At 40.8% G+C, this 144,179-nt stretch overlaps 2 protein-coding genes and 1 pseudogene across 8 annotated transcripts; 2 read left to right on the forward strand and 1 right to left on the reverse strand.

The window, feature by feature from the left end:
• Positions 1 to 6,602: 6,602 nt before the first annotated feature.
• Positions 6,603 to 88,628, reverse strand: ZNF182 (zinc finger protein 182). Of its 6 annotated transcripts, none has more exons than XM_053580872.1 (8): positions 88,509 to 88,628; positions 88,131 to 88,277; positions 87,014 to 87,072; positions 13,185 to 13,265; positions 12,790 to 12,916; positions 12,455 to 12,544; positions 10,955 to 10,990; positions 6,603 to 9,506 (listed from the first exon to the last, which is right to left on the reverse strand). In XM_053580872.1, exons 3-8 carry the CDS (start codon positions 87,026 to 87,028, stop codon positions 7,876 to 7,878), a joined length of 1,980 nt encoding a protein of 659 aa, XP_053436847.1. In that variant the 5' UTR covers positions 87,029 to 87,072; positions 88,131 to 88,277; positions 88,509 to 88,628; the 3' UTR covers positions 6,603 to 7,875. The 6 variants fall into 6 exon arrangements, with proteins under 6 accessions (XP_053436847.1, XP_053436849.1, XP_053436846.1 ...); XM_053580874.1 differs by having other exon boundaries at positions 88,559 to 88,594; XM_053580871.1 differs by having other exon boundaries at positions 87,014 to 87,067; positions 88,131 to 88,628.
• A 7,719-nt stretch (positions 88,629 to 96,347) lies between these two features.
• Positions 96,348 to 98,599, forward strand: LOC128577986 (sperm acrosome-associated protein 5). The gene is made up of 4 exons (XM_053580361.1): positions 96,348 to 96,492; positions 96,896 to 97,054; positions 98,236 to 98,314; positions 98,410 to 98,599. Exons 1-4 carry the CDS (start codon positions 96,348 to 96,350, stop codon positions 98,504 to 98,506), a joined length of 480 nt encoding a protein of 159 aa, XP_053436336.1. The 3' UTR covers positions 98,507 to 98,599.
• Positions 98,600 to 122,527: 23,928 nt separating this feature from the next.
• Positions 122,528 to 124,751, forward strand: LOC128578224 (serine/threonine-protein phosphatase 2A 55 kDa regulatory subunit B alpha isoform-like; annotated as a pseudogene). Its single transcript, XR_008377689.1, has one exon. The product of XR_008377689.1 is annotated as a serine/threonine-protein phosphatase 2A 55 kDa regulatory subunit B alpha isoform-like (transcript).
• The last annotated feature ends 19,428 nt before the right edge of the window (positions 124,752 to 144,179 follow it).

Here is a 144,179-nt window from a genome sequence, read left to right on the forward strand (position 1 = left end):
CCTTGTTCTCTCCATCATGACTATTCTGAACTTGGAGGTTCATGTCCTTAGGCCTGATAGTTGGTATAGACACACCTACATTCTTGGATTAGCCTTTGCATAATATATCTTTCTCCATCTTTGCCTTCAGCTTCTTTGCATGCTCATAACAAAGACACCTTGTTGTCTTTGGATACTGAACACAGGCAGCACTGCAGTTAGAACACTGATGGATGAGCCAACATGTGGACTCACACACGTAGGTCAAGCCCAAGGGCTGGCAGCTGACCCTTATAATAAGACCAGAGCCTAGAACACATTTTGTGTTCAATCTATCACCCCAAACTGGCATGTCAGTACTATTCTGGTGGCTTAATTTCACAAGATCACATGAAAAAAATATGGAACATGTAGCAAGAGCAATCTTCTTGTATCAGAACCATGCTCGGTGACCTGTTTCAGTGGCAATGGTCCCCAGCTTGTCTAAGGCACTGGAGAGAGAATTAGAATACTTAGAGGCTGGCCCTTCCACAGGGCCTGGGGCCCCCACTTGTAGTCTACCAAAGGCAGCACTGAAGAAAGCCAGGACTCTTAGGGTTATATGGCAGCAGCTATAATCAGGTTTGGCCTTCATCTGCTTTGACAACCTTGGTCTTTTAATTCTCTGGCATTGTTGTCTCTCAAATCTCAGGTACCTCAGCAGCTTTCCATTTTTTGGTCTTCTATACAGTTTTTCTTTTCCTTAAGTTGTTCTCAGCAGGAATATTTGTCTGATAAAAGCCTATTTGTCATAACCAAAAGCAGAAGTTTTTCTAATAAAGTTTGTGTTTCTCTTCCAACATGTAACAAAACCCAGGTTGGGTGCAGGCATCCTTTCTATGAGCAAGATAGAAGAAAGAAGTTCATGTATGACTGCTTCATATGGAGCCATTATGTGTTACTGCAGGATTAGTGACTCTGGAGCATGAGAAAGATAGCTTTCAAAATCTAGATCCAGTAATCATAAATATCAAATTACCTGGGCAAGCCTTCCTTCACAGAGACCAGCTGGTTGCAATGCTCCAGTATCATGTCCATACAGAATCTTTTGAGTAGGGTCCACATGCTACCACTACCACCACAGGAAGTCCTCAGTCTCATCCTCCAATGTTACTGGTCCCTGCAAAAACACATAATGGCCCCATCTGCAGTATTTATCCCTGGGTGATGAGGAAAAGGTATAAAGAAATTTCTTGCCGCTGAAGTACTGAAAATGTTTAGAGGTCAAAGATTCTTCTTATCTTTCTTGACCCTGGAGGAAGCATTTTTTCTCTCACCTCCTAAGTGAAATAGCCAGACTTTGCCAAGATGTAAATGGGCAGCTTTGTTGTGCAGCCCCCGAAACTGTCTTTTTTTTCAGTCTTCAGAGCCCCCCAAGTCCAAGTGGGTGGCCTTAAATTCTGAATCACATACTCTTACAGCAGTGGTTCTCGACCTTCCTAGTCCCACGGCCCTTTAATACAGTTTCTGTGTGTCGCAACCCACAGGTTGAGAACCACTGTCCTACAGGGTTCATGTTACCAAACCAGAACACATTTTCACATTTGACAAAGAAGAGCCTTGGATGGCAGAGAGAAAAATCTGAAGTTGTATAGGTGAGGGAGCACTAGAAAGATTGTTTATGGTGGATGGAAGGAAAATTCCATCTGGTGAGTGGGAGGTTGACCTGTTTAACATGCCATCTATATGTCATGTTCATGTCTTTCTTAAAGGAAGTAGGCCTCTGGTAGTCACAGGACATGGATGTGAGCTAAAGAGATGAAAGGACATCTCCACGTCTCCCGTGATTCCTTGCTTAGCTTTAAAAAGAACCCTGCCTTGCTTCCTTGTCCTCAGGATGTGATCCCTGCCTCCTTCCACTGGAATGTGCCTTTCTAGGCCAGTCTTCCCTTCCTAGGACTTTTCACTTTCCCTCCAATTGTCATCAACCCCTTTACTTATGTGCTTAAGACATTTATAGATTTGTCCTTTTCCAAATTTGAGACTTGTGTTCCTTGTACGTCCTTCTCTCATCCTTCTAAAAAGCCTGAAGATGTTTTCTTCTAATGTTTTACAACCAGATCGAACCCCATCCAAATTTAAACTTTTTAAGGATCTCCATTGTGGGCTCATTGTTTCTCTCTGTTCTCCCAAGTTGAAGTTATGGAGTCTTTCTTCTCTAGTTGTTATTGGTGCAAAGAAAAAACAATTTCTGAAGTTTGAGCTTCTATTAAGCAAACTTAATAAATTCACTTACTAATTTGAACATTTTATTTATAGATCCTTTGGATTTTGCATGTACACATCATCTGCACAGATTGAAAGTGGGTTTTGTTATTTTGTTTTTCTCTCTTTGACACAGGGTCTCACTTTGTTGCCCAAACTACAGTACAGTGGCATCACCATAGTTCATTGAAACCTCCAATTCCTAGGCTCAAGTGATCATCCTCCCTCATCCTCCCAAGTAGCTGGAACTACAGGTACACATCACCATAACAAGCTATTTTTTAATTTTTTGCAGAGATCGTGTCTTGCTACATTGCTCAGGCTGGTCTTGAACTGGATTCAAGCAATCCTCCTCTTTTGGCCTCCCAATGTGCGAGGCTTATAGTCACAAGCCATTATACCTAGCAAAAGATTTATTTATTCACATGCAGGCATTATATTTTTCTTTTTCTTATCGCACTGCCTTAAACCTCCAGTACAATGTTGAGTAGAAGTGGAAACAGTACCTACACCTGTTCTTGTCTCAGTACCAATCTCAGGAGGAAAGTTTTTCCCATGTTACCATTAAGTTTTTTTACTTAAAAAAAGAAACATACTTCTTTATCAGACTAAGGAGGTTCTCTTCTGTTCCTAATTTGCTAAGAATTTACATTGTAAATGAGTGAATTTTACCAAATACTCTTTTCTGTATCTATAGATTATATGCTCTTTCCCCATTACTAATCACATTGACTAAATTGTCAAATTTATTGGCATAAATCTTTTCCTAATTCCTTTATTGTCTTTTCAGTGTTTACAGAATCTGTAGTGATGTACCTTATATCATGGACATTTGAAAATTTATGGGTTCTTTTTCCTTGTTCAGTCCAGTTTCTTGCTTTCATTAATCTTTTCAAAGAACTAGCTTTGATTTTCTCTATTGTTTGTCCACTTGGTAAGACACGCCAAGCATAGATAGTAAGCTAAAGGCTTACAAGATATGAGCAAAATTCATAGGATGTGTGAAGTATAGGTAAAAAGTATAAACAAGTTGTTGTGTGACCAGAGACACAAACAAACAGCAGCTTTGCCGTGGGTGTAAACTCGCTCCTGTAATTATTAAGTCAAGAAACAGACTACATGGGATGGGATAGTGTGTAGTGAAATTCTTTATTCAGGGTTTTGATTTAATACCTTTCTAGTCATGTACACACTAAATCTATCATCTGTTAGTTTCACCATTACCTCATTTTACCTATCTGAAATTAACTTGAAAGGAAATATCCTGTTACCATATCAACAAATCACTTTTGCAGTAAACATCTTCTTCTAGACACTGACTAATCTCTGGGCAGGTATCTAAATAAAGATCACAAAGAAGAAAGTAGCCACAGGGGAACAGAGTTAATGGAAGAGTATCTTCAAGCATTCACTCAGTTTACTCAGTATGAAGTAACGACTGTGTCTTTTCCTCAGGGCAGAGCACTATAGACCTCTGACAATATGTTGTTAACATACATCAACCCTCCAGGCCGTATCTCTAAGGAAGGGCGGCATGCCCTTTGATCTCAGGCTTCACGGGGTGCGCAGCTTCAGAGAATGGGCTTGTGGAATTTTTAACTCCAGGCAAGCCAACTCTGCGTGTGTCCCAGGGGGGCCCAGGTCCCTCAAGCCTCTGGAAAAATACCAAGCCATTTTAAACTCACACTGAGTTCACTTTGTGTGCTTGATGTAGGATATGTTTATTTCTAAATATTATCCTACACAAGTAGGTTTTGAGACATAGGCAGAATTCATAAGATGTGTTAAATACATAGGTCATGAGGAAAGTTTTGAGATACACAGAAATCATGTATAGTCAGCAAGAAGTTAGTAACTTGTAAGATATGCTAAAGATAAATAGAGGATGGGTGCGGCGGCTCATGCCTGTAATCCTAGCACTCTGGGAGGCCAAGGCAGGTGGATCACTTGAGCTCAGGAGTTTGAGACCAGCCTTAGCAAGAGCAAGACCCATCTCTAAAAAAATAAATAAAAATAAAGATAAATAAAATACATGGATAATATCACAAATAACGATATTACTTTCAGATAAAAAGGAATGGGAATACCAAGTCATAAAGTACCCTACTACCTGGGCTATATAGTATACTATAAATTGGCCACCACTTGGTGGTACTCAGTATTGTTCTATGTAGGATACAAACATATCCTACATAGAGAAACCCATCACTGTTCAGGAGGCTAAATAGTGAGCTACAGCTGAGGTAAGCAGGGCGTGTCACTGCCCCTGAGCACCTTCAGTCAGATTGGGCTCCTTTTTCAAACCTCAGCTCTGGTTCTCATAACCAGTGAGGCTGGTGCAACAGAGACAGAGATGGAGACAAAGGAGGGTCTATGAACATTGCATAGCATAGGATTCAGGAAATATGGTCCTTCACCCTATTTGTATCCTATCCTAAGTGTGTTAACTTACCCCATCTCTTTCCTTTGCTTCTTTTTTTTAAATATTTTTAAAATGAATTTAATAAGCCATGAGACTTGAGCATTTTAATTTGATCTGTGAGCCCTTCTATTCTAGGACCTTGCCTGGTAGTACATTGGCCACTATCATTTTATCAAAGGAATTTCTCACATTAACAGGCCCTCAAAGGATGAGATGAGAAGGGATCATAATTTATATTTTAGGGACTTTACCTAAAGAAATAAAGGCAATACTATTAAATAATTGGTTAAAATACTGGGATCCCAGTACTGATCTGGGTGGTTTGAGGGCCAGTCAACAGGCCTAGGGCTGGCTGATCTTAGGGATCCCAGGGTAGTCTTGAGAGCCCTAGAGAACAAGTAAAAGAAGGGTCATAATTTTATAAGTTTTGGCTACAGTAATAAGAAAAATAACTGGCATAAACAATATAGGGGTGGGACTAGGGCTAGGACCTAAGGGCACTATGGCCCTAGGGACTAGGGCCTAAGGGCACAAAGGAGTTGATTTGGGGGAGGTGTCATCTTTCATGGTGGGGCCTCTCCCTTAAGTGTATACAAATAATAAGAACATGAAATACAGAGGTGATATTCATTGACCACTATGTTCAGAGTGCATGCTATTCCCATCCTGTACACCTGTGGTCACTGTGTGTTCCCAGGGTAGCTTGTCCTTGTGCAAAAACCCTTATGACCACCTTTTTCCTCCTCCACTCAACTCCCGATTGCCACCACCATGAGGTTGTACATTGCTAAGACCTGGAGACACTATCTCCTGATATCACAGAACCCCATCACTCACCTGACATAGTACCCTCCATTCCAGCATAATCTTCCCACCTTGACTGCCCAGAATCTTCCTGTTCACTAATGCCTTACCATGCCTTAGCCACCCACTGGCCTACAATGCTATTCACTCAGCCACATTCACCACTATCATTTATATTTGCTTCATATTACTCCCAATATATTCCATTCTGCCTACTCACTCACTCCTACTCTACTCACTCCTGCTCTCCCCAATACTACTCAGGTTTACTTACACTTGACTGTTTCTTTTCTAGTAACTCCAGTCAGCCCCACATTTCCTCTCCCTGAAAAGGCTCTAAATGTGACATTCTGACTTACATAGTTCATTTAAAAAGTGATCCCAGCTCATTTTCTCATAGGCCAATTCGGGGGGGGGGGGCGGGGGGGAAGGCAGCCTGGAAGGGCACAGACAAGGTCACAGGTCTAATTCACCCACTCATTTTGATAAACCCAAACACAGACCATGCCATGTTTTACGTAGCTTGGGTTGCCTAGTTCTACTACAGAGATGGCCCCACTGAAAAAACACAGAAGCGTGAGGGCCACAAAGACAGTAATACACAAACAGAACTTCTCATTCTGGATCAAATGTCCTGTTATGTGGTCTTTGGCTATGTCCATTCAAACTGTCACTTTCGATCTGTCACTAACTTGGGAAAATCTGTGTCACCAGCAGTGATATGACCTTGGGAGTGATTTATTCATCCTGTATGTTCATGTTTTATACCTCTTGTAAAAAATGTGTCTATGTCTGTATGAATGAAGTAATTTAAATCATTTTCTTAAAATATGGAAAGACATTGGAAGGCTTTAGTACAAGACCCTTTCATGGATGTCACATGCATACTAAGTAAGAAATGTGTTTCAGTCTCAACTATTTTAGGCTTGCCTAATACAGTCCCAACTGACCTGGAAATTGCCTTATTTGGCACCCTCAGTAAACTATAATGCCTAAATGAAATTTATGCAATATCTGTTGTTCTGTCTTCCTGGTTATTTAATTTATTCATTCAAAAAATTAAACTCCAGATTAAGCATATCTATATCTTCAAAATGCTATAAAATCCTATATCCAGATTCTAACTTTATTCTTTATTATAATAATATTTTATGCTTTTAAAATGTTTTATTTTTTTTGAAAAGGCAGTACAACCACATAGTACAATTTTCAAAAGCTATGAAAGGATACAGTTATCTCCCTCCCAATTCCATCCCCACATCACTGCCCCTTCCCCGAGGTAATCAGGGTTACCAGTTCCTATGTCTTTTTCCAGAGATAATTTATACATATACAATCATGTACTTAGCATTTTTTTCCTTTTTATGTACAAATAGTAGCATATCATACTGACTATCCTGCACCTTGCTTTTCCTACCTAGTAACATAACTTGGAGATTATCCAACATCACTACATAAACGGTATCCAAGTTCTCTTTATTTATTTAGTCTACCTAGGAGTATACTATGTGAATATCCCACAAATTTGGGAATGAAAACCCTGGTTGGTGTCATTTATACAGCCTGCAATCTTTTGTTTTCACAAATAGTACATCAATGAATACCTCTGTATGTTCATTTTGTACACGTGAGTATATACATTCCTAGGAGTGGAATTGCTGGCTCAAAAACCATGTGCATTTGTGGGTTTGATTACTTTTGAGTCATTCCTCTTTGAATGAGAAGAGTTTTTCCTGGACTTCCTATTCGTTGGAGGTTCATGTGGGGGAAGAAACCGAGGCCACATTCTAGGCAGGTCAATTTTTCTAACAGCTGGTATTTTTTCCCCACATTTATTACTTCTTTCAGACTTTACTTTTCCTGAGTCCATAAACAGAGGCTTATATAGGGCTCTTCACAAAGAAAAGTTCCTTCTCTTCCCCTAAAACCCACCCTCAAGTGTGCTCCCATCAGTAGACTATACTTTACAAATATGGCTTGTCCAAGTGATTCCTTGTTGAGGTCCCTGCATGTTTCTTCTCGAACCACAATGGTCTAGGAAACCTCCTACTTTCCTATGCACTCTGTTACCATTGTTCTGCACCTTGGGGTATATCCTGAACCTTAGCTAAGAGTCCTTACCAGTGCTGTCTCACATCTGCAGCCTTGAGCACTCTTTCTTTCTGAAATCTCCTGCATCAGTGCTTGATTTCCTATGCCAGCCCTCTTGTGAGGGTTTCAGCTGTCTCCTAATATTGTCAGATACAGAGATTAAAATTCTACTTCTTTTTCTCCTATAGCTTTGGGTAGAGACTAAGATGAAAAGAAGAAAGGCCAGCTTTACTCCCTATATTTATACCAGAAGTCAGAACATATTTTTAAAATGTTAATTAAGTTGATACAACTTTCCTGCAGGGTACATAACTGACACTGAGCTGATTTGCTCTCTAATGTGCAATGATCTTTGACTTCCGGATGCGGCCTCTCCCATAGGCTTTCTTTCCTGTATGGGTTCTCTGATGTACAATAAGGTTTGATTTTTGGGTAAAGGCTTTCCCACATTCCGCACATTTATATGGTTTCTCTCCAGTGTGAGTTCTCTGATGTACAGTGAATGTAGATTTTTCTCTGAAGGCTTTTCCACACTCACTGCAAGCATAAGGTTTCTCTCCTGTGTGCGTTCTCTGATGTATTATGAGCTGTGACTTCTGGCTAAAAGCTTTCCAACACACAGGACACTCATAAGGTTTCTCTCCTGTATGTATTCTCTGATGTATAATAAGCTTTGACTTTTCTCTGAAGGCTTTGCCACATTCGTTACATTTATAGGGTTTTTCTTCTGTATGAGTTCTTTGATGTATAATAAGATACGATTTCTGGGAAAATGCTTTTTCACATTCGTTGCACTCATAGGGTTTTTCTCCTGTATGACCTCTTTGATGCAGCATGAGATAGGATTTTTGAGAAAAGGCTTTCTCACATTCATTGCATTCAAAGGGTTTCTCTCCCGAATGAGTTCTCTGATGTACACCCAGGTTTGACTTTTGGGTGAAGGTTTTTCCACACACATCACATTCATATGGTTTCTCTCCTGTATGAGTTCTTTGATGCACAATAAGGGTTGACTTCTCATTGAAAGATTTCCCACATTCGGTACATTTATGTGGTTTCTCTCCCGTATGAGTTCTTTGATGTATGATGAGAGTTGACTTATCACTGAAAGTTTTCTTACACTCATTACATTCATGGGGTTTCTTTCCTGTATGGGTACTATGATGTATAATTAGATCAAGCTTCTGTATGAAAGATTCCCCACATTTAGTACATTCATAGGTTTTCTCTCCTGTGTGGGTTTTCTGATGGACAATGAGGTTTGATTTCTGAGTGAAGGCTTTTCCACATTCATTACATTCATAAGGTTTCTCTCCTGTGTGAGTCCTATAATGTATGATGACAGTTGACTTTTCTCTGAAGGCTTTTCCACATTCAGGACACTCAAAGGGTCTCTCTCCTGTATGAGTTCTCAGGTGTATAATGAGCTGAGATTTTTGGCTAAAGGCTTTTCCACATTCAGTACATCCAAAGGGTTTCTCTCCCGTATGAGTTCTCCAATGTACAATTAGGTGCGACTTCTTGCTGAAGGTTTTCCTACATGCAGTACATTCAAAGGGTTTCTCTCCATTTTTAATTCTCTGATGTAGGCTAAGGCCTTTCTTATGCCTGAGGGATTTCCCACATTCTTTATACACATAGGGTTTCATTCCAGGATTTGTTTTCTCATACTCAGTATGGAAAAATAATTTCACACATCCACTATCATATTTCTTTTCCACAGAGCTTCTACTAAATAGGTATAAATTATCTACAATATTACTTCCAAATGATTCATATTTATGGGGTCTTTGTATTGAAGCAGCAAGGTTTGTACTCATATGAAGTGTGTTTCCAAATTCATTACAGTCATGTCCACTCTTGGTGATAATTGTTTTTTTGTCAGGAAATCCAACTTGCATGAACAGACGTTTGTGTTGGTCATCCTGATGATGCCTCTCAATCTGTTCATCAACTTGGCAGACTCCTAGAAAGAAGTACAATAAACCATCTTTATCCTTTAACACCGTGGAATGGACCTTCTATAGAAATGATACTATCATCTCATTTAATGATCCTGGAGAGACAGTCTTTTACGAAATTCCCACCTGCTCATCTTTTTGATATCAAGAACAATCTTACCTCAACACCTCAATCTTTCTTACCTCTACTTTTACATCATTTCTGACTTCCATCAACTCTGAGGATGTTATTGCCCTTAATCTTTACTTAGTATATGAACGCTTTAACTGCACCTGACTTATACTATTTCCACATAGATAGAAATCCAAATGTAATTCCTGGAGCCAAGTCTTATAATAACACTTAATACACATTCTCAGTGACTGAGAGAACAAACAAGATTATCTCAATTCATTCCATCATTATCCACATGCAACAGTCTCAGAAGAATACTAAGAATACTACCATCAAACATGAGATTAATAATTTAAAAACCTTTAAGTCCAGAATTTGATTTGGAAATATCAATTTGAAGGCATGAAGTACATTTTAAGTAAAAAATATTTACCTAGTCTCTCCTTCTATCAATGAAAATCCTTAAAAACTATTCCCTAACATCTGAAAGACTATTTTCCACTAAAAAGAACCAAGGCTTCTGGGGAAAATGGCAATTCCAAGTCAGAGACTAGAACCTAGAACATAAGCCTAGAACATGTTGTAACACCAGAAAGCAAGGAAGCTACCAAAGTCTCAGGAGCCAAACTGAAGGAGTTTCCACTGGCCAAAGATAAGACAATTTGATTTATAACAAGTATAATAAGGCAATGGTTAAAACATAAAAAAAAAAAAAAGTTTAAATCCATAAGAGTGATACACAAGAAAAGATATAACTTACTGGTCACTTTTGGATGATGCTACAAAGCCAACTTACTATTTTAAAAATTGGTAATTAAATGAAAAAAACAATCACTTAGCCGGTCTTTTCCATAGAATATGTAACTCATGGTAAATAAAGAGAAGCAATTTCTCTTTGTAGAATTATATCAGCTAATCAACAATGAAGAAATAATAGAATATCACCATTTTAAATCAATGGATCTAAGCAGTAATCTTCAGTGAGTAGTAACAGAACGAGTGACAACTATATATTATGAGCCTCCTGGTGGAAGTAGCTAGCAAGTAATCTTGCTAAAAGAAAAACTAAAATCCTGACTCTTGTCCATGTTATAGATCTACCAACTTACAAGAAATAGAGGACAGAGGACTATATTAAATACCACCATGAGATATTTAACAGGAAAATCCAGAATGTGGAAATCTAAAGGCCAAATGACCCAATTACTCAAAAATATAAATATTAAAGAGAAAAAGGTAGATGCAGGGGGAATCATCTGTAAATTATAAGAGACAAGACTCTGAGTAGATATAAGCATACCTAGCACCCAGATCCTGATTTCTAAATATTATACTTACTAATAGGAATCAGTGGAGAAGCTGCTGATTCCAGGTCTAAAATGGAGAAAGTACAAGGTGAGCCTGGAACATATGTTTCTGCTAGAAAGTGAGGAAGTCTCAAAGAATAATAGGGACATGTCAAAAGGACAAAGCAGCCAGACTGAAGGGACTCATACTAGCCAAACTGAGGACAATTTGAATATAAAAATGAATGACAATAATAACAATAATAATGACAATGACAATGATAACACTAAAAAAAATAAAAATCAGCCATATTATTAATAACTGATTTAGGCAATAATCATTACTGAATGTGAAAACCACTGGGCAAAAGTTTTTGAGAAACAGGACATTCACACAATTTGACAGTTCTTCAAAATGGTAAACATACAATTATCATACAGTACAACAATTCTGATCCTATGGATTTACCCAAAAGGAATGAAAACATACTAACACATTACTACAAAAATTTGTACATGAATGTTCACAGAAGCATTATTCATGATAGCCAAAAAGTGGAAACAACCAAGGTATCCATCAATGGATAAATGGGGAAACAAAATGTGGTCTATCTATACAATGGGATATTATTTCTCCATAAAAAGAATGAAGAACTGATGCATGCTACAATGTGGATGAATGCTGAAAACCTGCCAAGTGAAAGAAACCAGATATAAATAGCCACATTTTATATGATTCCATTTATATGAAATGTCCAGAATAAGCAAAATCATAGAGACAGAAAGTAGATTAGTGGTTGCCAAGGAATGGAAGAAGAGGGAATGGAGAGTGACCATTAGGGAAGGAATAAGGGCTTCTTATGGTGTGATGAAAGTGTTCTAAAATTAGATAGTGGTGATGGTTAGACGACTCTGTAAACACACTAAAAACCATTAAATTGTACACTTTTAAAGAGTAAATTTGTGATATGTGAATTGTACCTTAATAAAGCTACTTTTAAAATATCATGCTGTTCAGAAAAGCAAATTTAACAGTAATATCTAAGCTGAACAAGAAGAAAGGAGTCAGGTTATCCAATGTGGAAGTAGAGCATTAGAGTCCAGGCCTGTGACTAATATGGGACTGGCTTCAGATAAGTGATAGATGAGAATTGTGGAAATGGCAGGGATGGCGGCATTTAACAGACATATATGGGACAAAAGTAATTCACAGAAACTTACAGGTGAGCACCAACTTAAGGAGAGTGGTCTGGTGTGTGGGGAACAGGGGAGGGAGTTATCAGTCTTATGTTTGAGGTTTTGTGTTCCTGTCCTCTAGCAGTGCCAAAGAGCCATAACATTTTTTTTTTTCTGTTTTTTTTTTTTTGGCCGGGGCTAGATATGAACCTGCCACCTCCAGCCTATGGGACCGGCGCCCTACTCCTTGAGCCACAGGCGCCGCCCAAGAGCCATAACATTTTCCTAAGATATTCCTGGAAGTCCTTTCAGAGGGCCTTACCTCTGACTGATGGGCTGAAATCTTATCCACAGAGCCTGGATCAATCCCACTTACCTGGAAAGCTCCAAAGTGGGATTCTTCCTTTTGCTGGGCATTCTTCTTCCTCCAACTTGAGAATGAGGTCTGGTTTAGTAACCTGCTGCCCTATTAATGAGAAATGACAGAGATACTTGCCTTGGTCTTCAGCCACTGAGACAGAGGAAGTTGCAGTTTGGGGGCAGCACAAGGGACCTATCACTGACACAATGGTAAAGTCAAACCATTTAACCCGGGCTTTGAGTTCACAAACACCTTGTCACAAGAGATAAAGGGGGCACTGAGAAAGAAAAAGCCCTCTATTGGATGCAATATTCATAAATGGCAAAATTACCTGAAGAAGCCATTCTTACCCACGGAGACCAGGTTGCTGTAGGTCTCCAGCATCACGTCTCTGTACAGGGTCCTCTGTGGAAGGTTCAGGTACTGCCACTCCTCCTGGGAGAAATCCACAGCCACATCCTCAAATGTCACTAGTCCCTGTAATGGTACATTCCTTTTATTTTAAAGTGCTGACCACTGGGTGATAAAGATAAAATGTAGAGGAATTTCTGATTGGGTTTCCAGTTCATCATAATGTCTTAATACTGGATGTCTACTTCATATCAAGTTTGTGACCTACCTGTGGGAGAATCACAAATTATCGTGAGGGTACTAGTCCGTTAATATTGAAGTCATAGGATATTAGTACAAGAATAGACAAATAGTCCAGGGGAACTAAAAAGAGAACCCGAACATGTATATATACCTGATTTATGACAAAGTTGGCACAGTAAAGCAGTTGGCATAAAATGATCTTTTCAATAAATGTAGATAGGCTATTGGATATCTATATAGGAAAAAAATGAAATTAAGCCCCTCTCACCATACACAAAAATCAGCTACAGATAAACTATAAATCTAATATGAGAGGTAACCAATAAAGTGTCCATAAAATAATATAGGCAAATGCACTCTGGTACAGTCATTATGGAAAACAGTATAGTGGTTCCTCAACAAAATAAAAATACAACTATCACATGATTCAACAATCTCACTATGGGGTATATATCCAAAGGAAATAAAATTAGTATATTGAAAAGAAAAATAATAACATGGGAAATATTTTCATAACTTTGGGATAGGGAAAGAATTCTGAACAAAGGCATGAAAAGCACTACTCATAAACAAAAAGACTTGTAAGTGTTACAAGAGTAAAAGTACTGCCCATAGCTCAGTGGTTAGAGCACCAGCCACATAATACCAAGGCAGGCAGCTTTGAACCCAGCCTGGGCCTGCTAAACAACAATGACAACTACAATAAAAAAATAGTCAGGCATTGTGGTGCGTGCCTGTAGTCCTAGCTAATTGGGAGGCTGAGGCAAGACAATCTCATAAACCCAAGAGTTTGAGGTTGCTGTGAGCTGTGACACCACGGCACTCTACTGAGGGCAACATAGTGAGACTCTATCTCAAAAAAAGTACTACAGTAAAAAGGCAAAGATGGAGAGAGTATTAGCAATATTAATGGGGGATAAAGGGATCTTATCAGGAATATATAAATTAACCCCTATAAATCAGTAAGAAATATATAAACAACCCAGAAGAATAGACAAGTAAATAGGTACTTCACTACAAAAGGAAAGTCAAGTGACCTATGAACATAAGAAAGTGGAGAGGAGAGAAGATGGCTGACTGAAGCCAGCTTTCCACAGAGGCTCCCATCCAGTAGGAGAGTTAAAGGACAAAAATTCAGCAAGTAACCTGGTGGATTGGAGCTGCACTAAGAGAGAAGGTTGAAGAACGCACGTCAACCCCACTGAGCTGAGCTGCGACCACAAGGATACAAACAAAAGGTACAAAATCCATCACCAAGCGGACGGGAGTCCCCTCCCCCATGAGAACGGCTCAGAGTGCCCCACAAACAATCGGGCAGAGTTGAAAGGTCCTCCAACTACACTCCAAGGGAGAGACCCTCTAAAAACAGGACCTACCTCCCCTATTAGGGTGCCACGGCATCCTCCTGCAAGGCATAAAACTGTATAAACTGTATATAGTCTCTACCTGGAATTCTGAGCTCCCAGCACTCCGCTTTACTCACACTGAGGTCTGGAGGCCAGTCCCGGACGGTGGAGAGGGGACCGCACCGGAGTGGCAGTTCCCTGAGGCACATTGCAACAGCCATCTTTTGGTGACAATACGGCCAGGCATAAAACTGTGTAAAGCTGTGTGTGTTTTCTGCCCGCAACCCCAGGCTCCCAGTGCTCCCCTCATTCCCCTCTGCTCTCGCTCCAAGGTCTGGAGGACTGTCCCCGAGGGGTCCAGACTCTTGGGCGATTGCTCGAGGGGTGTAGACAGTGCTGGGCTGCAGCCAGTCGGTGCAGACTCTGGGGTACGGGAGCAGAGAAAGGACGGTTGGCCGGAAGGGAGCTACACCGGAGCAGCAGTTGCCTGAGCCATAAAACAGCAGCCCTCTTTTGCTAGAAATACGGCTTACTACCGAATATTCTGAAGCCACACCCCCTGTCTCCCTGGGCAACAAGAGACTCTGAGTATAGGATTTGCCTGAGGCTACTCCAACTTGCAAACCAGGGAAACTCCAAGGGTGGGGCTGACCCAGAGGTCCGCTTTACTAAACCTAAGATGCACCGGCCCTCAGGGGATCGTCAGCCTATAGACAATACAAGAGCAAAGACAAGCTCATTTGGAACTCAATTCAGCTTATCTTCTGCAGAGGAACCACAGAGTTGTTCTGTTCTGTTCTGTCAGTAACATTAATCAGGGGCGAGTCTGGACCTGAGTGAAAACCACCCCAACCTTCATCAAGCGCCCGAGGTTGTCAGGCCTCACCTCCTCCTGCAAGAGAGAGGCAGAGCGCAGCGGCCTGGCAGACCACCTTGTGATTCAGGCAGGTGCAAACTCCTGGAGTACTGATTCACTGAAGGCAACTGGGTCAGCCAACTGCACGGCTATCAGGGACTGGGTGTGACAGCGGTGCAAGGTGGGGAAGGAGGCATCAACCTTCCCAGACTGATCTATTGGCTGGGCGGCTAATCCTGATTCCAAGCAGCACTGGAGCAAGCCTCACCAGAGTAGTTACCAGACTCCTGTGATCCAGTTCCCAGAGACCTCTTAAACTCTCTCACCTGAGACAGGTGCAGACTAAGACAACTGATTTGGACTTCTTGAACTAAACAAATCGCCTGAGGACAAATCAGGTGGTGCCCTGGGTGCACGGTGGTAGGATGGTTTGATATTTCCTTTCCAATTGTTTGCTGGTGGGGGGTGGGTGACTTAATTGCTAATATTTCTCCACAGCTGAGACTTTAATCCAGAGTATCTGTTTCACCAGGGTGGAACAGAAACCAGCTGAAAACAAGACAGAACCAATTAGCCCCACCACACCAGACAGGGCCCCAGTTTCACAGGCCACAACACTGTACAGGCCCTCGACAAAGCCCCAGGGATAAAAATCAGAGGGAGTAAAACAACCATGGGGTGGAATCAGCGGAAAAACTCTGGTAACATAAATAACCAGAATAGATCAACCCCCCCCAAGGAAAGATATGGCAGATGCAATTGAAGATCCCATTCATAAACAACTGGCTGAGATATCAGAAATCGAATTCAGAATTTGGATTGCAGACAAGATTAACAAATTGGAATTAGGAATTCGAGGAGAAATTCAAAAGTTGTCTCAAGAATTTAACGAATTTAAAGACAAAACCACCAAAGACTTAGACACACTGAAGCAAGAATTTGCAGCCCTCAAAGATATGAAAAATACAGTAGAATCCCTCAGCAACAGAATGCAGCAAGCAGAAGAAAGGATTTCTGACATCGAAGATAAAGCCTTTGAACGCTCCCAAACTCTCAAAGAGGAAGAGAAATGGAGAGCAAAAATGGATCATGCACTCCGAGAGCTCTGGGATAATTCGAAGAAGGCAAATATCCAAATCATAGGAGTTCCAGAAACAGATGAAGTGGCCTCGCTGGACACAGAGGCCCTTCTGCATGAAATTATGAAAGAGAATTTTCCAGACATGCCTAGAGATTCTGAAATTCAGATAGCAGACAGCTTCAGAACCCCAGCACGACTCAACCCCAATAAGACATCCCCCAAGCATATCATAATTAACTTCACTAAAGTTAATATGAAGGAGAAAATCCTCAAAGCTGCCAGGAGAAAGAAAACCATTACCTTCAAAGTGAAGAATATTACAATGACTGTAGATCTCTGTGCTGAAACTTTTCAAGCCAGAAGAGGGTGGTCACCGACTTTTAATCTCCTAAAGCAAAATAACTTTTAACCCCAGATCTTGTATCCAGCTAAACTGAGTTTCATTTATGATGGAGAAATTAAATACTTTAATGACATTCATATGTTGAAGAAATTTGCCATAACAAAACCAGCTCTTCAGGATATTCTCAGACCTATCGTCCATAATGACCAACCTAATCCTATACCACAAAAGTAAACTCACTCAGAAACTTCGGATCAAACTCCAACTTCCACACTGGCAAAAGGATTAAAAATGCCCACTGGACTTTTGAAAAACTCGATACCCAAAACTTCACCAGACTTATCAATATTATCCATTAATGTGAACAGCTCAAACTATCCTCTGAAGAGGCATAGATTAGCTTATTGGATACAAAAACTCAGGCCAGATATTTGTTGCACACAAGAGTCACATCTTAACTTAAAGGACAAATATAGACTCAGGGTGAAAGGATGGTCATCCATATTACAGGCAAATGGTAATCAGAAAAAAGCAGGTGTTGCAATTTTATTTGCAGATACAATAGGCTTTAAACCAACAAAAGTAAGGAAGGACAAGAATGGTCACTTCATATTTGTTAAGGGTAACACTCAATACGATGAGGTCTCAATAATTAATATATATGCACCCAACCAGAATGCACCGCAATTTATAAGAGAAAATCTAACAGACATGAGCAACTTGATTTCCTCCAGCTCTATAATCATCGTAGATTTCAACACTCCTTTAGCAGTGTTGGATCGATCCTCCAACAAGAAGCTGAGCAAAGAAATCTTAGATTTAAACCTAACCATCCAACATTTGGATTTAGCAGACATCTACAGAACATTTCATCCCAACAAAACTGAATACACATACTTCTCATCAGCCCATGGAACTTACTCCAAAATCGATCACATCTTAGGTCACAAGTCTAACTTCAGTAAATTTAAAGGAATAGAAATTATTCCATGCATCCTCTCAGACCACCATGCAATAAAACTTGAGCTGAGTAACAACAGGAATCTGCATACTCATACAAAAACATGGAAGTTAAATAACCTTATGCTGAATGATAGCTGGTCAGAGATGAGATTAAGAAAGAAATCGCCAATATTTTGGAACAAAAAAACAATGAAGACACGAACTATCAGAACCTCTGGGACACCACAAAGGCAGTTCTAAGAGGGAAATTTGTAGCACTGCAAGCCTTCCGCAAGAGAACGGAAAGAGAGGAAGTTAACAACTTAATGGGACATCTCAAGCAACTGGAAAAGGAAGAACATTCCAACCCCAAACCCAGTAGAAGAAAAGAAATAACCAAAATTAGAGCAGAATTAAATGAAATTGAAAACAAAAGAATAATACAACAGATCAATAAATCAAAAAGCTGGTTTTTCAAAAAGGTCAATAAAATAGATAAACCTTTGGCTAACCTAATCAGGAAAAAGAGTAAAATCTCTAATCTCATCAATCAGAAACAACAAAGATGAAATAACAGCAGACTCCTCAGAAATCAAAAAAATCCTTAATGAATATTACAAGAATCTTTATTCTCAGAAATATGAAAATCTGAAGGAAACTGACCAATACTTGGAAGCACGTCACCTTCCAAGTCTTAGCCAGAATCAAGTGGAAATGTTGAACAGGCCCATATCAAGTTCGGAAATAGCATCAACCATACAAAACCTCCCTAAAAAGAAAAGCCCGGGATCAGATGGTTTCACGTCTGAATTCTACCAAACCTTTAAAGAGGAATTAGTACCTATATTACTCAACCTGTTCCAAAAGGTAGCAAAAGAAGGAAGACTACCCAACACATTCTAAGAAGCAAACATCACCCTGATCCCCAACTCAGGAAAAGACCCAACAAGAAAAGAAAATTATAGACCAATATCACTAATGAATATAGATGCAAATATATTCAACAAGATCCTAACAAACAGAATCCAGCAACACAGCAAACAAATTATACATCATGACCAAGTCGGTTTTATCCCAGGATCTCAAGGCTGGTTCAATATATGTAAATCTATAAATGTAATCCAGCACATAAACAAATTAAAAAACAAAGACCATATGATTCTCTCAATCGATGCAGAAAAAGCTTTTGATAATATCCAGCATCCCTTCATGATCAGAACACTTAAGAAAATCGGTATAGAAGGGACATTTCTTAAAATGATAGAGACCATCTACAGCAAACCCACAGCCAATATCATATTGAATGGAGTTAAATTGGAATCATTTCCACTCAGATCAGGAACCAGACAAGGCTACCCATTGTCTCCATTGCTTTTTAACATTGTAATGGAAGTTTTAGCCACCGCAATTAGGGAAGAAAGGCGATCAAGGGTATCCATATAGGGTCAGAAGAGATCAAACTTTCACTCTTCGCAGATGATATGATTGTATATCTGGAAAACACTAGGGACTCTACTACAAAACTCTTAGAAGTGATCAAGGAATACAGTAGCGTCTCAGGTTACAAAATCAACAATCATAAATCGGTAGCCTTTATATATACCAACAACAGTCAAGTTGAAAAAACAGTTAAGGACTCTATCCCATTCACAGTAGTGCCAAAGAAGATGAAATATTTGGGAATTTATCTAACAAAGGACGTGAAAGATCTCTATAAAGGGAACTATGAAACTCTAAGAAAAGAAATAGCTGAAAATATTAACAAATGGAAAAACATACCATGCTCATGGCTGGGAAGAATCAATATTGTTAAAATGTCTATACTACCCAAAGCAATATATAATTTCAATGCAATCCCTATTAAAGCTCTGCTGTCATTCTTTAAAGATCTTGAAAAAAACAATACTTCGTTTTATATGGAATCAGAAAAAGCCTCGAATAGCCAAGACATTACTCAGAAATAAAAACAAAGCAGGAGGAATTACGCTACCAGACCTCAGACTATACTACAAATCGATAGTGATCAAAACAGCATGGTATTGGCACAAAAACAGAGAAGTAGTCATCTGGAACAGAATAGAGAACCAAGAGATGAACCCAGCTACTTACCGTTATTTAATCTTTGACAAGCCAATTAAAAACATTCAGTGGGGAAAAGATTCCCTATTTAACAGATGGTGCTGGGTGAACTGGCTGGCAACCTGTAGAAGACTGAAACTGGACCCACACCTTTCACCATTAACTAAGATAGACTCTCACTGGATTAAAGATTTAAACTTAAGACATGAAACTATAAAAATACTAGAGGAGAGTGCAGGGAAAACCCTTGAAGAAATCGGGCTGGGTATTTTATGAGGAGGACCCCCCGGGCAATTGAAGCAGCTTCAAAAATACACTACTGGGACTTGATCAAACTAAAAAGCTTCTGCACAGCCAAGAACACAGTAAGTGAAGCAAGCAAACAGCCCTCAGAATGGGAGAAGATATTTGCAGGTTATTCTCCGACAAAGGTTTAATAACCAGAATCCACAGAGAACTCAAACACATTAGCAAGAATAGAACAAGGGATCCCATCGCAGGCTGGGCAAGGGATTTGAAGAGAAACTTCTGAAGAAGACAGGCGCGCAGCCTTCAGACATATGAAAAAATGCTCATCATCTTTAATCATCAGAGAAATGCAAATCAAAACTACTTTGAGATACCATCTAACTCCAATGAGACTAGCCTATATCACAAAATCCCAAGACCAGAGATGTTGGCGCTGGCGCGGATGTGGAGAAAAGGGAACACTTTTGCACTGCTGGTGGGAATGCAAATTAATACATTCCTTTTGGAAAGAGATATGGAGAACACTTAGAGATCTAAAAATAGATCTGCCATTCAATCCTGTAATCCCTCTACTGGGCATATACCCAGAAGACCAAAAAGCACATCATAACAAAGATATTTGTACCAGAATGTTTATTGCAGCCCAATTCATAATTGCTAAGTCATGGAAGAATCCCAAGTGCCCATCGATCCACAAATGGATTGATAAATTCTGGTATATGTACACCATGGAATATTATGCAGCCTTAAAGAAAGATGGAGACTTTACCTCTTTCATGTTTACATGGATGGAGCTGGAACATATTGTTCTTAGTAAAATATCTCAAGAATGGAAGAAAAAGTACCCAATGTACTCAGCCCTACTATGAAACTAATTTAGGGTTTTCACATGAAAGCTATAACCCAGTTACAACCTAAGAATAGGGGGAAAGGGAAAGGGAGGGGAGGGAGGGGGGAGGTGGGTAGAGGGAAGGGGATTGTTGGGATTACACCTACAGTGCATCTTACAAGGGTATATGTGAAACTTGGTGAACGGTCTGTGAAGCTAATGAATGATGCCCCATGAATATATCAATGTACACAGCTATGACTTAATAAAAAAAAAAAAGAAAATGTACTCAACGCCATTAGTACTCAGATAAATGAAAATTTAAGCCATATAGACACACCAATATGCACTTAGCAGAAAGGTTATAATCAAGCAGACTAAAATACTACAACACTGTGTTGAAATGGGAACTCTTATACAACTGTTACTAAGAATGTAAGCTAGTGTGATAACTCTGTGAACAGTTTGGCCTTATTTACCAAAGTTAATGAATAATTCTACTTCTAGGTACACATCTTAGAGAAAATTATGCACATGTGCTCTAGAAAACAAGTGCAGGGATGCTCACAGCAGCACTATTTCTGACACTAAATCATGGAAAAAATCCAAATTTCCATCATATATAAAATGTCCAACATATATAAAATTGTGGCACAATGATTCAATGGAATGCTGTGTAGTAATGAAAATAAATAAATCACAACTGCACGTTGTAAAGCAGGTGCACTGTATGCTGGTTACCAACCTGTCTGAGTCCAGTGAGACAGAATACCCCTACACACAAGTAACATGGAGCATGTTTATTACTTAAAGATAGCAGCAAAGGACAATAAAAACCTAGGATGCATTCTGTGTGTACCCTACTTGCACTACAACTGACAGACGGCCAGAAATCAGCCTTGACTTTTATACCTTGAGGGCCATATGGCATGCTAGGCTGAGGCACCAAGGACATTCATTTTCCAAGAGGTGACCAGAACAGAGCCCAGGCTATTCTAGCCTGCTCTACCTTTATGTCAAGATGTTACATTGCCTACATATGATACAGTTATTCTTAAGAACTACAAGTAAGGCGGGAAAGCTAGGTCAGTCCAAGGCTACCCAGAGAACTGTCTTGCACATGTCCAACATAGATGAATGTCACAGATGTACTTATGAGCAAAAGAAACAAGAAACAAAAGTGTACATATTGCATGATTCTACTTATATATGTAAGAGAACAGGGAAGGCTAATCTATAGTATTAGGAGCCAGAATAGTGATTACTTTTGTGGGTGGCCATGACTTCAGGACAGGGTGTGAGAGAGGATTCTGAGGTCCTAATTATGGTGGCTACACCATGTGTTCACTTTGTAAAAATTCATCAAGATATACACTTTTAAATTGTACACTGTGTATGTTATTCTTAAATGTACATCTTTATACATAAAAATTATTTTTGACAAAATCAGAGAGGTAATTCAATGGAAAATAGGAGTTCCCATCTCACAAATGGTTCTGGAACAATCAGATATCCATATTCAAAAAGAACATCTGGCTCGGCGCCTGTAACTCAGTGGTTAGGGCGCCAGCCACATGCACCAGGGCTCATGGGTTCGAACCCAGCCTGGGCCTGCTAAACAACAACAACAAAAAAAAAATAGCCAGTCGTTGTGGCAGGTGCCCACAATCCCAGCTACTTGGGAGGCTGAGGCAAGAGAATTGCTTAAGCCCAAGAGTTTGAGGTTGCTGTGAGCTGTAACGCCATGGCACTCTACCGAGGGCAACACAGTGAAACTCTGTCTCAAAAAAAAAACCCCTCAATTAATACCTCCAACATATATAAAAATGAACTCAAAATGTATCATAGACCTAAACCTATAATATCTCTAAAATATGGGAGAAAATCTCTTTAGGCTATTTTAACCCTGGTTTAGACAAATATTTCTTATATGCAACATCAAAATCCAAAAGATACTATGAAGAGACTGAAAAGACAAGCCATGGTGTGGAAGAAAATACTTGCAAATCAAATACCTAGCAAAGAACTTGCTTTGAGAATATTATAGGAAACCCTCAAAACAAAACAAAAAACAGGCAAAACAGAGATATTTCCCCAAAGAAGATTACATATATGGCAAATAAGCACATAAAAAGAGGTTCAACATCATTAGTGATGAGGGAACTGCAAATTAAAATCAAAATGAGGTACTACTACATACCTGTTAAAATTGAGGAAAAAAACTAACAATACTAAGTGCTGTGAGGATGTGGAGCAACTGCACTTCTCCTAAGTAGGAATGCAAAACAGTACACAGCCACTTAGGAAAATGGTTTTCCAGGTGTTTATGAAGTTAAGCATATACTGCCATGTAACCCTACAACCTCACTCCCAGATGTATTTATCTCAGTGAAATGAAAACTTATGTAAACTCAAAAGCCTGCACATGAACATTTATATCTATATTTTATATCTATATTTTTAATCACCAAAACCTGGAAACATATCAAATGCTTTTCAACCAGTGAATAAACAACCTGGAATCCACACAATGTACTATCACTCAGCAATAAAAATGAAATAACTACAATACATGCAACAACATGAATGCACCTCCAATGTATTATGGTAAGTGAAAGGAGCTGGACTCAAAAGGCTACACACTATATGATTCCATTTATATAACATTACTGGAAAGGCAAAACTACAGAGACTGAAAATACATCAGTGATTGGCAAAGGCCAGGGTTTAGCAAGGGTTTAATTATAAAGAGGACATACAGGGAGGTGAAAAAACTCCTCTATATTTTCATTATAGTGGTGGTAACATAACTGTATGGGTTTGTCATAATTTTAAGTGTACATTTTAAAAAGTCCATGTTACTAAGGTCCTTCTGGATAATCTAGAATAACTGCATCTGTATAAATCCAAATCTCTCCATATATCCTCCAAAAAACTATACAGATCAACATGAATATATAAAATCACATATAACCTATACTTTCAGTATAACTGTAATTATAACAGCAAATAAAGACTACTACAAATTTCTAATTACCTATAAGTAAAAAAGCAATGTCAAATTCCAGCTCAGCTGTCTTTCAAACTCCTGCCATGAACCTTTCTAGAATGTGAGGAGTGTCTGACAAAACAGCAAATAGAACAGGAGGAGGAGTAGAGAGACTAAGTGTGAACTGAAATCAGGCTTAGAACAATAAAATTTACCATAAGTATGAAAATGCAAATTGGCCAGGTATAGGAGCACCAGCTATAGGAAAGTTATAGGGAACCCAAGGTGATAGTCACAAAAAGGCATTGCTTTTGAGGGAGAAAAGGGTAAAAGGACAAGGCAGTATCATTTGGAAACTGGATGGTGAAGGGAAAATTACTAGAGGGAGAAATTTAGGGTCATGTATGACAAAGAACAACTAAAACAAATCACACACACAACCACTCCCCACAGTGCCAGAAGAAAAAGTCATCCATTTAGGAAGCTACACTCTCCACCTATCAAAACTATCAAAACATCAAAACACGGTGTTGACTATCAAAACATGGTGCTCTTGAACTAAGAATCATGTAAACAACCCCAACTCCCAACCTCACAACAAATAGATAAAGATAAAAATGGTATGCATCCATTCAAAATTCTTTAGGCCAGGTGTAATGGCTCATGCCTGTAATCCTAGCACTCTGGGAGGCGAAGGCATGTGGATTGCCCTGAGCTCACAGGTTCAAGACCAGCCTGAGCCAGAGAGAGACTCCGTCTCTACCAAAAAAAAAAAAAAAAAAAAAAAAGCTGGGTGTTGTGGCGGGCACCTATAGTCCCAGCTACTTGGGAGGCTGAGGCAAGAGAATCACTTAAGCCCAAGAGTAGGAGGTTGCTGTGAGCTATGATGCCACAGAACTCTACCAAGGGCCACAAAATGAGACTGTCTCAATAACAAATAAATAAATAAATAAAAGAAAATTTTAAAAAAACTTCAAATACTAAGACAACTGAAAGCCAATTGAAAGCAAAATTCAAAAAAAATTATTTAAGAACTATATAAAATGGGAAAACATATCAAGTGACAAAAATTCACCCCACAATGATGAGAACAAAATGGGAGAGTAGGCAGCTGCAAAGCTCTCATTCCCTCTTCCCTCCAGAAAGACTGAAAAACAATGAAAAACTGTCGGAACCAGCTTTGCAAGAACTCTGGAACAGTCAAACGTCTGCAGCAACCAAACAACAAAAAATGAAGAAAAAGAAGGTAGGAAATCTTTGTGGCATTTCTATTTGCCCTTCTCTAATGCAATCCACCACCTTGGGTACCTAAGCACTCCTCCTGGGGGCATAAAGTAGGGCCTAAATTCCTAACCACCACTTCAGTAGGCACCTACCTACAAGCATCACCGGCAGGTCTGGAGACTGGCCTATTCAGCCCATTTCAGTCACTGCCTACATCAACACACACTGCTCAGGATCCAGAGAATCATCTCACCACTGCTAGTACCATGTCCACACTATGCTGATGGCCAGGGGCCAAGAATTTGCCCACTCTCACTTTTCCTGCTCCCTAGAAGTCTTGCCCACTCTCCTCATCCACTGGTGTCGCTACCAGCATCCAAGTAAGCCTCCTAGAAGCTCAAGAAGCAACCCACTAGTAACTAACAATACCAGTGTGTACCACCCTGGGGTACAAGGTTAGACATGCTCAGCCCATAGCCGCTACCACTGGACCCTGAAGACTGAGCCACCTGGCAACCCAGGACAACTTCATGACAGCCTCTAGTAATAACTGTATCCTAACCCACTAAGGAAATCTCAGATGCCATTAGCACTGTTTACAGCCAAATGGTATTTATATAAAAATAAACACATACACCAATGGAAAAGTATAGAGAATCCAGAAATAAAGCCACATATTTATAGCCAACTGGTCTTTGACAAAGCCTACTAGAACTTACGATGGGAAAATGACACCCTCTTCAATATATGATGCTGGGAAAATTGGATAGCTACACGCAGAGGAATGAAACTGGACCGGCTCCTCTCACCATACACAAAAATCAACTTAAAATGGATTAAAGACTTAACTGTAAGACCCAAATTATAAAAATACTAGAATAAAACCTACGGGAAACTTTCACAGACATTGGTCTAGGCAAAGCATTTATAACTATGACCTCATAAACACAGGCAACAAAAACAAATACAGACAAAGGAAACTTAATTAAACTAAAAAGCTTCTATACAAAAAATAAAATAACCAATAGAGTGAACAATCTGTTGAATGCAAGAAAATATATGTGAACTATTTGAAATTTTACAAAGAGGTGGCCAACACATACAGAATATTATAGATGAAGAAATATCTAGAAACCTGACTCAACTACAACTCGGATATTACCTAACAAATGTAAACAATCTGAAATAAAAATAAAATATCTAAAAAATTTTGTAATGAATATTTTGTAAATAAAGCTGTAATTTCCCTACATATGGTGACTTTACGGACACCTTGTATATCAAGCCATGGCAAAAACTAGATGCAGGGATGTCTAAGCTGCCCCATGCAGACTATGTGAGGACATTTTTACTTATCCGTGGTAGTAAAATATTATGCACAAACCTTTTTGTTTTGCTCATCAGCTTTCATAAGTGTTTGTGTATTTTATGTGCGGCCCAAGACAACTCTTCTTCCAAAGTGGCACAGAGAAGTCAAAAGGTTGGACAACCCTGTTCCAGATACTTCCACTAAGATCAGGAACAAAGATGGAGGCCTAATGTCACCACTACTATGTAACATTGTACTGTTAGACATGACAAAACAATTAGAGGTACAAAAACCAAAAATTAGTAAAATTCTACTTGCAGACTGTACATAGCATAAGAGTATCTGAAAAACAGAATCAATAATAAGACTAACAGTTATTTGGAGAATTCAGAAAGGTCACACTATATAGAACAAATATACTTTAATCAATAACTTTCATATATGCAAGCAAATGCCAAATAGAAGATATAAATTATAGAAAATAGTAGCAAAATAGAAAATAAAATACTTACAATCTTCAAAAAAAATGTGAAAAACGTATAAAAGGAAAACTTTAAAACACTCATGAAAGACATAAAATTAAATTTCAAAAAATAAAAAAACCCTTGCGTTTAATAGTATGTAATAAACAATTTAATCTTGCTTAAAAAGCTGTCTGGCCTTTCTTATTGGCTCTAGGAGGTTATCATTAAGATGTCCTGCCTGGTTCGGGGCCCATAGCACTGTGGTTACAGCACCGGCCACATGCACTGAGGCTGGTGGGTTGAAACCCAGACTGGGCTAGCTAAACAACAATGACAACTGCAACAAAAAATAGCCAAGCGTTGTGGCAGGCACCTGCAGTCCCAGCTACTTGGGAGGCTGAGGCAAGACAATCACTTAAGCCCAAGAGTTTGAGCTTGCTGTAAGCTGTGAAGCCATGGCACTCTACTGAGGGTGACATAGTGAGACTCTGTCTCAAAAAAACAAAGATGTCCTGCCTGATAAGAATGTCTTTTGTTTGCATGGGGGCCTTAAGTCACTATGGATAGTCTAATAATGTGATTTAGAATGGGAGTTGGCTATATCAGAAAGACCAATCATGTGATTTAGGGTAGGGGCTTTGGGTCACTGTCAGAGAGGCTGGGCACTGAGACCAGACACATAGACAATCAATCATGCCTACATGATAAAGTACAAAAAAAAAAAAAAAAACTCTGAATACCGAGGCTCAGATGAGCTTTCCTGGTTGATAATATTCTATGAGTCCTATCACACACTAATGCTAAAATTATGTCCTGACTCCAAAGGGAGACAAAAATGGAAGCTCTGCATTTGGTACATTTTTGGATTCTACCTTATGCTCTTATTCCCATAGTTGATTACGGTCTGTAACCTTTTACTGGAATAAGCCATTACTGTGAGCATAACAGCTTTTGGTGAGATTTGTATGTTCTCCCAGTAAATTATCAAATCTAGCAGTGGTCTTGGAACACTTAAATTTCCAGTTAGTGTCACAAATGATGGTCATCTCTTGAGAGCACTTGTTCCTTCCAACTTTAGAGCTGTCAAACTCTTCAAAGAATGTCACAGTTAGTTATCCCTAAGTTAATTTATAAATTTAATGTGATCCAAATAAAGAAATAAGCTTTTAAATTGTGGTAAAGAAGGTAATACCACTAAATTGTGGTAAAGAAGGTAATACCACTAAATTGTGTCTAAGAATACCTAGAAAGATATTGGAAAAGAAAACCTGAGGAAAGGAGTAGCCCTACCAAATACCACAACATTCTCTAACACAGATAGTCTTTCAAAGCATAGGACAAAAGACTCATTTTTTAAAAAATGGCACTGGGACAACTGGAGAAACATTTAGAAAAGGTTAATTAGATCCATACCTCACATCATGAATAAGAGTAAACACCAAATAGATCAGAGTGCTAAATGTACAAAAATGAAACCATACAAAGTACTAGAAGAAAGCTTGGGTAAATGCCTCTCTGACTTGAGTGTAGGGAAAGACTTCCTAAATATGAATAAAATTCATAATAATAAAAGATGGATAACTATAACCACAAAAATATGAAAACACTTTCAGACGTAAGTCTAAAAATTAATGATAAACTAGATGGAAAAAACTGCTGTAACATAGATCACAGATAATATATAAAGAACTCTTAAAAAATTAGGAGAAAAAAAGACCAAATACCTGACAGAAAACTAGGCAAAAATAATGAAAATATAATTGACAAAAAAGATAAAAATGGCTCTTAAACATATAAAAAAAAATTCAAGTTCACTCACAGTAAGAAAAACACCAATAAAAATTACACAGAGATACCATTTCAAACATATGAGATTGGAAAGATGTTAAAAAACCTGAAAACACACTCTATGGGTGCAGCTATGGAGAAAGAGACATCATTAGGAACAACGGAATAGGAATTTATATAGGACACACCTACTCTAAACAGAAAAAGCATATGCCCAAGATATTTCAATACAGCATCATTGTTAATTGTCAAATACTGGAAACAACCGAAATTCTCACATACCTAGGAGAGCAATTAAACAAACTGGTATATTCACCAATGGAATACTATGCAGCTATAAAAATTAATGAGGAAGATATTTGTAAACGTGCATGGAGTGATTTACAGGATAGAGTTTGGGCAAAAAGCAAAGTGTAAAACAATCCATAAATCAAGTATACATAAAAAATATACCTATAAAAATATACCTATCTGCTTATTTTTTTAAAGAACTATTATAAGCATAAATTAGAAGCTAACACGATAGGTCATCTTCAAGGAGGAATGAGAATGGAATAGAAGGTATGTATAATTGTCCCGCTTCAAGTCACATTAGAATTTTACATACAAAGAATAAAATTAAATCATCAGATAGAAATAAATAAAATGCAAGATGGAATACAAACCAAAAACATGAACCTAAGTGTATACCAAATAAATAACATAACCACACTGGATGGGAGGGAAAGAAAAATTAAAAAGAAAAACTAGTTCAAGTAACTTTTGAACAGAATACTTTGATTACATATCTTTAAGCTAAAGGCACAACATATGCAAACTAATCATGTACCATACAAAATAGGCTGTTTTTTTCACAGTAATACAGGTGGATTATTTTAGGAATTCTGCAGGAATTCTGACTCTACTTTCTCTATACTGTAGACTGAGCAAACGACTTGATATCACCATATCCTAGGAACTGATACTCTCACTGTTAGAGAAGGGAGATGCAAATATGGAATGAGGGATGACTTGGAAGATTCCTGGGATACAGCATGAACTCAAGGTGAGTATGTATGAGTGTGTTGTTTGTGAGTATACACATTATTTATTATACAGATGCAGATACATGCTTGTGCACATATGCACACAAACATACATCTCTGTTCACTGAAAGGGCCTAGAAGTAATGATGCCCCTGCAGCAGTGAACACATTCAGCACCCAGATTTTGATTTCTAAATATAATCATCCAGTAACAGGAACCAGAGCTCCTTGGAGAAATGGCTGATTCCATGGCTAGGGCAAGCAAAGTGAAAGATGAAGGCTGGAATATATTATGCCAGAAAGTAAGACAGTACTCAGGAAAGTACAGGGATATGTCAAAAGGACACAAAAGAGGCTCCCACTGGCCAACTCAGGGACAATTAAGCATCAGAATAAATGACTGCAATATCCAATGAATAAAATAAAAACCCATGCAAACAAAGTAAAATAAGGTTTATTACTGATATAAATAAGTAAATAAATAAAGGAAAAGAAGAAGCTCTTACAGCAAAATGACAATAAATAAGGAAGAAATGATCAAGAGTTTAAAAACTATCACTTGGCAACTATCACAATAACTGATGTAAGCAAGATTCATCAACGAATACTAATACTAATAGGTGAAAGTGTGGTTAGGAACAGGATAATTATGTAGTCTCAAATTATCACCTCACAAATTACTTACAAATTATAAAGGAAAAAATGGGAACTTTACTGTCAAGAAACCTAGGAAGTGAGAAGAATTTAAACAAGTGATTAAAGTTAATATCATCAAAAATGAGGCAAATTGATATTTATATGCCACCTGATGTGACACAAGGATACATCACTTACATGGTTCTCCTGCCAAAAAGACATAAGCTCAATCCGATCATGAAGAAACATAAGAAAAACCCAAAGTCAAGGACATTCTACAATATAAATGGCCTATATGCTTTAAAAATGTCAGACATATAAAACAAAGAAAAGCTGAGGGACTCCTCCGGATTAAAATAGAAAGACTATATACTACACAATAGCATCACATCAGTGGCAACTTTTTCAGTGTGTTAAAGGTAATTTCATAATATAAGAGAATGTAGTTCCTCTTGGGAGTCCAGTTCCTGGCTAAAAACCTTTATGTGATTTTTCAGGACCAATCAATGACAAAGACAAAGACTTTAGCTGGCAGGCCTTGTAGGAGAAAGCTGCCCCTACACCTGACTTGGTATACAGCCTGGACATTATTGTCTCTAAAGAAACTTATAATCTAGGAGTTAGGCCCCTCTGGCCAGCTATGCTCTTACACATACGTGTATTCCTAGGCCAAGCACCTCCACTGGTGAATGACAATTAACCCAACTCAAACTTTTTTTTTTTTTTTTTTCTGAGATAGAGTCTAACTCTATCACCTTGGATAGAGTACTGTGGCATCATCATAATTCACAGCAACCTCAAACTCTTGGGCTCAAGGGATACTCCTACCTCAGCCTCCCGAGTAGCTGGGACTATAAGTGTGTGCCACATTGCCCTGCTAGTCTTTCCATTTTTAGTAGAGACGGGGTCTTGCTCTTGCTCAGGCTGGTCTTGAATTCCTGAGCTCAAGCAATCCACCTACCTTAGCCTCCCAGAGTGCTGGGATTACAGGTGTGAGTGACTGCGCTGGGCCCAGACTCATGCTGCTCCCGTTGGTTATTGAGCCAGAGTAAGCTTCCTCATGAGGTCAAGTCAATTGGTCCATGACATAATACAAATCACAGCTAATTCTCAGGCATTTAAAAATATAGCTAGTGCCAAAATAATAAAAACTAACCGCCACTACTGATAAAAATACAAAAATACTAATTAGGTACCCTATCCTAAATAATCCGGACAAGGGCCTTCCTGAAAAAAATCTCTGGATTTGATTACTCAATAACAGGATGTCAAAAAGAAAAGACTGACGGACTTCTCACTAAAAAAAAATCAATGGACAGATCCTGGACAGATTCAGCACAGGGCTGAACAGACAGCCTACCTAGGGTCTGCATAGTGACAATCCCTATGACTAATATAAGGACTACACTGAAGGATTCAGGCAAGAGTGCCATTATGGAGGGGAGACAAGATGGTGGACTGAAGCCAGCTTTCAACAAAGGCTCCCGTCCAGAAGGAGAGTTAAGGGACAGGAATTTAGTAAGTATCCTGGTGGACTTGAGCCTCACCAAGAGAGAAGGCTGAAGAACGCACATCAACACCGCTGAGGCAAGTTGTGATCACAAGCACGCAAACAAAAGGTACAAAATCCACCACCAAGCGGATGGGAGTCCCCCTCCCCCATGAGACCGGCTCATGAGCCCCACAATTGAACAAGCGGGCAGAAATTAAAGGCCCTCCCACTACACTCCACGGGAGAGACCTTCTAAAAACCTGGACCTACCTCCCCTACTGGGGTGCCGTGGCGTTCTCCTGCCGGACATAGGGCTGAATAAAACTTTGGGAATCCTTTGCCGGCAACTCTGAATCCCCGGCGCTCCCCTCCCGCCCACTGAGGTCTGGAGGCCTGTCCCCCAGGACTTCGGATCCTTGGGTGATTTCTCAAGGGGAGTGGACAGTCCCCGAGTTGCGACTGGTCAGCATTGACTCTGAGGCGCACAAGTGAGGAGAGGGCACCGGGCTGAGGGGGAGTCATGCCTCGCGGCACTTCCCTGCGGTGCAGTGCACCAACCCTCCCCGGGCATACGGGGCCCAAGACTGAATAAGACTCTAGCTTCCCCGCTGAGAGCTGAGAACCCCTACTCTCACTCGGGGTCTGAGGGCCTATCCCCCAGGAGTTCGGCTCCTTGGGTGATTTCTCGAGGGGAGTGCACAGTGCCTGAGCTGAGTCAGGTCAGCGCTGACTCTGGGATACGTGAGCGAGGAGAGGGCACTCTGCTGAGGGGAAATCAAGCCTTGGCGGCACTTCCCTGCGGTGCAGTTTAGGACCCCTCCCCGGACCGTAGTATTACGTAAAACTGAATGAAACTCTAGCTTCCCGCCCCCACTCCCAATCGGGGTCTGGGGGCCCATCCCCCAAGAGTTCTGATTCTTGGGGGATCTCTTAAGGGGTGTGGACCCAGCACAAACTGCGGCCACTCAGTGCTGACTCTGGGGCGCGGGACAGAGGAGAAAAGGGTCGCCTGAGTGCCCACACCAGAGCAGCAGTTCCCTGGAGGTAGATCAACAGCCGTTTTTTCTTTAACGGCACAACGCTCACTTCTGGATATTCTGAGGCCACACCCCCTGTCTCCCTGGGCAACCAGAGTTGATGTGGCTCACAAACCCGGAAGCTTCCAGGGCGGGGCCGACCCAGAGAGGTGTTCAGACGCAATTCTCCAGCAGCAAAGACGTTTGAACTCAAAACAGCCCGTCTTCTGTAGGCGACGACAGGAACAGAGACAGAACCTCACAAAGTTGTCTGTTCTGTTCTGTTCTGTTAGCAGCATCCATCAGGGACGGGGCTAAGCCTGAGTGAACACCTCCTTCCCATTGCCTGCATCAAACACTCAAAAATGTCAGGCCCCATCTCCTCCTGCTAGATAGCGGCAGTCTGCGGGGGCCTGGCAGACTTCCTTGCAATTCAGGCAGGTGCAAACCCCTGGAGTGTCTGTTCACTGCAGGCAACTGGGTTAGCCATCTGCAGAGATACCAGTGACTGGGTCCGACGGAGGGGCAAAGTGGGGAAGGAGACGTCAACCTTCCCAGACTGCTCTGTTTGCTGGGTGGCTCCTCCTGACTCCATGCTGCACTGGGGTGAGCTGTGTCAGAGGAGTCACCAGGCCCCTGTGATCCAGTTCCCAGAGACCTCTTGAACCCTTCCACCTGAGACAAGTGCCGATTGAGACAGTTGATTCGGACCTTTTGAACTGGGCTAATAGACTGAGGACTTTTCAGGCGGTGCCCTGGGTGTGCGATTGTAGGAAGGTTTGATTCTCCTTTTCCAACTGGGGCCAAAGGTGGGCAGGCGGGGTGACTTAATTGCTGATTTTTCCACACAGCTGAGACTTCAAGCCAGAGTAGAAGTTGCAATAGGATCGAACAGAAACCAGCTGAAAACAAGACAGAACCACTTTGCTCCATCACACCAGACAGGGCCCCAGTTTCTCAGGCCACAACACTGTACGGGCCCTCGATAAAACCTCAGGGGAAAAACTAAAGGGAGTAAACCATGGGGCGGAATCAGCGGAAAAACTCTGGTAACATGAATAACCAGAATAGATCAACCCCCCCAAGAAAAGATATGGCAGATGTGATTGAAGATCCCATTCATAAACAACTGGCTGAGATGTCAGAAGTCGAATTCAGAATTTGGTTTGCAGACAAGATTAATAAAATGGAATTAGGAATTCGAGGAGAAATTCAAAAATTGTCTCAAGAATTTAACGAATTTAAAGACAAAACCACCAAAGACTTAGACACACTGAAACAAGAACTTACAGCCCTCAAAGATATGAAAAATACAGTAGAATCCCTCAGTAACAGAATGGAGCAAGCAGAAGAAAGGATTTCTGACATTGAAGATAAAGTCTTCGAACGCTCCCAATCTCTCAAAGAGGAAGAGAAATGGAGAGCAAAAACGGATCACTCACTCAGAGAACTCTCAGATAATTCGAAAAAAAACAACATAAGGGTTATAGGAATTTCGGAGAACGATGAAGTAGCTGCCAAGGGCACAGGGGCCCTTCTACATGAAATTATGAAAGAAAATTTTCCAGACATGCCTAGAGAATCTGAAATTCAGGTAGCAGACAGCTTCAGAACCCCAGCACGATTCAACCCCAATAAGCCATCTCCCAGACATATCATAATTAGCTTCACTAAAGTTAACATGAAAGAGAAGATTCTCAAAGCAGCCCGGCGAAAGAAAACTATAACGTACAAAGGTAAGAATATTAGAATAACTGCAGATCTCTCTGCTGAAACTTTTCAAGCCAGAAGAGGCTGGTCATCAACTTTTAATCTCCTAAAGCAAAAAAAACTTTCAACCCAGGATCTTGTATCCAGCTAAACTGAGTTTCATCTATGATGGAGAAATTAAATACTTCAATGACATTCATATGTTGAAAAAATTTGCCATAAGTAAACCAGCTCTTCAGGATGTTCTCAGACCTATCCTCCACAATGACCAACCCAATCCTATACCACAAAAGTAAACTCACTCAGAAACTTCGGATCAAACTCCAACTTCCACACTGGCAAAAGGATTAAAAATGTCCACTGGACCTTTGAAAAACTCGATACCCAAAATTCCACCAGACTTATCAATACTCTCCATCAATGTGAATGGCTTAAACTGTCCTCTAAAAAGGCATAGGTTAGCTGACTGGATACAAAAACTCAAGCCAGATATTTGTTGCATACAAGAGTCACATCTCAACTTAAAAGACAAATACAGACTCAGGGTGAAAGGATGGTCATCCATATTTCAGGCAAATGGTAATCAGAAAAAAGCAGGTGTTGCAATTTTATTTGCAGATACAGTAGGCTTTAAACCATCAAAAGTAAGGAAGGACAAGAATGGTCACTTCATATTTGTTAAGGGTAATACTCAATATGACGAGATCTCAATTATTAATATCTATGCACCCAACCAGAATGCACCTCAATTTATAAGAGAAACTCTAACAGACATGAGTAACTTGATTTCCTCCAGCTCCATAATCGTTGGAGATTTCAACACTCCCTTGGCAGTGTTGGATCGATCCTCCAGAAAGAAGCTGAGCAAAGAAATCTTAGATTTAAACCTAACCATCCAATATTTAGATTTAGCAGACATCTACAGAACATTTCATCCCCAAAAAACTGAATACACATACTTCTCATCAGCCCACGGAACTTACTCCAAAATTGATCACATTTTAGGTCACAAGTCTAACCTCAGTAAATTTAAAGGAATAGAAATTATTCCATGCATCTTCTCGGACCATCATGCAATAAAACTTGAATTGAGTAACAACAGGAATCTGCATACCCATACAAAAACATGGAAGTTAAATAACCTTATGCTGAATGATAGCTGGGTCAGAGATGAGATTAAGAAAGAAATCACCAATTTTTTGGAACAAAATGACAATGAAGACACAAACTATCAGAACCTCTGGGACACTGCAAAGGCAGTTCTAAGAGGGAAATTTATAGCACTGCAAGCCTTCCTCAAGAGAACGGAAAGAGAGGAAGTTAACAACTTAATGGGACATCTCACGCAACTGGAAAAGGAAGAACATTCCAACCCCAAACCCAGTAGAAGAAAAGAAATAACCAAAATTAGAGCAGAATTAAATGAAATTGAAAACAAAAGAATAATACAACAGATCAATAAATCAAAAAGCTGGTTTTTTGAAAAGGTCAATAAAATAGATAAACCTCTGGCCAACCTAATCAGGAAAAAAAGAGTAAAATCTCTAATATCATCAATCAGAAACAACAAAGACGAAATAACCACAGACTCATCAGAAATCCAAAAAATCCTTAATGAATATTACAAGAAACTTTATTCTCAGAAATATGAAAATCTGAAGGAAATAGACCGATACTTGGAAGCACGCCACCTTCCAAGACTTAACCAGAATCAAGTGGAAATGTTGAACAGACCCATATCAAGTTCAGAAATAGCATCAACTATACAAAACCTCCCTAAAAAGAAAAGCCCGGGACCAGATGGTTTCACGTCAGAATTCTACCAAACCTTTAAAGAGGAATTAGTACCTATATTACTCAACCTGTTCCAAAATGTAGAAAAAGAAGGAAGACTACCCAACACGTTCTATGAAGCAAACATCACCCTGATCCCCAAACCAGGAAAAGACCCAACAAGAAAAGAAAATTATAGACCAATATCACTAATGAATATAGATGCAAAAATATTCAACAAGATCCTAACAAACAGAATCCAGCAACACATCAAACAAATTATACATCATGACCAAGTTGGTTTTATCCCAGGGTCTCAAGGCTGGTTCAATATACGTAAATCTATAAATGTAATTCAGCACATAAACAAATTAAAAAACAAAGACCATATGATTCTCTCAATTGATGCAGAAAAAGCTTTTGATAATATCCAGCATCCCTTCATGATCAGAACACTCAAGAAAATTGGTCTAGAAGGGACTTTTCTTAAACTGATAGAGGCTATCTACAGCAAACCCACAGCCAATATCATATTGAATGGAGTTAAATTGGAATCATTTCCACTCAGATCAGGAACCAGACAAGGCTGCCCATTGTCTCCATTGCTTTTCAACATTGTAATGGAAGTTTTAGCCACCGCAATTAGGGAAGAAAAGGCGATCAAGGGTATCCGTATAGGGTCAGAAGAGATCAAACTCTCGCTCTTCGCAGATGATATGATTGTGTATCTGGAAAACACTAGGGACTCTACTACAAAACTCCTAGAAGTGATCAAGGAATACAGCAGCGTCTCAGGTTACAAAATCAACATTCATAAATCGGTAGCCTTTATATACACCAACAACAGTCAAATTGAAAAAGCAGTTAAGGACTCTATCCCATTCACAGTAGTGCCAAAGAAGATGAAATATTTGGGAATTTACCTAACAAAAGACGTGAAAGATCTCTATAAAGAGAACTATGAAACTCTAAGAAAAGAAATAGCTGAAAATGTTAACAAATGGAAAAACATACCATGCTCATGGCTAGGAAGAATCAACATTATCAAAATGTCCATACTACCCAAAGCAATATATAATTTCAACGCACTCCCTATTAAAGCTCCACTGTCATATTTTAAAGATCTTGAAAAAACATTACTTCGTTTTATATGGAATCAGAAAAAACCTCGAATAGCCAAGACATTACTCAGAAATAAAAACAAAACAGGAGGAATCACACTACCAGACCTCAGACTTTACTACAAATCGATAGTGATCAAAACAGCATGGTATTGGCACAAAAACAGAGAAGTAGATATCGGGAATAGAATAGAGAACCAAGAGATGAATCCAGCTACTTACCGCTATTTGATTTTTGACAAGCCAATTAAAAACATTCAGTGGGGAAAAGATTCCCTATTTAACAAGTGGTGCTGGGTGAACTGGCTGGCAACCTGCAGAAGACTGAAACTGGACCCACACCTTTCACCATTAACTAAGATAGACTCTCATTGGATTAAAGATTTAAACTTAAGACATGAAACTATAAAAATACTAGAGGAGAATGCAGGGAAAACCCTTGAAGAAATTGGTCTGGGTGAGTATTTCATGAGGAGAACCCCCCGGGCAATTGAAGCAGCTTCAAAAATACACTACTGGGACTTGATCAAACTAAAACGCTTCTGCACAGCTAAGAACACAGTAAGCAGAGCAAGCAGACAGCCCTCAGAATGGGAGAAGATATTTGCAGGGTATAACTCTGACAAAGGTTTAATAACCAGAATCCACAGAGAACTCAAACGCATCAGCAAGAAAAAAACAAGGGATCCCATCGCAGGCTGGGCAAGGGATTTGAAGAGAAACTTCTCTGAAGAAGACAGGCGCAAGGCCTTCAGACATATGAAAAAATGCTCATCATCTTTAATCATCAGAGAAATGCAAATCAAAACTACTTTGAGATATCATCTAACTCCAATGAGACTAGCCTATATCACAAAATCTCAAGACCAGAGATGTTGGCGTGGATGCAGAGAAAAGGGAACACTTCTGCACTGCTGGTGGGAATGCAAATTAATACATTCCTTTTGGAAAGATATATGGAGAACACTCAGAGATCTAAAAATAGATCTGCCATTCAATCCTGTAATTCCTCTGCTGGGCATATACCCAGAAGACCAAAAATCACAACATAACAAAGATATTTGTACCAGAATGTTTATTGCAGCCCAATTCATAATAGCTAAGTCATGGAAAAAGCCCAAGTGCCCATAGATCCACGAATGGATTAATAAATTGTGGTATATGTATACCATGGAATACTATGCAGCCTTAAAGAAAGATGGAGACTTTACCTCTTTCATGTTTACATGGATGGAGCTGGAACATATTCTTCTTAGTAAAGTATCCCAAGAATGGAAGAAAAAATACCCAATGTACACAGCCCTACTATGAAACTAATTTGGGACTCTCACATGAAAGCTATAACCCAGCTACAACTTAACAATAGGGGGAAGTGGGAAAGGTGGGGGGTGGGTAGAGGGAGGGGAATTGGTGGGATCACACCTGTGGTGCATATTACAGGGGTATTTGCGAAACTTGGTAAATGTAGAATGTAAATGTTTTGGCACAGTAACTGAGATAACGCCGGAAAGGCTATGTTAACCACTGTGATAAAAATGTGTCAAATGGTTAAAAAAAAAAAAAGAGTGCCATTATGTTATTACATTTTGCCATACACAGAAAACACACATAAATATATTTTTGCAAAGAGACAGATAATGTAAAAAGTAAATATGAGAGGCTCAGCACCTATAGATCAGTGGCTAGGATGCTGGCCACATACACTGGGGCTGATGGGTTCAAACCCAGCCCGGGCCTGCCAAACAACGACAACTACAACAACAAAAAATAGACGGGCATTGTGGCAGACACCTGTAGTCCCATCTACTTGGAAGGCTGAGGCAAGAGAATGGCTTAAGCCCAAGAGTTTGAGGTTGCCATGAGCTGTGACGACATAGCATTCTACCAAGGGTGACATAGGGTAAAAAAAAGTAAATGTGATAAAAAGTCAACAACTAAACAATTTAGTAAAAGATATATGATTAGTCATTGCACTACTCTTACAACTTCTCTACTTCTCTATAGGAAATGGTTTAACACAAATGGAAATGTGGTCAACCTCAGTAATTATATAAATAAGTGAAAGGAGAAATCATCCATCAATTATAAGATAGACAAGGCCTAAAAACGCTGACAATACATAACTGTGGGGACAATATTCAGAAATAAGACATTCCATTGGACTATTTTTTGTTTGTTTGTAACATTCCTTCAATATTTATTGAGGACCACAACCTGTAGAAAACTCTGGGGATACAAAGATGAAAAAAGATACTTGTCCTGGCCTTAAAAGGCTAATAGATATTAGTGATACAATTAGAAACCTTACCAATTCTAGCATAATAATTTTCTTCATTTTAATTTTTAAATGTTTACATGGTATGCCAATAGTGTTTAGCAATCTTTGTACAATTCCAAATTAAAAGGATGGAAAAAAATTATCCACAATCTTCCTGGCCAAATGAAGCTATTTTTAAAATTTTGGATTAATATAAGGGTATACATGATTAGATTACATTTTTTGTTGTTTGTTAGATAACATCCGAGTTGTAGTTGAATCCTTAACATAAGAGGTGTGCCATATACCACTACATTGCACCTGGTAAGTGGGGGCTTACTTAGCTCCCACTTCTACTGGTCTACTGATGATAGTGTGACATTGTGAAACCTTTTTAGAAAGAATTTGGCAATTCCTCTCAAAACTTATTTTTTTATTTCAGAAATTCCAGTCATAGTACTCTGTCCTACAGAAATGTCCCCCACAAGAATACAGACATGCAGAGACATTCATTAACTTACTATGATAGGATAAAATTGGAAGCAACTAAAAATTCTATTAATAAGGGACCAAACAAATAAAACAAAACGATGGTACATGTTTGAATTACAGTAGTCACAGGCTAAATTGTGCCCCCCCTCAATTTCATATGTTGAAGCCCTAACCCCCAATCTGACTATATTTGATGAGAAGGCCTTTATGGAAATAATTAAGGTTAAATGAGGCCATAAGGGTGGGGCTCTGATCCAAGAGGATTGGTATTCTTATAAGAAGAAGAGACACCAAAGCTCCCTCTTTCTCTTCATGTACCCACAGAGGAAAGTTCATATGAAGACACAGTGAAAAGGTAGGTGTCAGCAAACCAGGAAGAAAGATGTCACCAGAAATCACACCCGTTAGCACCTTGATCTTAGATTTCCAGCCTCCTCAACTGTGAGAACACAGATTAGTGTTGTTTAAGCCACTGAGTATGTGGCAGTTTGTTATGGCAGCCTAAACTGACTATTAACAAAAATCATGAGCAGTTGTTAAGAAGGAAAAGGTAGTTCTCTGGTCTTATGTGGAACGATAGAAACACTATAGTTACTCAGTAAGTGTTAAATTACCACACTGAGTGAAAACTGTAACCTTCAAATTGTATATTTACAAGCCTTCCTTTTTTCAAAAGAAATAGATATTAGGTGGACATGGTAGACTTCTAGCCTATCATGGGAGCAGTCTCAGACACAATGACATAGATTCCCCTTTCCCTGCTCTTTTCCCACTAAATATAACCATAAACACTGGAATTAATGTAAGAGGCAACCAAAAGTGGCCTCTGAAAGGAGGAAAGTGGAAACAAAACTGGTTAGGGACCCAAGGACTTAAACAGTAGGAAGGCATCTTATAACCACCCCCCCACCGCCACAACCCAACAACAGAAGGCAACCCAGGCCTGTGTCTCTAAACTCCCAACCAAGCAATAGAAAGCAAGCAGCCTAGCTATAATAGAATTGGTGGGAAGACAAAAATTCTAGGTGCTTTTCCTAATGCCATAAAAATTGGAGAACAATTTATCATTGAGGAAAATTTGGTCAATACATACTTAGTCCCATCATTTGCAGCACTGTATGCTGGGAAACACAGAAGAACCCAATTCATTCCCCTAAAAAATATGTTGGCTGGTTGGTACACCAGGGTTAGAAGTCCCACATAGGCTTCAAGCATTCAAATAAGAACCTGGCTATGCTATATTAGTAAAGTTTTCATAAATGCTTCATACTCTGTAGATATGTCAGTATTAAATGCTATAGGTTTGTTCAGACTTAAATACTTTCCAGAGATTGACATTAGTAATTAAGAAGGTATTAAACCTCATCCGACTTCATGATCTTCTTGTTCCACTCCAATGTCAGAAGATGTCCAACACATTGTGTATGTGTGTGTGTGTGTGTGTGTGTGTATGCGCGTGCGCGCGTGAACACGCCTCCCATTCTTGGACAAGAGATTAGTGACAATGCTGAGTATATTCTTTGGCCCTCACAGTTGATCACTGGTTATAGGAAGAAACAGCCTATTCAATTAAAAAAAATGACAGTTATTTTAGAATACACAAAGTTTATGAGAAGAGCTGATCAGTACCGTGGATGTTACAGATTTACAAGGAGGTCCTACAAAAATGGTGCAAAAAATTATTCTTGTGGCTGATGGGAGATTCAGTTGTGAACAGCTACATTCTTTACTCATTAGATAAGGAGAGGGAAGGAAAAGTCCAAATATACTTTTCTTATGGGAGAAATCTCATCACCCAGCTTGTGAGCAATGTGAGGAACAGAAATTCAAGAAAGAGAGGAAAACTATCATCTTCTGACACTGAGGAAAACCTAAATGGGAAGATGCATTTTATAATGAAAAATGAAAAAAAAAAAAAAAAAACCAACAGCAAGAGATTGCATGGTTTGCAGCAGAAATGAGAACAGTAGGAGAGAAACCATTTTCTACTGTGAGACATGCAAGAGGAAGCTTGGATTTCATCCTGGAGATTGTTTCAAGAAACATTACACTCCAAAAAATTATAAACAAAAATAAACAAAAACACTTTAATTAAGTAACCTAAAATAGAAAATAAGATCATCAGGTGAGTTCGTATTTATGTTTTTCTCTTTTAAATTGTAGGATAATTACAAGTAATCTACCAACCTTTTTCCCACCCAAAATAAGTAAGAGCAGGGAAGTATGTGAATGGCAGAAAAATTGGATTGGAAAGGGTAGTTCACCTGAAGAGCTGACTTTTGTTTCTCTTTTAAGGAGAGAGGTATGTAGTATTTGGATAAGATTCCCTCCAAAGCATGGTCCTGCTTAAATCTTCAGTGCAAACAGAAAGCAGCTTAGGTAATCTCAGTATTCCCCTAATCAACAGGTGTCCCTCCAAAAACACCAGACAAGCCTGTGACATAAGCAAAGGAGATTAATCTGGAGACTTGCGGACACTAAGAAGCCAGAGAAGGCACCCTTCTTCCCACTAAGCCTGAGCCTTCCCTCCCCACCTAGACACACACACTTTCAGACTCCTGGCAGTCAGACAGCACAGGCAGGGCATCCCCACACAAGCACCCAGCCAGGAAATGCTCTTCATCCCTGTACGCCAAAGAACCCTTCTCCCACTGAGAGTCTGAAACCACCTTTAAATTGATAAAGGGGTACAAGGTGAAAACAGAGTAAGGACCCCAAAACTCTGAAGGAACAGGCTCTGCTACAATAATAATCAGCCACTGTCCCCTCATTTGCTTGGTAATAGTCACTGTACTCTTGTTTACTTCTCTATAACTGCTATTCTAGAAGGCACAACTGGTATTTAGTTATAAAACTTCTTAACTTTTCTCTGTAGGTAACATCACCTGTTTGGAACCTAGGGGTGGTCTTTGAGATATCTTCCAGGTCCTGCATTCCAGTGGATTGGCTGACCCACCCAGATAGCAGCACATACCAAAGGACTGATGGTTCTGCCCCAAACCTAGCCAATTAGCAGACCCTGACTGCCTAAGCTTCTGCTCACCAAACTGTCTTTAAAAACCTTATCTCCCCATTTCTCAGGGAGGCAGATTTGAGAAATTCCGCCTGTCTCCCACTTAGTGCTATGCAGATTAAATTCTTTTTCTGTTATAAATCCTGTTGTCTCTGGGTATTGGCTTCCTCTTGGGTAGCAGACAGGTGAAACTGGTTGGGTGGCAACAAACTGGGGGCTCATCCACGATCACCCTCATGGGCACCTGCCTGCAGCTTGGTGACCTCTTACCAGCAGGACAGACCTAGAAATGTGCCTTAATGGCTGCTCAGTTCTCTTGGGCTGAAGTCTATCTCTAGTGATGTCCCTACTGGTGGGATGTTGTTGACCTGTACTTGGATCTGTTTACAGTACAGAAAGGTTTCTGGAAACAGAAAACTTCCTGGTGCTTATTCAAAGTGCATATGGCTCCCCCCTCCTCCAGGTTGTTTGGCCTCTCTGGAAGCATTTTGGCTTCTTCGTGAGTCTTGGTTATCCCACTTAAATAGAGAATAGGGAGTCCATTTAGAATATTCTTAAATTTCATCATTAAAAATTAATGGACAAAAATGGATCCTTTAAATGAAAGACTCCTCAATTTAAAAATAGATTTCAGAGATCTCTTATTCTAAACAGTTGTCTTATTTGTATTTATAAAGGTGAAAGATTTATACGGTCTGCAGAGAAACCAGAGTATTTATTTGTATTTATAAAAAGATCAGTACTAAAAGAACATGTAACAATTTCATGGCTAATCTTAAAAGTTCTCTTGACAAAATTGAAGAGCAAATATCTGAGCTACAACAGAGATAAAAATGTTTTGAACACTACCCTGGTAGGAATAATGGCAGAGACCAGTTTGCCTCTTAGCCTGTGCTTTCATCTCAGCAGACTAGGTTCAATTCTCAGGCAGAGAATGAGCTTGCTCAGGTGTGGTATATATAATTTGTACAGTTTTGCTGATTCTCTTTTGATTTCCCGTACTTTGTGGGCTATATGAGGCTTTTAGACATTAGCCCCAGATGTATAAATGTTCAGCTGAGAAGCTATAAAATAAGGCTAGAAAGAAAGGTGAGACAGATCCAGTTCATACTTAGTGAAATTTTCTTTGAGCCATTTTCATGCCTTTTTAGATCTCATAACAAACTGTCTTCCACCTCTTTGGAGACATCTCTTGCTTCCTTGATTAAGCTACATATTTTTATCTACAAGAGTGTCTGAGAGGGAAGACTGAGTCACTAGAAACCCTTACCATTGTTCTAAAATTATATGACAGGTAGGGCGGTGCCTGTGGCTCAGTCGGTAAGGCGCCGGCCCCATATACCGAGGGTGGCGGGTTCAAACCCAGCCCCGGCCGAACTGCAACCAAAAAATAGCCGGGCGTTGTGGCGGGCGCCTGTAGTCCCAGCTACTTGGGAGGCTGAGGCAAGAGAATTGCTTAAGCCCAGGAGTTGGAAGTTGCTGTGAGCTGTGTGAGGTCACGGCACTCTACCGAGGGCCATAAAGTGAGACTCTGTCTCTACAAAAAAAAATAATAATAATAAAAAAAATAAAAAAATAAAAATAAAATAAAAAATAAAATTATATGACAGGTCTTACCTTAGATTAGGGTACTTTTCAGACCACATCTTTTTTCTTCCTTTGGTATGTACAAATGAAGGTATAATATTTAGACCTCAAGTCTTAGCTCTGTGCTTTCGAAAGATAAATTCTCTGCCTTGTTTTACCTAGGGGTCATCTTTTTTAAAACAAATCATAAGGGAAGGAGGAGGCAAGAGGAGGGAGGGCATTTGAGGGGGGGAATTCATCTAATGTGCATGATGTAATGGTACATTTCAGAACTATTAAGAAAAGAGTATAATTGTGATGGATGTGTTAATCAGTTCAATGTAAGCATTTCACATTGTGTATCAAATCAGTACACTGAATCCCATAAATGCATCAATGTACACAGTTATGATTTAATAAAAAAAAAAATCATAGGCCGAGTGAGTTGGCTCATGCCTGTAATCCTAGCACTCTGGGAGGCTAAGGTGGGTGGATCACCTGAGCTCAGCAGTTTGAGACCAGCCTGAGCAAGAGCAAGATCCCATCTCTACTAAAAATAGAAAAACTAGCTAGGCATAGTGGTGCACACCTGTAGTCTCAGCTACTCAGGAGGCTGAGACAAGAGGACTGCTTGACCCCAAGAGTTTGAGGTTGCTGTGAGCTATGATACCACAGCACTCTACCCACAGCAATAGGGTGAGACTCTATCTCAAAAAATAAACAAATAAATGAAAAGTAAATCATTGCTTAGCTAACAATTGCTTAGGAAAATAAAATAGGTTATTAAAAGATTAATAGTATATATATGCGTGCATATGTACGTATGTATATATATGTTTAAAAGCTAGCAAATATAAATTCTTTTTTCAGTCCATATTTGTATGTTTGTGCGTCTGTACATGTCATGTGTGATAGTTCACCACCAAAATATGTAAAAGAGCTCTAAATGATTGACTTTAAAAGAAAAAAAAGGTAGGCACTTAAATATTTTATTAGGAAAATAGAAAAGAACTCAAACGCCTTTCACGTGGCTTTCATAATCTTTGATAAATGGAACCAATTTTAAAATTGTTATTAACATTCTAATTTTCTTTTTCTTTTTGAGACAGTCTCACTATGTCACCCTCGGTAGAGTGCTGTGACATCACAGCTCACAGAAACCTCAAACACTTGCCTCAGCCTCCCAAGTAGCTGGGACTACAGGGACCCACCACAACACCTGGCTCTTTTATTTTTTGTTGTTGTTGTTGTTGTAGTTGTCATTGTTGTTTGGCAGGTCAGGGCCAGGTTGGAACCTGCCAGCCTCCGTGCATGTGGTCAGAGCCCTAGCCCCTGAGCTACAGGCATCGAGCCTCAAATGTTTTAAGGTCATAAAACTGCTGCGTCTGTAATATTTCTAAAGTTTGCTGGATTTTACTATGAGCTTATATTCTTAGTTTTCAGCCTGTGAATTCTGTGGCCATGGTGAGGCCTAAAGACATATTCGCAGTGACTAGACCAGCAACTACAAGGCACAATCTAGCCACACAGCCCCTTCTTCCTTTCTCCAGATTTGCCCCCAGCTATTATAGGACAAATTTGATTCTCTAGTCATCCTGTTTTCTGTCTTGAACTCTGAACCTGGTAAATGAATTAAAGACACAGGCCCTGTCCTTAGCCATCTTTGATGCTACCTGGTACATGAGACCCAGGAGGAGTGTGAAAGACATTAGGCATGATGACTATGTTGTGTGATTTCAAAATTCTTTTCAGTAGCTTAAAATCTTAAAGTCATGTTATGTTAAGTTAAAAAAGATAATCATAAGGGCTCAGCACCTGTAGCTCAGTGGCTAGGGCGCTGGCCACATACACTAGGGCTGGCAGGTTTGAACCAGGCCCAAGCCTGCTAAACAACAATGACAAATGCATCAAAAATAAATAAATAAATAAAATATAATAACAGCCGGGCACTGTGGCAGGTGCCTTAGTCCCAACTACTTGGGAGGCTGAGGCAAGAGAATTGCTTAAGCCCAAGAATTGGAGGTTGCTGTGAGCTGTGACGCTATGGTACTCTACCAAGGGCAACATAGATAATCATGTTATCAAAAAAAAAAAAAAGATAATCATAAAATATCTGAGTCATTTGTAAGATAAAATACTAAAACAGTACTTGTTAAACAAAAGTCTTAAGAACAATATCTTAAAAAAAAGAAAGAGAACAATATCTTAAGAAAAATGTTGGTTAATCTGCCTTGCAAGAGCCTTAGCTCGCTGCACTAGTAAAGTACCACCATCGTTGGACGTCCCAGATACGGCAGTTCAGGGTTAACTCACCAGGGCTCTTAGAAAAGAATTGGGACAAGAGAACCAAAAAAAAAAAAAAAAAATGTCAGAGCTGAGTCCCCACAGCCATCCCCAGGAATCTTGGGATCTGCTAACCAATAGGCGATCGGCACCTGCCCAGACCTCCATAAGAGCTGTGCCACCAGGACCTCCCTAAGAGCTGCGCTGCAACCTCCGACCAGCAACCCACGGTCCTCCGCATGCCCTGACCAGGAACTGCAGGAGCTGCGCAACCCCACTTCCTCCCTCCTGTACCCTCCCTGCCTCCACACCGGCCCACACATCTGGCCAGGGACTTTGGTAGCAGCGTGCCCTCCAGAGCCCTCCCTGCCTCTGTGCAGAGCCCTTCTCCTGGCCAGAGACTGCTGGAGCCTTGGGCTCTCTGTGCCAAAGTTGCTAGGCGCCAGGTACTCCCAGAACCGTGTTCACCACCACCACCACCGCCCTGTTGCTGGATCCGGGTGTGTCACACTCCAAAGCGGCTTCCAGCAGCTTCTTCCAGCAGCTCCTTCCAGCAGAACTCCCTGACTGGGGCAGCCCCAGAGGAACTACACAGGGTCACTCCCTACAAAGATCCAGCAACAATAGAGTAATCCCACAGGGGTCTAATCTTGGAGACACACCTCCCCAACTCTGAGGATGGCCAGAGGCAATGGTGAAAAACAATCATGAGGCGAAATCAACAGAAAAACTCTGGCAATATGAATAATCAGAGTAGATCAACTCCCCCAAAGATCAATGGGGCAGACATAGCACAAGATCCCATGCACAAACAAATAGCTGAGATATCAGAAATCGAATTCAGAATTCAGATAGCAAGTAAGATCGAATTAGAATTCCAAGCAGTAACCCAAAAGATATCTCAAGAATTCAACGAATTCAAAGACCAAAAGACCAAAGATTCTGACACATTGAGACAAGAAGTTGCAACCCTCAAAGATCTGAGAAACACAGTAGAATCCCTCAGTTTAACAGAATGGAGCAAGCAGAAGAAAGGATTTCTGACATTGAACACAAAGCTTTCGAATGCTACCAAACTCTCAAAGAGGAAGAGAAATGGAAGGCAAAAACAGATCACTCTCTCAGAGAGCTCTGGGATAATTTGAAGAAAACCAGTAATTCATCTTATAGGGATCCCGGAAAGTGACAAAGTGGCTTCACAAGGCACAGAGCCTCTTCTCCATGAGATTATGAAGGAGAACTTTCTAGACATGCCAAGAGATTCTGAAATTCATATAGCAGACAGTTTCAGAACTCCAGCATGACGCAACCCAAATAAGACATCCCCCAGACACATCATAATCAATTTCACTAAAGTTAATATGAAGGAGAAAATTCTGAAAGCCAGACGAAAGAAAACCATCACCTACAAGGGGAAGAATATTAGAATAACTTCACATCTCTCTGCTGAAACCTTTCAAGCTAGAAGAGGATGGTCATCGACTTTTAATCTCCTAAAACAAAATAACTTCCAACCCAGGACCCTGTACCCAGCTAAACTGAGTTTCATTTATGATGGAGAAATTAAATACTTTAATGACATTCACATGTTGAAGAAATTTTCCATAACTAAACCAGCTCTCCAGGATATTCTCAGACCCATCCTCCATAAACACAAGCGTAATCCTCCACCACAAAAGTAAAACCACCCAGAAAATTTTGATCAAATTCCAACTTCCACAGTCGCCAAAGGATTAAAAACGTCCACTGGACTCTGGAAAGGCTTATCAATATTCTCAATTAATGTGAATGGTTTAAATTGTCCTGTAAAGAGGTCCAGGTTGGCTGACTGGATACAAAAACTCAAGCCAGATATCTGCTTTAGAATCTCATCTTACTTTAAAAGACAAATATAGACTAAAGGTGAAGGGATGGTCATCTATACTCCAGGCAAACAAAAACCAGAAAAAAGCAGGCGTTGCAATCTTATTCACAGATGCAATAGGCTTTAAACCAACCAAAATAAGGAAGAATAAGGATGGACACTTCAGATTTGTTAAACGTAATACTCAATATGACGAGATGTCAATTATTAATATTTATGCGACCAACCAGAATGCACCTCAATTTATAAGAGAAACTCTAACAGACATGAGGAACTTGATTTCCTCCAGTTCCATAGTAGTTGGAGATTTTAACACCCCCTTAGCAGTGCTGAATAGATCCTCCAAAAAGAAGCTAAGCAAAGAAATTTTAGATTTAAACTTAACCATTCAACATCTGGACTTAACAGACATCTACAGAACATTTCATCCCAACAAAACTGAATACACATTCTTCTCATCAGCCCACGGAACATACTCCAAAATCGACCACATCCTAGGCCACAAATCTAACCTCAGCAAATTTAAAAAAATAGAAATTATTCCTTGCATCTTCTCAGACCATCATGAGATAAAAGTTGAACTCAATAACAACAGGAATCTGCATACCCATACAAAAACATGGAAGCTAAACAACCTTATGCTGAAGGATAGATGGGTTATAGACGAGATTAAGAAGGAAATCACCAAATTTTTGGAACAAAACAACAATGAACACGCAAATTATCAGAACCTCTGGGATATTGCAAAGGCAGTCCTAAGAGGGAAATTTTTAGCACTGTAAGCCTTCCTCAAGAAAACAGAAAGAGAGGAAGTTAATAACTTAATGGGACATCTCAAGCAACTGGAGAAGGAAAAACACTCCAACTGCAAACCCAGCAGAAGAAAAGAAATAACCAAAATCAGAGCAGAATTAACTGAAATTGAAAACAAAAGAATTATACAACAGATCAATAAATACAAAAGTTGGTTTTTTTGAAAAGGTCAATAAAATAGATAAACCTTTGACCAACCTAACAAGGAAAAAAAGAGTAAAATCTCTAATTTCATCAATCAGAAATGGTAACAATGAAATAACAACAGACCCCTCAGAAATTCAAAAAATCCTTAATGAATACCACAAGAAACTCTACTCTCAGAAATATAAAAATCTGGAAGAAATCAGCAAATACCTGGAAGTACGCCACCTACCAAGACTTAGCCAGAACGAAGTGGAAATGTTGAACAGGCCTATATCAAGTTCTGAAATAGCATCAACTATACAAAAATCTCCCTAAAAAGAAAAGCCCAGGACCAGATGGCTTTATGTCAGAATTCTACCAAACCTTCAAAGAAGAACTAGTACCTGTATTACTAAACCTCTTCCAAAATATAGAAAAAGAAGGAATATTACCCAACACATTCTACAAAACAAACATCACCTTGATCCCCAAACCAGGGAAAGACCCAACAAGAAAAGAAAATTATAGACCAATATTACTAATGAATATTGATGCAAAAATACTCAATAAGATCCTAACAAACAGAATACAACAACACATCAAAAAATCATACACCACGACCAAGTCGGATTTATCCCAGGGTCTCAAGGCTGCTTCAATATATGTAAATCTATAAATGTAATTCAACACATAAACAAACTAGGAAATAGGACCATATGATTCTCTCAATTGACACAGAAAAAGCTTTTGATAATATCCAGCATCCTTTCATGATCAGAACACTTAAGAAAATTGGTATAGAAGGGACATTTCTTAAACTAATAGAAGCCATCTACAGCAAACCCACAGCCAATATCGTATTGAATGGAGTTAAATTGAAATCATTTCCACTTAGATCAGGAACCAGGCAAGGTTGCCCATTGTCTCCATTGCTCTTTAACATTGTAATGAAAGTTTTAGCCATTGCAATTAGGGAAGAAAAGGCGATCAAGGGTATCCACATAGGGTCCGAAGAGATGGAACTTTCACTCTTCGCAGATGATATGATCGTATATCTGGAAAACACTAGGGATCCTACTACAAAACTTTTAGAAGTGATCAAGGAATACAGCAATGTCTCACGCTACAAAATCAACAACTATAAATCGTAGCCTTTATATATACCAACAATAACCAAGCCGAAAAAAACAGTCAAGGACTCTATTCCTTTTACAGTAGTGCCAAAGAAGATGAAATATTTGGGAGTTTATCTAACAAAGGACATGAAAGATCTCTACAAAGAGAACTATGAAACTTTAAAAAAAGAAATACCTGAAGAAGTTAACAAATGGAAAAACATACCATGCTCATGGCTGGGAAGAATCAACATTGTTAAAATGTCTATACTACCCAAAGCAATATATAATTTTAATGCAATTCCTATTAAAGTGCCATTGTCATATTTTAAATTCTTCGTTTTATATGGAATCAGAAAAAAACCTCGAATAGCCAAAACATTACTCAGGAATAAAAACAAAGCAGGAGGAATCACGTTACCAGACCTGAGACTGGACTATAAATCGATAGTGACCAAAACAGCATGGTACTAGCACAAAACCAGAGAAGTAGATGTCTGGAACAGAATAGAGAACCAAGAGATGAATCCAGCTACTTACCATTATTTGATCTTTGACAAAAACATTCAGTGGATAAAAGATTCCCTATTTAACAAATGGTGCTGGGTGACTGGCTGGCGATCTATAAATGACTGAAACTGGACCCACACCTTTCACCATTAACTAAGATAGACTCTCACTGGATAAAAGATTTAAACTTAAGACATGAAACAATAAAAATACTTGAAGAAAGTGCAGGGAAAACTCTTGAAGGAATCGGCCTGGGTGAATATTTTATGAAGAGGACTCCCCAGGCAATTGAAGCAGTATCAAAAATACATTACTGGGACCTGAACAAAATAAAAAGATTTTGCACAGCCAAGAACATAGTAAGTAAAGCAAGCAGACAGCCCTCACAATGGGAGAAAATATTTTCAGTTTATACCTCCGATAAAAGTTTAATAACCAGAATCCACAGAGAACTCAAACGTATTAGCAAGAAAAGAACAAGTGATCCCATTTCAGGGTGGGCAAGGGACTTGAAGAGAAACTTCTCTAAAGAAGACACACAATCTACAAACACATGAAAAAAAGCTCATCATCCTTAATTATCAGAGAAATGCAAATCAAAACTACTTTGAGATATAACCTAACCCCAGTAAGAGTAGCCAACATAACAAAATCCCAAAACCAGAGATGTTGGCGTGGATGTGGAGAAAAGGGCACACATCTACACTGCTGGTGGGAATGCACACTAATACGTTCCTTCTGGAAGGATGTTTGGAGAATACTTAGAGACCTAAAAATAGATCTGCCATTTGATCCTATAATTCCTTTACTAGGTTTATACCCAGAAGACCAAAAATCACAATATAACAAAGACATCTGTACCTGAATGTTTATTGCAGCCCAATTCATAATTGCTAAGTCATGGAAGAAGCCCAAGTGCCCATGGACCCACGAATGGACTAGCAAATTGTGGTACATGTATACCGTGGAATATTATGCAGCCTTAAAGAAAGATGGAGACTTTACCTCCTTCATGTTTACATGGATGGAGCTGGAACACATTCTTCTTAGCAAAGTATCTCGGGAATGGAAGAAAAAGTATCCAATGTACTCAGCCCTACTATGAAGCTAATTTATAGCTTTCACATGAAGGCTATCACCCAACTATAGCACAAGAATATAGGGAAAGGGCCAAGGAAGGGGAAGGGAGGGAGGAGGTTAAGGTGGAAGGAAGGTAATGGGTGGGGCGACACCTACGGTGCATCTTAGAATGGGTACAGGCAAAACTTACTAAATGCAGAATACGAATGTCTACATACAATAACTAAGTAAACACCATGAAGGCTACGTTGAACAGTTTGATGAGAATATTTCAGATTGTATATGAAACCAGGACATTGTGCCCCTTGATTGCACTAATGTACACAGCTATGATTTAACAATAAAAAAAAATAAAAAAATTTAACTTCAAAAAGAAAAACGTTGTTCTTTTAACCAAGATTTTTATGTGATATATAAAACCAAATATATTTAGATATGCTAATAAAAATTAGGGACTGATAGTTCAGTTACTTTGATAGTTTCAGTTACTTAGGCTTTTCTAAGAGTTGACTTTTTTTTTTTTTTGAGACAGAGTTTCACTATGTTGCCCTGGGTACAGTGCCATGGCATCATAGCTCACAGCAACCTCTAACTCTTGGGCTTAAGGAATTCTCTTGCCTCAGCTTCCCAAATAGCTGGGACTACAGGTGCCTGCCATAATGCCTGGTTATTTTTTGTTGCAGTTGTCATTGTTGTTTAGCTGGCCCAGACTGGTTTTGAACCTGCCAGCCTCAGTGTATGTGGCTGGCACTGTAACCACTGTGCTACAGGTACAGAGCCAAGAGTTGACATTATTTTATGTAATTAAAACCACTAAATAAAAAAAGAACAATTCTGATAACCAAATAAGATTTTTAAAATAAAGGCATTATAAGACAAATATTAATAGCTTTATTGAAAAAGATAATTTTCTCTAATTTATGGGTTATAAAAACTATTTTAAGTTAAGTAAATAATGTTTAAAACTAAATGGATATAAAAGTTAAGGATAAACCTTATAAAAGATTTATAAAAAATAAATTATAGTAAAATTTATTACTTAGGTAAATTTGTTTATAAGATTTTATTAAAATTGGCTTTATATTTAATACCCTAATACAATGAAAAAATTTGATTTTTTTCCTTTTGAAAAAGATATTCATATGTTGTTAACAGAAATAACAAAAGATTTTTGCTCACGGCATGCCCCATATACTACTTCAGCTGTTCATATTAGGTCTTATGATTGTTCTAGAAACACAGTCTCCTATCAAAGAATAAGATTTTTGTTTCTTAAAATCTTTTCAGGCTCAGCACCTGTAACTCAGCAGCTAGGGAGCCAGCCACATAGACCTGGGCTGGCAAGTTCGAACCCAGCCCAGGCCTGCCAAAACAACAATGACAACTACAACAAAAAAATAGCTGGGTGTTATGGCAGGTGCCTGTAGTCCCAGCTACGTGGGAGGTTGAGGCAGGAAAACTGCTTCAGCCCAAGACTTTGAGGTTACTGTGATTTGTGACGCCACAGCACTCTACCGAGGGTGACATAATGAGACTCTGTCTCAAAAAAAAAAAAAAATCTTTTCATTACCAGTTAAGTGACTGACTAGTTTTAGAGTGAATTGTGATCCTATTTTAGGAAAAGTATTCATGACCTTTTGCTTCTTAAAGTTTTCACTAAAATGCAGTTACTAAAAATATGAAGTAGGGGCGGCGCCTGTGGCTCAGTCGGTGGGGCGCCGGCCCCATATACCGAGGGTGGCGGGTTCAAACCTGGCCCCGGCGGAGCTGCAACCAAAAAATAGCCGGGCATTGTGGCGGGCGCATGTATTCCCAGCTACTCGGGAGGCTAAGGCAAGAGAATCGCTTCAGCCCAGGAGATGGAGGTTGCTGTGAGCTGGGTGAGGCCACGGCACTCTACCGAGGGCCATAAAGTGAGACTCTGTCTCTAAAAACAAAAAAAAAAGAAGTAAAGACAACACATGTGATTCTATATATAAAGTACATCAAAGAATATTTCTAATAAGAAAAATCATAAAGGAATCATAAAATGTGTTCTTATTAAATGTGTATGTAATTCTAATTCAGAAGTTCAAGGTTGATTCAAAACACAGGTTTGCAAGAGTGAAAACAAGGTGGAAAGGGACTAATGAGCAAGAGAAAGATGTGGAAAGACAATGAATGTAAAAATGTGTTGGGGTAAGAAAGGATAATAATATTGCAGAAAGGAGAATAATATTGTATAAGAAAGTATCTTGTGCGAGGCGGAGCAAGATGGCAACCGAGTAACAGCTTCCTTGCATCTGGGCACCATGAGTCTGGGGATATAGGACTCCAGGCATCTCTGGCTGGTGGGATCTGCCTATCATCACCCCTGAGAGGATACAGGGAGTCAGCGAGAGACTTCTGGACCCCAAGAGGAGGACTAAAACAGTGGAAAACCAGCAAGTGGTCGCGTGTGTTCAATCCATCTAAACCCGCCCGCAACTCTAAGTTCAGTAGCAGCGAGACTGCAAACCAGAAAGGCCTTACCTGTGAACTGTTTTGGTGTCTTTGGACTTGGCACTCAGCTGAACTGCCTTGGGGAGAGCCTGAGCGGGAGTGCGGAGAACTTTGGCCTTTGTCTAGGGCCCCACTCTGAGCCGCTGAGCCAGACGGACCTAATAGTGTTTGGCTCTGGGTCACAGGCAGCCATTATGAGCGATCTTCCCTGGCAAGCTCCGCCCTCAGGGTCGCAGAGCTGGAATTGGGTGGGAGCTGGTAACCCAGCGACCAAGTAGCCTTAGGGCAGGGTCTGAGCCGCCTTGCAGCCCTAACACTCGGGGGCAGAGTGAGACCAGTTTTGGCACACAGGGTAAGTGGATAGCCACTTCAGCAGTGATTCCAGCGACAAGCACTTCCCTGGGAAAGCTTCTGCTCAGCAAGTGAACAAGTTCAAAGTGCCTTTTAAGTGGGCTGAAGAGAGATTTAGGGTGTCCACCTGCTGGGGTTTGAGAAACTAGCAGCCTCCAGTCGTATCAGAACTGTCATTAACATCTCATACCCCAGAAGACCACGTGTTGCCCAGACAATATTCAATAACATATACATACTGCTTTGTTCTTGGTTGTGTTTTTTTTTTTTGGTTTGGTTGTTTTTTTTGTTTATTTTGATGTTTTTGATTGTTGTTTTCTTTTTTAAGTTCAACCTTTTCCATACAGATCCTTTTTCTTTCTCAATTTTTCTAGTTTAATTATAATTTCCCATTGCTGCCTATTTCAATAATTAGAACTTCATTTTTGTTAGTGTTTCCACCGCTATTATTTGGTTTTTCCAGCCAATTTTATCCCGTAAAGTTTTCTGTTTGCTTGTTTTGGTTTGATTTATAGCATTTTTGTCTTTCCTCTCTACTTGGTGGAGGTGGGGTACTGTGTCTGATCAGGTTAGCAAAGAGCTGCTGACCTCAAGGTCACCCACCTCACCCACCTGGGCACCCCCAGAAGGTGGTTTTTTTTTTAAGGTTGTATCAAAGTACCCTACTGTACACCTATATTGCTCTATCTCCCTCTTTCTGTGCCTCTCCTCTTTTTGTCAATATTCCTTTTACCCACCCCCTCTCCTTTCTCTATTTTCCTTTTTTTTTTTCTTTTCACTCGGTCCTCCTTTCTTTCATCCCTTTTTTGCTCTTCAACCTTCTCACCCTTCTGGTCCTGTAACACTTAGTCCACAGGCATGAGAACCTAAAGAACAAGAGGAAGTGAAAGGAAAATTAGGGCAAGGAAACAGATAAAAGAAATCACTCATGAGGAAGAATCAGCAGAAAACTCCAGGCAACATGAGGAACCAGTCCAGAACAACCCTGCCAAGGAACCATGAGGTAGCTACTGCAGAGGATTCCACCTATACAAAAATGTTAGGTATGACAGAAAGGGAATTTAGAATACACATGTTGAAAACAATGAAAGAAATGATGCAAACAATGAAGGAAACTGCTAATAAAGTGGAAAATAACCAAAAGGAAATCCAAAAACAGAATCAAATAAGAGATGAACGATATGAAGAATATGAAAAGGATATAGCAGAGCTGAAGGAAATGAAACAGTCAATTAGGGAACTTAACGATGCAATGGAAAGTATCAGCAACAGGTTAGACCATGCAAAAGAAAGAATTTCAGAGGTAGAAGACAAAGTTTTTGAGATAACTCAGATAGTAAAAGAGGCAGAAAAGAAGAGAGAGAAAGCAGAACGTTCACTGTCAGAATTATGGGACTTTATGAAGCGTTCCAACATACGAGTTATAGGAATTCCAGAAGGGGAAGAAGAATGCCCCAGAGGAATGGAAGCCATACTAGAGAATATTATAAAAGAAAATTTCCCAAATATCACCAAAGATTCTGACACACTGCTTTCAGAGGGATATCGGACCCCAGGTCGCCTCAACTCTAACCGAGCTTCTCCAAGACACATTGTGATGAACCTGTCCAAAGTCAAGACAAAAGAAAAGATTCTGCAAGCTGCCAGGAGTGAGCGCCACTTGACCTACAGGGGCAAATCCATCAGAGTGACCGCAGACTTCTCTAATGAAATTTTCCAAGCAAGAAGACAATGGTCATCTACCTTTAATCTACTTAAACAGAACAATTTCCAAACCAGAATTCTGTACCCTGCTAAGCTAAGCTTCAAAATTGACGGAGAAATCAAATCATTTAAGGATATACAAAGATTGAGGAAATTCGCCACAACAAGACCAGCTCTACAGGAAATGCTTCAACCTGTTCTGCACACTGACCACAATGGATCAGCATCAAAGTAAGAACTCAGAAATTAAAGGACAGAACCAAACCTCCACACTGATGCAAAAGATAAAACTAAGCAATGGACTCTCACAAAATAAGATGAATAGAATACTACCACACTTATCAATTATCTCAATAAATGTTAATGGCTTGAATTCCCCACTGAAGAGACATAGATTGGTTGACTGGATTAAAAAACACAAGCCATCCATTTGCTGTCTGCAAGAAACACACCTGGCTTCAAAAGACAAATTAAAGCTCCGAGTCAAGGGTTGGAAGACAATTTTTCAGGCAAATGGAATTCAGAAGGAAAGAGGAGTTGCAATCTTATTTTCAGATACATGTGGATTTAAAGCAACTAAAGTCAAAAAAGACAAAGATGGTCACTTTATATTGGTCAAGGGAAAAATACAACAAGAAGACATTTCAATTCTAAATATCTATGCACGCAATTTAAATGTTCCCAGATTCTTGAAACAGACCTTACTCAGTCTGAGCAATATGATATCTGATAATACCATAATAACAGGGGACCTTAACACTCCTCTTACAGAGCTGGACAGATCCTCTAAACAGAAATTAAACAAGGATATAAGAGACTTAAATGAGACCCTAGAACAACTGTGCTTGATAGATGCATATAGAACACTCCATCCCAAAGATAAAGAATATACATTCTTCTCATCACGGCATGGAACATTCTCCAAAATTGATCATATCCTGGGACACAAAACAAGTATCAACAGAATCAAAAGAACTGAAATTTTACCTTGTATCTTCTCAGACCATAAGGCACTAAAGGTGGAACTCAACTCTAACAAAAATGCTCGACCCCACCCAAAGGCATGGAAATTAAACAATCTTCTGTTGAATAACAGATGGGTGCAGGGAGAAATAAAACAGGAAATCATTAACTTCCTTGAGCATAACAACAATGAAGACACAAGCTACCAAAACCTGTGGGATACTGCAAAAGCAGTTTTGAGGGGAAAATTCATCGCTTTAGATGCCTACATTCGAAAAACAGAAAGAGAGCACATCAACAATCTTACAAGAGATCTTATGGAATTGGAAAAAGAACAATCTAAGCCTAAACTCAGTAGAAGAAAAGAAATATCCAAAATCAAATCAGAGATCAATGAAACTGAAAACAAAAGAATCATTCAGAAAATTAATGAAACAAGGAGTTGGTTTTTTGAAAAAATAAATAAAATAGATAAACCGTTGGCCAGACTAATGAGGAATAGAAAAGTAAAATCTCTAGTAACCTCAATCAGAAATGATAAAGGGGAAATAACAACTGATCCCACAAAGATACAAGAGATCATCTCTGAATACTACCAGAAACTCCATGCCCAGAAATTTGACAATGTGAAAGAAATGGATCAATATTTGGAATCACACCCTCTCCCTAGACTCAGCCAGGAAGAAATAGAGCTCCTGAACAGACCAATTTCAAGCACTGAGATCAAAGAAACAATAAAAAATCTTCCAACCAAAAAATGCCCTGGTCCAGATGGCTTCACTCCAGAATTCTATCAAACCTTCAAGGAAGAGCTTATTCCTGTACTGCAGAAATTATTCCAAAACACTGAGGAAGAAGGAATCTTCCCCAACACATTTTATGAAGCAAACATCACTCTGATACCAAAACCAGGAAAAGACCCAAACAAAAAGGAGAATTTCAGACCAATCTCACTCATGAATATAGACGCAAAAATTCTCAAGAAAATCCTAGCCAATAGATTACAGCTTATCATCAAAAAAGTCATTCATCATGATCAAGGAGGCTTCATCCCAGGGATGCAAGGCTGGTTTAACATACGCAAGTCTATAAACGTTATCCACCATATTAACAGAGGCAAAAATAAAGATCACAAGATCCTCTCAATAGATGCAGAAAAAGCATTTGATAAAATCCAGCATCCTTTTCTAATTAGAACACTGAAGAGTATAGGCATAAGTGGCACATTTCTAAAACTGATTGAAGCTATCTATGACAAACCCACAGCCAATATTTTACTGAATGGAGTCAAACTGAAAGCTTTTCCTCTTAGAACTGGAACCAGACAAGGTTGTCCTCTGTCACCTTTACTATTCAACGTAGTGCTGGAAGTTCTAGCCAATACAATTAGGCAAGACAAGGAAATAAAGGGAATCCAAATGGGAGCAGAGGAGGTCAAACTCTCCCTCTTTGCTGACGACATGATCTTATACTTAGAGAACCCCAAAGACTCAACCACAAGACTCCTAGAAGTCATCAAAAAATACAGTAATGTTTCAGGATATAAAATCAATGTCCACAAGTCAGTAGCCTTTGTGTACACCAATAACAGTCAAGATGAGAAGCTAATTAAGGACACAACTCCCTTCACCATAGTGTCAAAGAAAATGAAATACCTAGGAGTATACCTAACGAAGGAGATGAAGGACCTCTATAAAGAAAACTATGAAATCCTCAGAAAGGAAATAGCAGAGGATATTAACAAATGGAAGAACATACCATGCTCATGGATGGGAAGAATCAACATTGTTAAAATGTCTATACTTCCCAAAGCAATCTACCTATTCAATGCCATTCCTATCAAAATACTAACATCGTACTTTCAAGATTTGGAAAAATTGATTCTGCGTTTTGTATGGAACCGGAAAATACCCCGTATAGCTAAGGCAGTTCTCTGTAACAAAAATAAAGCTGGGGGCATCAGCATACCAGATTTTAGTCTGTACTACAAAGCCATAGTGCTCAAGACAGCATGGTACTGGCACAAAAACAGAGACATAGACACTTGGAATCGAATTGAAAACCAAGGAATGAAACTAATATTTTACAACCACCTAATCTTTGATAAACCAAACAAGAACATACCTTGGGGGAAAGACTCCCTATTCAATAAATGGTGTTGGGAGAACTGGATGTCTACATGTAAAAGACTGAAACTGGACCCACACCTTTCCCCACTCACAAAAATTGATTCAAGATGGATAAAGGACTTAAACTTAAGGCATGAAACAATAAAAATCCTCCAAGAAAGCATAGGAAAAACACTGGAAGATATTGGCCTGGGGAAAGACTTCATGAAGAACACTGCCATGGCAATTGCAACAACAACAAAAATAAACAAATGGGACTTCATTAAACTGAAAAGCTTCTGTACACCTAAGGAGACAATAACCAAAGCAAAGAGATAACCTACACAATGGGAAAGGATATTTGCATATTTTCAATCAGACAAAAGCTTGATAACTAGGATCTATAGAGAACTCAAATTAATCCACATGAAAAAAAGCCAACAATCCCATATATCAATGGGCAAGAGACATGAATAGAACTTTCTCTAAAGACGACAGACTAATGGCTAACACATGAAAAAATGTTCATCATCTCTATATATTAGAGAAATGCAAATCAAAACAACTCTGAGATATCATCTAACCCCAGTGAGAATGGCCCACATCACAAAATCTCAAAACTGCAGATGCTGGCGTGGATGTGGAGAGAAGGGAACGCTTTTACACTGCTGGTGGGACTGCAAACTAGTACAACCTTTCTGGAAGGAAGTATGGAGAAACCTCAAAGCACTCAAGCTAGACCTCCCATTTGATCCTGCAATCCCATTACTGGGCATCTACCCAGAAGGAAAGAAATCCTTTTATCATAAGGACACTTGTACTAGACTGTTTATGGCAGCTCAATTTACAATCGCCAAAATGTGGAAACAGCCTAAATGCCCACCAACCCAGGAATGGATTAACAAGCTGTGGTATATGTATACCATGGAATACATTAAAAAAAATGGAGACTTTACATCCTTCGTATTAACCTGGATGGACGTGGAAGACATTATTCTTAGTAAAGCATCACAAGAATGGAGAAGCATGAATCCAATGTACTCAATTTTGATATGAGGACAATTAATGACAATTATGGTTATGGGGGGGAAACAGAAAGAGGGAAAGAGGGAGCTGGGTGGGGCCTTGGTGTGTGTCACACTTTATGGGGGCAAGACATGATTGCAAGAGGGACTTTACCTAACAATTGCAATCAGTGTAACCTGGCTTATTGTACCCTCAATGAATCCCCAACAAAAAAAAAAAAAAAAAAAAAAAAGAAAGTATCTTGTGTGGTAAACTTTTGTCCTGAAATAAAGTGACTATTTAGGAAAAAAAGAAAGGACAAGAAAGTAATTTTTTTTTAGTATGTTTGTAGATAGTCTGTGCAGGTTGAGATAGAATTCATAAGAAGAAATTTATGAAGGGATTTAAATGTGATCTGATTGGCTATAATAAAAATCTTGGTTAAAACAACAAGGTTTTTCTTAAGACATTAATTTTCTCCTGATGAAATTATACAACCTGTTTCCTTTTTTTAATTAAAAATCACACAACAGTAGGTTTTTCTTTCTTTTTGGTAACTGGGCTTAAGAAGCCAAGAATTTATGCTTTATCAAATCCCTTTGGAGGCCGAAGTGGGTGGATTGTCTGAGCTCACGAGTTGGAGATCGACCTGAGCCAGAATGAGACCTTGTCTCTAAAAAACACCGGGTGTTGTGGCAGGCATCTGTTGTCCCAGCTACTTGGGAGGCTGAAGCAAGGGAGTCGCTTGAGCCCAAGAGTTTAAGGTTACCATAGCACTCTGCCAAGGGCAACAAAATAAGACTCTGTCTCAAAAAAAAAAAAAGACAATCTCTATATTGTCTTTATTAGGGTTTGGGCTAACTAGAAAAACTAAACTTTAAAAGGGTCAAAGTTTATACGCATATAACTTCCTATTATCACCTTTAGAATCTTTTGACTTGGGAATTTATTTGAACAAGTATTTTAAACCTTTGATATCTGCCTTCCAGAATCAAAATTCTAAATTCAGTCATTTTGAACTCAAACAAGCTTTTTAAATATGAGGACCACTGAAAGTCTAAGAGAGATATGTTAGGCTTATTTGGGATGTTAAAACTGTACAAGAAACACTGTCAAATACAAAATGGTGTTTAAGTTTCTTTTGATTATATTTGTACATACATGTTATTAATATATGTTCCAATACTGTAAAATACTGATACATCTTAGTGTATGTTATCAGTAATAATGATGGCTATTATGTTAAATTGTTGTATGCCACAAGAATGACTAACTTTATTTTCTCTTTAACCATTGCTATTCTAAGACTTTTGTCACTCATAAACAATTATTAATTTACTTTGATTCATCTCAGAGTGTTCTTTTTTTAATTGGTTCAGTCCAAAGTTTGTCCTTCAAGGAAAGTCATGGAAAGACTAACAAGTTCTCTTGAATAAAGATTTCTGATAACTTTGTAGATTATGTACCATTGGACCAAAACATAACCAACTTCCAGGACTTCAATTAGAAAGCTGATGTGTCTGTGAATATTGCTAACTAACCTCAAACATAACAGAAATTAATTATGTAGGACTGACCTAATTTTTATGAGTATTAGTTTGAAACACTGCTGATTCTTTTACTGTTTTATTTTCCAGGAGACAAGAAAACCTTTTTCTTTCTTTTTAGCTATTTATAGCTTACAAAACATACATTTGTAAGCAAAATTGGAAGCATTTTTCTCTCTACTTGATTTCTCCAAAATTTAAAAACCATTTGTAAGTATTCTTAATTTATGGCAATATAGTTATTTGTATAAGTTCAATAAAAATCTGTTTTCTTCCATAATAGGAAGATACCGGTTATTTTACCAAGGCTTTGACTAGAATGCCATATTTTCGGAGGTGCCCAGACTACATTAAGGAATTAAGGTTGACTTTATAAGGCTGCTAAAACCCAATTAGAAAAACTGGGCAGTGGCTCAGCAACCATAGCACAGTGGTTACGATGCCAGCCACATACACTGAGGGTGGCAGGTTCTAACCAGGCCCTGGCCAGCTAAACAACAAAGACAACTGCAACAAAAAATAGCTAGAATTTTGGCAGGTGCCTGTAGTCCCAGCTAGCTGGGAGGCTGAGGCAAGAGAGTCTCTTGAGCCTAAGAGTTTGAGGTTGCTGTGAGCTGTGATGCCATGGCACTGTACCCAGGGCAACATAGTGAGATTCTGTCTCAAAGAAAAAAAAAAAAAAAAGGAAAAAGAAATAAAAGAAAAATTAGGCAGGTATCTAATCAATAGCATTTCCTGAAGTATATAGGTATCTAATGGCAAGCTAAATCTTTGCCTTGACTTGAGAGGCTTTTAAATCTAACCAGAGATTCCTTATGAAAAACTTTCAGCAAAGCTACTTTTAAAAGAAAGAAAAGCCTATATGGCTAATAATCACTCTTACTGCGCTTTATGCAAACAATCAGGCCAAGTATACTGAGACCAAAGTTTATTTTGGCAAATAAATTGACCCTACTATGATTTGTCTTTAGTAAGATGGGAAACTAGAGAAAAAATGATTTGTCTTTAATAAAATGGGAAACTAGAGAGAAAAATATGGTTCAAAAATAAGAAACTTGGTTCACTTGTATTAGATTCTAGCTTTGTCTGCAATGCCAGATCATGGAATGAGACACAGCCGTTTAACTAAACTGTTCTGTTCACAGGACTAAGAACTAGTCAGAAGACATAGAACAATATATTCAGATTTACTCCAATTTGTTTTCTTTCTGTTTCTGAGTCCTAAGATAACACATTGGGCTTTAATATGTAAAACCTTTTAATTTCAAAGTAGGTACTAAAAGAAATTTAAAATAGCACAAAATACATCTCTTTGACATATTTTGGGATGGCTGCCACAGAAGTAACACTGCAAAAGTTACTAGTCCCTATCTACAGAGAATATCCCAATAGAGACATGATTAGAAATTTGTCTGCAACCCTAGGACTGATCACAGAAGAACCTGCAAAAGCCCTGAGGCTCAACAAAGCATTAGATTTCTTGTTAGCTAAACAAGAGGGTATCTATACAGTATTAAACATTACCTGCTGTACTTCAGGAGAAGCTGAAACCCAAATAGAAAAATTTCCCAACAAGCTGTGTAGCTATTACAAGGCTCTACCAGTAACCCCCATGCTTAAGTAGTTTTTAGGAATATTCACTTGGATTGCCCAGAATATCAGATCACTTCTACAGGGGCTCCTGAAGCTATGTATTATCTATCTTGTAATCCACTGTTCACTAAAGTACTAAATAACAGTTCACTGAAGTATAAATAACAGTACTTATATTCTCAAGATGCAAACCTTAGCCTTGAAACCCAGAGCTCGTCAACATTTGCAGGTGACTGTCAAATAATTTCATTATTTTTACCCTGGGCAAAACCCTGAGTATGCCCCACACCAGCCTGAAAAGGCCAGAGCAGTTGTCAACCTCTTCCTTCTCATTTGCCCATGCCTCAGAAATGAGATTGGGTAAAAGCCCAGGGGGAAATTAAAATTTCCCTTACAAACTGATTAAAGGGTGTAAAGTGAGAAAGGGCCCCAAACCTCGGTGAAGGAACAGGCTCAGCTAAAATAATAATAATCAGCCACTGTCCCATCATTTGCTTAGTAATAGTCACTGTCCCTTTGTTTGCTCTCTATAATTGCTATTCTAGAGTACACATCTGGTAGTTATAAAGCTTCTTAACTTTTCTCTGTAGGTAATATCACCTGTTTAGAACCTAGGGGTGGTCTTTGAGATATCTTCCAGGTACTACATTCCAGTGGGTTGGCTGACCCACCCAGACCAAGAAATTAACTTTATTGGTCTTGGACCCCCACACACACCCTACCCAGTGAACTGCATTCCAGTGGATCAGGTGACCCTCCTGGACAGTGACAAATAACAAAGGACTGATGGTTCTTCCCCAAGCCCAGCCAATTATTAGACCCTGATTGCCTAACCTTCTGCCCACCAAATAGTCTTTAAAAACTCTATCTCTTCAGTTCTTGAGGAAGCAAATTTGAGAAATTCCTCATCTCCCCACTTAGTGCTATGGAGAATAAAATTTTTTTCTGATACAAACTGTCTCTGGGTATTGGATTCCTCTTTGGCAGCAGGCAGGAAAATCTGGCATGGACCGCTATCTGGGTGGAAAAACAGTTGAATCAGTTCCTTGGTCTGGATGGGTGAGTCAATCCACTGGAATGCAGGACCTGGAAGATATCTCATGGGAATCCCCAAATTTGTAGTTAACTGGGCAGAAGTACAGGTAGCCTGCGCACCTCACATGAGGCTGGCATTTAAAATGGAGGCAATATTGTGGGAATAAGCCCTCAACTTGAAGGGTTTGCACTAATTCTGGTGCATACATACGAATTCAGTGGGCAAAGACAAAATTCAGGCTATAGCACCTTGTAAAGATTTAAAGAAGCTGGGTTGGCGCCTGTAGCTCAGTGATTAGGGCACCAACCACATACACCAAGGCAGGAGGATTCGAACCTGCCTGGGCCTGCTAAACAATGACAACTGCAACAAAAAAATAGACAAGCGTTGTGGCGGGTGCCTGTAGGCCCAGCTACTGGAGAGGATGAGGCAAGAGAATCACTTGAGCCCACAAGTTTGAGGTTGCTGTGAGCTGTGACGCCACAGCACTCTACCAAGGGCGACATAGTGAGACTCTGTCTCAAAAAAAAAAAAAAAAAAAAAGATTTAAAGAAGTCAACATAAAAAATGCCTCAATAATTAAAAATCCTCCAGAGACAAATAAAAACAAAAAAATTGTAGCAAAGAAAGTGAAGTTATAAAAAAGAAAACCAAGTTTTCCCCAAAAACCTGAAAAATACTTATATTTAAATATTAAATATAATAATAAAAACTCAGTAGTTTAGTAGTTTAAGTGGGATCAGTAGTTTAGTGGAAATGACAAAGGATAGGATCAGTACATGAAGACAGATCAAAAGAATTTACTCAACCTGAAAAGCAAGGGGAAAAATAAACTAAAATAAATGAACAGAATCTCAGGGACCTATGGGACTATAACAAAGGATCCAAATACATGTCAGTGATATCCAAGGAGAGAAAGAAAAAGAAAATGTGGTTAAAAGAGTAGACAAAGTAATAATGGCTGAAAACTTACCAAATTTGGCAAAATATATAAACTCAAATACTCAAAAAGCTGAGCAAACCAATAATAGATTAAACCCAAAGAATTCATGTGAAAATTAAACTTCTAGAAGCTAAAGAAAAAGAAAAATTATCTTGACAATCACCAGAGGAAAAAATGTATTACCTATAAGGAAAAAAACAATTTGAATCATAGTAGACACCACAGAGGCCAGGAAGAAGTAGCAAAATGCTTTTTAAGCACTGACAGAAAAGAACTGTCAACCACAAATTCTACATCTGGCAAAACTACCTTTTAAGAATGAAGAGAGAATCAAGACAGACCTACTCTTAAGAAAATGCCTAAAGAAAGTTCTTTAAACACAAAGGACATGATAAAAGAATGAATCTCAGAACATCAAGAAAGAGGCAAGAATAATGGAAAGAGCACAAAAATTGCCAATTAGATATAAATATATAAGCAGGAGAAAGCAGTCTGAGGTAAGGGTGGAGAGAGCAAGAATAATAGAAAAACTTCCCTAAGGATATTTACCAAACTGTGAAGATGATGAGATTTCACCTCTCCAAAAGGTGATTTAATCAATTGTACCTTTATATATTCCTGACTAGCCTGGATTTTTATAGGGTACAAATGTTCCATTTGCAATGAGAAAAAACTTCTATTTCTTTTGTCAAAACAGCAGGACAGAAAAATGCATGGGATCAGACACATGACCCAAAGAAACTAGAATTTTAAAAAATATGTGAGCACATGGCTCAGTGCCTGTAGCTCTGCGGTTAGGGCACCAGCCACATACACTGGGGCTAGCAGGTTCGAACCCAGCCCAGGCCTGCCAAACAGTGACAACTACAACAACAACAAAAAAAAATAGCCAGGCGGGGCGGTGGTTCGAAGGACTAGGGCGCCAGCCCCATATACTGGAGGTGGCAGGTTCAAACCCAGCCCCAGCCAAAAACTGCAAAAAAAAAAAATAGCCCGGTGTTGTGGCAGGTGACTGTAGTCCCAGCTATTTCGGAGGCTGAAGCAAGAGAATTGCTTAAGCACAAGAACGTAAGGTTGCTGTGAGCTGTGATGCCATGGCACTCTACCGAGGACGACACAGTGAGACTGTCTCAAAAAACAAACAAATTAAAAAACAAAAAAAAACTATAGGTTCAGAAGCTCAGGGCCCAAACAGGATAAACCAAAAAAATCCAAACCAGGGCGGCACCTGTGGCTAAGTGAGTAGGGTGCCAGCCCCATATGCCAAGGGTGGCGGGTTCAAACCCGGCCCCGGCCAAACTGCAGAAAAAGAAAAATAGCCGGGCGTTGTAGTGGGCACCTGTAGTCCCAGCTGCTCGGGAGGCTGAGGCAAGAGAATCGCGTAAGCCCAAGAGTTAGAGGTTGCTGTGAGCCGTGTGACGTCATGGCACTCTACCCGAGGGCGGTACACTGAGACTGTCTCTACAAAAAAAAAAAAAAAAAAATTCAAACCAAACACAGACACATCACCATCAAACTGATGAAAAATAAGGACAAGTGAAAAACAATACAATACTGATAAGGGCACAACTATTCAAACAACTGTAGATTTCTCATCAGAAACCATGAAGTACAGAAGGAAGTGGAACTACATTGTTAAAATTCCAAATGAAAATAACAGTCCACTGAGAAATCAATATGCAATGAAAATTTCCTTCAGGAAGGAAGGGGAAATGAAGACATTCTCAATGAAGGAACACTAAGAATGTGTTGCTGGAAGACTAATTCTTCACGACAGGCAACTGATAACTAGAAGGAAACTTGGACTGTCAACAATGAAGAACATCTGAAATGCTAAAAATCTAGGTAAATATAATAGTTATCCTTCTTCTTTTGAGTTCTTTAAAATATGTTTAACAGCCAGAGGAAAAACTATAACATTACTTAATGCAGATTTCAATGTATATAAAAGTAATACATAAGTCAATAAAAACAAAAAAAGAGAGAAGGTAAAGTGACTTATAAGATGGTAAAATTCCTATGTTTCACTTAAAGAGGTAAAATATTGATTCTAAGCATATCACATAAAGTTAAATATATATGATAATCTACAGGGAAACCATCAAATTTGATATAGTCAAAACACAACAGGTAAATGAAAATGTACATGTTAATACCAAAAAATGTACAAATAACCCAAAAGGCAGCAGAAAAGGGGGAACAAAAAAGAAAAAAATATAGAAACCAAATAATAAAATAGTAGACCTAAATCCAAGAGTATCAATAACTACATTAAATGTAAATAGACCAAACATACAAATTAAAGGAATGAAATTTTTGGGTGGCGCCTGTGGCTCAAAGGAGTAGGGCACCAGCCCCATATGCCAGAGGTGGTGGGTTCAGGGCTGGCTCCAGCCAAAAACTGCAAAAAAAGAAAAAAAGAAAGAAAGAAATTTTCAAAATGAATTAAAATAATATTACCCAACTGTTATGGAATGAATTATGTCCCTCCCTGACTCAAATTCATATTTTAAAGCCCCAATCCCCAATGTCACTGTATTTGAAGACAGAGCCTTTATGGAGGTATTTAAGGTTAAATGAGGTCATAGGGGTGGGACCCTAACCCAATAGAACTGATGTACACAGAACAACAGAAACAGACATCAGACCTCTCTCTCTCCATGCTTGAGCAGAGAAAAGGCCATATGAGGACCCAGAAAGAAAGTAGATGTCTGCAAGCCAGAAAGAGTACCCTCATCAGAAATCAAATCAGCCAGCACCTTGATCTGAGACTTCCTAGCCTCCAGAACTACAAAAAAAATAATTTTTATTATTCATGCCACCCACTCTGTGGTACTTTGTTATGGAAGCCCAAGCAGATTAATATACTCAACTATATGATAATCTAGAAGAACATCCATCAAATACAATATTATAGGTAGGATAAAAGTAAGAATGGAAAAAAGTATACCACTGAAATACTAATCAAAGGAAAGCTGCAGCAACCATATTAATAACAGCAAAAGTAAACTTGACAGCAAAAAAACAAAATCATCCGGGATAAAAGACTAAATTAACCAAAAAAGACATAACACTTCTAAAATCATATGCACCTAACAAAAGACCTTCAAAATATATGAAGCAAAAATTGATACAACTGACATGAGAAATAGGCAATTCTGCCAGAATAATTAAACACTTTAATACTCTTTTCTAAGCAACTAATAGAACCAGTAGACAGAGAATCAGCACAAATACAGAAGTGAACCACACTATCAACCAACTGTATGCAAATGACATATACAAAACACTTCACTAAAAAACAACAGAACAGTCTGGACATGGTGAATCATATCTATAATCCTAACACTTTGGGAAGCCAACACAGATAGATGGCTTGAGGCCAGGTTGAGACTAGCCTGGACAATACAGTGCAACCCCATCTATATAAGAAATAGAAAAATTTGCTGGGCATAGTAGCCCACACCTGTAGTCCCAGCTACTCAGGAGGCTGAGGAAGGAGAATCACTTGAGCCCAAGAGTGAGGGCTGCAGTGAGCAATGATGACACCACTGCACTCTAGCCCAGGCCACAGAGTGAGACTCCATCTCGAAAAAAAAAAAAACAAAAAAAAAACAGAATATATACACTCTTTTCAAGTAAACATGAAACCTTCGCCAAGATACAGCATATTGTGAGTCAGAGAACAAACTTCAACAAATTTAGAAGAACTGAAATCATACAAAGTATGTTCTCAGACCATAATGAATTTTTTTAAGGCAAATAACAGAAAGATAATAGGAAAATCTCTAGATACTTAGAAATTAAACATCATTCTTCTAAATAATATATTGGTGAAAGAGGAAGTCCCAAAGAAAATTAGAAAATACTATGAACTGAATAAAAATGAAAATATACAAAAATTTGTGGAATGCAGCTAAGACAATTTTAGAGACTATCTTACAGCTTTAAATGAATACATTGAAAAGTTTTAGTTGTTTTTTTGTTTTTTGGGGTTTTTTTTTGCAGTTTTTGGTCAGGGCTGGGTTTGAACCCACCACCTCCAGCATATGGGGTCAGCACCCTACTCCTTTGAGCCACAGGCACTGCCCTACACTGAAAAGTTTTCAATCAACAATCTAAGCTTCCTTCTTTAGAAGAACAAGATAAACCCAAAACAAATTACAGAAAGAAAATAATAGAGTAGAAATTATAGAAGACTAAACATCATACTTAACTACAACACCTACCAATCTCATAACTTAACTGAGGAATTGCTGAGAATAAGACATTCTCCTGGCAAGCCTGGAAATCTCTTATCACTTGGAAGGCAAGCCACCAAGTAACTCAGTAATCCCAGAGGAGCAAAGATCAGTCCTGTGGTAGTAAGGTAATGCTTGTTAAACATCAAGTATTTTATGGCAGTTCCTTGAAGGATTAGTGGGAGAAAATTGCATTAGTCTTTTTGGAAATCATTTCCTTGAGTACATAACTTTTTACAACCTTTGTTTACCCATATGAAATCATTTTCTTGAGCTCGTAGCCCCTAAAGCACATGGTCCCTGAGTGCAAGGCCCATGCATAACTTTGCTGAGTAATCTTTCCGCCCAATATGTATCTTCTCAATAAAAGGACTCTGAGAGAAGTGCTCAGGGCTATCCTGCACCTATGGTTAGCCTCACCTCTTGCAGCTCGTACTGTCTTGTGTAATCGTTTATGCGGTCACAACAAGAAATCATTGAAATGTACAACAGAAAAACAATAGAGAACGGTCAATGAAATCAAAAGTTAGTTTTTTAAAAAGGATGATAAAATTGATAAACCCCTAGCAATACTGACAAGGGGAAAAAAAGAGAAGAGACAAATTACCCAAATCCGAAATAAAATGACAGACATTACAAGGATAAGGGAAAATTACAAACAACTCTACATATATAAATTTGAAAAACTAAGATATAAACTTAGATAAAATGGACGAATTTCAAAAACCACAAACTACCAAAATTTACCCAAGATTAACGAGATACTATAAATAGTCCTAGAAATGCTGGACGTGGTGTCTCATGCCTGTAATCCCAGCATTCTGGGAGACCAAGACGGGTAGATTGCCTGAGCCAGAGTGAGACCTCATTTCTAAAAAAAATAGCTGGGCATGTAGCAGGCACCTGTAGTCCCAGCTACTTGGGAGGCTGAGGCAAGGGAATCGCTTAAGCCCAAGAGTTTGAGGTTGCTGTGAGCTGTGACACCATAGCATTCTACTGAGGGTGACAAAATGAGACTGTCTCAAAAAAAATAGTCCTAGAACTAATAAAGAAATTAAATTTTTACATAAAAGCCTTCCCCTAAAAGAAAACTGAAGACACTGATGGTTTCACCAGCATAGTCTACCACATTTTTTTTTTTTTTTGTAGAGACAGAGTCTCACTTTATGGCCCTCGGTATAGTGCCATGGCCTCACACAGCTCACAGCAACCTCCAACTCCTGGGCTTAAGCGATTCTCTTGCCTCAGCCTCCCGAGTAGAGTCTACCACATTTTTAAAGAAGAAATGACACCAATTCTACACATATATCCCAGAAAATAGAGGAGAGAGAAATACTTCCAACTCATTTTAAAAGGCATTATACCCTGATACAAAATCCAAACAGGAAAGAAAGACATTACAGGAAAAGAAAACTAAAGCACTATCTACCTCTAATGAACACAGGTGCAAATGTCCTCTACAAAATACTAGCAGACTGAATCTACCAATATATAAAATGAATGCACTATGACCAAGTAGAGTTAATTTCAGGAAGGCAAGGCTAGTTCTATATTGAAAAATCAATCAATATAATCTACCAAGTTTGATACAGAAAAGGCATTTGATTTGAAAAAGTTAAGGAATGATAAAAATTAGGGGGAGGGAGAGACAAGATGGCTGACTGAAGCCAGCCTTCCAGAGGCTCCCGTCCAGAAGGAGAGTTAAAGGACAGAAATTTAGCAAGTAACCTGGCAGATTAGAGCTGCGCCAAGAAAGTTGAAGAATGCACATCACCCCTGCTGAGGCAAGCTGAAACCCCAAGGATACAAACAAAAGGGACAAAATCCATCACCAAGCGAATGGGAGTCCCCTCCCCCATGAGAATGGCTCGGATAAACCCCATAAACAAACAAGCAGAGTTCAAAAGTCCTCCCATTATACTCCACAGGAGAGACCCTCTAAAAACTGGACCTACTTCCCCTACTATGGTGCCATGGCGCTCTCCTGCTAGTCATAAAACTGTGTAAAACTGTATATATTCTCTACTTGCAATTCTGAGTTCCCAGCACTCACCTCCACACTCACTCTGAGGTCTAGAAGCCTGTCCCCCAGGAGTCCAGACTCTTGGGTGATTTCTCGAGGGGTGTGGACAGGGCCTGGACTGCTGCTGGCCAGTGCTGATTCTGCGGCACAGGAGTGAGGAGAGGATGGTCACCTGAGAGGGAAACACGGCGGAGTGGCAGTGCCCCGAGGCGCAGAGCAGCAGCTGTTTTTGGCAACAATAGGGCTCACCCCTGGATATTCTGGAGTCACACCCCCTGTCTCTCAGGGCAACTAGAGGAGGCCGGGCATCTTCTCAGGTGGCAACCACCGGAAGAACAGATCAGGGACAGAAACGCAGGCCCCGTGAGTAAAGGGTTTGCCTGAGGCGGTACCAGCCTTGGTGGAGCACAGTGCTGGCTGACTCCCAGGGCAGGGCTGACCCAAAGGACTACTTTACTGAGCCTAAGACGCACCCAGCCACCAGGGGATCATCAGCCTAGACAAAGGAGGGTAGGAGGCTAGAACTGACAGCTAACCATGCTGCAAATACAAACTACCAGGCAGCAACAAAGACAGGGCCTAAGGCGCAGGTTCTGTGAACTCAACACAGCTTCTCTTCTGTAGGGAAATTTAGACGGGACAGAAACAAATTCCACAAAATTGTCCTGTTCTGTCAGTAACATCAATCGGGGTGGGCTGGAACTGAGTGAACACCCCCAGCCTCCATCAAGTGCCCGAGGTTGTAAGGCCTCACCTCCCCCCGCCAAATAGAGGCAGAGAGCAGCGGCCTGGCTCAGGAGACATAGATTTCCTTGTGATTAAGGCAGGTGCAAACCCCTGGAATATCTGCTCATTGGAGGCAACTGGGTCACAGCCCTGTGAGGTTATCAGTGACTGGGTGTGACACAGGTGCAAGGTGGGGAAGGAAGCATCAACCTTCCCAGACAAATCTCATTGCTGGGTGGGTCCTACTGACCTCATGGAACACCGGACCAAGTCATATTTGAGTTGTTAGAGACTCCTGCAATCTAGTTGCCAGAGACCCTTTAAACTCTTCCACCTGAGACAGGTGCTGACTGACTCAATTGATTTGGATCTTTTGAACTTAGCCAATCACCCAAGGACTATACAAGTGGTGCCCTGGGTGTGTGGTTGTAGGAAGGTTTGATTTTCCTTTTCCAATTGTTGCCTGTGGAGGACGGGGTGACTTAATTACTGGTATTTCTCCACAGCTGAGACTTCAACCAGAGTTAACTGTTTCACTAGGTTCGGATAGAGACCAGCTGAAAACAAGACAGAGCCACTTAGCCCCACCACACCAAACAGGTCCCCAGTTTCTGAGGCCATAGCACAGTACGGGTCCTCGGCAAAGCTCCAGGGAAAAGTCAAACGGTGTAAAATGATCATGGGGTGGAATCAGCGGAAAAACTCTGGTAACATGAATAACCAGAGTAGATCAACAACCCCAAGGAAAGATATGGAAGATGTAACTGAAGATCCAATTCATAAACAGCTGGCCGAGATGTTAGAAATCGAATTCAGAATTTGGATTGCAAACAAGATTAATAGAATGGAGGAAAATTTGGAATTAGAAATTTGAGGAAAAAAATCAAAAGTTGTCTCAAGAATTCAACGAATTTAAAGACAAAACGACCAAAGATTTTGACACATTGAAGCAAGATTTTGTAGTCCTCAAAGATCTGAAAAATACAGTAGAATCCCTCAGTAACAGAGTGGAGCAAGCAGAAGAAAGGATTTCAGACACTGAAGACAAAGCTTTTCAATGCTCCCAAACTCTCAAAGAGGAGGAGAAATGGAGAGCAAAAACGAATCATTCTCGCAGAGATCTCTGGGATAATTCAAAGAAGACTAATATCCACCTCATTGGAATCCCTGAAAGTGATGAAGTGGCTTTGCAAGGCACAGAGGCCCTTCTCCATGAAATTATTAAAGAGAATTTTATCAGACATGCCAAGAGATTCTGAAATTCAGACAGCAGACAGTTTCAGAACCCCAGCATGACTCAACCTGAATAAGACATCCCCCAGGCACATCACCATTAATTTCGGTAAAGTTAATATGATGGAGAAAATTCTGAAAGCAGCCAGACGTAAGAAAACCATTACCTATAAAGGGAAGAATATTAGAATGACTGCAGATCTCTCTGCTGAAACTTTTCAAGCCAGAAGAGGGTGGTCATTGAGTTTTAATCTCCTAAAACTAAATAACTTTCAATCCAGGATCCTGTATCCAGCTAAAATGAGTTTCATTTATGATGGAGAAATTAAATACTTTATAGACATTCACATGTTGAAGAAATTTGCCATAAACAAACCAGCTCTTCAGGATATTCTCAGAGCTATCCTCCATAATGACCAGCCCAATACCCTGCCACAAAAGTAAACTCACTCACAAACTTCTCATCAAACTCCAAATTCCACAGTGGCGAAAGGATTAAAAACGTCCACTGGACTTTCAAAAAACTCAATTCCCAAAATTTTACCAGACTTATCAATATTTTCCATTAATGTGAACAGCTTAAACTGTCCTCTAAAGAGGCACAAGTTGGCAAACTGGACACAAAAACTCAGGCCAGGTATTTGCTCCATACAAGAATCAATCTTACCTTAAAAGATAAACATAGACTCAGGGTGAAAGGATGGTCCTCCATATTTCAGGCAAATGGAAATCAGAAAAAAGCAGGTGTTGTAATTCTATTTGTAAATACAATAGGATTTAAAAGAACAAAAGTAAGGAAGGATAAGAACGGTCACTTCATATTTGTTAAGGGTAATACTCAATATGATGAGATTTCCATTATTAACATTTATGCACCCAAACAGAATGTACCTCAATTTATAAGAGAAACTCTAACAGACATGAGCAACTTGATTTCCTAGATCTCCATAATAGTCGGAGATTTCAACACTCCTTTGGCAGTGTTGGATAGATCCTCCAATAAGATGAGCAAAGGAATTTTGGATCTAAACCTAACCATCCAACATTTGGATTTAGCAGACATCTACAGAACATTTCATCCCAACAAAACTGAATATACATACTTCTCATCAGCCCACAGAACATACTTGAAAATTGATCACACCTTACGTCACAAGTCTAACCTCAGTGAATTGAAAGGAATAGAAATTATTCTTTGCACCTTCTCGGACCAGCATGGAATAAAAGTTGAACTCAATAACAACAGGAATCTGCATACTCATACAAAAACATGGAAGTTAAATAACCTTATGCTGAATGACAGCTAGGTCAGAGATGAGATTAAGAAGGAAATTACCAAATTTTTGGAACAAAATGACAAAGAAGACATGAATTATCAGAACCTCTGGGATACCGCAAAGGCAGTCCAAGAGGGAAATTTATAGCACCGCAAGCCTTCCACAAGAGAACGGAAAGAGAGGAAGTTAACAATTAATGGGACATCTCAAGCAACGGGAAAAGGAAGAACATTCCAACCCCAAACCCAGTAGAAGAAAAGAAATAACCAAAAGTAGAGCAAAATTAAATGAAAATAAAAACGATAGAATTATACAACAGATCAATAAATCAAAAAGTTGGTTTTCTGAAAAGGTCAATAAAATAGATAAACCTTTGGCTAACCTAACCAGGAAAAAAAGAGTAAAATCTCTAATCTCATCAATCAGAAACGACAAAGACGAAATAACAGACTCCTCAGAAATTCAAATAATTCTTAATAAATATTACAAGAAACTTTATTCTCAGAACTATGAAAATCTGAAGGAAATTGACCAATACTTGGAAGCACGTCATCTTCCAAGACTTAGCCAGAATCAAGTGGAAATGTTGAACAGGCCTATATCAAGTTCTGAAATAGCATCAACCATACAAAATCTCCCTAAAAAGAAAAGCCCAGGACCAGATGGCTTCACGTCAGAATTCTACCAAACCTTTAAAGAGGAACTAGTACCTATATTACTCAACCTGTTCCAAAATATAGAAAAAGAAGGAAGACTACCCAACATGTTCTATGAAGCAAACATCGTCCTGATCCCCAAACCAGGAAAAGACCCAACAAGAAAAGAAAATTATAGACCGATATCACTAATGAATATAGATGCAAAAATATTCAACAAGATCCTAACAAACAGAATCCAGCAACACATCAAACAAATTATACATCATGACCAAGTCAGTTTTATCCCAGGGTCTCAAGGCTGGTTCAATATACGTAAATCTATAAATATAATTCAGCACATAAACAAATTAAAAAACAAAGACCATATGATTCTCTCAATTGATGGAGAAAAAGCTTTTGATAATATCCAGCATCCCTTCATGATCAGAACACTTAAGAAAATTGGTATAGAAAGGACATTTCTTAAACTGATAGAGGCCATCTACAGCAAACCCACAGCCAATATCATATTGAATGGAGTTAAATTGAAATCCTTTCCACTCAGATCAGGAACCAGACAAGGTTGCCCATTGTCTCCACTGCTCTTTAACATTTTAATGGAAGTTTTAGCCATGGCAATTAGGGAAGAAAAGGCGATCAAGGGTATCCATATAGGGTCAGAAGAGATCAAACTTTCGTTCTTCGCAGATGATATGATTGCATATCTGGAAAACACCAGGGACTGTAGTACAAAACTCTTATAAGTGATCAAGGAATACAGCAGCGTCTCAGGTTACAAAATCAACATTCATAAATTGGTAGCCTTTATATATACCAACAATAGTCAAGCTGAAAAAACAGTTAAGGACTCTGTTTCATTCACAGTAGTGCCAAAGAAGATGAAATATGATGAGTTTATCTAACAAAGGATGTGAAAAATCTCTATAAAGAGAACTATGAAACTCTAAGAAAAATAGCTGAAAATGTTAACAAACAGAAAAACATACCATGCTCATGGCTGGGAAGAATCAACATTGTTAAATTGTCCATACTACCCCAAGCAACATACAATTTTAATGCAATCCCTATTAAAGCTCCACTGTCATACTTTAAAGATCTTGAAAAAATAATACTTCGTTTTATATGGAATCAGAAAAAACCTCGAATAGCCAAGACATTACTCAGAAATAAAAACAAAGCAGGAGGAATCACGCTACCGGACCTCAGACTATACTATAAATCGATAGTGATCAAAACAACATGGTACTGGCACAAAAACAGAGAGGTAGAGGTATGGAACAGAATAGAGAACCAAGAGATGAACCCAACTACTTACTGTTATTTGATCTTTGACAAGCCAATTAAAAACATTCAGTGGGGAAAAGATTCCCTATTTAACAAATGATGCTGGGTGAACTGGCTGGCAACCTGTACAAGACTAAAACTCGACCCACACCTTTCACCATTAACTAAGACAGACTCTCACTGGGTTAAAGATTTAAACTTAAGACATGAAACTATAAAATACTAGAAGAGAGTGCAGGGAAAACTCTTGAAGAAATCGGTCTGGGTGAATATTTTATGAGGAGGACCCCCCCGGGCAAGTGAAGCAGCTTCAAAAATACACTATTGGGACCTGATCAAAATAAAAAGCTTCTGCACAGCCAAGAACACAGTAAGTAAAGCCAGCAGACAGCCCTCAGAATGGGAGAAGATATTTGCAGGTTATGTCTCCAACAAAGGTTTAATAACTAGACTCCACAGAGAACTCAAACATATTAGCAAGAAAAGAACAAGTGATCCCATCTCAGGGTGGGCAAGGGACTTGAAGAGAAACCTCTCTGAAGAAGACAGGCACACGGCCTACAGACAAATGAAAAAAATGCTCATATGCTTAATCATCAGAGAAATGCAAGTCAAAACTACTTTGAGATATCATCTAATTCCAGTAAGATTAGCCCATATCACAAAATCCCAAGACCAGAGATGTTGGCGTGGATGTGGAGAAAAGGGAACACTTGTACACTGCTGGTGGGAATGCAAATTAATATGTTCCTTTTGGAAAGATGTTTGGAGAACACTTAGAGATCTAAAAATAGACCTGCCATTCGATCCTATAATTCTTCCACTAGGTATGTACCCAGAAGACAAAGAATCACATTATAACAAAGATATCTGTACCAGAATGTTTATTGCAGCCCAATTCATAATTGCTAAGTCATGGAAGAATCCCAAGTGCCCATCGATCCACAAATGGATTAATAAATTGTGGTATATGTACACCATGGAATATTATGCAGCCTTAAAGAAAGATGGAGACTTTACCTCTTTCATGTTTACATGGATGGAGCTGGAACATATTCTTCTTCATAAAGTATCTCAAGAATGGAAGAAAAAGTATCCAATGTACTCAGCCCTACTATGAAACTAATTTATGGCTTTCATATGAAAGCTATAACCCAGTTATAACCTAAGAATATGGGGAAGAGTGAGAGGGAGAGGGGAGGGAGGGGGGAGGATGGGCGGAGGGAGGGTGATTGGTGGGATTACACCTACGGTGCATCTTACAAGGGTCCATGTGAAACTCAGTAAATGTAGAATATAAATGTCTTAATACAGTAACTAAGAAAATGCCAGGAAGGCTATGTTAACCAGTGTGATGAAAATATGTCAAGTGGTCTATAAAACCAGTATATGGTGAAAAAAAAAAAAAAAGAAAAAGAAAAAAAGAAAAAAAAATGGGGGAGAAACTAGAAAAAGAAAAGAACTTTCTGAACCTAACAAAAAGTATCTATAAAATATCTCAAGAGAACACCAATCTGAATTATGAAGTCTAAATGTTTTCCCCCTAAATTCAAAAACAAGGCCAGGATGTATACTCTCACCATTCCTATTCAGTATTTTTTTTTTTTTTTGAGACAGAGCCTCAAGCTGTCACCCTGGGTAGAGTACTGTGGCATCACAGCTCACAGCAACCTCCAACTCCTGGGCTCAAGGGATTCTCCTGCCTCCCCCTCCCAAGTAGCTGGGATTACAGGCCCCTGCCACAACACCTGGCTATTTTTTTGGTTGCAGGGCCCGGGCTGGATTCAAACCTGCCAGCTCAGGTGTATGTGGCTGGCGCCTTAGCCGCTTGAGCCACAGATGCTGAGCCCCGATTTAGTATTTAAACTAGAAATTTTAGGCAGTGCAAGAGTGCAGGAAAACAGAAATAAAAGGCATTCTGATTGGAAAGACAAAATAAATCTGTCTCAATTCATAAACATGATTGGTCTATATAGAAAATCTCTGCAAAAATAATTCTTATGACTAGTAAGTAAAATAGATTAGCAAGATCAAGGATATAAATTCAACAAATAAAAATCAATCATATTTGTTTTAAAAACAAAACCATTTACAATAGCTTTAAAAGACATCATGATGGACTGAATTATGTCTCCCCCAGATTCGTATGTTGAAGCTCTAGAGGTAATTAAGGTTAAATGAGATCAGAAGGGTAGAACCCTAATCTAATATGACTAGTGTCCTTAAAAAAAGAGGAAGTAACACCGGAGTTCCCTCCCCATTCCTACTCACCTTGTGCTCAAACAGAGGAAATGTTATGTAAGGATGCAGCTGTTAGCAAACCACGAAGACAGACCTTGCCAGAAACCAACTCTGGCAGCACCTTGATCCTGGGTATCTAGCTTCCAAAACAGTGACAAAATAAATTTTTGTTGTTTAAGCCACCCAGTCTGTCATACTTTTTTTTTTTTTGGCAGTTTTTGGTGGGGGCTGAGTTTAAACCTGCCACCTCCGGCATATGGGGCCAGCACCCCACTCCTTTGAACCACAAGCACCACCCCTGTCATACTTTGTTATGGCAGCCTGAGCAACTAACATACATGTATAATGTATGTTATACATTTCTATATGCTGAAAATTATAAAATGTGGATGAAATAAATTAAAGAAGAAATGGTGAGACATACCGTGTAATTTATAGACTGGAATGCAGGTGGACATGTGGGTACTTAAGGGAAGAGTCATATCTTGATGTGCTTGCATTGCTAGAAATAAGGATTTGATAAGCTTAAAACCCATATTCAATTGTTTGTTATAAATAGGTCAGGAACTGAATTAAGAAAATGATTGCATGGCTCAGCACCTGTAGCTGGGTGGTTACGGTGCTAGCCACATACACAGAGGCAGGTGGGTTCAAACTCGGCCCAGGCCTGCTAAACAATAACTGCAACAAAAAAGTAGCCAGGCATTGTGGCGGGTGCCTGTAGTCCCAGCTACTTGGGAAGACTGAGGCAAGAGACTTGCTTAAGCCCAAGAGTTTGAGGTTGCCGTGAGCTGTGACTTCATGGCACTCCACCAAGGGTGACACAGTGAGACTCTGTCTCAAAAAAAAAAAAGAAAGAAAATGATTGCAGATGATGGGCAAAAGGGAACAGAGACAGGGGAGAAGTGGATCAGAGAAACCCAAGACCTGTTCGACAGCCTGGCGTTTTTTCAGGCTGTGTTGCCAGAGCTTCACCCCTCCCCCAGTGCAACTCAGCTCAGTGTCAGAGGTCACTTAGCCCTGAGAGGCAAGACTTGCCCAGGCAGGGTTGCCCTCTCAGGGAAAGTGAGTGCTTTGGGGGTGATAGGGAATGCAGAATGCACTAGAGACAGGATGAGCATTTAAACCTTGTTAAGAGAGAAAAAGTCTCTCAGGAAAAGATAAGGAGAAAAATATCTTCTTTCTCCTGTCATCTTGGTATGGGCAGAAGTGCCAGCTCATCTGAGCACAAGGCTTCCCGGGGGTTAATTGCCATTCCTGAGATTTGTGTCGTAGTTTAATTAGGGTCTGCTTTGACATCCTGCTCCAGGACTATGTTCCCTGTCCCATGCTCTGTTTGTGTTAAGATCATAAATAACTTAGAGTAATAATAGTAAGAGGTAAATCAGTCTAATTGATGTAGTTAAAGAAATGGTTTGATTAGAAAATGCAAGCCTAGCAAGAACCATGACATAAGGGTTTAGCCTTCCTCCATTAGATTGATGATTAAAACAGTGATGTGTGTAATAAAAACAGAGCTAGCCTGAAGCGAGGGGTTTCCACTGGTCCTCATGCTTGGAGGTGGACAGTAACTCTCACCCAGCTCTTTAAAAAAACATTCTCTTTGTGTCTTGACTATTCATTTTCCCTCATCCTCTCATCCCTGCCAGTCACTGGGAAAGAATCACGGTGTAGTTTGGGGCTAGTCCCCAACACTGGAAGACTCAACATAGTAAAGATGTCAATTCTCCCAAACTGATCTATAGGTTTAACTCAATTCCTACCAAAATCCTACCAAGATAATTTTTAGAGATACAAGAAAAGATTATTCTAAAATTTATATAGGAAGGCAAAGGAATGAAAACAGCTAAACAATTTTTAAAAAGTAGAATAAAGTAGGAGAAATAATATTACCTGATTTTAAACTTACTTTAACATTGCAGTAATGAAGACAGTGTTGTATTGATGAAGGGGTGGACACATATATCAAAAGAACAGAATAGAGAAACTAAAACTACTACAATAAAACATAGGAGAAAAACTACATGACACAGGTCTGAGCAATAATTTTTTGGATATGATCCCAAAAGCTCAGACAATAAAAACAAAAATATATAAATGGGATTACATTAAATTAAAAGCTTCTTCATATTGGCTATTTGTATGTCATCTCCTGATGTCTGTCTATTCATGTTCTTTGCCTACTTTTTAATGGGGTTATATAGGATTTTTCTATTGAGTTCCTTGTAAATTCTATATATTAGTCCCTTGTCAAATGAAATTCAAATTAGACCACAATGACATATCATCTTAGTCTAGTCAAAACGGATATTATTAAAAAGCAAAAAACCAACATGTTGGCAAGGACATGTTGGCAAGGGTATGGAGAAAAGGAAACAGCTGTACACTGTTGGTGGAAGTGTAAGTTAGTACAATCTGTATGGAAAACATTATGGAGATTTCTGAAAGAACTAAAAATAGAACTACCATTTGTTTCAGTAATCCCAGTATTAGGTATCTACACAAAGGAAAATAAATAATTATATCAAGAAGATACCTGCCCTCATATGTTTATCGTAGCACTATTCACAATAGCAAAGATACGGAATCAACCATAAGTGTTTATCACCAGATGACTGTATAAAGGAAATGTGATAACATACACCCAATGGAATACTATTTAGCCATAAAAAATAAAATGTCCTTTTAAAAAAAAAAAAAAACAGAGTCTCACTTTGTTGCCCTCCGTAGAGTGCTGTTGTATCACAGCTCACAGCAACCTCTAGCTCTTGAGCTAGGGTGATTCTCTCGCCTCAGCCTCCGGAGTTGCTGGGACTACAGGCAGCCGCCACAATGCCCAACTATTTTTTTTGCAATTGCCACTGCTGTTTTAGCTGGCTGGTGCTGGGTTCAAACCCGTTACCATCAGTATATGCCAGCGCCCTACCCATGAGCCACAGGCACCATCCAAAAAAATAAAATGTCTTTTGTAGCAAAATGGTTGGAACTGGAGACAATTATTTTAAGTGAAACAACTCATACAGAAAGACAAATAACTTCAGGTTCTCACTTATATGTGGGAGCTAAATAATGTGTACACATGGACACAGAATGTTGAATAATAGACAATGGAGATTTGCAAGAGTGGGTGGGTGGAAAGGGGGTGGATGATGAGATATTACTTAATGGGTACAACATATATTATTCAAATGATAGATAACCTAAAAGTTCTAACTTCACAGCTATGTAATACTCCATGTAACAAAATTGTATTTGTACCACATACACTTACACAAGTAATTTTTTTCTAAAAATTTTTCATAGCAAAGGATACAAGAGAGTGAAGAGGCAAACCATGGAAAGGGAGAAAATATTTGCAAGCCATACATCTGATTTGGGGTTAATATCCAAAATATATATATGTAAGGAACTAAAACAGGTCAATAGCAAGGAAATAACCCAATTTAAAAATGGGCAAAAGACACAAATAGACATTTCTCAAAAAAGATATATAAATGAAAAAAATGTTCAACATCACTACTCATTAGGGAAATACAAATTAAAACCACAGTGAGATATCACCTCACACCTATCAGAATGGCTATTATTAAAAAGATTTTTAAAAACAAGTATTGGCAAGGATGTGGGAAAAAGGAAACCCTTGCACACTGTTGGAGGAAATGTAAATTAGTATAGCCATTGTAGAAAACAGAAAATTACTGAAAAAAAGTAAAAAACAGAATTACCATATAATCCAGCATTCCCACTTCTGGGTATATAGTATCCAAAAGATCCAAAGAATATACTAACTCTTCAGTATATCAAAGAGTTGCACTCTCATGTTGACTGCAGCATTTTTCCCAACAGCCAAGTTATGGATTCAACCTAGGTTTCCATCAAAGATGAACAGATAAAGAAAATGTGGTACATATTCACAATAGAAGACTACTCGGCCTTCAAAAAGAGGGAAATTCTGTCATTTGCAAGAATGGATGAACCTGGAGGACACTATGCTAAGCAAAATAAGACAAGCTCAGAAAGGTAAAATACTGATGTTGTCATTTATCTGTGGAAGCTAAAACAGTTGGTTTCACAGAAGTAGAGGGTAGAAGAGTGGTTACTAGAGGCAGGAAAGGGTAGGGAGGCAGGAGGATAGCCAAAGGTTGGTTAACGGATGAATAAGTACACCTAGACAGGAGGAATGAGTTCTAGTGTTCTACAGCTGTTGCAGGATGACCATAATTAGCAACAGATTATTGTACATTTTCAAATAGCTAGAAGAGAGTTGCTCTGCAAACAACACTGTTAAGAGAACAAAAGGACAAGCCACATACTTAGAGAAAATACTTACAAACCGCGTATCCAACACAAAACTAGTAGAAGAATGTACAAAGAACTATCAAAACTCAACAGTGAGAAAATCTAATTTTAAAATGAGCAGAAACTTTTTCTTTTTTTTGTAGAGACAGAGTCTTACTTTATCGTGGCATCACACAGCTCATAGCAACCTCCAACTCCTGGGCTTAGGTGATTCTCTTGCCTCAGCCTGCCAAGTAGCTAGGACTACAGGCGCCCCACCACAACGCCCGGCTATTTTTTGTTGCAATTTGGCCAGGGCGGGGTTTGAACCCGCCACCCTCAGTATATGGGGCCGGCACCCTACCCACTGAGCCACAGGCACCGCCCATGAGCAGAAACTTTTTAATAGACATTTCATCAAAGATGATATAGAAAAAGTAAATAAGCATATATATAAAGATGCTCAACATTTTTAGCCATTGGGAAATGCAAATTAAACCATAATGAGATACACAACTACATGCCTATTGGAATGACTAAAGTAAAAATACCAAAAATAAAAAATGCTAACAAAAATGTGGAGCAACTAGAATTCATAAATTACATGAAATGAAAAATGGTTCAACCACTCTGGAAAACAATTTGGCAATTTTTTTAAAAGTTAGACAGGCTTGGCGCCTGCAGCTAAGCAGCTAGGGAGCCAGCCACATACACCAGAGCTGGTGGGTTTGAATCCAGCCCGGGCCTGTCAAACAACACTGACAAATACAACCAAAAAATTGCTGGGCATTGTGGCGGGCACCTGTAGATCAAGGTACTTGGGAGGCTGAGGCAAGAGAATCGCTTAAGCCCAAGAATTAGAGGTTGCCGTCAGCTGTGACACCATAGCACTCTACGAGGGTGACAAAGTAAGACCCTGTCTCAAAAAAAAAAAAAAAAAGTTAACATACACTTACCATATGACCCACCAACACAGTATTTATTCCAGAGAAATGAAAACTTGTGTTCATACAAAAACTTGTGTATGGTTGCTAAAAGTAACTCTACTCCTAATTGCCAAAAAATGGAAATAACCCAAATGTCTCTTAACAAATGAATAAGCTGTGATACATTTATACATGGACTACAACTCAGCAATAAAAAGAAAGAACTATTAACACACAAAAAAATAACTTGGATGAATCTCCAGGGAATTGTGCCAAAAAAAAAAAAAATCCAATTCCAAAAGGTCACATACTGTATGATTCCATTTATATTAATATCATTGTTGAAATGACAAAATTGCTGGTATGTAGAACAGATTAGTAGTTCCCAGGAGTTTAGGAATGGGTAGGAGGGGGCAGCACCTGTGGCTCAAGGAGTAGGGCGCCAGCCCCATATACAGGAGGTGGCGGGTTCAAACCCAGCCTCAGCCAAAAACTGCCCCCCCCAAAAAAGAAAGGAATGGGTAGGAGGGAGGAAGGGTGGTGGATGTAGCTATAAAAGGACAACTTGAGGATAACATCTCCCTGTGCTAGTGGAGTGATTCTGTGCTTGGTTTTGATACTACACTACAGTTCTGTGGGGTGTTATCACGGGAAACTGAGGAAAAGGCACACAGGATTTCTCTGTACTATTCTTAGAATCCCATGTAAATTTATCATCTCAAAAGGAAAAGGTTACCTGGCACATGACCCCACTCACATGACATTCTTAAAAAGACAAAACTATAGACCTGTGGCTGGGTGAGGTTATAGATGGGGAAGGATGTAACTATAAAGAGAGAGCATGTAGGATTTTGTTGGGGATTTGTTGTGGTAATGAAACTATTATCCATCCTATAGATTAGTCATATCAATATGTACATGTGTTAACATTTATCAACCTATACAACAGCAAAATAAATTTTGCTCCATGTTAATTTTAAAGATAAAGATTTAAAAAGTGAAAGAAAAGATGATAGGCTGGGCACAGTGGCTCATGCCTGTAATCCTAGCATTCTGGGAGGCCAAGGTGGGTGGCCTGCCTTAGCTCACAAGTTTGAGACCACCCTGAGCCAGAGAAAGACCTCATCTCTAAAAATAGCCGGGTGCTGCGGCAGGCGCTTGTAGTCCCAGCTACTTGGGAGGCTGAGGCAAGTGAATGGCTTAAGCCCAAGAGTTTGATGTTGCTGTGAGCTGTGACGCCAACGCACTCTATGGGGCGACATAGTGAGACTCTGTCTCAAAAAAAAAGAAAGAAAGAAAGAAAAAAGATGATGAGCTATGGGTATCTGAACATTGTCTCTTGGCCAAAAGATAATTCAAAGTCCAACTGAGAAAATTACTTCAGGAAAATCATTTGAAAGACAGGCAGGACCCTAAGAGATTTCATTCCAAAATTACATTTTGACATGGTATTTTGACGTATTATCTACAGGAATGCTGTAGGTAATATACACATTATATTAAACATTATAACACACATTAGAACACACATTGTACTAAATTGTGTACAGGAAAGCTGTAGGTAATATATGCAGGAAACCAGAGACTGCACTTATCACCAGGCTAGGGTTGAAGACAATTCCACCATTCACATGAAGACTTGGCAAAGAAATGCCTTGAAAAGCAATTCTAGGAAACCTTGACTTCCCCCCAGGCTTTGGTGTGCTCTCTCCTGGTGAGGTGAGCCCAGGTACTGATTATGTTTCCCTTTGACTGTCAGAAGCTCAAGGAGAAATTGACAGCTGAATATTAATTCATATATCTGTTACACCCTAAATCCTACATGTAGACACATTTGGCCTGGATCCTCGGTCTCTTATTTTCCCTGATCCTAATCCTTACTTACAAATACTATAATTTCCTATTTTATGGCAAAGAGTCCTATATATCACATCCACAGTAAAACAGATAAAATGAACAGACAGACATACCTGGGATTTGGCCATTTCCTGCTCTTCTTGAGAAAAAGCAGAGATTTGTGAAGACTGAGCTGAAAAAAGTGGAGAAGAGTGTATGACAGCTTATGAGGACACAACCCAAATTATCTAGCTAGGAATCCCTTCATACTAGCAGGCCAAGAAGCCACTCTGTGGAAGAGTTTGAGAAACCATGTGGTTTTAACACCAACTAGTATATTCCTGACTCTTTTTTTTTTTTTTTTTTAGCTTTTTAAGAGACAGAGTCTCACTTTATCGCCTTTGGTAGAGTGCCATGGCATCACGGCTCACAGCAACCTCCAGCTCTTGGGCTTAGGCGATTCTCTTGCCTCCTGACTCTTTTCTTAATGTAAACGCTAAATACAAAAGGTTATATATATATATATATATATATTAATATATGTAATATATATAACACATATACATATATGTACATATATATTAAATTGTGTACTGACCCAGAAATTATATTTCTAAAGTATTTTCCTTAATCAAATAATTCATTATACTGTATCATAATTTCTCTGTAAGTACCTTAACCTCAGCATTGACTTTAATAATGCCAAACTTAAGCAATCCTATATGACCCACAATAAGGGATTAATAATGAAATATAGGGATTAAGTGTTAGACGGATGTTAAAAATGTCATATAAAATTAACTGTACACATATCTCATGTACTCTGTGGTACATATATCTCAACTTAAACTTTAAAACCAGTATAGAAAAATTTAAACTGAATTATATTAAACTTCTAAATGAAAACAAAGTTATAAAACTGCAGAAACCCATTTTAAAACTTTATGTTAAATGTTAAAAAGGTATACCCCTATACACTAAAAATGGGAATAAGAATAGTAATTTAAATGGGGGACAGAATTAGCTCCTTTTATTGTCTTTTCTTCTATTTCCTAATTAATCTATAATTCAAATGTGCTATTTGTTAAACGACAAAAACTTACTCTAAAACTATTATCTCAACGACATTTTCCTCTCAAAACCCCTCAAACCTCGTGGCGCCTGGCCCCATCCACCGTTCCCAGGCCCCAAACTCCGGGAGAAGCCCACAGTTAGGTGAGTCCTCACAGGTGCGTGCCTCTTTCTGCTCACCTCACAACGACTGTCTTGCCCAAAAGCCGAAAAGAGCCCTTCAGGTGCAGGTTCACTTCAGCTGGAGCGTTCACAATAGGCCCTTATCTCTAGGCTCGGGCAAAAGAAGAGGGCAGAGGGAGGAGCGGGGTGCATCTACTGAGGGGCCTGAAAGATGCGCATGAACCTTTAGAACCGGTCACTGTGCTGGGAAATGTGTAAAAGTTTAATAAGCCGCATTCAATCCTGACTAGCCACGTAACTTTGGCCACCATTTAGCCCCCAGACCCTCATTCACTGAACTCTCGGTGCCTCACCACTCACTCCCTCCCCCTCTTCACTCATCTCCTAGAACTCCCCATCACTCAGCCCACGACCCCTAGCACTTGCCCCCTCAACCTCGCTCTCTCAACATCAGATTTTCTGTTCATTGACGAGAAGACCGTTACAAGAACTGGCCCCGACAAGCACTTCCGCTTCAGGAATGACTCTTTGGCACCGCAGTCAAACACGACTGCAGCGGCCAGTTCTGCGCACGCTCAGTGGTGCCTTTGAGGCCACGTCTGCCAACAGTCAACATGGCGCAAGGAAGGTGCCCGAACGGCGAGGCAGGCGCAGAAGGAAGGTAAGCTATTGATGACGTCACATCCCTGAGACGAGATGGCCGCACCCACCTCGAATTTTTCGAATGCGGACGCGGAGAGCCAGTGTTTACTTTGTTCTGCGGAAATGACAATCCTAAGACTTCAGACACCAACTTTTTTATTGGGAGGGGCCCGGGAAGGGAAGTACCTGATTAAAGAAAAGATTCTAGCTGGTGGCAATTTCGTGTTTTGAACTTGGAGGGCTGGAACTGGGTTGCAGGTGTAATTGACAACTGCGCGACAGAAACTCTTTGCCTGCACGAAGACTAGCTAAGAGGTAGAGGAAAGCCACTGGCTCCAACTAGTGGCTAGTTCTGGGAGTTTACATTATAGCGTTTGAAGGATGGTAGGTTGGTATGTGGAAGCAAGCTGAAGAATAAATGGTGATTTGGGACACACACTCACGCACCTCGGGGATGAAGGGGTGTATTAAGTGTGGCCAAAGGGGGGTGTATTAAGTTTGCTTTCTTTGGATGGGCAGAAACGGTGTCAATGTGTTGGAAGTGTAGAAGGTGTGGACAGGGAGCAGGTGCTATAAGGCCTCCTCAGCCAGGGATGGAGCTCTTATTTCATTATGGACGTAATGGGAAGCCTAGGAGAGATTAGATGTTTTAAAGGCCCGTCTGAATAAATCAACCATTAAAAAACGTTAAAAACGGCTTGGCACCTGTAGCACTGTGGTTATAGTGCCGGCTACATACACCCAGGCTGGCAGGTTCGAACCCAGCCTGGGTCAGCTAAACAACAATGACAAGCGCAACAAACAATAGCTGGGCGTTGTGGCGAGTAGCAAGTAGCCTGTAGGCCCAGCTACTTGGGAGGCTGAGTCAAGAGAATCGCTTAAGCCTAAGAGTTTGACGTTGATGTGAGCTGTGACACCACGGCACGTTACTGAGGGCGACATAGTGACGCTCTGTCTCAACAAAAAAGCCACATATGTAATTTAAATATTAAAAAACGTTAAAAACACATCTCTATATGACTCAGTTGTTTATTGCCTCTCTTGCCCCACTATAATGTGACTTCCACAGAGATTTGCTTAAGTACCTCTTTTATGCCACATAGTGTTCTAGTTTGAGAATGAAGAAAACAGATACAAATAAGCAAATATGATGAGTTCAAACCCTCACCTGCGTAGTACCAGCTCTGTGACTTAGGGTGCAACTCTTAACTTCTCTGTGCTGTTTCCTCACTATAAAAGTGGGATAATGATAATAGCACTTACCTCTTTAGAGTTATGGTAGCAAGCTGAAAATTATAAAGGGTTTAGAACAATGTCTAGCATGTAGCAAGTGTTATGGAAGTGTTTATTATTTAAATAAAATTTGATGTATGTGTATATATATATATGTTTCTTAAGAAGGAAAAAAAAAGATGACTTGAAGTTTCCTTTGTGAATAACAGACTGCAAAAGGCAAGGATGGGAACAGGAAAACCAGTGAGGACACTCCTGCCAACAGGCACAGCAAGCAATATAACTCAGTATCTCTTGTGTGCCAGACACTGTATGAAGCACATGACAGGACCTAGCTCAGATAGGCACAGCAGTCTTAGAACCTCTATCAGTCAGGTAAGGAAATTAAATTCCAGTGAGATTAAGTAATTTGCCCACGGTCACACAGACTTCCAAGGTCAGATCCATCACTTCTACCCAATAATACTCTTCTTTTGTTTATTCAATATCCTACAGAACTTTCAAAAAGTATATGAGGAACCTGATTCCAGAACCATTAAAACAAGTGAAGGAATAGAGCATCCTGGCATACAAGGCAAAGAGAAAAAGCTGCAACAACATGGATGGAACCAGAGAACATTATGTTAAGTGAAATAACCCAAGCACAGAAAGACAAATCTTGCATGTTCTCATGCATATGTGGGAGTTAAATACAAAAATAATCTCATGGAGACAAAGAGTAGAATGATGGTTACCAGAGGCTGGGAAGGGTAGTAGACGGAGGATAAAATGGGTACAAAATTATAGCTAGGTAGAATGAACAATATTTGACAGCACAACAAATTAATATAGTCAATAATAAATTATAGTATACTGTAGAATAACTAAAATAGTAGGATTGGATTATTCCTAACACAAAGAAATAGTAAATTCTTGAGGTGAAGGATACCCCAATTACTTTGATTTGATTATTATACATTGTATGCCTATATCAAAACATAACATGTAGCCTATAAATACATAAAACTATTATCCACCCATAATAATTGAAATTTTTTTAATTTTTTCTCTCTCCCTCTTTCTTTTTTCTTCTTCTTTTTTTTTTTTTTTGCAACAGAGGACTTTTTTTAATTTTTAAAAAGATAAAACAAGAGAGGAACTTAGACCTTTTGCTCCTTAAAGCAGCAGTTCTCAACCTGTGGGTTGAGACCCCTTTTTAACAATGAAAATACATTGCAGCATTAGGAAGATTGAGAACTACTGCCTTAAAGAATCAATACCTCCTGGGTACAAAATTTCCAAGCTCTCTTAATCATCCCCACAACCTTGTATACACACACCTGTAAAAAGATGGTAATCCTTCAGAGTTGGTAGGAATTAGGGTGCCATGATTTCCAGCTCCAGAAATGTTTCTAAACCAGTGATACAGGCCCTCAGGGTACATGCCCAAGCTATGGGAGGCCTGCTTTTCTGCTGTGGAGCCAAGATCCCCACTATCTGTCCTGGGCATCCTCAACCCTAAGTCTCTTTAGGTGGAACCTCCTCATTCAGTGGCCTAAACCCGGGTAGCTAGGTGAAGGGATGTGGAAACCTGACAAGTGGCCAGTTCCACCAAGAGTCAGCACAATATGTGACATTCCCCCACAAAGACAAAGAGAAACCCCCTCATCTGACTGATGAGTCATCATTACAATTGCTCTTAAGGTACATTTTATCAAAACTTATCAAAACTCGAGCAGCACCTGTGGCTCAAAGGAGCAAGGCGCCAGCTCCATATGCCGGAGGTGGTGGGTTCAAACCCACCCCGGCCAAAAGAAAAAAGAAAGAAAGAAAAAATAAAAAAAAAACTTATTCTACTACAAAACTCTTAGAAGTAATCAAGGAATACAGCAGCATCTCAGATTACAAAATCAACATTCATAAATCAGTAGCCTTTGTAGCCAAGATGAAAAACAGTCCAGGACTCTATTCCATTCACAGCAGTGCCAAAGAAGATGAAATATTTGGGAGTTTATCTAACAAAGGACGTGAAAGATCTCTATAAAGAGAACTATGAAACTCTAAGAAAAGAAATAGCTGAAAATGTTAACAAATGGAAAAACATACCAGGCGTATGGCTGGGAAGAATCAACATTGTTAAAATGCCCGTATTACCCAAAGCAATATACAATTTTAATGCAATCCATATTAAAGATCCACCGTCATACTTTAAAGATCTCGAAAAAATAATACTTCGTTTTATGTGGAATCGGAAAAAAACTTGAATAGCCAAGACATTACTCAGAAATAAAAACAAAGCAGGAGGAATCATGCTACCAGACCTCAGACTATACTGTAAATTGATAGTAATCAAAACAGCATGGTACTGGCACAAAAACAGAGAGGTAGATGTATGGAACAGAATAGAGAACCAAGAGATGAACTCAACTACTTACTGTTATTTGATCTTTGACAAGCCAATTAAAAACATTCAATGGGGAAAAGATTCCCTATTTAACAAATGGTGCTGGGTGAACTGGCTGGCGATCTGTAGAAGACTGAAACTGGATCCACACCTTTCACGATTAACTAAGACAGACTCTCACTGGATTAAAGATTTAAACTTAAGACGTGAAACTATAAAAATAATAGAAGAAAGTGCAGGGAAAACTCTTGAAGAAATCAGCCTGGGTGAATATTTTATGAGGAGGACCCCCCAGGCAATTGAAGCAGCATCAAAAATACACTCCTGGGACTTGATCAAACTAAAAAGCTTCTGCACAGCCAAGAACATAGTAAGTAAAGCAAGCAGACAGCCTTCAGAATGGGAGAAGGTATTTGCAGGTTATGTCTCTGACAAAGGTTTAATAACCAGAATCCACAGAGAACTCAAACATATTAGCAAGAAAAGAACAAGGGATCCCATCTCAGGTGGGCAAAGGACTTGAAGGGAAACTTCTCTAAAGTAGGATTACACCTATAGTGCATCTTACAAGGGTACATGTGAAACTTACTAAATGTAGAATGTAAATGTCTCAACATAATAACTAAGAAAATGCCTGGAAGGCTATGTTAACCAGTGTGATGAAAATATGTCAAATGGTATAAAACCAGTGTATGGTGCCCCATGATTGCATTAATGTACACGGCTATGATTTAATAATAAATACATAATTTTTAAAAAAAAACTTATCAAAACTCTGAAAGTGGGGCGGCACCTGTGGCTCAGTGTGTAGGGTGCCGGCCCATATACTGAGGGTGGTGGGTTCAAACCCAGCCCCGGCCAAACTGTAACAAAAAATAGCCAGGCATTGCAGGCGCCTGTAGTTCTAGCTACTTGGGAGACTGAGGCAAGATAATCGCCTAAACCCAAGAGCTGGAGGTTTCTGTGAGCTGTGATGCCAAAAAACTCTGAAAGTGTTGCCAATTGTGAGCAGTTATTTTGGACCACAAGATAGCAGGTGAGGTTGGCAGAACAACAGCACAGAAGGAGCCAGGTCTCTGGTGACTTTGAAACCACCACACTAGCCCTGAATTACCTTCCACTAAAAGAGGAATCCCCTTTCATCCTCTTGAAGCCACTGAGATCTGTGTTGGTGTTGGTATGTGAAAACAAATCGAATGCTAAACAACAATGCATCGGACTTTTCCGTCTTGGTCAATGTGAGTGTCAGTGAACATGAGACACATGGGACTGGGGGGGGGCAGTGAGTAATGGTGACTGAAGGACAAATTGGGAGTGAATAGATGTAAAGAGAGGCAAAGGGCAACAGAATGGAAGTGAATGAGTAGCAGAGTGGTGTGAATGTGGGGCAGAGGAAAGGAATGACAATGCATTCGATTATGAATTAATTGGAGATTTTAATGAGACTGAGTGAATGGTGAGAAAATGAGGCATAATCTAAGTGATAAAAAATGCAAGTGGGAGCAGACTGTGAGTGAATGGAGCAATGAAAGTGGCAAATGCAAATGGAGTTGATATGAGCACTGAGGATTAGAGGACGAATACATGTGGCCTTTGAAGGATGACATGAATAAAGAGAGGAGAATTTGGGACAAAGTAGGAGTGAATGGGAGTAATGTGGGGCATGAAGGGAAGAAGGGGATGCAGGAAGGGCAGAAGAAGAGGGAATGAATGGAGCTGAATAAATAGTAGAGTGTGAACCAGGCTGTGTTTGAGTTGGAGATACTCTGAGAGAGGAGAGTGACGAGAGGTGAGCAGGGGCAGACTGGAATTAGACAGAGGTAATGCAAAGCAATGGTCCCGGAATGTGGGGGGTAGGTACATCAAACCCAGTGGGAATCAGCAAGTGAGAATGGGCAGAAGAGCATGCATGAATGGAGGCACTGTTGAGCAGACTGAGAAGGAAGGAAAGTAAAGAGAAGGTGAGTGTGGTGGTGCCCATAGCTTAGTGAGTAGGGCTCTGGCCACATACACCGAGGCTGGCGGGTTGGAGCCCGGCCTGCCTGCTGAACAACAATAACAACTGCAACAAAAAATAGCCGGGCATTGTGGCAGACGCCTGTAGTCCCAGCTACTCCGGTGGCTGAGGCAAGAGAATTGCTTAAGCCCAAGAGTTTGAGGTTGCTGTGAGCTGTGACGCCACGGCAGTCTGCCAGGGGTGACATAGTGAGACTCTACCTCAAAGAAAAAGAGAGAAGGTGAGTAAAGATGGGTATCGTGAGGCAGAGAAGGGCTGAGGGTCACATGGCCAAGGTGGCTACGGTGGGGAAATACAGAGCCCAATGTGAGTGAAAAGTGATGAATTCAAGAAAAAGTGTGACCAAATGGGGGCACTAAGAGGCAAAGTAGGAGCAACTAGATTTGACTTGGAAACAGAATATAAATGAAAAGAGGGTGGTAGGGGTTACACTGGTAGTGGATTTAAATGAATGAGGTAATTAGAAGCAGAGCGACAATAAATGGAGACAAGAGAAAATGGAGAAGGATTGGAGGTGAACAAGAGTAGAGTAAGTATATATGGGTAACTGGAGCTACTGTTTGGGAGGAATATGGGGCAGAGTTTTAGGAAATTGGGTTAATGGGGGCAGCATCTGTAAGAATAGAGGTGGAGAAGGGACAGAAAGGAGGAAATGGGGGAGATAAGGAAGGCCCCAGTCAATGAACAAAGCTGAAAGATGGGCCATGTGAGAGTGAACAGGAGTCACCTGATGTGGCATCAGGAGATACAAATGAAAGTAGGGAGTGAGTCTGAGTGAGAGTGAACAGAATGAAGAGGAAATATGATGGGAGTGAATTTGGGTAATGAAAAATAGAAGATTAGGGAATTATGATAGCAAGAGGCTGGCTGTGAGTGAATCTAAGTGGATGAAAGGCAGCATAAGTGAACAGGGGAATAAAAGGTAGGACAAGAGTGAAAATGACAAAGCAGTTGAGTGTGAGTATATATATGTAATATGTCATTTGTAATATGTAATGTGTCAAGTGGGGAAGATTCCATTAAATTAGGATTGGGACAGCACAGTAAGTGCAGCAAGGTGAACAAGATGCCAAGGATGAGTGCTATGATTGAATGTGTCCTTTCTAAAACTCGGGTGTTAGAAACTTAATCCCCAGCACAACAGTATTGGGAAGTGAGCCCTTTAGGAGGTGCTTCGATCACAAGGGCTCCACCCTCATGAAGGCATTAGTGCCACTATAAAAAGGGCTTGTAGGAGTGGGTTTGTTCTTTCTTGTCCTTCTGTCTTCCACCATGTGAGGACACAGCAAGAAAGTGCTCACCAAATTCCAGCACCTTGATCTTGGACTTCTTCCCAGCCTCTAGAACTGTGAGGAAATAATTTTCTCATTTGTAAATTACCCAGTCTCAAGTATTCCCTCATAGCAGCACAAACAGACTAAGACAATGCATAAGTGGAAGTAATGAGGGGCAAAGAGCAAGGGCATGGTGGTCACATTTTGCAGAGCATGAGGAATCAGAGGTGAAAGTAGGAACAGTATGGTGAATAGCCTTGACTACTTAGCAGAGGGGGTTTCTAGGGATGATGGAGGCAGAGTGAGTGTAAATTGAAGTAACCAGTGGTAGAACATGATTAACTAGACTAGAGTGGAACAGTGTTAAGGAATGTAGGGAAACAGGGGCCCAGTATGGGGCCTAGTACCAGAATCCTGTCTGTCCTTTGTGTGCCCCCAACTCTTCCCTCCCTGCATCTCTTTCAGACAACTCTAGGTTCCTCCCTGTCTTTGTCACCTTCCATCTCTCTATATACGTCAGTATGTTTCTTTCTCCTTGTGTATGACTCTTGGTCTCTAACAAAGCTGGCACTGGGGAATGTGGTAAGGTGCTCGGGCCTGGATTCCAGAATCTACCACTTAGACCTTTGCTCATAGAGCTCAGAGTTCCAGAATTTCCATAATTCTGAACACCACAGGACGAGGCTGGAGCAAGGTGTCAGCCAGGAGTGCTTGTGGGTGTCATAATGCAGGCCTGGGCCACTGTGGTAGTGACCTTGGCCACACTGGTGGTTGCCACTGTGGATGCCAAGATCTATGAACGCTGCGAGCTGGCAACAAAGCTGGAGAAGGCAGGCCTTAATGGCTACAAGGGCTACACCATTGGAGACTGTGAGACTTCAGTTGTCCCCTAGTCCCATCCATACCCTGAGCCACTCACCATGTTCAGACCCAGGCCCCCCTTGCCATTTCTCACATTCCTGGACCAGAGAATGATTTTTTTCAGTCTCTTGTTGACTAACTATGATGAATAGTTTAACTCTATCATCACCATCATTGCCTTCACCTCTATCTCTACTACCAACACCATCACTACAATCAATAGCATCACCACTATTATCACCATGAATACCATTGCCATTACTATCACTGATATCTCACGATAATCACCAACATCACCACTACCAAACCAAGACCCTCACTCTCACAACTGAGATGACAACCATCCCTGTCTCCCCCCTCATCCTATCCTAGACTCTATACCTACTTCCTACCTCCCCTCTCCCTGCCTCAGGGCTATGCATGGCTCACTATGAGAGTGGCTTTGACACCTCCTTCGTGGACCACAATCCTGATGGCAGCAGTGAATATGGCATTTTCCAGCTGAACTCTGCCTGGTGGTGTGACAATGGTATCACACCCACCCAGAACCTTTGTCACATGGATTGTCGTGGTAAGACAGCACTGAAGACACACCAAAACCCTACATGGCCCCATACCCACACATGCAGAGGACAAGTTTATCTAAGACTATTATCTTCTGCAATACAGATAAATGATTGGAAAAAGGAGAAAAGTTGCCTTGGCTGTTAGAGACATCATCCTGTATCATTACTCAGACTACAGTGAGATTATAGTCTGTTGTGTAGACCAGAACATGGCAGTAGAAGCTGAAGGTGAACAGGATTATTCAAAATGAAGATTAAAGTCATTTGTAACCAGTCAGAATGGGGTTGAGGCCAGGCACGGCGGCTCACACCTGTAATCCTAGCACTCTGGGATGTCAAGGCAGCAGGATTGCTTGAACTTAGGAGTTTTAGACCAGCCTGAGCAAAAGTGCAATCCCATATCTATTAAAAATAGAAAAATTAGTCAGGCATCGTAATGCACACTTATAATCCCAGCTACTCAGGAGGCCGAGGCAGGAGGATCATTTGAGTCCAGTAGTTTGAGGTCGCAGCAAGCTTTGAGAATGCCATTGCACTATAGCCAGGGCAACAGAGTAAGACTCTGTCTTAAGCAAAAGGGAATTGAATTTATTTAGGATCGATAATCTAGAGTTTGAAGTCTGACTAGAACTGACCGACATGGCAGTTGAGTAGTTTTCAACTAGCCAATGTGGTGATTCACCAGCTGGTGGTTCACCAGCCAGCATAGCAGTTGAGATCATTCATAACCAGACAAAATGACAGTTGAAATCATCCAGAACTAACTGCCATGGAATTTGAGCTTATCCAGGACTAGCCAATATGGAGATTGTGATTTTCTTTTTTAAAATTTATTGTTTCAGGTGCATTGAGGGTACAAAGAATTAGGTTACACTGTTTGCATTTGTTAGGTAAAGTCCCTCTTATAATTGTGTCCTGCAGAGATTGGGTTTATTCTTAACCAGCCAACATGACAATCAAGGTCACCCAGGATCAGTCAGCATGAGTTAAGGCTCTATAGAACCAGCCAATATGGTGATGGAATTAATTCATAGTCATCTGACAAAAGAGTCAAGGCCGTCCAGAATCAGCCAGTGTAGTGATCCAGGTTATTCAGGCCCCAAGTAACCCAGAATCTCTCGGCCCTCCACATACTGTCACCCTGTCTGCAATGCATCAGATCACCATGTCCCTCTTTTCCTCCCAGACCTCCTCAATCGCCATATTCTGGATGATATCATGTGTGCCAAGCGGGTTGTTTCCTCACAGAACAGTATGACTGCCTGGTAAGTTCACAGTAATACCCTGGACCGTGGGAAGCCAAGGATAGTGGCACTGCACCCCATCAACCTTTCCACTTCACCCTCCCTTTATTTCCCAGGGATTCTTGGAGCCGGCACTGTTCTGGCCATGATTTATCTGAATGGCTCAAGGGGTGTAATCTGCATGTGAAAACTGAATGGAAAATTCATTCATGACTCAGATTCACAAAGATAAAGATTCTGTTTTCCTTTCTTTTCTTTCTTTTGTGGATTTAATAAAGGATTGTGTCTATAAATGACGTAACAGATGCTATGATGTCTGACTCTTCATTTTTCCAATGCCCACTCAATTACTTCCTCCATATATTCAACGCTCTAAATACCAGATCATTCGGGGTGGGGCAGAAGCGGATAGTGTAGTGATTAAGAGCATATGTTCTCCTGGGTTCAAATACCATCTCTACCATTTACTACCTGTGTAAGTAGAAGAGGCACTTAATTTATCTGTGCCTCAGTTTCCTCATATGTAAAATAGGAATAATAATGATAGTAACTACCTCAGGGGGTCACTGGGAGAATTAAATGAGTTAATGTTTGTAAAGCACATAAAGTACTTGGTATATTGCAAGCAGAATGGGGAGCAAAGACCCCATTCTTGCCTAGGAAAAACACCCCAAGAAAAAGGGGAATATAAAATAGTAAGCTGAGTGAGACAGAACAAAGAAAAGTCAGCTAGTTTACCTTTAAACCAGCTGCTGCTAAATTTCTTATCTGAGCAAGTTTCTTGCTTTTCCTAGAGCTCTGGCCTATTGGGGATACAGCTTACTAACTCCCCTGCTGGGTCCGTAAACACTTTGAAGGTATAATGGCCACGGAAGATGCTGTGGCAAGGACTGTCAAGATTCATTAATTAGGCTGTTTCCTGCCAAGTAAATGGTCCAAGCAAATGCCCATTGTGGAGATTTGTGTTTGGCTGAGGCAGAGATCAAGGGAACAGCTCAAGCCCTGAAATATGGGTAGGAGGGCTTATATCCCTTATCTCAGAGGAAGAACCTCTGTGGTAGTGATGAGAGGAAAATTCCTCTCCCCCACCGATTCTTCAGAGGAGATTGATGCCAGTGGCATTTTACTCCACAGTGAACTAATGGGATTAACACCCAACAAAGAATCTGTGTGTGTGACCTCAGACAGGAGGCTACCCCTACACAAGGCTCAGGTTCCAGATTTCTCAAGACTGCTTAGATCCTTAAGGTTAACGATTATAGAAACAATAAGAGCTGATATGCTTGCTCAGAGAAACTGCTAACATCTTTGTTCCCTTCCTCAGCTAAATGGAACTGACACTCGGGCCACCGTCAGAAACCCACAAGCTGGCAATAGTCTCCTGGTTTCCCAACTTTGAAAATTCTATTGTGTGTGTCTTGTCTCTTTCTTTCTCGTTGTTTCTTCAGTCGGTGGCTGCCAGATCCACAGGTCTTAACTGCCCCCACAGTAGGACCCCAGCAGTATATAAGACAGGTTTGGAGATAGAGGAGTAGGGTGGGGGCATATGAAAATTGGCTTCCCTTAAAATGTATCACTGTCAGTTGAGGTCACTACAGGGTCTTTATTTAAGGCAGAAACAATATCCTCATGGGAGAACAAATCCAATAGGATTCAACTTACACAGGAAACTCAGTAGGAATTAGCAGTTTAAAGTACAGCATAACCTCCATAGTTGACCTCTCCCTACACTGACCACCTCCTTAAGTTGACCTGATTTTCATAGACCAGACATGCACCACATGTACAAATCAGTCTAGTAGGCCTAGTTCCTTATGTTGACCACCTCTGTATGTTGACTAGTTTGTTACAAATACCTTGGGTGGTCAACTTACAGAGATTCTACTGTATTTACATTCTCCCACATACCCCCACATAAAAATTCTCCCAGTGCTTCCCCATCCTTCAAAGTCCTCAGTTTCAAATGACAGACTTGGAATTTAAGCAAAGAATTCAATGGATACACAAGGTAATAATATCTTTTTTTGAATGTCTGGATGTCAATTTGTGTCTTGAGCAGAGAATTTAGGAAATTGAAATTGTTATTCTTTCTCTTGGCACTGACCAGCCCCATTGGAAGCAGCCTCTCCCTGGAAACAGTCCTCATGTCCTTTGTACTCTTTGGTTGGGGGTGGATACTGAACTACCCAAAGCCTTGCTTTCAGCGACAATCAGAAGGATAAATGATCGTGAAAACAGCTAGCTGCCACTGCATGCCAAGGAATGTCCAAGCTCGCTCCCTACCCTGTTTCCCCGAAAATAAGACAGTGTCTTATATTAATTTTTGCTCCCAAAGATGCGCTAGGTCTTATTTTCAGGGGATGTCTTATTTTTCCATGAAGAAGAATACGGTACACATTTATTGTTAAATGAAAATAAAGGAAATTTATTACCTGTATACAGTACGGTAGTACGGTAGTTGTCAACACAAACCAGACAAACTGAATCTACCTTCAGTCATCATGAGGGTGGCCGCCAGCATCAGGCAGTGTCACCAGAGACAGACCAGCACTCACCACCTTTGCCACATCCCATCCGCTCTGATCCTCCTGTTCTTCTACACGCATCTGTGAAAGTCTCCTCCTCTCTCCCCGCCCCGCGCTCACTGATCACCAACCTCTGCTCCACCTCCACACAGCAGTGACGTCAGGACTCAGTCTAACGTCACTGGTTGCTAGACACCAGTTGGGGCAGCCCTAGCAACCAGTTTACAGTAAATTAATTTTCATTCCGAGACAGAGCCTGGGGGGCCTTATTTTCGGGGGGATGCCTTATATTTCACCCAGAAGGAAACCTGTAAGTAGGTCTTATTTTCGGAGGATGTTTTATTTTCAGGGAAACAAGGTAATACCAACTGAATTTCCCCTGCTTTCCAGCCCAAACCAACCTAGATAATCAAATCTCACATGTTCCTGGGGGTCCATAAAGGGTGCTATCACTTTGGGTACTGATTTCTGAATGTGAAAGGCATTCATCAAAAGCAGCAGAAATAAACTCTAGTGAATTTAAGTCAAAAAAAGACCTCTAAAAGTCTCTCAGATCACTCACAGTATTTATTTCTTTTCTTTTTTTTCTTTTGAAACCCAATTTTACTATGTCCCCTCATTAGAGTGCCATGGTGACACAACTCACAGCAATCTCAAACTCTTGGGCTTTAAGGGATTCTCTTGCCTCAGCCTCCCAAGTATAGCTAGAGCTACAGGCACCCACCACAACGCCTGGCTATTTTTGTTGTCGTCATTGTTGTTTAGCAGACCCAGACCAGGTTCGAACCCACCAGCCCCGGTGTATGTGGCCGGCGCCCCTGCTGCTGAGCTACAGGCACCAAGCAACTCACAGTACTTCTAAGAAGGCTACATGATCAAGCCCAGAAAGGGGGAAGGTCCACACCTAGAAACACAGACAAAATCCCGCCCACAGAACAGGCTGAGACAGAAATGCTGACATTATCAACTGTTGCTACTTCTGGAAACTGAATTTGACGCTGTTTTCTTTACATTGTCCTGATTATGCATCCTTTCTAATAATTCGGAACTTTTGAGGTATATTTTAAATTGCTGTTCCTTTAAATTGAACTTTTAGTGGTTCCATTTAAATCTGTAACTTTAGCGGTTAGTAGTTACCTTTGAATCTGTAACTTTACATCATTTGGTAAACCATTTTGCTCTTGTAGGGGGCTCTTATTCCACATTATAAGAAATGACAAAACAACCTGGCTTATTGTACCCTCAATGAATCCCCAACAATAATATATATATATATATATATATAAAAGAAATGACAAAACAGCTATTCTCAGTAATAGTAGAATTTGTGAATTTCTTTCTGTGAGAGTTTGGTATTAAATCTGGAAACATATTTCTCTTGTGTCATTTCCAAGGGAATGTGATTATTGAAATTAATTAAATTGGGTTTCCCTTATCATCTGTGCCTGTATTTATGGTGAAGTTTGGCTTCTAACTGACAGCTCTCATACATTCAAGGCTTCAAAACATTTTAGTCTTGAACAACTACTTTGACATAAAATGGTTATTCAATATATACAAATGATACAAGCACAAAGGCCAAGTATTTTTTGCTTGAGCTCCGGATTCGAGACCAGCCTGAGCAAAAGTGAGATTCCATCTCTCCTAAAAATAGAAAAATTAGCTGGGCATTATGGCAGATGTCTGTAGTCTCAGCTACTCAAGAGGCTGAGGCAGGAAGATTGCTTGAGTCCAGGAGTTTGCAGTTGCTGTGAGCTAGGCTGATGCCATGACACTCAAGTCTGAAATACAGAGTGAGACTGTCTTAAAAAAAAAAAAAAAAGAAAAGAAAAGAAAGAAAAAAGAATAATTAACCATACTATACCCTGTGAATACACTTGTCAGAAGAAAGCCTCTGGTGGCATTGACTTTTATTTTCTTTTAAGTCTAGATAGTAGTCAGAAAGAAATCCCAAATACATTTCTCTCCTATACTATTATCTTGAGGGGGGGAAAAAACAAAATTGCTGTTAATAGCAATTGGAACAGGAAGGTAACAACAAATATAAGTGACTAGTTATTTAAGAAAAATACCTTAAAATTAGGAAGATAAGGTAAAAATAGGTTTAGGGAGCCATAAGTAGGAAAAGGAGATTGGAAGGGTAGCAGATCCAGGACTTGGGGGAGAGGGACTCAAATAGAATGCATAGAGCTTTTTAGGAAAGCTGAACTGAGATAACCAGTAGAATAAGCAGAAGGATGAGGCCAGATTAGGGTGAAGCTAGTTCCTCACCATTCATTCCAACATCACCACAAAACTAATAATTTGGAGTTAGCAACAAGAGTTCATATCCTTTTGGAAAGAGTTTCTAAGCTTTCAAAGATGTCCAGCTCTCGCTCACCCACTGGGGTCTTCCTTTCATCATATCCATCTGCTCACTTCTTATTTATCTATACAACTCAAACATGGGACTTCTCCCTCTATAATCCAAAGTCCTCCCTTCTCCAAAGAGGCAATCACATATGATTTGGGCACAGGATATCCTGTAATGGGAAATAATACAAGACTTGGGCACCTCTATGTGGGCTTCAGGATCTCAACAAAATTGGGAAGGTACATTTAATGAGAGAAAATTCTAAATAGAAGATGAAAATGCAGACACCTTGTTGAGTCTAAGAGGAATCAAGGATATTTAATCCCTAGAACCTGAGGTCAAAGTATTGAAGTGTTTCAGAGATGGAAAATTATTTTACGAGGTACTCAAGGAAGCCATCCTCACCCACAGAGACCAAATGGCTGTAGTTCTCTAGTATCACATCTCTCTATGGCAGTGCTTCTCATCTTCCTAATGCCGAGACCCTTTAGTATAGTCGCAACCCACAGGTTGAGAACCGCTGCTCTATGGGGTTCTCTGAGTAGGGTCCAGTTGATTCTGCTCCTCCTGGGTGAGATCCACAGCCACATCCTCGAACGACAATGATCCCTCTAATTGCATACTTCTGTTCAAGTGGTTTGATAGAAATTAAAATGATAATATTTTTAAAACAAAGGGAATATTCTTCAGAGAAAAACTCCTGCTTAATTATTTCAAAAAAGCCTTTTCCAAGATATTTTCAATATCTATGTATATAGCAAAGGACTTTGATACTGTAGAAACTATAAAGAACTACAAATCATGGCTCAGAACCCGTAGCTAAGTGGTTAGGGTGCTGGGCACGTACGCAGAGGTCTGGGCCTGCTAAACAACAATGACAACTGCAACAACAAAAAAAATTGAGCCAGGCATTGTGGCAGGCACCTGTAGTCCAAGCTACTTGGGAGGCTGAGGCAAGAGAATTGCTTAAGCCCAAGGTTTGAAGTTGTTGTGAGCTGTGATGCCACAGCACTCTACCAAGGGTGACATAGTGAGACTCTATCTCAAAAAAAAAAAAAAGAAAGAAAAGAAAAAATTACAAATCAATAAGATAAATATTTTTTAAAAAATCTGGTAGAAAAACTGCAAAGAGATTTGAACATATACTTCACAAAAGAGGATATCCAAATGGCCAACGTGAAAAAGTTCTCAACATCATTAGTCATCAGAAAAATGCAAACTTAAACCACAATGAGATACCAATGTATACCAAGAAAAAGGCTAAAATTAGGATGAACAGTTCAAATGTCGGTGGAGATGTAGAGCAACAGAAACTCTTGCTGGTGGGGATAAAATGCTATAGCCACTTTAGAAAACAGCTTGATAGAACCTACTAAAGCTGAAAACACCCCTAACCTAGTACCAAGCAACTTCACTCTTACACATATATCCAGTGGAAATGCACATATATATTCACCAAAACATGCACAAGAATATTCATAGAAGCATTATTTGTAACAGCCTAAATGAAAATATCCATCAGCAGTGAAATGGATTAACAGTTGTGATATATTTAGACAATGGAATAGCGGATAGAATAATGGAAAGAGAGCAAAATACTGATACTCAGAGCAGGAGTGAGAGAGCATTGGTGGTCTGCGAATGGAATGACTGGGGCCACTGTGGGCTCTCTAAAGATGCAAATTTACCAATGCTCTCATTCCTGCTCTGAGTGACCCTCTGCCCTCTTTTCGTCCCCACCTCTGATGTCAACATCTGAATTGTTATTCTGGCAAGCTCCCCTTGGTGTTTCCAAAATCAGTCACTACTTCCTCTGACAGCCACTTTCTTTGTCCTTTACACCCACCTCCCTTAGATACTGCCAGTCACTATACTTGCCCATGAGCCATTGGCCCTAGCACCCAAAATTGTTTTATGTTTTTTATTTTTTTTAGTTGACACATAATTTTACATATTTATGGGTAGCAGAGTGATTATTTCAATACATGTATATTATGTGTAATGATCAAATCAGGGTAACTACCATATCGATTACTTCAAATATTTACCATTTTTTTGTGTTGAGAACATCCAAAATCCTCTCCTGTAGCTATTTGAAAATATACAGTAAACTATTGCTAACTACAATCATCCTACAGCCCTATCAAACACAATTTTTAGTTACATAATGGCAATGGTCAGACATATTTGGCTGACAAGAAAAATGGCGGGGCCAATAAAACAGACTGTGAAGGAAGCAGACATCTTTACAGCCATTATCTTTCCATACACCAGAGAAAAGTGCCTTTTAACATTTGGAAGACATAGGATATCCAGAGGAATTTGAAAACTTGGCAATAAGAGTGGGGACCTTTGTGCAAAGCTAATGATGGATGAAATTATGCGTTTGGGGGTTTAATGGGAACATATGGGCAAAAATTCAGAGCTCAGGACCACAGCCGTTCTCTGTGAGAAGATACCATTGCAGAGATGGAGGAGACCAGAAATGGTACAGTCCTCCCTGGGAACTATTACTGGGAGAAGGGAAGCAAAGCTGTAAATGACATATTCCTCTGCAGATCAGTACCACTGGGGGGGTTAGGGAGAAAGTGTGGAGGTGGTAGTCCTCTCGGGACATAACAATAGGGAGATAGAAACTACTGGGCTAGCTGTTGTGAAAGCCCTGATTGGTACAGTCCACTGTGGAAAATACCACTGGTGCAAATGGGGGGAAGGCCAGTGGTAGTCTCCTCAGAAAGAGGGGTGATAAAAGTGACACCGGTAAACACAGGTGCTGAGAGAGTTAGATTTAGCCCTTAGGGGACATTGCCAGGTGGGATTTTAGTTGGAGACTAGGTGAATCTAGACAAAACTGAAGGTGACTCTGCCAGGCCCACATTACATCCTCCTCCTGGGAACTGTAGCAGAGCCATTTCGTAGAGCTGGGATGCCAGGGTTCCAGTCTTGAGGCCGGAGGGAGCAAACGGGTTCCCGACCTCGAATACTCTACCAATTCATCACACTCTACCACTTAAACATGTGAAAGACAAAATGCACAGAACTAAAGAAATGAATCTTTGCAGGCTGTCACAGTAAGAGAAAACTTTAATTAAAGAGGAACACACCAAAGACAAAAAGGAGAAGGGGGGGCAGTTACAGAGGTGGATAAACAAAGGAATCATCCTTGAGTCCTGAGGAAAAATGGAGATAGCTCTCATCTCAGAATATGCAAAACAAAGCAACTGCTATGGAATGAATTGTGCCCTGCTCCCCAGTGTTGAGGTGCTAACCCCTAATATGATGATATTTAAAGATGGGGTTCTTAGGAGAGAATTAGGACTATATGAAGGTGTAGCAATGGCCCAGTAGAATTAGTGCCCTTAAAAGATGCCTGTGCAGAGGTGGGGAATCTTCAGACTTGGGGCCATGTGTGGCCTCCTGGATTGTTGGGTGCAGCCTTTTGACTCTTTTGACTGATTCCAAATTTTACAGATCAAATCCTTTTAGTAAGATTCTGTGAAGTTTAGATTCGGTCCAGGGGCCACACTTGGGGATCTGGAAGTCCACATGTGGCCTTGAGGCCACAAGTTCCCCACCCCTGCCAAGAGCTTCTTCACTCCCCATTTGAAAAAAAAAAAAAAAAAAAAAAGTCATGTGCGTTCACAAAAAGGCAGCTGTCTGCAAGCCATAAAGAGATCCCTCACCAGGAACCAAATTAGCCAGCACCTTCATCTTAGACTTTCCAGCCTCCAGAACTGTGAGAAATAAATTTCCTGTTGTTTAAGCCACCCAGTCTGTGGTATTTTGTTATGGCAGCCCAAGAAGACTAACAGGGAGTTTTCCACTTACTCTTTGCTAGAATACAAAAGGGTGGGGGTGGGAGGGAATTCATAACCGTCACTGCTTTTCAGAAACACAAGACTCACTCAGATATAAAGTAACAGTGTCACCTCGATTCCAGCTCATTCTGCCCCTCTTGGTTCCCATTCCTTCCGACTCTATCAATCATTCAAATCTATTCTCCCACTGTGCCCCAATTTCCCCTCATTCAATCACACTGTTATTTGCTTCCATTCATTCTGCTTCATGGCCACCACTCACACATCTGTACCCCATATTAATACCTTTCTATTGTGGTAAAATACACATAACATGAAATATACTATTTTAACCATTTAAACACGTACAATTCAGTGCTATTTAGTACATTCACAACATTGTGCAACCATTACCCTAATTCTAGATCATCTTCATCACCCCAAAAGGAAACCCTGCATTCATTATGCAATCATTTCCCATTGTCCCCTGCCTGAAGCTCCTGGCTACCACTTAATCTTTCTGTCAACATGGATTTGTCTATTATGGATATTTCATATAAATAGAATCATATACTACGTGGTCTTTTGTATCTGGCATCTTTCACTTAGCACAATATCTTCAAGACTCATCCCTGTAGTAGCACATAACAGTACTTCATTTATTTTTATGTCTGAATAATATGTGTACTCCATTGTATAAATATACTGTACCACATTTGATTTATTCACTCATTAGTTGATAGACATTTGGGTTGTATTCGCCTTTTGACTATGGTGAATAGTGCTGCTGTTGAACATTCATGTACAAGTTTTTGTTTGAACACCTATTTTCAATTTTATTGAGTATACCTAGGAGTGGAATTGCCAGATCATATGGTATATCTATGTTTTACTTTTGGGGGAACTGTTTTTTACAGTGGCTGCACCATTTCACTTTCCACCAGCCATGAAGGACAGTTCCAATGTCTCCATATCCACTCCAGCACTTGTTTTTTTCCTGTTTTTATTGTAACCAGGCTAGTAGATGTGAAGTGATATTTCATTGTGGTTTTGATTTGCATTTCCCTAATGACTAATGACAAATATTTTATTTTATTTTATTTTATTTTAGAGAGTCTTAGTATGTCGCCCTCAGTAGAGGGCCATGGCATCACAGCTCACAGCAACCTCCAACTCTCTTGGGCTTAAGCAATTCTCTTGCCTCAGCCTCCCAAGTAGCTAGGACTACAGGTGCCCGCCACAATGCCTGGCTATTTTTTGGTTGTAGTTGTCATTGTTTGGCAGGCCCTGGGCTGGGTTTGAACCTGCCAGCTCTGGTGTATGTGGCTGGTGCCCTAGCCACTGAGCTACAGGCACCAAGCCATCAACAAATATTTTCATGTGATTATTGGCCATGTGTATATCTTCTTTGGAGAAATATCTATTCAAGTCCTTTGCCAAGTGTTAAGTGGGCTTTTTGGTCTTTTGGTTGTTAAATTGTAAGATTTCTTTATTTTGGATACTAAACTCTTACCCAATATATAATTACTAAACCCTTATAAGATTATAATTTTTCCCCTTCTCTGAGTTGTCTTTTCGTTCTCCTATGTCCTCTGATGAAAAAAATTTGCAATTTTGATGACGTCCAATTTATCTATATTTTCTCTCATTTCTTAAGCTTTTGGTATCACATCTAAGAAATCATTGCCAAATCCAAAGTCATGAAGAATAACTCCTAGGGTTTCTTCTAAGAATTTTATAGTTTGAATTTGTACATTTGGGTCTTTGATCCATTTTGAGTTAATTTTTGTATATGGTATTGTAAGGACCAAGTTAACTCCATTTTGTTAAAACTAACTTCATCTGGTCCTTCAGTCTTCAGTTTGCAGCTGCATACCAAAGGCGTTAGGCAACCTGCTCCCTCCCCTAACCCCCATCCTTGCCCCATGATCCACGCTCTTACACAACGTCTGCTCCAAGCTCGATAACAGCACTCTCCAGACAGCCAAGGACAACTGCTTGGTCCCCTATCTCCGCCCCCATCAGCTCGCCTCAGTGGCTCACCTCACACCCCCTCCCTTTTTTCCTTTCTGTACCCTTAAAACCTCCCTCCTTTTGGAGATCAGGGCTTCTCTGCTCTCCTGCTGCATCAGGAGCAGGAAGCCCAGGCTCGAGTTTGTAAATAAACAGCCTCTTGCTTTTGCATCAGACTTGGTCTCACGGTGATTTATGTGGGGGATCCCACGACTTAGGCACAACATTTGGGGGCTCGTCCGGGATAACCCCCTAAAATCACCGAGTACCTGCTTCAGAGGTGAGTGTGTGTGTGCCGGCATTTGTCTTGTCCTGTTCCATGTTGGTTTTCCATTTGTTGAATCTGTAGTCAGGACGTGGAATCCCCGGCAGAGTACAAGTGGGGGATGGGGGATTGGGATGTGGATTCCCCAGTCCCTGGTCAAGAAGACCACGGAGAGGCGATCCTTCTGGTTGAGAGACAAGGCAGGTCGCAACTGCCAGACAGGGTTACACCATCGTCTCATTTTCAGTTTTGCCTGAAAACCCACAAGGGCAGCCTTCTGTCTTCTGGAGGAATCTTGTGTGTTATTCGTTTTGTCTGTGTTTTATTATATTTGGAGGGCAACATGGGACAGATGCAAATGACCCCCCTCTCCTTAACTTTGACTGATTTCCAGGACTTCAAAGACAAAGCCCAAGAGTATGGCTTTAATGTGTCCAGAGGTAAACTTGTGGGTTTTTGCAGGAATGAATGGTGGGTGTACCACGTCGGATGGCCACCAGAGGGCACTTTTCATCTCCCCATTATCTTTCAGGTCAAAGATACAGTCTATCGATCTGGGACCAGGCACCCGGACCAGATTCCATATATAACTGCTTGGCAGGACCTCGTAGAGAACCCGCCATCATGGTTAAAACCCCTCTTCCTCCATCAGGCAAGGAAGTAGCTAAACTCCTAGCCTTGAAGGAGAAAAAGGAGAAGGCCCCTGAACCCTCTGCCCCTCTCCGGGTCCTCCAAGGAGGAACTGATCCAGAAGTGCTCTTCCCCCCTCCCTATCAACCCTCACCTTGGGGGACACCTGTTCCTCAGAGTCCTCCAGGCAGTGAGGCCACTCCAACCCCAGGTCCAGAGGGTAGCCACCAGAGCCCACCTCACACCCACTGTAGGGCCCTGCACAATCTGACGGCAGACTCCACAGTGTTGCCTCTCCACGAGGTGGGCCCCCCAATGGAGCAGACCCCCTGAATCAGCCACACCACTATTGGCCCTTCACCACAAGTGATCTCTATAACTGGAAAATGCAGAACACTAAGTTCTCCGAAAAACCTACTGCCTTGATTGACCTCTTAGACTCAATTCTTTTTACCCACCAGCCTACCTGGGATGATTGTCACCAACTGTTACAGGTCCTTTTCACCACTGAGGAACAGAACCTCATCTTGGCTGAGGCCAGGAAGGCTGTCGAGGAGGCAGACAGAAGCCCCACCACCAACCAGACTCTCATCAATGCCGCTTTTCCTCTTACCCGCCCCAATTGGGACTTTAATACGGTAACAGGTCAGGTAAGACTCCAAGTCTACTGCCAGACTCTAATGAGGGGTCTCCGTAAAGTGGCTAGAAAGCCAACTAATTTGGCCAAGGTAGGTAATGTACAGCAGGAAAAGACAGAACCCCCAGCAGCTTTCTTAGAAAGAATTATAGAGGCATTCCACATGCACACACCCCTAGACCCTGAAGCTGAGAAAAATAGAGCAGCAGTTGTCATGTTTTTGTTAATCAGTCAGCTCCAGATATTAAGCGCAAGCTGGGCGAGAAGTCTTTGCAGGATCTCCTAGAAGTTGCTGAAGGAGTCTACAACAACCATGAGACCCTCGAAGAAAAACAAACAAAGGCAACTAAAAGACAAACCCAGGAATTAGCCAGGATCCTCCTGGCCTCCACGGCCATGACCTCGGACGAAAGAAACAGGCAGCTGCGCCGACTGGCGGCAGGAGGTAAGGAGGGCTCCCCAGGCGGGGAATGGCTCTGCTTCCAGAGAGACCAGTACACCTATTGTAAGGAACATGGACACTGGGCCCGGGAGTGCCCCCAAGAAACCACCTCCCAGACCTTCATGCCCCCCCTCAGTGCCGGTCTAGGAACTGAGAGGGCTCGAAGGGTAGGGGGTCAGGGCTCGCCTCCCCTCCCCGAGCCCTGGGTAACTCAAACAATATTCATGCACTACCCGAAGAACCGTGGACTTAGGCGTGGGCCGGGTATCCCACATGTTCATGGTTATTCCAGACTGCCCCACCCGCTCCTTGGGCGGGACCTCCTAACCAAGGTAGGGGCTCATATCATCTTCAAAGACAAAGGACCCCTTGTCACATATCAGTATGGGAGTCCCATACGAATACCCACCTTACAACTTGAAGATGAGTACAGACTGCACCAGCAGCAGCCTGAGAGCCATCAGCCAACAGATATCACTGTATGGCTTAAAACCTACCCGCTTGCCTGGGCTGAGACTGGAGGAGTGGGGCTAGCTGCCCACTGACCACCAGTCATCGTAGAGCTCAAGCCAGTGGCTGAATCCATACAAGTACAGCAGTATCCCATGTCTCAAGAAGCCCGGCAGGGCATCATGCCTCACATCCGGAGGCTTTTTAAGAGCAGGATACTATTGCCCGTCAATCTGCATGGAACACTCCCCTGTTGCCTGTAAAGAAGCCACTGACAAATGACTATAGACCAGTCCGGGACCTAAAAGAGGTCAACAAGAGGATATTAGACATCCACCCCACCATCCCAAACCCTTATACAATATTAAGTGCTCTCACCCCTGATCGAATATGGTACACTGTTCTTGACTTAAAAGATGCCTTCTTCAGCCTCCTGCTGGCCCCCCAGAGCCAGGCAATGTTCACCTTTGAGTGGAACGATGAAGAGCAAGGGATCCATGGTCAACTTACCTGGACCCGGCTGCCACAAGGGTTTAAGAACTCCCCCACCATCTTCAATAAAGCCCTACACAAGGACCTGAGTGAGTACCGGCAGCAGCACCCTCACCCAACTCTTTTACAGTATGTAGATGACATTCTGATCGCAGCCGAGACAGAAGCAGAATGCCACCAAGGCACCCAGGACTTGCTGACTGCACTAGGAGCTCTGGGGTACCGGGCCTCTGCCAAGAAGGCTCAGATTTGCCAACAAACTGTGAGTTATCTGGGGTACATCCTCAAAGATGGGAAGCGGTGGCTGTCCCAGGCAAGAAAAGAAACAGTTCTGAAAATCCCCCCCACCCCCGACCACACAGCGAGGAGTGCGGGAGTTCCTTGGGTCAGCTGGGTTCTGCCGTCTGTGGATTCCTGGGTTCGCAGAAATAGCAAAGCCCCTCTATGAGGCCACCCGGGACAGCCTGCCTTTCCAGTGGAGCACAGAACAAGAAAGAGCCTTCCAGGCCCTGAAACGAGCCTTGCTCTCGGCCCCGACCCTAGGACTCCCAGATATTACCAAGCCCTTTCATCTATATGTAGATGAGCACAAAGGCATAGCAAAGGAGTGCTTGCTCAATCGCTTGGTCCCTGGACCCAGCCAGTCGCCTACCTGTCAAAGAAATTAGACCCTGTAGCGGCAGGCTGGCTCCCATGCCTAGGCATCATTGCAGCTACTGCATTGCTGGTTAAAGACACAGATAAATTGACTTTAGGGCAGGAGCTGTCAATCACGACCCCTCATGCCATTGAGGGAGTCCTCAAACAGCCCCTGGATCAGTGGGTTAGCAATGCCCGACTCGCCCACTACCAGGGCCTTCTGCTGAACCCTCCATGAATCCAATTCCTGCCAAAGATCTCTCTCAATCCGGCGACCCTACTGCCGGATCCAGACCTAGACGCCCCTCTCCATGACTGTGTTGACATCCTAGCCCAGGTTCACAGCGTACACCAGGACCTTACGGACCAACCCCTCCCTGACGCGGAGGCCACCTGGTACACAGATGAGCGCAGCTTCATACAGGACGGATGTAGGTACGCGGGGGCGGCAGTGGTGTCTGAGACGGAGACTATATGGGCAGAGCCCCTCCCAGCTGGAACGTCAGCTCAAAAGGCTGAGCTCATAGCTTTAACACGAGCCATGACCCTGGGGAAAGGCCTAAAACTTAACATCTATGCTGATAGCCGATATGCCTTCACCACTGCACACATACACGGGGCAATTTACCAGGAGAGAGGAATCCTTACTGTGGAGGGAAAGACTATCAAAAATAAACACGAAATACCCGACCTCCTAAAGGCCTTATGGCTTCCCCAGAAACTAGCCATCATTCATTGCCCTGGCCATCAGCAGGGTGACTCCCCTGTAGCCAGAGGCAACCGGCGGGCCGACCAGGTCACCAGGACTATAGCCACCTCGGCTATCCAAGAGCTTCCTATTACTACATTGCCAGACCCTGGACCCCCAACACTTCCACAATCCCCAGAGTATACTCCAGAGGACCTAAAATGGATAGAGCAGATCCCATAGCCCACTCCCCCAAGAAGTACAACGGATGGTACATCACCTGTGATGGCAAAGCGCTTGTGCCAGCAAACCTGGGACAGGAAATCCTCCATAGGATCCATTCATCCATCCACCTAGGGTCACACAAGATGAAAGACTTCCTGCGCCATGCCAAAATCAAGATACAAAACCAGAATACTAAAATTAATGAAATCATAGCTTCATGCAAAGTATGTATTGTAACTAACAGTGTATCTAGCTCCCACAATCCAGTGTCCAGAGTCCAGTGTCCTGGACTTTACTGAAGTTAAGCCAGGTAAATATGGATACAAAAATCTCCTTGTTTTCGTAGATACATTCTCAGGATGGGTAGAAGCATTTTCAACCAAAAATGAAACTGTGCAGGTAGTAGCAAAGAAAATACTGGAAGATATAATGCCTAGGCATGGAATCCCTAACCAGATAGGATCAGATAATGACCCAGCCTTTACTTCTCAAGTAGTGCAGAGTCTAGAGGAAGCCTTGGGGACTAATTGGAAATTGCATTATGCCTATCGACCCCAAAATTCAGGGCAGGTAGAGTGGATGAACTGCACCCTAAAACAGACCCTGACTAAATTAATCATGGAGACTGGTGGTGACTGGGTGTTGCTCCTCCCCTTTTCCCTGTACAGGGTGCGAAACTCACCCTACCTTTTAGGAAAAAATTCCCTGTGAAATTCCTTTTGGAAGGCAACCCCCTATAGTCCCTAAGTTGCATTACAATGCCCTTACATCAAAGGGCCCGGATCTTAAAGCTTGGAAAGATTATGCATTTCTATCAAAAGGCACAAACACTTGAAAAAAAGCTCATCATCCTTATTCATCAGAGAAATGCAAATCAAAACTACTTTGAGATATCATCTAACCCCAGTAAGAGTAGCCCACATAACAAAATCCCAAAACCAGAGATGTTGGCGTGGATGTGGAGAAAAGGGCACACTTCTACACTGCTGGTGGGAATGCACACTAATACGTTCCTTCTGGAAGGATGTTTGGAGAATACTTAGAGACCTAAAAATAGACCTGCCATTCGATCCTATAATTCCTTTACTAGGTTTATACCCAGAAGACCAAACATCACAATATAACAAAGACATCTGTACCAGAATGTTTATTGCAGCCCAATTCATAATTGCTAAGTCATGGAAGAAGCCCAAGTGCCCATCGACCCACAAATGGACTAGCAAATTGTGGTACATGTATACCATGGAATATTATGCAGCCTTAAAGAAAGATGGAGACTTTACCTCTTTCATGTTTACATGGATGGAGCTGGAACATATTCTTCTTAGCCAAGTATCTCGGGAATGAAAGAAAAAGTATCCAATGTACTCAGCTCTACTATGAAGCTAAATTATAGCTTTCACATGAAGGCTATAACCCAACTATAGCACAAGACTATGGGGAAAGGGCCAATGAAGAGGAAGGGATGGGGGAGGTTATGGTGGAGGGAGGGTAATGGGTGGGGCCTCACCTACAGTGCATCTTAGAATGGGTACAGGCAAAACTTACTAAATGCAGAATACAGATGCCTACATACAGTAACTAAGAAAATGCCATGAAGGCTACATTGAACAGTTTGATGAGAATATTTCAGATTGTATATGAAACCAGCACATTGTACCCCTTGATTGCACTAATGTACACAGCTATGATTTAACAATAAAAATAAATAAGTTTTTTTTAAAAAGGCACAACGAGCTGATTGGGAGAGACTTATAGCCCTCTACAGCTCAGGACCTGTTCCTGAACCACACGCTTTCCAGCCCAGAGACTGGGTGTATGTGAAACGTCACTGACAAGAAATGCTGGAGCCCCAGTGGAAGGGCCCATACACCTTGGTCCTCATTACTCCCACGGCGCTCAAGGTTGACGGCATCACCTCCTGGATACATCACATGCACGTTCGCCTAGCCAACCCGTTCACCATCAAAGAAGACTCCACCCCCCAGTGGAAACTCTGACAGGACCCTGATAACCCACTGAAGCTCAAACTGCAGAAATGCCAAGATCCCTGATGCCACCGTATGTGTACCACTTAGTGACTCACTTTGCCTTGCTGATTATACCCCTCACCACTAACCCTCATCGCCCCATTAAAATAACGTGGCTAGTCACTGATGCTAGCACAGGGACGGTGCTCAACAAGACCTCTGGAGTTTCCCCTAAGGGTACTTGGTTCCCAGAGCTCTTAGTCGACCTACATAATCTGGTAGGGATTAGACCCTGCCCCTCAGGGTGGCAGTCATATTGGTCCAGCAATACTCTAACCAGGTACTTTTATGTCTGCCCCGGTCACCTTCCTAATAAGTGTGGGGGAGCAAGTTCATATTTCTGTAACTCATGGAACTGTGTTTCCACCGGGCAATTATGGTGGAACCCCCCGAGACAAGGAGACTTGATCCAACTAAAGAAGAAGGGTGTTTGGAGAGGGGACTCCTGTGCAGGAGGCCCCAAACCTGACAGTCAGTATCACCTTTACGAAGAAAGGAAAGCGAATGCTAGATTGGGAACTTGGCAAATGATAGGGCGTGAGACTGTACGACATGCACAGCACAGACCTAGGTAATATTTTCCAACTCAAAATCCTATACACCCCTGTTAGTGATAAGCCTGCTGCAGTGGGCCCCAATATAGTGCTTCAGCCTCCCCCTGTAGTCACCCCTAAACTCCGTGGCTCCCCTGACTCCCCGGACCGAGCATTCAGTACCCAAGTCTGACTCTAAACTCCATACCTGTGCCTACCACAGATCCCGATCCACTTTGGAAATTAGTCATTGCTACATACCAAGTCTTAAATACTTCCAGACCACACCTTACTGAGTCCTGTTGGTTATGTGTAGAAGCCAGACCCCCATACTATGAGGGAATTGCCCTAATAAGCAAACCTAAGATCAGCTCCCAGGCTAGCGACTGCGATTGGCAACAGTCTAAACCCTGAGTCACCCTACAATCCATTATAGGACAAGGAACCTGTATGGGTCAGACACCCCCCTCCCATTACCAGCATCTATGTAATCAAACTCTCACCAGGGATGGAATTGGATATGTAATTTCCACCAACAATTCCTGGTGGGCTTGCTCAACAAGGCTCGCCCTGTGTCTACATGGGGCAGTCCTTGATTTAACCCGGGGCTTTTGTGTCTTAGTGCAGCTCATTCCCAAGCTGGTCTATCACATATAAGAGGAGGACTTATATCGGACATACGAGTCAGCTGCAGGTTCACTTCCAAGAACCAAGAGAGAACCAGTCACAGCAATAACTCCAGCCATGCTCATGGGACTGAATATAGCAGGAGCAGGCACAGGAATCTCCTCCTTAGTCCTACAAGACAAGAACTATGGAGCTCTGCGTGCTGCAATAGACTTAGACATAGAAAGAATAGAAAACTCCATTTCCCACCTTCAAGAGTCCCTAACTTCCCTCTCTGAAGTAGTACTCCAAAATAGGCAAGGGCTAGACTTACTGTTCCTTCAGCAAGGTGGATTATGCGCAGCCCTAGGAAAAGAATGCCGTTTTTATACTGACCACTCAGGAGTAATCAAACAGTCCATGGAGTTAGTGACAGAAGGTCTCCGCAAAAGAAAACTCAAGCGGGAGCAGTCTCAGAGCTGGTATGAATCTTTATTAAGCAAGTCACCCTGGCTCACAACTTTAATTTCAACCATAGAAGGCCCACTTGTAATCCTATTACTGCTATTAACTTTCGGCCCCTGAATAATTAATAAATTACTGGCTTTCATCTGAGCTAGAATTAATACCATTCAAATAATGGTCTTACGAGTACAGTATACCCCCCTCTGAACACACCAGCAATGGCATAGAACTAGGGCTCGTAAAACACACTGAAGACCCATGATTGGATCTTCTAGGCACAAGAAAAGGGGGGAATGTAAGGACCAAGTTAACTCCATTTTGTTAAAACTAACTTCATCTTGTCCTTCAGTCTGCAGCTGCATACCAAAGGCGTTAGGCAACCTGCTCCCTCCCCCAACCCCATCCTTGATCCACGCTCTTACACAAAGTCTGCTTCCAGCGCAAGAACAGCACTCTCCAGACAGCCAAGGACAACTGCTGGTCACCTATCTCCCCACCCACCCATCAGCTCGCCTCAGCGGCTCACCTCACACCCCCTCCCTTTTTTCCTTTCTGTACCCTTAAAACCTCCCTCCTTTTGGAGATCAGGGCTTCTCTGCTCTCCTGCTGCGTCAGGAGCAGGAAGCCCAGGCTTGAGTTTGTAAATAAACAGCCTCTTGCTTTTGCATGGGACTTGGTCTCAGGGTGATTTATGTGGGGGATCCCTCAACTCGGGCACAACAGTATGAAGTCAGGGTCCAACTTTTTTTTTTTTTTTTGTAGAGACAGAGTCTCACTTTATCGCCCTCGGTAGAGTGCCATGGTGTCTCACTGCTCACAGCAACCTCCAACTCCTGGGCTTAGGCGATTCTCTTGCCTAAGCCTCCCAAGTAGCTGGGACTACAGGCACTCACCACAGCACCTGGCGATTTTTTTGTTTGGCGGGGGCCCGTGTTGAACCCACCACACTCGGTATCTGGGGATGGCGCACCGCCCACTAAGCCACAGGAGCCGCCCCCCAACTTCATTCTTTTTACACGCGTACATCCTGTTTTCCCAGTACCTGTTTGTTGAAGCACAATGCTTTTCCCCATTGAATGGTTTTGGCACCCTCACTTGAGCTGATAGGTTTATTTCTGGACTTTTGATTCTATTCTATTGATCTATACATATGTTTAACCTTGTGCCAGCAGCACACTGTTTTGATTATTGTACCTTTATAGTAAGTTTTGAAATCAGGAAGTGTGAGTTCTCCAACTTTCTCAAGATTGCTTTGGCTATTCCTGGCCCCTTGTAATTCCATGCAAATTTCAGGATCAGCTTTTCATTTTCTGCAAAAGAAAGAAAAAGGCCTTTGGGATTTTGATAGAGATTACAGTGAATCTGTAGATTGTTTTGAGAGTATTTAAATCTGAACAATGCTGAGTCTTCCAATCCATAAATACTACATATCTTTCCTTTTATTTAGGTCTTCTTTTGTGTTTTTCAGTGTAAAAGTCTTGTACACACTTGGTTAACTTTATTTTCAGTATTTTATTATTTTTATCCTATTGTAAACAGAATTGTTTTCTTTTTTCTTTCTTCCTTTTTTTTTTAGAGACGGAGTCTCACTTTGTTGCCCTCAGTAGAGTGCTGTGGCATCACAGCTCACAGCAACCTCCAGCTCTTGGGCTTAGGCAATTCTTTTGCCTCAGCTTCCCAAGTAGCTGGGACTACAGGCGCCCCCTGCAATGCCAGGCTATTTTTTTGTTGCAGTTTGGCTGGGGCTAGGTTCAAACCAGCCACCGTCAGTATAAGGGGCCGGCGCTCTACTCATTGAGCCACAGGCACCACCCCAGTATTGTTTTCTTGATTTTATTTTTGGATTGTTCATTGATAGTATATAGAAATACAATTGACCTTTGTGTATTGATCTTGTATTCTGCAATTTTGCAAAATTCATTTAGGCACTCTAATAGTTTTTGTGAATTCTTTATGATTTATATATAAAATCATATTAACTGGGAATAGAAATAGTTTTACTTTCTTTCCAATTTGAGCACCTTTTACTTCTTTTTCTTTTTTCTTTTTTTTTTCTGGTCCATAAAAATTTAACAGTTTTATTTATAATTGTTATAAAGTTGAACTGCTGAAACTCGTTCACTGAAACATTTTGACTTGCATTAACGCTGCACATCCCTGCATAGATATTAAAAATTCACACACAAATGAAAATGGAAAAACTGCCAATACCGAGTTTCTGTCCCCTATTTTTCCTGTTGCAATCATATACTTAAGTATCTTTTGAACCCATGGGGGAAAATACCAAATGTTCTAACCAATAACAGGAAGAAGAGAATTTTTTTTATAATGAAATATTTTGCCATCATTGTGGACTCTTAAGCATGTTCTCCACGTATGCAGCATGCTAGCTGGATGTCCTTTGGCATAATTGTTACACGTTTGGCTTGGATAGCACACAGGTTGGTGTCTTCAAAAAGGCCAACCAAATAGGCCTCACTCGCACCAATAGCTGTGCTCTGGAAGCACGGATCTGTCTTAAAGTCCTGAGCAATTTCTCGCACCAGACCCTGGAAAGGAAGTTTGTGAATCAGAAGTTCAATTGACTTCTGATAACGTCTCATTTCACGGAGTGCCTGTACAATACCAGGCCTGTAGTGATGAGGTTTCTTCACCCCTCCAGTAGGGGACGTACTTTGCGAGCGGCTTTTGTAACGAATTGCTTCCTGGGTGCTTTACTACCGATGTATCTGCGGGCAGTCTGTTTTGTACCAGCTCTGGTATAAAGACCTCCTTACTTACCCCGCTTCTCCTTGGGCTGGAGCTCGGGGAGCTAGAGGCGGAGCTGGCGTTAGACAGTCACAGCGGCGCGGCGGCGGCGGCTGCGAACACAGTTCTATTTCTTTTTCTTGTCTGAAAATTGCTCTAACTAGAATTTCAAGTACAAAGTTTAATAGAAGTGACAAAAGTGGGCAACCTTATCTTGTTCCTGATCTTAGGGTAACACTTTAGGTCTTTTACCATTGAATATAATGCTGGCTATGAGTTTTTCGTAAATACCTTTTTCATGTTGAGGAAATTCCTTGCTGATCCTTACTTGTCAAGGATTTTATCATAAAAAGATGTTGGATTTTGTCAAATGTTTTTTCTGCATCAATGTGATCTTCATTCTGTTAATGTAGTATATTAAAAAGATTGACTTTCATATGTTGAAGTATCCTTCCTGTAATGAATCCCACATGATCTTGGTGTTAATTCTTTTAATATGTTGCTGAACTTGGTCTGCTGGTATTTTTGCTATGAATATTTACTTCTATATACATCGAGATATTGGCCTGTAGTTTTCTTTTCATGTCTTTGGCTTTTTGGTATTAAGGTAATGCTGGCTTTATAAAATTAGTTAGGAAGTATGTATTCCTCCTCTTCTATTTTTTGAAGACTTTGAGAATAATTGGTGTTAATTCTTCCTTAAAAGTTTAGTAGAATATACCAATGGAGTCATCTGTCCTGGTACTTTCTTTATTAGGAGGGTTTTATTAAATTGATTGAAATTCTTTTGTTGTTATAGGTCTATTTGGATTTCCTAATTCTTCTTGAGCCACTTTTGGTAATTTGTCTCCTGGAATTTGTCCATTTCATCTTGTTTATCTAACTTGTTAATGTACACTTATTCATATTATCTCATAATCCTTTTTATTTCCCTGATAGTCACCATTCTCATTTCTGATTTTAGTAATTTGAATCTTTTCTCAGCCGAACACCTTTTTTGTTTGCTTATTTTCATGTGACCAGTATAGGTATTCTCTGTCTGGTTGCCTTCGCTTGGGATCATAATGTTGTATCAAGTTCTCAATTATTCCATGACCATGCCTCTTTATCATATGAAGTATCTGCTTTCCTAGCTACAAGGCATATGGATGATGAGGGATGCTTAGAGGTGAAAAGCAGGCTAAGACATGAAGTGGACTTAGGGCGAGGGAATCAGGCACAGAAAATGTGTCCTCAAGTAGGGCAGATAATTTATTACTAGCCAATGAAGTTGTGCCCTTGTCCCTCTTTGCAGATCATCCAAAGGAACATCACCTCCCTTCTCCCAGGGAGGGATAAAGAGATGCAGGGAGGGTGGAGTGAATGAGGAAGCAAAGAAAGGAGGAAAGGGTTCTATGCCTTTTAATTCTTGAATTTCCTTTTCAGTTTTTCTCAGTCTTTCCTCCAGCTATCCAAATATCTTTTTTACTTTCCTCTTAGAAGGATATTCATCCCATAAATACCAATAATTAAATTGCCTGGGATGAAGCCCTTGTAAGAACCTCAGCAAATAGGTTCATTTATCCAAGCCCAAGGAACTGTATTCAGGCCACTGGGATACTGGATTCTCAGATGTTTATCCATTCCAAATGTGACAAAGGAGTTTTCCCCATTGTTTAGTGAAGAATTAACCTTACTTAAAGAGAGGTCTGGCCTTTGCCTTTGGTTCCTGGGAGATGATCTCTAGGAAGAATGTCTTTGTTTACCTGAGAGCCTTAAGCCACACCAGACAGTCTAACAATGGATTTATGATTTGGGGCTTTGAACCACATGGTGTCTGCTCTGCGTTTGATACTTTCTTGGACTTTGCCCTATGAGCTGCTTCCCTTTGCTGATTTTAATCTGTATCCTTTCACTATAATAAACCATAACGGTGAGTTCTTCTAGTGAATTATTGAAGCCCTAAACTCTTCAGTTGGCATCAGTTGGCATCAGAAGTGAGGGCAGTCTTGTAAAAAGTCCCCTAACTTCACAGCTATTGAAGAGCAAGACCTACAGACACTATTTCTAGCTTCTCATATATTTCCTCCATCAAAGTCATTGGAGATTCTGACGGTATTTACTTATTCAATAGTAAGATCTTGCATTTGGCATAGGTGGTTTATCCAGATAATACTCTGAAAGAGCAATGTTTTATAATTCAAAGCTCTTTTCTGACTGTTGTTTGACCACAAAACCTTTAGTTTGTTGGTTCAATTTATGAACTGCCAGACTCAGACTCATCCCACCCTCATTGCCAAATTTGTTGAGGAAATGTAATTAAAAATAAAATCTGCTAACCCAGAAATTCCTCTCTACAAAATATATGAAAGAAAGAAAATAGCTTAGCTTGGGGCCTGTAGCACAATGGTTACGAGTAGCTGGAACTACAGGCACCCACCACAACACCTGGCTATTTTTTTGTTGTTGTTGCAATTTGGCCGTTGCCAGGTTTGAACTCGCCACCCTCGGTATATGGGGCCCAGCACCCTACCCACTGAGTCACAGGCATCATCCAAGAAGACAGTTTCTTCTGGGTTCCTAAAAGCAAAATATTGAATAGCCACTGATGAAATGTCATCTTATTTATTCATTCACTAATTTCTAGTATTTTACTATTTGTAACTGTCAGGTGTCATCTTAGTTCTATTTTAAAAATCATTTTCCTAGTGGAGTCGCCTGCCCCTGCCGCCGTCGGCGCCGTAGCTGTCGTAGCCGCCGCCGCCGCTGGAGAAAGAACACGAGCGGGGAAGCCCCCAGTGAAATCCACCATCCTGCAGGCCGGTCTGCCCGCCCCTCCTTCCTTCTCACTCGGGCCCCCGCTCCCTCCCCCCACAGGTGCCATCCGCCGCCATCTGCCCTTCCTACACCCCCATCCCCAGGTGAGTTCAGGAAGCAGAGACCCCGAGGAACCCAGCAGGGTCACCATTTGCAGCGCAACATGGCAGGAGCTGGAGGAGGGAATGATATTCAGTGGTGTTTTTCTCAGGTGAAAGGAGCAGTAGATGATGATGTAGCAGAAGCAGATGTAATTTCTACAGTAGAATTTAATCATTCTGGAGAATTACTAGCAACAGGAGATAAAGGTGGTAGAGTTGTCATCTTTCAACAGGAGCAGGAGCGCCTTTGACCTGAGGATCTCAAAGTGCTTTACAAACACTAATGAATTAATCCTCACAACACCCCAGTGAGAACAAAATCCAGTCTCATAGCAGAGGAGAATATAATGTTTACAGCACCTTCCAGAGCCATGAACCAGAGTTTGACTACTTGAAAAGTTTAGAAATAGAAGAAAAGATCAACAAAATTAGGTGGTTACCCCAGAAAAATGCTGCTCAGTTTTTGTTGTCTACCAATGATAAAACAATAAAATTATGGAAAATCAGTGAAAGAGACAAGAGACCAGAAGGGTATAACTTGAAAGAGGAAGATGGAAGGTATAGAGATCCTACTACAGTTACTACACTACACGTGCCAGTCTTTAGGCCCATGGATCTAATGGTCGAGTCCAGTCCACGAAGAATATTTGCCAATGCTCATACATACCACATCAATTCCATCTCCATCAATAGTGATTATGAAACATATTTATCTGCAGATGATTTGCGGATTAATCTTTGGCATCTGGAAATTACAGACAGGAGTTTCAACATTGTGGATATCAAGCCTGCCAACATGGAGGAGCTAACAGAGGTGATTACGGCAGCAGAATTCCATCCACACAGCTGTAACACATTTGTATACAGCAGCAGTAAAGGAACAATTCGGTTATGTGACATGAGGGCATCTGCTCTCTGTGACAGGCATTCTAAACATAAGTGCATGAATACCTCAGAAGTAAACTTTGTTCACTGTATGAAAATGACTGCATATTTGACAAGTTTGAATGTTGTTGGAATGGATCTGATAGTGTTGTCATGACTGGATCTTACAATAACTTCTTCAGAATGTTTGACAGGAACACAAAGCGAGACATAACCCTAGAAGCATCTCGGGAAAACAATAAGCCTCGCACAGTTTTGAAGCCACGCAAAGTCTGTGCAAGCGGCAAGAGAAAGAAAGACGAAATAAGTGTTGACAGCCTAGATTTCAACAAGAAAATCCTTCACACAGCCTGGCACCCCAAGGAGAATATCATTGCTGTAGCTACTACAAACAATCTGTATATATTTCAAGACAAAGTGAATTAGGGTTGGCATTCCTAGCAGAAGAACCTACTTCCTGCTTAGTTGAGATAGTTGAATCTAGCATTCGTACCTATAAAAGAGAGAGGTCCATTGTGGCGCCCCTTTCCAGTGTTTGACAGTGTGCCATTCGACAACACATTTTTATAGCTACATGGAGAAAGCTCTGGTGGATTCATCACTGGTATTCTCCATGTCTGCTAGCCATTTAGGTAAGGGTAGGGCACTTTTAATTTAAATGACTTCTTGCACCATCTTGCCTAATGGACTAGATTGGACTGTATCAACATTGATTTACTCCACTTTTATGCCTTCCATTGTGATGACGTCAAACACAGTGAAAGCCTTCAGTCATGCTATGGGATTGAATTGTGTATCCTCATTACTGTATCATTTGTGGGGTACACCCCTTCCCCCCCTTTTTAAATTAAATACAGCTCATCCTTACTGTGGCTTGTAGCATTCCTCCTCTCCTGGCCTCCTGGACTCTTCCCCTTCATCTCTCTTACCCTTGCCCCCTCCACCTGGTCTTGGTGGTGGTATATTAAAAAAAAAGAATGAAAGCACACAAAATGAGTCAGTTTGGGGTCAGTGGAATAAAGGGGGTATATGTTGCGAACAAATGTTTTAATAACAGTTGGCTGTAATCACTCCTTGCCATGTCTGGCACTGAAAATAAGGAAAAAAAAACTACAACTGAATAAAAGTGACAAAGAATAGAGAAAAAAAATCATTTTCCTTCCACTGTCATTAGTTTAAACAGTATAATGTAGTTACCATATGTGCTTTACCTATTAAATTAAACCCATCGGCCAGCACCCATAGCACAGTAGTTATGGCATCAGCCACATACACCAAGATTAAAGGGTTCGAACCCAGCCTGGGCCAGCTAAACAACAATGACAACTGCAACAAAAAATAGCTGGGCATTGTGGCAGATGCCTGTAGTCCCAACTACTTGGGAGGCTGAGGCAAGAGAATCACTTAAGCCCAAGAGTTTGAGGTTGCTGTGAGCTGTGACGCCACAGCACTCTACCGAGGGCGACATAGTGAGACTCTGTCTCAAAATTAATTAATTAATTAAACCCATCATGTCATAGCACTACAAATATTCATTCAAAAATCAAGATTTTATTACACCTGCGGTGCATATTACAAGGGTACATGTGAAACTTAGTAAATGTAGAATGTAAATGTCTTAACACAATAACTAAGAAAATGCCAGGAAGGCTATGTTAACCAGTGTGATGAAAATGTGTCAAACAGTCTATAAAACCAGTGTATGGTGCCCCATGATCGCATTAATGTACACAGCTATGATTTAATAAAAATAAATAAATAAATAAACAGAAAAAATCAAGATTTTTTTTCTATGTACTATATCTATTAAAATGTACCACTAAAAAGGTATTAAGTGTCTTATGATGGAAATGAATATGGATACAAAGGCAAGTTACTAGTTTGAGATTAGAACTACAATTCTCATAGTAAATACCAGCATGTGTATACTTGCATAACATATTCTACAAAGCAGAGGAAGGTTATAAAAGTAAATACATTAAACTTGCTTGGCACAGTGGCTCATGCCTGTAATCCTGGCACTCTGGGAGGCTGAGACAGGAGGATCATTTAAGCTCAGAAATTCAAAACTGGCCTGAGCAAAAGGAAGACCTCATCTCTACTACAAATAGAAAAATTATCCAGGTATGGTGGCTCAAACTTGTCACAGGTACTAGGGAGGCTGCGGCAGGAGGATCACTTGAGCCTAGGAGTTTGAGGTTGTAGTGAACTATGATGATGCCATTATACTCTTCCTCGGATGACAGAGTGATCCTCTGTCTTAAAAAAAAAAAAAGTAAGTACATTAAACAACAGTTTTATAGTTTATTATAAACCTAAAGGGAAAATTCAGACTTTATAATTTTGATATTCTGGCATTAATATACTATTACAAACATGTGAAATATCATTTTAGTCATTTTCTTTGAAGATATCATTGTATACTACAATTCCTCACTCAATTCTAAGTGATCTAGATTCTGATTTTTTTTCTTTTTTTTGCAGTTTTTTTGGCCGGGGCTAGGTTTGAACCTGCCACCTCTGGCACATGGGGCCAGCACCCTACTCCTTTGAGCCACAGGTGCCACCCAATAGTGAGGTTTTTTTTTAAACTATAGGTCTCGTTTTTGTGTTGGATAACACTTCTTTTTAAGAGGAGATATTCTTGTGCCTCTTCATTTTTCTTGACTTTGGCTGATTTTTCCTTGAACAATTGTCAGTGTCAGTTTACTCCATTTAGAATATCCCACACTGCTGGACACTGTAGTGCATGCCTGTGATCCCAGCTGCTCGGAGGCTGGGACAGGAGGATCACTTGAGCCCAAGAGTTTGAAGCCACCTGGGTAACACAGAAGGACCCTATCTTATAAAAAAAAAAATAGTTTTTAGGCTCAGCGCCTATAGTTCAGCAACTAGGGTGCTAGCCACATACACCGGAGCTGGTGGGTTCGAATCCAGCCCCAGCCTGCCAAACAACGACAATTACAACAACAAACAGGAATTGTGGCAGGCTCCTATAGTCCCAGCTACTTGGAAGACTGAGGCAAGAGAATCGCTTAAGCCCAAGAGTTTGAGGTTGCTGTGAGCTATGATGCCATGACACTCTACGAGGGCGATAGCTTGAGGCTCTGTCTCAAAAAAAAAAAAAATAGTTTTAAAAATGAGAAAAACAGAATATCCTACTTAAAAGAGACTGCCTCTCCCTAGCTATCCTATTCCTTCACTATATGAACAAGAATTATGTGAATATATGTATTGCATCTTTAGACAAAAAACAAGTCAGGCACAATGACTCATGTCTGTAATCCCAGCTATTCAGGAGGCTATGGCCTGAGGATCACTTGAGGACAGGAGTTTGAGACTAGCCTGGACAACATAGCAAGACTCCATCTCTAAAAAGTTTTTAAAAACCAACTGACTTCATCTTTAGGTTTCCTCAAGGTTTACATGAACATGTAGCTATAGCTTATATGTATCAATTTCTTTTTTTTTTTTTTTTGTAGAGACAGAGTCTCACTGTACCGCCCCCGGGTAGAGTGCCGTGGCGTCACACGGCTCACAGCAACCTCTAACTCTCGGGCTTACGCGATTCTCTTGCCTCAGCCTCCCGAGTAGCTGGGACTACAGGCGCCCGCCACAACGCCCGGCTATTTTTTTGTTGCAGTTTGGCCGGGGCCGGGTTTGAACCCGCCACCCTTGGCATATGGGGCCGGCGCCCTACTCACTGAGCCACAGGCGCCGCCCTGTATCAATTTCTTAAAGAACACAAAATGTTTGTTTTCCCCTGGGCAAAACTAACATCCAATAAAACTATAAAATATAAACTTATTTTTATGTTCCAGGGCAAATCTAAACTGTCATAGTTGTATGTGCACAATGTAATTTACTGCTAGTCTGAAGGGTGCTTGTAGCTTGAGATAAAGGTATATATAGCGTTTTAGTTTAATAATATTATGGATTTTAATTTCTACTATGATTTTTTTGTCCACTTGAGTCTTTTTGTTTACATTGATAGAAAGTCAAAATCTTGGATATTTAGGAATTTTAAGATTACACATTACTTTGGGCCCCCTCAAACAGTACAATGCGTCATTGGTCACTTTAGCAATAGATTTGGTGGTGATGGGGGGTGAGAGTTGAGATGTGTGTAAAGATACCTCATTATAAAGTTCCATTCATCTGCATAAATTAGTTAGGTCTAATTTTAATAAAAATATAAAGAAAAACATCTAAAGCTGTTAGAGAAGAGGAAAGCATATAAATTGAGTTTGGTTGTGTTTTACTTTTTGGTGTATGAATATCTGGTGAACAATGGCAGTTTGTGGCTTTAATTTCTTTATAAAAATGCTTAGAACTTTTAATTTTTATTGTTAGAAATCCTATTCTTTAAGGAAGCTTCAATTATCAGTAGCTTTATGAAGCAACATTAAAAACAAATGGAAAACGAGGCCAGGCGAGGTGGATCACACCTGTAATCCTAGCACTCTGGGAGGCCGAGGCGGGTGGATTGCTTGAGGTCACAAGTTGCAGACCAGCCTGAGCAAAAAGTGAGACCCCATCTCTACTAAAAACAGAAAAACTGAGGCAAGACGATTGCTTGAGCCCGAGTTGGAGGTCGCTGTGAGCTATGCCGCCACAGAACTCTACTCAGGGAGACAGTTTGAGACTCTGTCCCAAAAAAGAAAAAAAAATGGAAAACGTAAAAACCCTTGTGTTTTGTCTGACTGGATTGCTGCTAATTATGTTCTCTTTCAGTGTATAAAAATTTTGATATTTTATTATCACCTTATATTTTGTGAAATAGCAATTGCTTTTGAGAATTGGATAGTGTGTTGTTTAGAAGTTAGTTAATTGTGTCCATATTTTTCAAAGTTTTATGTTATATTATGTATTGTTGTAAGTTACAGTGGTGCCATTCTGAATGTTTTCAGGCCTTGAAATAGATCCTAAATATTTTTTTCTTAAAAAAAATCTATTCCTGCTCGGTGCCTGTAGCTCAAGTGGCTAGGGCACCAGCCACATGCACCAGAGCTGGCAGGTGGGAATCCAGCCTGGGCCTGCCAAACAACAATGACAACTACAACGAAAAAATAGCTGGGCATTGTGGTGGATGCCTGTAGTCCCAGCTACTTGGGAGGCTGAAGCAAGAGAATTGCTTAAGCCCAAGAGTTTGACGCCGTGGCACTCTACCCAGGGCAACGACTTGAGACTGCCTCATAAAAAAAAAAAAAAATCTATTCCACTCTCAATACTCCCCTAATATAAACCTCAGTCCTAGACTATGTGTGACATTTGGTGCTATGTCTCATGAATATCTTAATCATCTGTAGCATTGCTTCTAAGGATCCCCTAGCCTTTGTTCCTCATGGTTGGAATTTGGTTTATTCCCAATTCACTGGTATTAAAAGAAACCTGCAATGAAGGTTCATAAAGTTAAAGCTCTGTGAACTTCCATGATTCTAGGTTTAGGTTGAAGTTCTAGACATAGATATAGTATTTCTGGGTCCCAGGAATTCAAAAAAGATGTTAATGTGAAGGGGAAACATTTTTGCACCTCCCAAAATAAAGATGCTTGCCAGCCTGGTCCCTCTGAAGACTCCTTTCTCAATAGGAAGTGAAAATGATACACAGTCCCTAATGAGATGTTTGTTTATTCCTGTGTAGTAAATAATTAACACGCTGGGCCTAGGCTTCCCAAATCCTACACATTCCAAGTCTCTAGGACTGGCCCTTAACCAGTTCCTGGGAGATAACCTTTGAACCATTGAAATTTCTTGTCTGATAAGAGTGTTGTTATATACTCAAGACCTTGGAACACACCAGACAGTTTATTATACTGATCTCAGTAATGATAAATGACTGTTTTTGTGTGTTTGGAGCTTTGGGCCACACAGTATTGGCTTAACCTCTACAGGGCTAGAGATAAAGTAACCAAGGTCAGTCACAAGGATATTTCATGCCTACATGACTTATCCTCATAAAAACCTCAGACACCAAGGCTCAGGTATTATTGGCAATACTTTGTATGTGTTGTCACACATCATTTCTGGGAAAATTAATAACATGTCTGTGCTAACCCACTGAAAAGTGCTAACTGGAAGATTGCCCTGGTTTCTCCTAACCTGAACTGTTTTATGTACCTTTTTCCTTTACTGATTTTAATCTGTTTCGTTTTACTGTAATATATCATGACCATGAGTAAGACTATTTTCCTGAGTTCTGTGAGTCCTTCTAGTGAATCATCAAACCTAAGAGGCATCATGGAGACCCCACGGCTGTCATCAAAAGTGGTATTTACTACAATGACCTGGACTCCCTGACATATGGCACAGATGTTGTTTGAGAAATGGGAGGATGACAGGGTAGAAACTGATGAACCTTTGATGCCTGGATGGCTACCGAGTCATCCATGTGATGAAACAGCAGCTGCCCTGCTCAAGCAGAGTGGAAATCTTTAAACAGCTATTAAAGAAATGGGGTTAATAAGGCATAAATGGATGGGGCCAAAACCAAGGTGTTAATGCAGGGTTACTGGAGATTTAGTGAACCAGTGAGAAACCACCTGCTAGTTCCCCAACATTGAAGGGCCCTAAACCATCTGCCATATTCTTTCTAGTTTGGGAAAAATTTTAAAGCCAGAAGTCAAAGATAACAATGAGAAAATTGACCTCAGATTGCTGGAGGTGGTATTTTGGTAAGTTAATCAAGAAGAGAATAGATGAAGGGGCCAGAATCTCTTGGCTTGACTCTTGCCATGTGCACATGTGTGGGAAAAGTGACCAGAGTGGAGAAGAAATCTTTAAGACTTCTTGACACGGAAGCCCAATGCAGTTATTGCAAAATATACTGACAAAGTACAAATAAGGGCTGTAACTATATTGGGATGTAATGGTTGATGAGTTTGAGATCAAAGTGTGGGTGAAACTTTAAATGTGTGAACGAACTTTATGTGAAATGGTTGCCTCTCTCCTACCTGAACATATTATTATGAATGAATATTATTTCTAACCGGAACAGAAAATATTGCAGCAACTTGGACCCCTGAGACCAAAAAAGACACTTAATAGTCTATAGTGTCCAACAATGGGTAAAGAGATACCACATCAAGGGGATATATCACGTTGCATATCACCTTCAAAGTACTCATTTGATACAGAATTGGAATGGGCAATTGTCTAAAATGATAAAGGAATGAAGAGCTGGCTTATATCCCTTCATGAATGTGTGCTCATACTTAACATAACAGGGGTCAAGGGAGAGTCCCCACTAGATATTTTTCTCCATTTTTCTGAGAGTTTGGGGAAGAAGGGGGTCTGAAGAAGTTGCTGATACAACTATACAATTCCTCCCCACATCACTACAACTTTCCTTTTTTTTTTTACCTATAGTCCATTTTGTGTTGCTATAACAGAATACCTGAGACTGGGTAATTTATAAAAAAGAGAGAGAGAGATTTATTTCTTACAATTCTGGAAGCAGGAAAATCCAAACCTGAGAATCCTGCATCTGGTGAGGACCTTCTTGGTGCAACATCCCATGGTGGAAGGTGGAAGGGTAAGAGAGTGCATGGGAGAGAGAGAAAGGAATTGAACTCTCAACCCCAAGCCCTTTTATGATGTTTCTGTCACATTGGGGATTAAGTTTCCAACACATGCTTTTTGGGGGATATTTCAAACCATAGCACTACCTGGTGCAATGGTCCGGAGATTAGGGCTACAACTGCTTCTGCCAGAACAAAGATGATTCCTAAATGAGAGACTATAACTCCATACATTTAAACTTTTATGCCTGAATTCCTTAGGATCAGATAGGGTAGATTTTGCTTTCATCTGTTATATAAATGAGCTAAATACGGCTTCTGTGTATTGGCCCCCAAGTTCTTTATTTCTTTACTGCAGGCTGAGACCCTTAGTTCAAAATCCTGCTGGCACCATGCAAATTGTTCACATCCAGTTATTTTATTCAGGCAGATTCTTAGCCATTTAAAGCCTGCCTGCTTTTCATCTCCATAAAATCTGACCCTACATCTCTTGACAGTAGATAAGGTAAGCCCCAGGCTATAAAATGTCCCAAGCTGACTCAGAGACTTCACACTTACTGCTGCTGACAGCACTTAGACAAATAAGCCCCATTCTCAGTGACCCAGCAGATCCCTTGTACTTCTTCCCTTCTGAATATCTGGCCCCTGGCCATAAGCTCTGGACAGACTTCGGCTATGAAGGACTTTCCCTGAGTGCAAACCTGTCAAAGCATCACCCAATAAAACTGACTGTACTACTGCCACCTTGTGGTCATATACTTTTCCTTCAAGGCTCCTCCCCACCCTTCTGCCCACTCCCCAACCCCACTCCCCAACCACTCAAAACTCCTACAAGTGGCAACTAGGAAAAGGGAGGGATTTCTGGAAGTAGTCATGACATAGACAGAGGACTACTCAGTCAGTAGGACATTCAATTGGCAAAACAACCCTGGATGGCCTCAAGTGGCGAAAGTCCAAACTTGGAAAGTCACTGCATCAGTTTGGCATGACATTGCTCTGTGCTATGTTACACTTTCTATTTTTTGTGGTCTTCCCCTGTGCCTCACTAGCCTGGCAAGTATTAACACCGGTATTTGAGTAAATCCACCTCATAAGAACTGACATTTTGGGTGAGAGGTGCTAACCTGCCTGGGGGAAAGAGGTCAGCCTGTCCACCTGGGTCCCCACTAGGCAGGTGTTGGACATTATAAGGCCTGTGGGCCTGAAAACTAAAGGGGTAGGAGTACACCCCTCTGGGCCAAGGGTGGGCTCCCTGACTCCATGACCAGCCGTAGTGGCAGGAGCTCCCTGTGGCCAGGCCAGTGATTTGAGGTACTCTGAGATGAAAGGACATCCTTATCCTTGGGGACCACTATGGCAGGTCAACAAGCTATGGCTGGTCCCCTGTGCACAGGTAGTGAAGATGCCTTTATAAGCAGTTAGCAGGCCACAGAGAGGAGGTGGGAGTCCAACCTCCCCAGGAGATGAGACGGCCCCAAGGACCCTGGAGAGGAGAACTGGCACCTTCCAGAGGAAGAGGTGGCACAACACCCCTGGGAGAGAGGTGAGGACAGCTCACCCTCTTCTTTGATGGTAATCACCTCCAAAGTTGAAAAGACAGAAGAGACAAAGGGGGTGGTCAAGAAGAAGAGGTCATTTTGCATTTGGAGGAAGAGATGCATCCTCTCACCCTGAGGGCTGCCTGGCTACAGAGAACAGATATGACAGTGTACAGCCAGCTTCACTGCATGGGGGATGGCGCAATGGAAAAGCCACATCCCTGCTAAAGGATTCTGCACAATTCATTCTGAAGGAGGGAGCGACTCCACCCCCACTCCAGGCTGTGGACTGTGGTCCAACTATAGCTTGTTGGTGTAGACGTTTCTAGCTTGGAGCACTGCCCAGCCTATATAGGGCCTCCCGACCTCCCAGGCAGACTGTCAACGGAAAATGCTAGCTGAGGCCAAAGATTTCCTCCATAAGCTAGGGATGTTTGGGGATTATCAGGTGACAGATGGCGCACGACATGATGACTTGGCAAATCTGAACTTAGTCCTGAGTCCACACAGTTGGTTTCTCAGGGGGCTCCTGACAGGGATAAGTCCTGTTTACTGTCAATGATGGCTGATGCTAAAAAAATTCAAGAGGCCATAGCTGCCCTGGATTTAATAGAAACTCATGAAAGACAAACAGCCAAATGCTGCCAGTAATTCTATAAACAACACCCCACCCGGCCTGAATCATAATGACTAGCAAAAGTGAGGCCACCCCCTCTAGTCCAAACCCACAAACGGCCAGGCCGCTGCTGTAGCATGAACCTGAGATGAACCAAAAAGGTTGTACTGGATACTAAGAGACAAGAGAACCCAAAATATGATGTTCTCTGACAAATGAGTGGAAGAATACAATTCACACTAGGGTTGGATTACGGCCCTGGCAACCTTCCTCTTCGGAGGCAGCCTCATTTCAGCACCTTCTCTGATCCCTACCAGTGATGGGGACCAGGCCCCACAAGGGATCCAGAGGTCATGGAAGCAGGCCACTTTGGGCAGATAAATGTGTTCAGCCACATTAACTGTGGCTTAGGCCCCAAAGAAAACTACACAGGCTGGCTCTGTCAGACATGGGTGCTCACATCTCTCTTATCCCAGGAAACATTTGTGTATTAAAGGAAACTCCCCGGGAGGTGATGAGCTTGGGAGGAATATAAATTAAAGAGATAATTACTCACTTCACTATTAAGAATGGGCCAGTTTAGCTAAAAGATGTTTCTGTCCGGGATTACCCCTTTCCCAGCATCAGAGTGAACCCTCTCTGTCAGCAGGTCACCTTGGTGACTGATATTGGTGGCTGCTGACCAACAGGAACCAGTTAACCTTCCCATACTGGTGTCGGGCTTAGTGTGCCACAGAGCCAGCTAAGGCAAGGCCCGTCATGGCTGCTTTAGTTACAGAAGGGTTCTATCACCTCCCGTCTCACCTTTCACTTCCGTAGTATGACCTGTGCTTAAAGTAACTACTAACTGGAATGAGGCTGACTCCAGGTTATAGGGAGTTAAATAAGGCTCTTATTAGAGCACCTCTACCAGATACCACTGCCTTAATAAACAACATTCAAAATAACCTGTCTAAATGGTTTGGAGCAGTGGTTCTCAACCTTCCTTATGCTGCGGTCCTTTAATACAGTTCCTGTGGGTCTTGACCCACAGGTTGAGAACCGCTGGTTTGGAGTATGGATTTAGCTGACATGTTCTCTTCAGTGAAAATTTCACAAGAGAGTCACCACAATCATCTTGTCCTTTGAGGACCATTAGCACATCTTTTCCTAGTTTGCAGGAGTCCTGAGATTGCACAGAGGTTTTGCCCACAGGGCCTGGATGCCTGCTCCACACCCCTGCCAGAGCTCAGCTGTGGCATCACATCAATGAAATCCTCCTCACTGGACTTTGACTAAGACTCTGTCTCTCACTCAGTCCATCACACCTGTGAGTGAACACCTCACTCCAAGGGGATGGGAAACTGTCCCCACCCCCATAAGGAATAAGGTCCCTCCTGGGCTGTTGAATTTCAGGGGCTGCATTTGAAACTTAGAAGGGCAAACTATTCCCAGCTCTGTACGTAGTGAAAGGCAAGCTCTCAAAGCTGCAAATTCCTTTGTCTCTAAATGAGATCCAATATCCGGTAGGGATGTTTGGATTCTGGTACCACCACATTCTTCATATCCAATATTGGCTGGACCCTATCTATCCAGTCATTTGTAGGACTTTCACCTTTCTGTGGAGATCTGAGCCTCAACAAGCACTAGATAAACTAAAGGAGGCTATTACTTCCGCTTTCCCCTGTGCCCCGAGGCTGGGACTTACACACTTCTAAACCCCCACATTTGCCTCCTGGAGCCTCTGGACCAAAAGGAAAGGCAAATTACCAATGGACTCATGCTGTGTGAGCAGCTTGTAGACTCAGCTAGCAAAGTAGCCCACTAGAGAGGCAACCCCGGCAACAGACTGGGCACTTACCAAAACTGAAGCTCTTACTGGGGCAGAACCAATTACTCCACACACCAAGATTCCTATTATGCCCTGCACAGTGAAGAAAGCTCCCTGTAAAATCAGATCAGCAACAGAGACCCCCTTATTAAAATAGAAATGGTATCTGCAGGTTCCAGCCAAACATGGCCCTACTGGAGTGTAACAACTCTATGAGGAAACAGTCAAATGCCCTTCCAGTGAGACTAACTTGCCAGATCCCAGAAATACCTCCACCTCTTGCTTAACAGGGCCCAAGAGGAGGACGGTCAACACTCACAAAACAAGAAAAGCAGTGCTCTTCCTTTACAGATAGAGTGGACACAGGGAATAAGAAAGATGGAAAACAGACAGCCACAGTCTATCACCCCTATTCAAACACTCTAATAACACAAGGGGGACAGACCAAAGCGCCCAGTAGGCTGGGCTGCGTGCAGTTCTCCTAGCAATGGAGTTTGCCCTTGACAGACATTTTCCCAAGGTATTTTACTGACTCCTGCTTGAGGCTAATAAGCTAACTGCATAGGCAGGACTTTGGCAAAACCAGAGCCGAAAATACAAGACCAAGACATTTGGGGTAAAGAGTATGGAGAAAATCCCCAAACTGGCCTTTGCTCTGCCCATCTGGATGCACCACCACCCTGGCTCATATCAGACAAGACACAGAGGAGGCACAATATACTGCTATAGGTGGACTAACCAAACCTACAAAGCAGGTAAAGCTTTGAAGGAGGGAGAGTCCCCAGAGATTTGGGGCAAGCCACATAACCCCTTCTATCAGTGGACACATCAGAGGAAGGTTGCCAGGACACATTAGAAGTCAGGGCATTTGGGCATCAAGGGGTTATAAAAACTGATTGTCAATAGAAGAGTTGACCAAACAGAGAGACATTTGAACAAAGTCATCAGGGACTACACCAGGTGCCAGAAATCTAGACAATGGGCAACCACACCAGAGGAAAAATTTACAGAGGAGAAGGGCTATATCAGAATCGGCAAATGGAGTTCACTGCAGCAGCAGGAACCATTAAATACACATTAACAATGGTGGATGCCTACAAGGCGCCAACCTCCGCCAATGTTACTGAGCAGTTAACACCACAGCTTTTACAATATTTGGGTATGCTACAAGGATACAGTCAGATGACAGCTACTAGTTCACCACAAAACAAACACAACAACAAACATGACAAAATAATTTTGCTTGGATTTTCCACCTACCATAACATCCTACCAGAGCAAGAACCATAGAAAGGCATAATGGGCTTTTAAAACAAGAGCTACTGAGAGAAACTGAAAGACAGCTGGGAACGGTGGCTCATGCCTGTAATCCTAGCACTCTGGGAGGCGGGGGCAGGTGGATTGCCCTGAGCTCACAGGTTCGAGACCAGCCTGAGCCAGAGCAAGACCTCTGTCTCTAAAAATAGCCAGGTGTTGTGGCGGGTGCCTGTAGTCCCAGGTACTTGGAAGGCAGAGGCAAGAGACTCTCTTGAGCCCAAGAGTTGGAGGCTGCTGTGAACTATGATGTCACAGCACTCTACTGAGGGTGACAAAATGCAACTGTCTCAAAAAAAAAAAGTCCCCCAAGTGGTCCAAAATACTGCCCATGGCCCTGATGACATTATTTCACATACCTATGGCATAACTGCACCAGACTGAAAGACAAACCAGGAGACCAAAAATAGAGATGCTGCCACCTCTGCTGGTGTGCCCACCACACCAGACACAACACAATTACCAGTTTGCACGAACATGGAAGCCCTGCCATTGCCACCACCAGCAGAGGAACATCCATCTGGTACTTTCACCACTGCCTTGTCCCTCATAGAGAATCCAGAGCCTCGCCCCAGTGCAGACCTGACATGGACCAACTCTGAGACCCTCCACAGCCCACCCTCACACATCACCCAGAAGAAGCCAAGCAAACCATCCTCCACTGTCGGCAGAGAGAGGTGCCCTCACCTGCCACCCACACACTCTGCTCCACAAAAGGCACAAACCTGGACCTGGTCCTGACACCCAGGAGGTAGAACTAATCACCCCTGGACCAGGTGACACCATTTGGGTGATACCAAGGGACAATCAGATCCCCTATTCCTGGCCACAGATAACCTCCAACTTTAACCCCTACTCTATCGCTGTGCCCTTTTCTTACCTGAGAAGCTCCTCCCCTCACCAGTGTCAACTGCACATCCACTGATGGGGTAACCAACACCCTACTACTGACCAAGGTATGTCTGGAAGCACCAGGCCACATGCACACAACAGGGAGACACACAACATGGCTAGACTGGGGACAATAGGAATCACACTGTCAGCTCTTTGGGTTGGTCAGTCCTACTAACAGGACCACACATCAGCGCTGAGCTCCTCCCCTCTCCTCCTCCCATCTCTGTTACTTCAACCAGCACCCATTACAGCTGAGCCAGACTTGAAGATATGGCTTGTTACTCACAGGTGGCTTCCAAGTCCTGTGGGCCAACTTTTACTTCAAGCCTGACAAAACTGGCTGTTGTTAACCAGAGCCATCAATCAGAGCACTGAGCTGTACCTGAGAAGTGTCATTTAAAGCATACCCAGAGACAATGTGTACCCAGTACTACAACCAGGGTGCTCATGATTGGCACAATCTAATTGAAAATGCTGTAATCCAGAGCTAATGCTGATAAACCCTGTGAGATCACAGAAATAAAATTATAGCTCTTATAAATCCCTGGGTTGATAATAAATATAAACCCTGCCAAGAACATACATCCTCATAACCACTATGGTGATTATTACCATTGGTTATAATGACTTCTCTCCTCCTCCAGTACAAACTTACTGAGAAAGAAACTGCACTAATCTGTGGCCAAGGGCCCCTTTCCGTGGACCTCTTCCCTGGCCTCCTTAATGTATTCAAGGAAAGCATGTGTGCTACCTTGTATAATCTGGACCAAGGCATGTCTAAAATGCCAGGGATCGCCACCAGCTTGGGAATTCTTCCCCACCTGTCTTTAAATACCAATGGCAAGTTTTACATCACACTCAGTGGCAGTGGGCTCTGTAACAATCTCAAGGCTGGCTGCCCACAATAACCAATCAAAACTTTGGGGTGTTACACAAAGACAATTCTTCCTAAAACCATATTTTATCTAACTGCTCTCTCGCCACACAAATTGGCGACTTAATTGCTTACACTGCCTTCTACAGGCAATTAAAGCTACATAATGTTAGCCTGTGCAAGAGTGAAACTGTGGATCAAAGTGATAGGGCGCCGGCCCCATATGCCGGAGGTGGCGGGTTCAAACCCAGCCCCAGACAAAAACTGCAAAAAAATAAAATAAAAATAGAAAATAATTAGCCAGGTATTGTGGTGGGTGCCTGTAGTCCCAGCTACTAGGGAGGCTGAGGCAGGAGGATCACTTGAGCCCTAGAGCTTGAGGTTGTGGTGAGCTATGATCATGCACTCTAGCCGGGATGACAGAGTCTCCTCAAAAAAAAAAAAAAAAGGACACCATTGGCTGCCATTGAACAGTTTCCTCCTGTAAGGGAAGGGATGGAGCAAGTTTCCCCACCGAAACACAGCAACGTTGTGATAAACAGGGACAGAAATGGCGCAAATATATATTACAATTGATATCTACTTTTTAAATAACTTGGATCCTGCTGTGAGGATCCCATGTGTGAGTGCCTCATAATTCGAAATCTACTTTGCTATAGGGATAAATTAACAACTTTAAAAAATGCTAATTTTTCAGCTTGACTATTGTTGGTGTATATATAAAGGCTACCGATTTATGAATGTTGATTTTGTAACCCGAGACGCTGCTGTATTCCTTAATCACTTCTAAAAGTTTTGTAGTAGAATCCTTGGTGTTTTCCAGATATACAATCATATCATCTGCGAAGAGCGAAAGTTTGATCTCTTCTGACCCTATATGGATACCCTTGACCGCCTTTTCTTCCCTAATTGCGATGGCTAAAACTTCCATCACAATGTTAAAGAGCAGTGGGGACAATGGGCAGCCTCGTCTAGTTCCTGATCTGAGTGGAAATGATTTCAGTTTAACTCCATTCAATGTGATATTGGCTGTGGGTTTGCTGTAGATGGACTCTACCAGTTTAAGAAATGTCCCTTCTATACCAATTTTCTTAAGCGTTCTGATCATGAAGGGATGCTGGATATTATCAAAAGCTTTTTTTGCATCAATTGAGAGAATCATATGGTCTTTGTTGTTTGTTTTTCTTTTTCGTAGAGACAGAGTCTCACTTTATGGCCCTCAGTAGAGTGCTGTGGCCTCACACAGCTCACAGCAACCTCCAACTCCTGGGCTTAAGCGATTCTCTTGCCTCAGCCTCCCGAGTAGCTGGGACTACAGGCGCCCGCCACAACGCCCGGCTATTTTTTGGTTGCAGTTTGGCCAGGGCCGGGTTTGAACCCATCACCCTCGGTATATGGGGCCCGCGCCTTACCATGGCTTTGTTTTTTAATTTGTTTATGTGCGGAATTATATTTATAGATTTACGTATATTAAACCAGCCTTGAGACCCTGGGATAAAACCGAGTTGGTCATGATGTATAATTTGTTTGATGTGTTGCTGGATTCTGTTTGTTAGGATCTTGTTGAATATTTTTGCATCTATATTCATTAGTGATATCGGTCTATAATTTTCTTTTCTTGTGGGTCTTTTCCTGGTTTGGGGATCAGGGTGATGTTTGCTTCATAGAACGTGTTGGGTAGTCTTTCTTCTTTTTCTACATTTTGGAACAGGTTGAGTAATATAGGTACTAGTTCCTCTTTAAAGGTTTGGTAGAATTCTGACGTGAAGCCATTTGGTCCTGAGCTTTTCTTTTTAGGGAGATTTTAGATCTATTTCAGAACTTGATATAGGCGTGTTCAACATTTCCACTTGATTCTGGCTAAGTCCTGGAAGGTGATGTGCTTCCAAGTATTGGTCAATTTCCTTCAGATTTTCATATTTCTGAGAATAAAGTTTCTTGTAATATTCATTAAGTATTTTTTGAATTTCTGAGGAGTCTGTTGTTATTTCATCTTTGTCGTTTCTGATTGATGAGATTAGAGATTTTACTCTTTTTTCCTGGTTAGGTTAGCCAAAGGTTTATCTATTTTATTGACCTTTTCAAAAAACCAACTTTTTGATTTATTGATCTGTTGTATAATTCTTTTGTTTTCAATTTCATTTAATTCTGCTGTAATTTTGGTTATTTCTTTTCTTCTACTGGTTTTGAGGTTGGAATGTTCTTCCTTTTCCAGTTGCTTGAGATGTCCCATTAAGTTGTTAACTTCCTCTCTTTCTGTTCTCTTGAGGAAGGCTTGTAGTGCTATAAATTTCCCTCTTAGGACTGCCTTTGTGGTATCCCAGAGGTTCTGATAATTCTTGTCTTCATTGTCATTTTGTTCCAAAAATTTGGCAATTTCCTTCTTAATCTCATCTCTGACACAGCTATCATTCAGCATAAGGTTATTTAACTTCCATGTTTTCGTATGAGTGTGCAGATTCCTGTTGTTACTGAGTTCAAATTTATTCTATGGTGATCCGAGAGGATGCAAGGAATAATTTCTTTTTCTTTTTTTTTTTTTTTTTTGTAGAGACAGAATTTCACTTTATGGCCGTCAGTAGAGTGCCATGGCATCACACAGCTCACAGCAACCTCCGACTCCTGGGCTTAAGCAATTCTCTTGCCTCAGCCTCCCGAGTAGCTGGGACTACAGCCACCCACCACAACACCCGGCTATTTTTTTGTTGCAGTTCGGCCGGGGCCGAGTTTGAACCCGCCACCCTCCGTATATGGGGCCAGCGCCTTACCGACTGAGCCACAGGTGCCGCCCTGCAAGGAATAATTTCTATTCCTTTAAATTTAATGAAGTTAGACTTGTGACCTAAGATGTGATCGATTTTGGAGTATGTTCCGTGGGCCGAGGAGAAGTATGTATATTCAGTTTTATTGGGATGAAATGTTCTGTAGATGTCTGCTAAACCCAAATATTTGATGGTTAGGCTTAAATCTAAAATTCCTTTGCTCAGCTTCTTATTGGAGGATCTATCCGGCACTGCCAAAGGAGTGTTGAAATCTCCGACTATTATGGAGCTGCAGGAAATCAAGTTGCTCATGTCTGTTAGAGTTTCTCTTATAAATTGAGGTGCATTCTGGTTGGGTGCATAAATATTCGTAATTGAGATCTCATCATATTGAGTATTACCCTTAACAAATATGTAGTGACCATTCTTATATTTCTTTACTCTTGTTGGTTTAAAGCCTATTGTGTCAGCAAATAGAATTGCAACACCTGCTTTTTTCTGATTACCATTTGCCTGAAATATGGACGACCATCCTTTCACCCTGAGTCTATATTTATCTTTTAAGGTAAGATGTGACTCTTGTATGCAGCCAATATCTGGCCTGAGTTTTTGTATCCAGTAAGCTAACCTGTGCCTCTTTAGAGGACAGTTTAAGCCGTTCGCATTAACGGAGAATTTTGATAGGTCTAGTAAAATTTTGGGTATCAAGTTTTTTGAAAGTCCAGTGGACAATTTTAATCCTTTTGCCATTGTAGAAGTTGGAGTTTGATCAAAAGTTTCTGAGTGAGTTTATTTTTGTGGTAGAGGATTGGGGTGGTCATTATGGAGGATAGGTCTGAGAATATCCTGGAGAACTGGTTTGGTTATGGCAAATTTCTTCAAAATATGAATGTCATTAAAGTATGTAATTTCTCCATCATAAATGAAACTCAGTTTAGCTGGACACAGGATACACCATAGACTATTATGCAGCCTTAAAGAAAGATGGAGACTTTACCTCTTTCATGTTTACATGGATGGAGCTGGAACATATTCTTCTTAGTAAAGTATCTCAAGAATGGAAAAAAAAGTATCCAATGTACTCAGCCCTACTATGAAACTAATTTTTGGCTTTCATATAAAAGCTATAACCCAGTTATAACCTAAGAATATGGGGAATGGGGAGAGGAAGGGGAGGGAGGGGAGAGGATGGACAGAGGGAGGCTGATAGGTAGGATTACACCTGCGGTGCATCTTACAAGGGTACATGTGAAAAACTTAGTAAAAGTAGAATATAATTGTCTTAACACAATAACTAAAAAAATGCCAGGAAGGCTATGTTAACCAGTGTGATGAAAATGTGTCAAACTGTTTATAAAACCAACGTATGGTACCCCATGATCGCATTAATGTACACAGCTATGATTTAATATTAATAAAAAAATGCTGAGAACACCTGCAAAGATTATCTCACACCCACAGAAACAGACTGATGTTATTTAATGCTGCCAATTGGCTGGACACTGAAGCACCAATGCTTACCAGTGAGAACAAGCAGAAACGTACAATTGCCCACCACAAAAGGCTGAATGCAGCCTTAGCCACGGCCATGCACAAATAGCAAATTTAACCACACACATACTTCTGCCAACCTGATTTCCATATACATAGTGTTTTAATACCTCTCCCTTGGCCAAAATCTGTGACAAACCTCATTCATCAAGATGAATCTACTTCCCTGGATACAGACATCCGACAACAATATCCAGAGGCTAATCTCACGCAAAGATATAGGTAGTGGTGGGCTGAGCCCAGAACCAATTGACTTGACCCAGATGCTAACACACATGGCCCGGAAACACATGCACAAAGCCACACCTGGAACCACAAGCACAAAGCCACAGGTGCCTTCTTAGGAACACAGAGACTCCAGGCAGCAGAGGAAGCCTGACCGGCCTGTAAGGGAACCAAAGGGCTTATCGCAAGCTTCCCCTTGTCACTCACTGGACAATATTTCCTGCATTAGTGTTTAGCCTAAAACTCCAGTAGATTTTCATTCACTAGCAGAATCCCCTAATGACTTGCCTCTATAAGCTACACTGGCTGCCACTCTCTGATGCCACAAACAAGCTTTCCAAGCTTGTTGCCCTGGTACTAGCCACCTTAGAATCACTAATTTGGAGGGCAGTGGAAACAGTATAGGTGTAGAACACCACACAGCAATGTTAAAAGAAATGCAAGCAGCCAAGGAGTTGTCCGCACAAATTCAACTAATGGCCCCAGGACTGGAACTCTTGGCCAAATCTCACTGTACTTTAGGGGCTATGGTATTTGATCACCACATAGCCCCCCTATCTTGCTGCATGTGAGTTATCCGAGAAAAAGAAATTAGGAGGGCCAGACGCAGTGGCTCACGCCTATAATCCCGCACTCTGGGAGGCTGATGCAGATGGATTGCTTGAGCTGATGAGTTTGAGACCAGCCTGAGCAAGAATGAGACCCTGTCTCTACTAAAAATAGAAAAACTAGCCAGGCGTTGTTGTGGCACCTATAGTTCCAGTTACTCAGGAGGCTGAGGCAAAAAGATTGCTCAATCCCAAGAGTTTAAGGTTGCTGTGAGCCATGGCACTGTACCCAAGGTGACAGAGTATGAATCTGTCTCAAAAGAAAAAGAAAAAGAAATTAGGACTTAGTAAGGAGAAACTTTTATTCAAAAGGGTTATTGTTAAAAGAAGGAAAGGGACTGGGGCAATCGGGAGAGGGGAACGATAGCAATAGGAAAAACACTATGACCATAAGGTCTGCAAGGGTCTCAAAACCAAGCAGAAAAAGGCTTTTCTTATCTAGGGCGAAAGGAGGCAAGCAGAGATAAGCAGAATCTGTGGAGAGGAAGCTGTACAAACAAGGGGAAATGGCCACTGGGTCTGACAGGAAAGTGTCCTGCTATGGTCAGTCCATTGCCAGGAGAAGCTGAAAACAGGGGCATGATCCTCTTTTTGTGTGTGTTTGCTCAGCTTAGAGATGAGCAGCGTTCAGGGGCCTGCAGGAAAGAAGGAAGTAAAGTTCAACTTTGGCCAAGACCAAGCAGACAGTAAGCAATGAGCAACTGTGAACACTTGGCCTGATCTCCCTGTTGTTGAAGATCCACAAAACCTATCTTGAAACACTTTTAGGGATGGAATAAGGGTTGTGTGCGTTTGAATTTATGGTATATTGTTTTCACAGGTGTATTAGCCTTCTCTTTCTTGCTACCAAAGAAC

Source organism: Nycticebus coucang, chromosome X, assembly GCF_027406575.1.
Source record: "Nycticebus coucang isolate mNycCou1 chromosome X, mNycCou1.pri, whole genome shotgun sequence".
Classification (NCBI taxonomy): Eukaryota; Metazoa; Chordata; class Mammalia; order Primates; family Lorisidae; genus Nycticebus; species Nycticebus coucang.

Bases quoted from the DNA above. Each gene is read 5' to 3' on its own strand.
- ZNF182 (XM_053580872.1), bottom strand. The intron at 12,917-13,184 runs GTATATATACAT...GTACCATTACAG, and splicing joins CCAACTTTGTCATAAATCAG to GGACTAGTGACATTTGAGGA. The intron at 9,507-10,954 runs GTAAGTATAATA...ACTTCTTTCTAG, and splicing joins TTCTCCACTGATTCCTATTA to GAGTCTGCCAAGTTGATGAA.
- LOC128577986 (XM_053580361.1), top strand. From the start codon at position 96,348: ATGCAGGCCTGGGCCACTGTGGTAGTGACCTTGGCCACACTGGTGGTT. The intron at 96,493-96,895 runs GTGAGACTTCAG...TCCCTGCCTCAG, and splicing joins GGGCTACACCATTGGAGACT to GGCTATGCATGGCTCACTAT. The intron at 98,315-98,409 runs GTAAGTTCACAG...TTTATTTCCCAG, and splicing joins CAGAACAGTATGACTGCCTG to GGATTCTTGGAGCCGGCACT.